The sequence below is a fragment of the Melopsittacus undulatus genome, chromosome 3, assembly GCF_012275295.1.
Source record: "Melopsittacus undulatus isolate bMelUnd1 chromosome 3, bMelUnd1.mat.Z, whole genome shotgun sequence".
NCBI classification, from domain to species: Eukaryota; Metazoa; Chordata; class Aves; order Psittaciformes; family Psittaculidae; genus Melopsittacus; species Melopsittacus undulatus.
Window position 1 is genome coordinate 68,557,797 of NC_047529.1, and position 115,591 is coordinate 68,673,387.

Genomic DNA, 115,591 nt, shown 5'->3' on the forward strand with positions numbered 1-115,591 from the left:
AATAGGAAATAGACCATTTATGCTGAAGAAAAAAAAACCACTGGGATGATGAAAAGCTACTTTTAAAATCAATCGTATTTAATGATTTGTTAGGCCTTTGAAATTCATAAATACTGACTGTAGTCATACCAACTAAACAGAATAATTGGTTGAAAACATGACGAATGAAAATACAAAATGTTTCTGGAATTGGAGCTGTGAAATTTTCCTATGAAAGTAGTGGGTAGATTCTGCTAGAACACCTGAGCTCCTTGTCACAGTGAATATACAAAAGAGCAGTGATGAGGTCATCGCAATAACATAATATTTCATCCACACAATATCCTCCAGAAGGACAAGAACATCAGTCCCTACTGTTAAGCACTGTACAGCAATTAGCATCCTTTCTGCTCCCTTGGTAGATGAGATCCCTGGAAGGACTTTCCATAGTAAACCAAACATGGGATGTGGCGACATCGCATGCCACCCACAGGTTTTATTGTGCTTTTGGGAAAAGAGTCTTAGTTTCTCATAGTAGTGCCCAAATGAAAACCAGGTCATCAGATTATCTTTACGCATATTATCAGGCCACTTGTCTATAGAAAAGATCAATCTTACGGTAGAAAAACTTGCCCATCTCTCAGTGTCATTTGGGATTTTTGACTTTGTTCTCAACACTTCTATTCTGCCTAAACCGTCGGTGCCGACACAGTTATAAAAACTGACACAGACAAAAAAATATGCTTCTACTCATAACATTTATTCTTCTGGGGGAATTGATATAATCTACACAAACACAGCACTCTTTTGGTAATAAAAGCTCTATTTCCATAAGGAAATTTGCTGCTAGATCTCTGTAGGCATTTTACATCACAAGCAGGTCATGTACATAATAGATGCAATAATTATCTCTACCCTAGAATAAGTCCAGTATGAGGAGACCTAACAGAAGTGTTAGCACAGTAAGAGTTCCATTTATGATCATTATGAGTCTCTAAAATGCTGTGAATGGAAAAAATGCACAGAAAATAAAAATCTTAACTTCACATAGAAAACAAGGGGCTCTCTGATTATTACCATTCAGAAATGAAGCACTGACAAGATGCTTAACAGTTGTATAAATACTTTGCCTAAAATGTCAGTTCTAGGCAAAACAATGGAATAAAATAGTAGAAATTATTTTGGGATAAACGGAGAACAAACTAGAAAACTTTGTTACTGCTCCAGTGTTATTCCATTGTACAGACAGATTTTCATTACCAAGAGCAGTTCTGGTCCCCTGTCTCAAATTAGGCATGGTGGAAATACAGGTGAGGTACAGAGAGGGTCTGCCAGGTCTGAAGTGGCTCTGTTCAAGGAATGACTAGGTATAGTACGAGTCTTCAGCTGGAATGGGATGACTGAGAAGGAATATGATGCAACTCCCCACAGACTTCAGTTAGGAAGGTAAACAAGAGTAAAAGGTTCACTGTTACTCACAGTCCCTTCCTATACAAGTAGTGAAAAGATGCAAATGTGAAGGAAAGAAACAAGCAGAAGAACTTCAGAATGTAAAATGGTTCTTGTGGTTAAGCTATTCAACCCCTTGGCACAGAGTGTTATGAATATAAGGGTCTACATGGGTTTAAAAAGAGAATGAACTAATGGAAGGAAAGTCAGTTGGACATAACAAAGGATAAACACCCTGCTAAAAAAGCTCTCCATTGACAGTTGTTTTGTTGGGTTTTGTTGTTTTGGTTTTGGTGTTTTTTTTTGGTTTACTTTTTTTTATCTGGGAAATGGTCTGGGAGGGATACCGGTATATGTTTTTGTATTCTCTTCTAACATCTGCTATTGACTGCAGCCAGTTACCTACCAGTAAGATAAAAAGATCTGTGATTTGGCTTCATATGAAAATTCTTATCCTATTAGTATTACCCTATAGTTTTGCCTCTGTGTCCCACATTCTTTTTTAATTTCTTAATTTCTTTTTCATTCTTCTTCCTTAGACTCGTTGTTAAGCAGAGTATTGGTAACCTGCTGCATCCTGGTAGAACATACCTATGACTCTTTCACTACTTTTTTGCCTTGAATAGCTAAAAGTATATGACTTGAATTAGAGCTGGAATACCTTGTTTTCTAGTCCCCGTTATTGCTTGCTCACATAGAGATAGAGCTTTTATTCAGCCTACAACTGTGTTTAGTTGTATGCAGTTGCATGAGAGATGGAAAGACACCTATCTGAAAGAGGAGAGGAAGAGAAAGGAGAGGAAAAATTTCTCCTCCAAGCAGAGTTTCAGCTGAAGTCATTTAAGTTTCTTCTCCTAAGTTAAGAATTCCTTTATGTAACACCCTAAAATTATGACCTAGACATGACCTTCTAGCTTTCAGTAGAGAATACTTTAATAACAGCTTTCAGAAGTGGGTTGGAGAGGACACTTTTCCAGGAGGATGCCTGGGTGGCACGCATTTGCTGTACATCTACCACTTTGCTTATTCATCTCCTCTGCCCTCTTGGGAATATGCTGGGTTATTCTAGGGCAGAAAGAGGAGCTGCTGGAGCGTGCTGTGCTAGTTCATGGCACTGGCACTGCCCCAGCTGGCACAGGATGGAACTTATCTCCTTACCTATGGAGATGTGCTGGACATGACTAATTATGCACCAGACCAGAGCCCTTTTTCTCTGTCCATGAAAAAATGTAAGTTTGAGACTTTAACTCAACAACTTCCAATATGTTGACTAAGCAGCCGGATATCTATAGCACCAAGCAGTAATTTGAGGATAAACAATGAATACTTTATAACTGTTCTCTTTTCTTATTGACTTGGAAATTGAAAAGCTTTCCAGATATACTGCATAGCAGAATTGCACAGCACCAAATCATGGTATTTCAAAATTAAGAAAGCTTTATGTCACAGAGGAATAAGATGTGGATGAAAAAGCAAAGCTAAGAAACAAATAATCTTTCAAGTTCATGTAACTCATCAAATAAAAACATGAAAACAGCACCAAATAGTTTATTAAAACAGGCATATTTTTGCATACATGTTTGTCCAGATCATTATACAAAATCATGGTGGTCCTGGTTGTCATGTCTCTCTTCTTTTTCCTCCTCCTCCTATTTTACGGCTGCTCCTCAGCTGGAGACAGCTATAGCATGGCACATTGTGTCTGCACCTTCTGTTCATCCACGTCCTCCTACCCACAGACCCCACCAAGGGGACAATGATACCATCTGCACATTCTCTGACAATTCATCCCAATGGGAGAAGTAGGTCATACTGCTTTTCACTGAAATAGCTTCAGCCTATGTAGCTGTGAGGGATCTCCTTTATCCCATGTAGGGAAGCCTGCATGTCACTGTATCATACCTGTCTTGGTTTAAGTCTTGTCTTGCAACACACCTGGCTGGTTTCTCAGCATCACAGGAGGTGAGAAAGCACAAAATACTGAAATTATAATGGAAGTTAAAACAATATTTAGCTCTGTCAATACAAGTAGGTGAAATTAGATCTGTTGCCTATTAGAACTCGGTTCTCATAAAATAAAGGTCTGGGTCTATTTTGCTATAAAAAAAAATAATTCAGCCTTTCTGAAGGCTTCAGGAAGTTTTATATTCCTGCTTTTTATTCCTACTGCAATCAATTGTACCTATTGTTCAGAGATAATGACAGAACAGTGTGCTCTGAAACAGACCAGTGCTATTCAGTAATTTCTAATGAAAAAACAAGCTCTACCAGTCTCTCTGTGTGTCTCCTGGACTTGCTATACCTTATGTTACTAGAATGATTTAGAAAATATAATAATTTGGAACTTAAGACATCATTTACACTGAAAATTGTCTCTTTGTATTGTTGAGTTTGCTGCCACTTTTTTTATATTCAGAGGATAGCATTATACCAAACTTGCATAAATCATGCATGTGTGTATCTGCATAGTCTATATATTGCATTAGTATCTACAGCTCATTGATTATTTAATGAGGCTAATGGGAGAGGAACAGTAGAGAAGATTTTATAGCTAAGACTATAAGAATGAAAGCTAAAATATGGAATTTCTGTAGATTAATCAGTTTTGTACCCTGTCTCATTGCATTTTATGTAACATGCTTACTGGCTGCTGAAGAAAAACAATATTCCCGTTGAGCACTAACACAGTACCAATATGTTCAAACAGTCATTTCCAGGGAGACTTTTGAAATACAAAGGACAATGATTGCAGGTAACCTCAGAGCTCTTCTCTAGCATTAAATGGATGGTCTTAAAAGAAGTTAGTCATGAACAGGCTGCACTCCAGGGTCTGCCTGCCTCCTCCTGTGAGGAAGGCTGTGCCACAAGCTCAGCATCACACCAAGCAGTGGTCACAGTCAATAAGAAGGTTTTGTGGCTCATTTAAAGTCCTCATTATGACTTGTTCAATCAGGTTGCAGAATTCTTAGCACATTGTGCTCCATCACAGCATAGACTGACAACAATGGTTCTAGCATCCTAGGGGATTTACAGACTCCTTCCTCCATGCCTAAAGAGAGTTTGGGAGAAGCAGGGACATCCCAGTCTCATACATCCGGCAACTAACAAGGCAAAGTCCTTTCTAGAGCTCTCCACAGTAGGTGATCATTCTTCATTAGTCTATTACAACCCAGTGGCTGACCACACTATCAGTCAAGCAAGTGTAAAATGAAACTGCACAACCTTAGAAACACTGAAGTGCCCAATTATTTTTGGCTGCTGGGGGACTTAATCCCTTACCCTGAAAAAGCAGGGGCTGATGTGAGGAAGCAGGTGATGAAACAGTCTGGGTTTTGTCAGCTGAGAGGCTTGATTGTGTTTTGTTTTTTATTTATTTCTCATTTAATGTTAATTGGTTATTTTGTTTCCTCATTGTTAGTTTGGGATGCTTGTTTTGATAACTTATGGATGTGTGTAATTGTTTAGGCTGGAACTGTATATTGTTACTCTGGCTTCCAGGTGGCATCACATTACCATACACATAAGCTTCCAGATTCAAATTTAATGTAGATTTTCCAAGAGCTGGTGTTAGACAACTGGCTGCCTTTCCACCTGTGGTGCCTCCTGAATTACCGTCTGCCTTACTGTCATCTTCTTACTGATAATCTGTCTTTCATTTTCTCTTTAGTCTCTCTGGTAATTATTCACTATAACTTGTATTTCAGAATCAGTGGATTTTTGTTTGGATCTAAGTAGTTTGTGAGACTAATGTCATTTTCGAGGATACTCTTGAACTATGAACTGTTGAAAATGCTGGCAAATTTATCTCTGTTCTTTATTCTTTAAAAAGCCTGTGAAAGCTCAGCATAAATAACTTTGAAAATAAGTTTTTTCATTCCTATGTCTTAATGAATTTTGAATATGATGAGCTGACATTTCATTTGTTACTTTACACTAGCAAAGGCTTGGGAGAAATCACTGTAATTAGGCAAGCTGAAAATTAATACATCAATAGTGAATCACATCCTTTGTTCACCAATTTGTTGGGCTTTCTATCACGCCTGTTATGCTGTTATCTAAATCCTGGGTCATATCCAAGCTTCTTACATAATGCCCTGGTGCTTTTGGAGAAATCAGAGGACTTCTGGCACACATCATATTAGTAAAATCAGGATATCAGGTTTTTCTGGTACATGTTGGTGGAAAAGGCTCTGTAGGTGTATTGAGAAGTATATACAACAGATTTGTTGTATGCCTTTTGATTCAGGTATCACACATTTGAAGAGCAATTGAGAAAATTATTTGCCCCCCATATCCTTCTTTGTGTATGTTGGTATTGTTTTGTATGGTTTTGCATGACAGGCAGCATCAGCTGGCTGTGATTATACCTACAACAGCTTTGCGTGCTGCAGCTCAGTGCGGGAATGAGGCCAGAATCCCCGTTTCTATGGTGACTTCACCCGCACATCACCCTATCAGGCAACCCCTTTTCAATGCCATTGCCCTGGTGGGAGGGAGGGAGGGGAGGTGGAGCAAGGAAGGAGCATTTCCGACAGGAAGCCATGGAAATCAGGGTTGGTGCATTACCTCTGTGGCCTTTATGGTAGTCTGGGAGGATTGGGAGAATGAAAAAAAAGAACTCGCTCCTACAGGTCAAACTCTGGGGGGATGTTAGACTCCTCACCCTATCTCCTTCATGTGTGCTTTGCATCTCTCAGAAGCACAGCACAGACACGGTGCTAATAGCCTGATACTGTTTGGAGTCCCGGTGGAGTAATGATATTCAGCACAGCACATCTTACTTTGGTGTAATTCTATTACAAACAAAATAACTGTCAGGCTTTGTGGAGAAAGGGCAGACCAGCTGACACTGGAGTCCAGGAATAAACCTCTGGGTCACACTGGCACAGCAAAATGTGAACCCTGGACAGACAATATTACTGCCCACGGAGAATTAGAATGCTGCAGCACAGATCTGAGATAATCATTTATTGATCTGAGGCACTGCAGACCATGATTGAAGGATTCCCTTAAGCTTAAGATAGTGCCTTTGGGTTGGAAAGGGTGCTGCAGAGTGAATCTTTCTCCTTCCCTCTGAGTGCAGGGTTAACTTGGTATCTACCTGCATCTGTTGGTCAGCAACAAATGCAGGTGTTTCTCTTTGGCCTAAATAATCAGTTATTAATGAAACATATATACAGCATATATATATAGGATGCCCCACAGGTTTCATTCATTACTGAGGGAGAAAGTCCAAGGAAGGCATATGATTACCATGCTGCAATTCTGTACTTGCTCAAAAGAGCTGGGATCTGCTCTTTCCAAACTCACTCTCTTTTCCCATGTTCCATGTTGTCTTCTAGTTGTGGAAGACACCTGTGCAGGATGAAATAAAACCTTATATTACAGTGATATCCTTTAAAATCTTCTGTGGCTAAATTTTGTCTCCACTGAGATTAATAGCAAATCTCACACTGTCATTAAAATGGCCTGACAAAAATGTTAGGACTCCTTGGCCAGTTAACTCAATGCGTCCTCTAAGGTGGCACAGGATTGTTCAGAGTGATTTGAGTACTGACAGAGTTAATCTAGAAGCTTTACTACAGAAACTGCTATAAAGCAAATACATATTTCCAAGTCACTGATTATTTCTATCATGATTACTAAAAAAAACCCCAATGTTCTGTTCACCTGAAATACTTCATATAACCTGAGAAAGTCTGTGAATCATAGCAACGAATTGTACTACAAGGAGATTTTATTAGAACAGCAGTTGTCTTTGCTGTCTTTGCATGTAACATTTTTTGTATGGCAGAAAAAAATACAAGCAGTGCACTCTGATCTCCTGTTTGATGCTGGCCATGTACCACATGACTTTCTGTGTGACACTCTCTTAAAGTCATGATAATACTCACTGCTGTCTCTTCCCCTCCTAACCTTCACATCTAATCCTGGAACAAGCTATGAAAAACAGATTAACTCAGGGTATTTAAGTCCCTTCTCTCAGAGAGGATTGAATTCAGGTTTTTGAGGGGCAGGAGATAAAAAGGCATTTTTACCACTTTTCATTTACATGCACTTTCCATTAATCCAAAATAATTTAAAAATGCCTAAGTTGAAGCAGAATTCCAGCTTTCTTTTTGTTTACCATACTTTTAATAGCTCAAAATGCAACTACAGTGCTGAAGGCTTTGCTATCATTAAAGACCACAAAAGGACATGTGAAAACTTTTCTTGAGCCCAGAATATCCCTCTTTCAGCAAGAATAAGTAAGTGGCTTATTCAATGACTGCTGTGGTGATGTTCTTTCTTGTTGCAGGATGTTTCGTGAGCCACTGGGCTCTGAGTCTGGTTCTGAGCACTGAATTATAAACCTGATTTGATTGTGTTTACTTTCATAGCTTTTCAGCCCCATTTTCTAGGCCATATGCAAAAGTTTCATAATCATACTAAAGCAGTTAAATTGGATTGCACATTAGGTACTGTCTGTATAATGCAACAGAGACTTGCAGCCCCCAAAAATGTTGTGTTTCTGCAAAGCTGAGAAATTGAGGAGCTGTGAATCTGCCTTATCTTATGACTTCCCAGAGTAAATAATGTTCCTGCTAGCATCCTTCTCAGCATACTGGAAAAATCAAGTAGTTTCCCTGCATGCACAAAGGATGAAGTTGATCTCTCCATAATGCAACTGAAGACATACAAGAAAACTGAAAGATAGATGTTTGATGTATACTGCTATTGAAGTAATACTGATGAAACAGGAAACAAAAGGCCTGCATGCAGGGAAGCCTTATTTTCTGTCACTGGAAGCTGAAGGTGCATACAGAGAATAAGTACAAAGATTCAGCTGTATATTAAAATATTCTTGATGAGGGCATGAACTTAATACACAACAGATAGGAAAATCTAGCTGAGTTAAGTCAGAAGTTCTCTAGTTTGTATGAAAGAGGTACCAGAATCTACGCTCAATTAACAGAGACCAGAGTTGTTCATGGGATCCAGAGCCTCAGTGCTCTAGTTCTGATAAAGCTAAAATTCAAGTATGCTAACGTTTTATCACTACAGATTTCTCTTCTACAACAATAGCAACAACCTTCACAGCTGCTCTGCTGTGTCTTATCTGAAAAGGTACATCTTTGCTACAGTGGTGGCTGTTTCAGACAGGATTTCTTAGTGATGCTTTGCTGGGTCCACTCAATGATTTCCCTGAAATCTACTCATTTTGGCAGAAGACTGGTGGGTAATTTTAATGTCCTTTTTCCTGTTCTCTATTTGGTAATCTTGCCACAGTCTGCTCCTTGCCTCCTGGGACACTGAGGAGCCACACACCTTCTCAGGCAGGAGCATGACTCTTTTGAGGCCCTGCAGGCAAAGTCCACACAAATCATCCCACAACAGGAATCAGATTCTGCCAAGAGTCCAACAGTGGAGGATTACTAAACCCAGCCCTGTCTTACATTTTCCATATGCATTTTCATGTCTTCTCTTTTTCAGCATAGGCAGTAAATAAAAAGGAGCTGCAAGAACACGGTATAAATACACTCAGAAAGTACATCTTAGAAGAGATGCATAAGCTGCATACAAGAGGAATTGCTGTACCTTTTTCTCCCCCATATATAATTCAGGGTGTGTTCAATAACACATTTCTTTCAGGCACTACAAATACTTGCTGCATTTTGTCTCTTTCTTGATTTCATAGCAGAGTTAAATAAGAACTATGATTATTAGGTCTCAAATTAGTGAAATGTCATAAGACTTTTATAATTTGTGGAAGACAAGCGCAACTCTTTTCCCACATATAAAGAAACAAAAAATGTAGATAGATATTTCAGTGTCTTAACAACCAGGCAGTGGAAAAACCTTCTGTCATTTCAGTGTAAAATATCAGTGGTGTTAATGAATGTTTTTATTGACAATATGCTGTATTTAATAGTATTAATGCACTAGCTAGGTTGGATTTTCTTTCCTGGATACAACAACAGAAGACTCAAGACACCCGTGTTATATAGGAGCGGAGGACACATGGCCATTAGTTAGCACCATCTCTCTTTTTTTAGTTCAAGTCAAGAACTAAGCATAGTCACCCAACACTCATGTATCTTGGTGGGCGAACATTACAAAGCAAGACCAGAGCACCATAAGTGAGCCAGAGCATGGGGATAAAAAGCATGCTTTGGATGGGTGGGGCAAATCCCCACACTATCTTCACTGCTCTGCATGTGTCCTCCTCAGTTCTTGTGGGAATTTAGGATCTGAATTCTACCTGAACCTCACTCCCTTCCAGACTGGGGTAGAAACATGGTCAGAGGGAGATAGTAAAAAGATGTTGTCTTTCCCCTCTTTCCTGTAGGGTCAAGGCCACACTAAACAGGAGTGGCAAGGGCTGTCAGAAGGAGACTTCTCCCTGGTTCTCCTTTGAGGAGGGGGAGCAGGAGCGGTGGGATAAAGTAGGCCATTCCAGGAATGGCATGTGACAAGCAGGGTGTAGGGACACTGCTAACCTTGACATGTTACTTAGTATCACTTGAGAACTTGCAATGGATAAACTGAGCCAAGTGAAATAAACAATCCAAGAGCATTAGTACATTTTAACTTTAAACAAATTAGCAGATTGACTGAGCATATTTATGTATAAAGGAACAGATGATTTTATCCTTGAAGGCCTGTAATACTTAATCAGTAATCTATACAACTTCAGTCACATTACTGAAAAATAGGAATTTATTGTTCTTACTATTTTAGTGGATTGAGTTTATCTCTGGGTAGTGGCTTGAAAGTCCAGAAGACTTCACAAAAGTATGAGACTGCTTTTCACCAGTGCAACACCCCCAGAAAAAGACCAAAAAGAAGAGAAGCAATTAGATTTAACCAGACAACTCACCTTTTGGAAGTGTTTTGCAGGTCTTGGTGAAGACCCTTCTAAAGCTACATCTTGCGATCATTACCAAAGTTCAGGTAAAGGATCAACTAATTCTTTGAGCAAGTTTAAAGTGTAACTCAAGCCCTTCTGCCCTCATCAATTGCCCTTTCAATTAGTCTGATTCAAGCCTTGCAGATAATGGTGACCTGCACCAGTGGTTGTGAAATGAGCACATCTATGACATCAGAGTTATTTCCATGACTGCCTGGTGAGCACATTAATGTATATGCAGTGTCCCTTGACCAGGGAGTTCTGGGAACTGCACAGATCAATACCTCCCTGGGGCAAGAGCAGTTGAGATTTTTCCTTTCTAGTATTTCTGCAAGTGATAAGAACCTCATGAATATGTGAGCAGGGGCTTGTCTGTACCTGTAACTATATCTGTCCTGAGATTCAGGTTCACTGTTTGGTTAGTGCTTGAACAGTGACATAGAGATGCGAAATGTAGAAGAAATCAAGGATCATATTGATCAGATGAGCTTTTATTCATATGAAAAATAGGAGAAATCAGAATGACTCCAAAGATTTTTTTCTGAGTCACAGCCTTTTTCTGTACACTACTACATTACCTGCCAGCACAAGTTTCATCTGGATCAAAACCAAGCTGACTTAGTCCAGTCAGCTTTATGCCAGTTTAAGGCATTATCCTGAGTGCAGGAAAAGAGCTGATACTTGAGATAGTATAAAAGCAGCTGGGCAAAAGTTACTTTTCACCAGTTTCTGGAAGCACTTTGGCTGAGGAAGGTTTGCTTAAAATCATCCTGTAGCACTTTGCCACGATATTTTTGGTCTGGCACAAGAAGCCCTAAAATCACATGTACCCTCTTGTTGCATCCATCTGTCAACAACTGCTGACCGAGAGAGGAATGCAGACTTTTTTACGTCAGTGCTAAGGTCTGGCTTATGTGCATGTCTGCCACTGTATAGGAACCAAGTTCTATTTCAGGCTTCTAAGGTTTTCTTTTTTTCCAGTTATGTGTGAAAGGAGCAGAGATTGAAAAGTTCTGTAGCATCGCCTAGTGGTCACATCCAAATTCACACAGCCAAATTTGAAGGCCGGTTTCACTGCCCTTACACACACATTGCCCGGCATCGGCGCTGACTCCAAAGGGAAATGTGAGGTAAATTCTGTACTTCCAGCTGTGAACCTGAGGACTCCTAAGAAAAAGAAAATGAAGTAGGGCATCGGGTTAGAAGCTGTGTTATGCCCATTTACCCTGTTACCATTCACAGTCGTGGAACAAGAATATCAAAGATCTTATTGCAAGAGTTTTTTGCAGATAAGGTTAAGCCAAAAAATTTTGGCGTGCAGTTTTAGTATAAGGCTGGCACAAGCCCAGGATCAGAACCTGATGGAGTCACTCGGATTTAACAAAATAAACTATAATGCTTTTAAATTATTTGTTCAAAGGCAGAGAATCAGAACTGGAATCCAAATCTTCTGTCTCCAAGGCTCATCTTTTTAAAATTAGATTAATTAGAAGAAAATGCAACAGAAATCCAGGAGGAAGTCACAGACTTCAGAAGCCTGCCTTCTGTAAAGCTTGGCTGTTCATACTCACTGTTCTGGAGGGGGATTTGTCTTCTGCCTCCTTCTTAAAAGCTTAAGATTTCAATATTTCAAGAACTTATGGTTGATTGTGTTCAACTGTGTACCGTATTAGTATGTGTAAATTAGCCTTCATCTACATCTATGCTAAGGCAAAAAAAATAATCCTGGTCCTTCTGGTTTCTCATTTAAATCTAAGCTGTAGGGTAAAGCTTTCTTATACCTGTGCCAATAACACTCTTAGTCATCTCAAACAGGTTTCATCACCCTCTGAGGAGGGCAACCTTTGTTCCTAGGAAGCACAGCAGCTTCCCTTCACCATCCAAACAGCAGAAGAAAATTCAGGTTATAGCTCCCAGCCTCTTCTGCTGAGTGGTTTCCCATTGTATGCCATTCCCTGAGAGTAAGCATCATGTTGTGGTTCTCTTCAGTGATCACAGAGCATGATCTGAGCAATGATGCAGGCAGGAGAAGGTAGGTTATATTGGAAACTAAGGTGGCAACAGGGCAGAGAGCTGGATGGGAGGCTGTGGGAGACATATTTTTTTTCAACAAAGACTGTTCTCATCTTCGTAATGTGAATAAAATATGACAAGTATGACTCACGCTGAGTAAAGTCATGTGCCTCATTCGTTTGAGGCTCTTTGGAGTAGCCCAGGAATGTTTGGGAAGCTGGATGTTTCTTCCAGTGAAATCAGTAAGTCCTCGGAGGTTCTCAGCTGAATGGACTAAAAGAATACATTTCAAACCAGTTTAAAAGAAAATGTGGGTTTCTTTTCATCCTTTTGATAATCCAAGGCCTAATTTTTTGGTAACATGGGGCAATGGACTAGGAAGTCCTGTCCCAAAGCAGTTGCCCAGTTCTGTGCCACATGGTTTTCATTACAGTCTCAAGCTTGGCAGCCTTTGTGGCACTTACTCACGTTTGTGTTTGCTGTGTAATATCAGCAGATAATGCCAGCTACAGGAAATACTTTTCACATGAATCTTTATGTGTTGGACACTTATATTATGGAATTGTCATTGGTGTGCATGAAATTGTGTCCTGTAAGAGACCTCAGAAATCGAGTCCTTGGGAACATATAGGTGTTGGATTTAAAAAGAAATAAAAGCAAAATTAAACAAAAGCATTTTAAAAAAAAGTGGAAATATTTCTCATGTTTTCCAGAAAAATATTCTGCTTTACAGAATGTGTTTTTTGCCATATCTCAGCTGCTGATGTGACACTTTTCCATATCCTATGATTAGGTCTCATTTTAAAATAATGCTAGCTTTGTTGCACAAGTATCTGTCAATATGCAGTCTTTTCTCTCTTTTACTATCAGTCCATGCATGTGTTTGCTCATTCCATACCTTTCCTAGGTGTATAGTACCATTGTTATGTTTCTGAAAAGACAATATGATGTAGGAAGTATATGCTAAATATACATCTTAATTTAATCAAATAGGTTTGGAATCTGTTTCCAGTGGGCTATTCATACATCTCTAAACAAGACTGAAATATCTTTTTCTTGAAAATGACCCTCTTTTCTTCTGTCATCGAAAATGAAACAGCAGAATCAAGTTACTGTGTTGCATACCAACACAGAATATCAATTAGAAACAACAAAAGTGTTATTCTTTCCCATGACAGAAGCAAAATTAAGCAGTGAATGTGAGGATGATTTCTACTTCCTGTCTTTTATTTCACTACATTTCATTCTAGTTGTCTTATACCAAAATTTATCTTTCCTGCTTGCACACTAAAGACTCATTTATTTCTCTGAGAAACATTTTTGCTTGCTCTCCTTTCCTTTCTTGCAAGGAAGCTTCTCCCCTCCCCCTCCCTTTGATTTTTTCAGTCTAAGGAAAATGGCTGCAGCTGGAAGAAGATGGATCACAGTTCTGTGAAAACTGCAGAGGACTCTCTGCAGTCTCTGACTTTTATGAGGCAAAAATATCTCCAGATTTAAATTTCTGAATTAATTGTTTACTCCAACTAAATAGCAAGAAAGCTGGTTTGGTCCAAGTTTTTAATTGATGCTGTCATTTTACACACTTCAAATCAGTTAATCTGGGCACTAGCATCCAGCTACAGATTTACTGCTTTGGATGTTTGTGCGTTTCTTTTAATGAATCTTTGCCATTATGCTGATTTTTTTCTAATTAGTTATTCCCACTTATTCTCATTTTCATCTAATTAAAATGCCATGCTAAAAATATAAGTGAAGATTCAGTTAATTTGTCTTATAAATGGATGCATAATTAATGAAAGATTGAAAAAAAGCCAACTCACAATATGGTTCTGGTACTTTTTCCTGCAGTTTGTTCTTTCCCTAGTGATATACAAACAGCCAAAATATTTCCTTGAATTTAGAAGCAGGCTTAGGGCTGTGTTTGAGAAACTATCTCTGAGACAAAATAGGCATATTACATTAAAAGTGTATGATCATCTTCCTACGTTAAACAATAGTTTGCAATCCTGATGCTCTCAGGAATATATCTATTTTTGTTTAATTAAATTTTAAATATGCATTTCAGTAAGTGGGGGGTTTGGGTGGTCTGCTTTAAAGGAATGAATTCCATCACATTGCGAAAATAAGGTTGATGTCTTGTTGAAGAGGTGGTGATGAAGACCATGTATCTGTATGTGCCAAGTACTACAGATATCCAGCTTCATGCAATTTAACCTTTGCATCCTGAGCTGAAGATAACAAAAACACATGATGGTTATGGCACCATCTGAAGTAACCTATAAGGTAAAGGTACATCCATAATATCATGATAAAAACATAGGTTAATTCAAATTTTCCTGTTTCAGGTCTGATGAAGGGGGGGTTGTTTATTTATATATCTATACCTTAACAGTGGTCCTGCAACAAGCCTGCACAGGAAATTTAAGTGTTGCCTGTACTTCTCTGGAGCACTCTAATTGAAAAGAGTACTCTGGGACTGCATCAGGTACCCATTATGCATTCTGTGTGTAGGCTTGCTCCTAAATCAATATTTTTAGCTTGCTGGTAGTTCATCTTCTTTTAACAGTAATAACTGGAACTCTGGAAACATTGGATTTACACTTGCGTTTGTAGCCATTTATTCAGCCAGCCATTCACCCAGCCAGCTTCATGGAAAAATGACTGCCTCATCTGGGAAACAAAAACTGCATATGCTAAATATCCCACCACAGTTATGAATCTGGTATTTCCTAAAATAGGAGTGAATGAATTTGATTCAAAATATTATTCATTATCAGTTTATTTAAATTTAAATATTTTTTAATTACTTCTGTTAATCAAACAAACAGAAAAGACAAAGTGAGTATTTTATTATGGACGTCCTTCATTAGCAGGATTTATCAGCACAGTTTAAAACCTGAGTTGTTGGGATCTGGAGCACAGGTTACTCTTTCTGGTGAGGCATGATCAGCAGATAACATAGGAAGGTTTTTGCAGAGGGGAGAAAAGATTAATAGATAACATGAGAATGATGTTTTCCAATGAAGGGGAAATTTTAGGTCCAAGGATGTATGAAGGAGCCAGGGTATGAGTACACAGCACCTCATGCTAGATCCACACATGCAAAGTGTAACTTCTGCCTTGGATGCCTGATGCTCTTACCACAACATGCATTGCTGCATTAGTGGGGGAGTCCACTCACATGGCCATGGGCTTTGGCTAATGATCTTTACTCAGAACCACACCTAAAGGAAGGGAAGTAGCAATTTAAAATCCCTCCTGTAACCCTGCCATGAAATTTTGCTGGAGGACACTGGAGCCAGAGAGATCCTCCCTGCAAAATTTCAAGGGCCTGTGAAAAAAATAGAGTGTCCATTCAAAGTGACAGCTGCAGACAGTGGCAACAGGGATGGCCAAGCAACTTAAATACATTAATTGCTACAGGTTTATACAGTGAAGTACATGGAGAATGCCTTTTGCTACAGCATGGTTTTGTTTTCCCTGGAACTACTTGCAGTCAAGCAGCATACACAATCACTGGTGGAAGTGCCAGGGCATGAAAAAAATGGTGGCAGGGAGGTTCATCAAGACTCATTCTTCTTCCCCTTAGGACATTTGCCTGAAAGGAAAATGCATGAACTTTCAGTGTTGTTTTATGTGACTGGAGAATAATTACATCCAAGGTTACCTGAAGGTTTCTCACCTGCAAAGCTCCATATAAATTCTGAGCTTATTGAAGTGAGGGTACTGATGTCTCTTCCTCACTGGCTTTCCAGTTTCTTCCTCATTGTGTTCCACCAGGACTAAGAAACTTCGTGTTTTGACAGTCTGGGGACTTCAACATTGCCTGCCATTTCTTCTTATAGTCACCTCAACTAATCTAATTGATGCTTATTTGCTTTTCTGCAGTTACCTTGCTGCAAACTCTGCAGCCCAGCTGAAAACAACAGTGTTCTCTCTTGAAGCTTGACAATAATTACATATCAGACCTGAATTTACCATCTGTCACTATCTACAGTCTTTTCCAGGAGTTGCTTCTGTTACAATGTCTGTAAGAGCACGGTTGACCGAGAGAATGGTAGAGTGGTGAATAGATCAGTGATGCTGTCATTACCAATAATCTCCCTTAATCTTTCACTTACTTGAAATGCTGACATCCCTGGAGGGATGCTATGACTCAAGACCTGACATCGATACCACTCAAGTCCAGTCAATGCCACATGAACCCTCCCCTCACCCCACTCAGGGCAGCAAACCAGCAGGACTGGATTCCAAGTGGAAACTTCAGAGCAGAGATTTCTCAAAGTAAAGCTATTGTTCTTAACATCTTCAAAAACTTCAGCAAATTATTTGCCCACAGGTAAGTGGGGAAATGAGCTACAAAATGAATTATAATATTTTGCTGGAGGAATACTTCTATTACATTAATTTAAAAATTATGCTTGACTCATTAAAGATTAACAGGGTTGTTGAAGTCTTTCTGTTACCATAAGGCTCAAACTTCAAAAAAAATAAGGAATTCAGTAGAGTCTAATAGATGTATTCTTGGTTTATGATTTTTCACTCCATGTCATTTACTACACGTAATCTGCCATGAGGATGTAAATACATGGTATCTCTGTGAAAAATGAAAATGTTTATTCACCTATCTTTACCTTAGGCACCTAAAGTGAAATTGCTCATGTAATATGAATGACTGGTATCCCTCAGTAGGAGAATTCAAACTCTACTCCTTTGCAGAAAGGCAGAGAGAGTTTAGACTCACAAATTAAACACTTGTCTCAGTGGTGGTAAAAATAACCCCCACTGTTACTCACTCCTATATGTTCCCAAGTAGCATTTCTGCCCTAGTGCAATTGAGACCTTTGTGCCATTTATATCATAGAATCACACTTTCCTCCATGTATTTTGTAACCTAGCTAATGCTTTTCAGCATTCCCGCTTTTCAGGTGAGTTTTGCTGCCTATTACCTCAATTACAGCTTAATATATCTATGTTATAGATATTATGTGTGTATATATATACATACATATATATGTTTTATATGTATTAAAACCCCAATACAGTTCTTGACATTTATTCTTACGATTATTTTACAGAATATCTTCTTTCAAGAAAAAAACAAGTACCTTTGAAACCATTTCTGAAATTATTTCATAAAAGTAGGTTAAAACGATATTGATTTTATTTACACTGAAGTATTTTATATGTCTAGACCTAAATCTGTAATTTCAACTCCCTCTGCAGTCAATCAAAAGAAATGCATCTCTCAGCAGTGTATTTAAATGAGTTACATTCTCTGGTCTGGCTGTTGAGGGAATCTACATAGATAAGGTAATGTTTAAATATCCACAGTTAGGTTAGATAACTCTAATCCATAGAAACTCAGTGAAAGAACAACTTGATTATTTCAAACCTCTGTGAGGCAGCATGATTAGGAAAAGTGTTCTCAGATCTGTGCTAATCTCTGTTGAACACTGATTGCTTTTCAAAAGCCTTTGGGTTTCTTTCTCAGTAGGGGAGCAAAAAAAAAAAACATTGAAAAATCATGCTATTTGCTAGAAAATCTCTGTAATAAATAGAGAAAATGGGAAAAGTTTGAATTGAACTGATGCATTTCTTTTACATTTACTGTCAAAAGTTTTCAGCCAGTTTTGACTTGCTCTCATTCAGGGTTTAAGGTACTTTAGGGACACAAAGCCCAAGGAGAACTCACAGAATTACTTCAAAGAAAACGGGCATCTGCAATTTTTCTCATGCAAAAGAAAGGCTAACAAATGATGTGTTTGTTTGCCGAGTGCTCTTTGGTAACCCTTGCTTATCTGAGAAAAAGCAGCTGAAGATCATAAAGAAGTAGGTGAGGTGAAGGTAGCTGGAGAGTTTAATTTTTGTTGTATTGTAACTTAGGCAGACACCGACTTTATCAGTGGAGGATTCTATTCTCTTTGGAGTCTACAAGATCGCGGAGCTCCAGGAGGAGACTTCAGGTCTTTATAATGACCCAAGCCATCAATCAATGACCATTTCCACACAAGGCAAACTAACACTAAAAATAAAGTTAGCCAGGTGCTGCATGGCCTGCAGCCGGGCTGGTTTGACTACTTCTAATGCCTTCATGACACAGGCAGTTGTCCCAAGGCCAAATGACAAAGATACTAATGGCAATGATTGCCTTATGTCACTGCTGCTCCTTGGTCAGTGCCTGTAGCTATCATTAGAGCACCTACCTCAGCCCTAACCTAATCCTGCCTCTGTCTGGCAGGGGAGAGCTCTGTGCCACTGCTGTCCCCAGAGGGACAAATGTGGTAAATACAGTGTAATGAGTACTGTAACACATCGACTTTGTGGGAGGTTGGGAGGGTGGGTATATGTGGTGGCCAGCACAGATCTGGACATTTTCTCATCATACTGATCCCTCTTAAACATCTGCTGCTGCTTCCCAGATCCCACTGGATCCAGCTCCCCAGGGAGGACAGAACATTACTCAGAGCTTGCCAATCTGGCAACTCCAGGGTCACTGGAAAGAGGGAAGGAAGATAGACGCCTCTGTGCCTGAGTCACCTTTTTTTGCCCAGCCGTCACCTTTCATGATAAAAGCCCTGCAGCCACGAACGCCTGGGTCACACACCTTCACAATGTGGTCTTACTTTGGCATACATGCTCTTCTTACAGTGGCTATTACCCTGAGTCCAGTGACTGCTGCATCGTGGAGTGAAAGAGATGCCACCGGAGAGGACATCTATCCCCCTCTGTGGAACCTCGCCCCTGAAAACCTGTCGGATTTCTTAGTAAAAGACAACAAAATAGTCATCAATGCTTGGAACTACCAAGAACGACTGGGATTGTACAAGAGCTTGCTAAACTCTTCAGCCAAATATTTTACTGCCTTTGGATACCAGAATTTTGGCAATATTCTCTGGGGATTACCATTGCAGCATGGGTGGCAATTTCGTACAGGTACGAGTTATGCCCTTAAGCTGATTGAACAGCAAAGTGTTTACCAGACCTACTTTGGGCCATTCTTCCCAATGTTTCTGCCTAGAAAGTCCAGTACAGCCTCAGATGGTGACATACTGAGCTAAGCTGCCAATTTGAAAAAGAAATCCTCAATGAAGGGAACACCCTTCTTTCATTGAGCAATAGCTATTAAACACTATTAAATGGGTATTGTTAACATAGTACTGGTCAGAATTCAAAAGATGTGTGGTTTAGATGGACAATATTCCAGTTATCTGAAAATCCCAGTTGCCGAAATTTATAGTAGGTAAATTTCAGGGCCTGGACTCTGCAGTGCTGTTCTTAAATTGATAACTAATAGGCTTTTTTATTGTTGTTGTTAACACTATGATTTTCTGTTGGTGGCTTGAGTTTGATTTCTAATACACATAGTGAAAAGTCCTCCTCTGCCCCTGAGAATCAGTTCAGAAGTAACCTCATTATTTTCTAAATATGTTTTTTTACAAGAAAGAAAGTTTATTCTGCTTGTTGGGGGGAGGTGAGGTATTGGCTCATCCCCCAAAAGTTGTTTGCCATCTGAGCAGCCATTCTTGTCTGCTTGTTGGCCTTGCCAAGGAAGGGGGCATAGAAACACATGTTAAAGGTCCCTTGAGGCTAAGAATGCATTATCTTATCAAGAGTTTTGTGAGAGAACATGTTCTTCCACAAGCTGCTTCACATGCAGGAGACAGTGAAGCTTCCTTTCCAAGCCAGAGTTGACTTGCTTTGTTCTAGCAACCAGGAGATGTGGAAAGAAAGGTAGAAGAGTCAATGATGTTTTCAGGAACTTGTGCCTGGTGTAACAAGGCATAAGCAAATACAGCTGTCTGACTTGTTTTCTGTAGTGGCTGTAATGTACAGATTTACAAGGTGGTGGTTTAGTGAAGCTGTATGTTTGGAAGAAGACAGAGGTGCTGCAAGCTGGTGGTGAAGAAAAGCTGCCAGCATTTAGTCACACCTAACAGAAAATAAGTTGCTAAGTCAAAATGAGGAAAAGGAGGTAGATTAAGCAAAATCCTAGTAGGCAACTAGCTGCCAAACAGCAGCAAGAATTTGGTTGGAGTTTAGGCAAGCTGTTTCTTCTTTCCCCTCTTTATGTACAGGAAAAGAAAGAGAAGATAATAAGAATGGCTGGTGCAGCAGGAAAGTTGACACAATGTATGGCAGAGGCAAAGATGACTGGAAGCAGAAGCTACACTTGAGTGGTGACCTGCTGGAAAGGATCTAGTTGTGTAGTGTGGCTTCATCCACAAAGGGAAGACGTGTCTGATTGCAGTGTGAGTTGCCAAATAGAGTTGAGGGACATGGTAGATGAAAGGAAGATTTACACCCGGTTGCACAGACAGGTAATGACCTACTGTCACCTGCCAAAAAGCCACAGGGCTCGTCCTTAGACAAGGAGATACATTTTTTAAATTACATGATCAGATGGTTAAAAAAATAGTAGAAGGTGAAATATCACATGGCTGGAAAGAGTTTTACAATAAAAAAAATGTGATAAGTAGAAGGATAAATGGATAAGGGGGAAAAAAAGGCAGAATTTCGGTACATACAGTAGTGAGGTTACTAACTGGCTAAACCTAATCCAGATAGGCAGCTGGGCTAGATTAGTAAGAAATGACTGAAGCATTTGTATATTGGCATAATAAGTTTGTGTAAACAAAAGCAGGGTTTAAGTTCAGGGTGCAAGACAGAAGATGCTTGAAAATACTACAAAAATTGTTGAATTAACAGTTCTGTCTGGTCATGAAAGTTATGTTGTTGAGAAAATATTTTTATGGGTAGGATTCTATATAAACCATCAAGAGCAAGCGATGCTGCTACTTAGTAAGAGTGGCAGAAAGATATTCAATAATCTACTCATGGACATTAAATTAAATCAATAATGTGGCTAAATTTTCAGTAGAGACAATGATGTTGAGACACCACAGTTGGTAGGAATGAGATTTTGGAAATAGAAATTGTCAGCTGGGAGACAGAGCTAACCTGAAAGTCCTGCCTACACAGAGTGAAGAAACTGGATAGCCTCTACCCCCACTTGGAAGAATTGACATATAGAAGTACAAATCTATGAGCACTGGATTTAAGAACCTTAAGAAAGATTCAGGTGGTATTGTATGTGGAAAGAGTAGGAAAGCAAAGTAATGCAGACATTCCTGAAATCATCATGTGCATGTTTAAAGAATGCAATGAGGTTTACTTCTAAACTGATAGAAATGAGGCTGTCATTATTTAGCTGACTCACCAGAGAGTAAGTGCTCTGCAGGGCAGAGGTGCGGAGCTTCTGGAATAGTTCAAGCATTGGACCTGACCATGGTAATTTCATGTCATCCACTTAAAGCAGGCTTTCTGACTCACTACATGACTGCTTACCACAAAATGTACATGTACATGACGATTTCAGGAATTAGGTTGTTTCTCTGTGTCATGTGCTTAAAGTGAAATGCTGTCATGAAGAATTATGAAATGTCTTGCATGTTTGCTGCAGCACAGGTGCTTGAAAATCTTCCTAATCAGACAACATTTCCATGCTTAGCTTCACAGTAAGGCCATGTTTGTGTGCATCATTAAACTGGAGGGATTCCATATCACACAACCCAATTAGGTGAGACGATTACTAGCGCATTTAATTTGTGCTCTTCTGTTCATTAAGCAGCCATCCTACACTGGCAGCCCTGCATCTATGGAAAAAGCAACATCAGCTATGCATGTGTTTATGTCTGTATGTGTATGTATATTTATATCTCCAAAGAACTATCACTGTGGTGTCCTACTTTCAGACAGTTCCATAAATTCTCAAAGTACGTTTACACTGAGGAATAAATCGAATGGTAAAACACAACCAAATTACTATGCACTGCATGAAGTATTGACTGAGAAATGCAACTACTCTAGGAACAGTAATTTATGAAGCAAAACAACAGTAATTGTTCTGTGTCTCTGAGCAAAATTCTGCACTCTTCTGTATATTTTTTTTCATCACAGTGGGATTTCTTTTGTGAAAAAGATTGAGAAGTATTTTGTGCATTATTTCATTTGATTTAGGCAGATTAGCAGACCCTTCTAATATGACTTCCTGTGGCTATGAAGATGGAGACCTCCTGTGTATATCTGTAAGAAGCTGGTGGTCCTGTAAGTATAAGCTGTTACACTGTTCTTCAAAATATGCTTAGTGTCTGAGAAGGCAATTTAGAATCTTTCTTCCCCTTAGGCTTCTATGTTACAAAATAATTTCAGTGCTACTTAATTCTCCATTAAAAACTTGCAGCAAGCATGAGTAAATGAAAGTTAATTGACTTTGATAACTTATTTGAAGAATAACTTATTGAAGTAGGAAAAAATTGTGAATTTGCAGCTTTAAAAAGAATTACACTGCAAAAGTGCCTGTAAAATGTGTGAGAAAACATCATAATGGGTATCTGTATTTGTAGACATTTGTAGAAATTAGAGTTTTAAATTACTCTAGAACAGATTTGTTCAGTTTAGATGTTAGTACTTCCAATTAAAACTTAGTGTGAGAATGTCAAGCAGGAATCTTTGTGGTTCTTGCCTCACCCTCAGTAATACAAATCTAAAAGGACTTTTCCACCTTCAGTTGAACTTTCACAACTTCACTGTGGTCAGGAGGCTACAGAGAATGAAATAGGGAGAATTTGTGACCATGATATCCAAATAACTTCATTATGTTCATTACATTGACATTTATCCAACAGCCTTTCAAGTTTTCAGTTAAAACTTGGTTAATACTTTGACCTGGTGTACACAAGCTATAAGGCAATTTCTATTTACTTTAATATTGGCTTTGGAGTTCTAAAAGGTAAAAATTCTGTTAATTTTTTTTTTCATTATTACGTTAAGTAGAAACAAACTGAACCCAGTGACAGAGAGAAAGAAGTATAAAAATCTGAGTTTCCAGTGACAATGTCCTAGACATTTCCAGTGTTTTCCTCAGTACCTCTGGAAACACACATCCTGATAATTCAGTCTTCCCCACAACTGAAACATCAGAAAAACCCTGGATACTTTTGACAATTCAAGCCTTTCATATGTCTTGCATGTTTGATGCAAGTTTGATTAACTTGATACCTGTTGAACTGGAGGGATCAAGTTAATGCATGGTTTCTTTTAACCTGAGAAAACATGAATTTCATTTGTAAAAATGTATATCACAGGTGTAATGGAAGAATGCATCTATCCATTACACCCAAGCAAATTTGCATTGCAGGAAGCAGTGCCATCTCCGTGATGGTGTTATCAAATTTGGAACCACCTTTGCACTAGAGAGTGCAGAGAAAAGGCAAAGTGACAAACTCTACTGAAGGGCCAGCTGTGATCTAACCCAGCTATATTTGCTGTTGGTGTTACTCCTGGTAGATGTGGCAGAAAATCTTATCCTCCTGGGACATAAGGGTAGGTCCACTGCCAGGATCATGGGAGAAACAATAGTGTGTGAGACAAGATACTATAACCAGGTTTTTACATAGAAAGAAAAAAAATAAAGCCCAGTTATGTCCACTTCTAGCTAAGAGCTTTGCCAAAGAGGAAAGGAAGGAATCTGGAATGCCACATGCAGCTCAAGGATATCCATTTATTATTGCACAGAACAGCCCAGTGAATAACACTTGTAGCATCAGTAAAAAAAGCACTGATATTACAGCGCTCTCTGTCTCAAGTGCAAGAACATGTGTAGCTTGTTTCCCTCTGGTATTTTTAGAGCCAGGTGTATATGGAAACAGATTCCTCAAACAAAAATAGATAGTTAGATTTCCACAGAGCTCGTCTTATAAGGAATTTCTTTTCTGAGCCTATGCAAAAAACATGAACAACTGCTATATTTTCTCATATGATTAATGAAATTTAATCAATTTTCCTACAAAAACTGAAGAACATATCCCAGCCAGGCCAAATAAAATCTCCCAAACAATGTTTTTGTTTCTATTTTTCAAAAGATGAAAAAACACATTCTTAAAAAAAAACAAAAAAGAGAAAAATCCCCTTTTTTTTCTGATGTGAATCAAAATCAATATTTTTATAGACTTTTTTCTGAAATTGGAACTTTAACTCTTTTAGAAAGTTTATCTTCTATTCTAAAAGAAATTGAACTGACGGATAAGGTAGAGGGAAGAAAGACAAGATCAATGTATGGATTACAGTTACTGCTTATATCCAAAGGAAACAAAAGGATGGAAAACTTCTGTTTGGTATTTTTTGTTTTTAAGGAGGTAAGAGGCCTTGCAAGCCCTCCAGTTTAAATATCCTCTTCCTTCCTAGGGAAGGGAAAGCTACTCATTTTTTTCCTGTAGTACATTTTCCCTCCATCACTCTGTCCCTCAGTCCCTCAGCTCCCCTGCTGTCCTGTTATAAGTCACCCTTTTCACCAGACCTACTGGCAGGCTTCAGCAAACAGCTTTGTCCCTTCCCTGACACACAAGCACTTTGTTGTAGAGGCCCTTAGAATGAAGCTTCTGCCTTTGAGCTAGAAATTAAATGTGTGTATCTTCAAGTAAACAAAGCCATAAGCACAGAGTAAATTAAATATGTAAATTTTAAATAAAACCAAAGCTGACTGTGACACTCACTCCAACTTCAGTTTCCCATCTCTGTGGGTAGCTAGCAGTAGGTGTTCCATGGGAAGGCATCCCACACAGTGACAAGTAACAAGGGTTATTACATAGCCCTGTGCAAGCAGGTGGCCTTCCTGTAATAGAAACCATTACCTTTACTTTCTTGGTGTTTGCATTTCTGCTGTTTGCTTACTTCTAAACACTGCATGTTTATTTGGTACTAATTTTGCTGCCTCTAGAAAACGTATAAACTCAACCTTGATTTACCCTACTGCAGTAGGAGCACACAAAAAGTCTTTCAGACTGCACAGAAACCTCTCTCACTGTTTTGAGGATGTAAGTGGTTTCAGCTGGCCTTCAGGGTAGACATCTCTGGCCTGAGTACTCATATGAAGCCAGGAATTAGCTTAAACCAGAAACTCACATTTAATACACCCCTAGGTGTATGAGACACTCCCTGCTTGAGAACATCAGTCCTTTTTCTGGTTTAATATTCAGTACAGTCCTCTCCTGCATTGTTTTCTGCCTGCCCTTTCAGTTACCCAAGCAGGCACAAATGTGTAATATATGCAAGCCCACTTAAAGGAATGTAAGTGCTTTCTGAGGTGAGATCAGGGTTTCAACACATCTCATGAAAAGTGAACAAGAAGCTCATGCAAGGCTATTAAAGGGCAATATATAAATGAACGTTACAAAAAGTATCTAAATCAATACAGACATCATCATTAGTATATGTCAGTACATATGTCCTACTGCTGAACACAGCTGTATCAGCGGCAATTTGAAACCGCTGCATTTAATATGGGAGAATGTTCATTTTTCTACACAGGGATTTTTAATTTGCATGAGGTTAACGCCTTCTCCTTTCTAATTGCTGTCACAGGTATGAATTACTACCTGTCTGTCATACCCTTTCTGGGGGCAGTGGAAGCTGGACTTTTTGGGCAGCTGCAGTATGAGATTGAAATATTGCCTCCAGCAGAGCGAAGATTTGATTTCTGTTACAGTGTTGCTGACTGCCAGTCTCACATTCCCAATCTTATGAATGCCTGGAAGGCCTATTTTGAAGTATGCAATTTTACTTTGGTGTTTTGGGGTGGATTTTTCTCATATTTTCTGGGAAATTATACTGGAATATTATCTTTTAAAACTATTATTACTGTTATTTGTAAGATTCAGAGAGCTTAGTTTGCTTTCAGTAACAGCTTGCTATAAAAGTAACAAGCAGGAAAAAATGAAAAGCATAACATAAAGTGAGTTCGACATAAGAAGGCCAGTTTTTTTACAGGTTATGTTTTTTTTCTTTTCTTTCTTTAAGATAATTCTGTACTTTAGACTCTGTCCCAAGAGACTGTTTTGTTAACAGCTTTATTTGTATTCTGCCTATAGTGCTTATATTAGCAATGCGAAATAAGCATGCAAGACAGAACATTACCCTTGAGAAATGGTCCTGCATTTGTTTTATAGGGTTCATTTATTCTTTTGAATATCTAAAAAACATGAAATTGCTGAAACATCATTCAGAAGGACACATTTATGCAAGCGGATTTTCTCTTTCCTCCTCATTCAGCTATTCCCAAATCCCAAAGATGACAATATTTCTTACTTCATAGATCCAATAACTATTTTTACAGACAGATTTCTATATTTGGCATTTTTTTAGTAGTCAAATAATTAATAATTATCAGAAAATTTAAACCTTAAGTCCTTCTTGGCAACTGTGAGCGAATGTAGAAATTCTAGGAGCAAGATTTGTTTTTTCTTCAGATTACTTTTCGTAAGCAGTATGTTTCAGAAGTTGTTATAAAAGACCTACTCCTCAAATAACCATACTAGTAACCATTAAGGATCATTGTCCTATTTTCTGAAAACCTTCAGAAAGTAGTGGCCAAAAGAACATAAACAAGTTCTCAAGGAACCTAATACTTCAGCATGGAAACTTCCATGGCACTCAGATACAAAAATACACTGAATGACTGTGACAAAGTATCTAAACTATGTGGATAAAACTCTCACCCTGTTGAAGTCAAAGAACAGCAACTCTCATTGACTTCATCTATATTAATCACTATTCTGTCCCTATGTCAGACATCATAGTCATTTACAAACCAGCACAATCTAACTACTCAAAAGCAGTTTTCCTTAGCTTGCAAACTTACTATTTCGTGAAGCATGTGTGTAAGTCTAAAAAATTAATTTGGTTTAAACCACCCCTATGTTTCTGTGCCTTTTTTTTTTTTTTTTTTTTGTCTTTGCAGTATCTGTTATCTACAGAACACAAAGCCAAGAGCCCTGCAACCTTCTCCTCCTTCAAACTGGATGATGCCCTTGGTCTCATGTGGAGGGCACATGTTGCCTCCATTGCTTATGCACTGCCCAAGTTCCACGACAGGTATGGGGATGAGAGGGGTGGCCAGTGGGGATCTTCCTACCTGTATGCCTCTTTAGAAGGATAGTATCCCAACAAAGTCTATATGAATTTTCTTTCTTTAGGCCTCTGCTCTTTAGGCTCTGCTCTCCCTTCTGCTCTCTTGGAGCACGAGAGAACCAGAGAGAGATGGCTGCTCAGGCTGTGATGGGTGGGCAGGCTATGGGCTTAAAATGAGATGCTGTTTCTTCCCTGGGAGCCAGGGCCCAAGTCAGGAGCTGTATTTAGTTTGGGCAGAGACAACAATGCCAGGATAAATTAGGTGCTCTACAGGGCATGTCAATTATCTGTTGCATTTTTATTTTGATCTCTTTCAGCTTAAAATACCTCTCTGATCCAGAAGCAAATTTCGGTGAGGACTGGGCTAATGCGGTAGATTTCATTGCAGCCACATACTTCTCTACAGATTTATTGACCACAAACAGCTTCCAGGTTTTCCTGCCCCAGAGGATGCTTGTTGTAGGAGATGTCATTCCATTCATTAGTGACTTCAGTCCACAGCAAAATAGAGTCCTGCTTTCACTGAGTGCTCTTCACAAAACAAATAAAATAACAGGTATTAATCCAACCTACAGATGTTTGTACTCCACAGATATTTAATAACTTGTTCTCTCTTTCTATACCTTTCTTCATACAAACACAGGTTTGTTTTTTTTTAATGTAAAATAGTATAAGCACCTCCTAGATACTATCAGTAAATCAGTGCAGATAAAAATACAACCATAAGTATACAATGCTTCAGAAAGAAAACGCAACACTGACGATACGCAGTGATATTTTGCATGATACAAATGCATCATTTGTTGGAACAGATGATCTTAGTTTCTTTCTCCAGTTTTTACAGGAACTTTAAACCACAAATACTAGTTTGTGTTTGACCAGCTAATCTCAAACCATTAAAGCTGTAAACAAAGTTATTTGATCAGTTGGTGTCACTAAAAAAAAAATGGGCAAAAGATCACAAACAACAGTTTGTGTTCCCACAAATGTTCTTGTTTTGTCTTTTGGTTTTGTCTCAGTGTTCGGTTTATCAGAGAATATGATCTGTCCCAGCAAAACTGCGTCTTTAAAGGCCTGCTTCATTACAAAATAAGTTGTGCACCACCATCCAGCGGTGAGATACAGAATTACATTCTTCTCAGGTTTCAGTTCATCTGTATTGCTCCGTTGGATATTTGTTTGTCATTTGTGGAGGAAAGTTATTTCGAATCTTTAAATGAAAATGCAATATAAAAATACACTGAAAAGTGAGTTAATTAATTTCCAGAGCTATGGTGTTGTGGGTTTGTTTGCTTTTTTTGTGATCCTCTTCTGCCCGTATATTTCGGTGAAAATTTTCTCACTAACTGTAGCTGAAAAGCCATATAATGAAGGTATTCAGTGTTACAGAAAAGCATCTTCACATCACAGAGTGCTACCCTCACACCTTCCACAGCAAAGGGTCTCAGTACTTCTTAGGACAGGACTCTGTCCAGCCCAGTGTGAGATTTGATTTCTTAATTCAGAGTCTGATTGTCTTTTATTTTGCTTTCACTGCCTCTGCCAGTCCAGCTGGGACCTGTACTGAGATAGGGCTGCACTGTGTTTAAAGTTTCCTGACCCATGGACAGCAAAAAGCTTTAATGTCTCTGCTTTTCCTCTCACTGATGTGTGAAAGCAGAACAGCAGGTACTTTGCTATTCAAGACCTTTACTGCAGTCTTCACCCTTCCTGCAGTCCTCCTAGGAAAGAGGACTGTTTTCTGCCTTCTCCTCTCAACTCATCTCCCCAGTGCAATACTGTGTAAATTCAGTTCTTCACTGCTGTCAGTTTCCTTCTAAAGCATGTTTTGCAGAAGAATAAAGTCCTCTTGGTTTTCTAATAAACTTTTTTTTTCTTCTTTTTTTACCCTCAGATTTCCTCTGTGGGTCCTTTATTCCCCATAAAGATCAGCACTGAGAAGTCTGGGAAGCAGGCAAACTGATGCTAATGCTGGACTGGTTAGGCGTACTTCCTAGACAGCCACTGCTTATTGCCTGTATGAAAGTATGAGGACCATTTGTTTCTTTAGCTTGAGGGCTCAGCTGGCAGAAAGTGCAAATTCTTGGTTGTTTTAGAGTAAAAACAAAGATGTGCTTGACTATACCAGGCTACTGCTTCATAAGCCTTGAAGCTATGTGCAGTTGCAGACCAAGACCTTAACATGCATATTCAACCATTTTGACTTGCAAGACTGGTGAAAACAAGCCCAGTTGTTTGTCAGTACAAAGGATCCTGAGCAGAATAAATGGCCTGTGTCTCCCTACATATTTGTGGGCAATTATTACCCCATTGGTCCACTTCTGTCTTTGTTTACATTTCAATATCCACAAGAGAGTGGTGGGTATTTGTTGCTGGACAAATACCCACATCCACCACTCTCCTGGGCTTCATCCCTTGTGTATGTGAGCTGCTTGTGCTCCATGTTAATTTGACAATGTCTTCTGTTTCTTTTCAAGGAGGATTGCTGCTGAGTCTCTGGCGAAAGGCTATGTCTACTGAAGAAGGAAGGAAAATGGGCCAAAAGCTGATAGCAGACATGGCTGCAGGCCAGAAGTTTGACCTCCTGGGAACGTATAAAGATTTGAAAAGAGCTGATTTGACAGCACCCAATTTCTTGAGAAAAAGCAGTTCCAAGGTTGAGTGATTAAATCTTTTAGCAGATATGTACCTGATAATCCAGACTCGGTAACTTCTTACAGCAGGATTTCCTGAGTAGCCCTGTGTGCATCTCTCATGTTGAATCAATATCTTTATCCTTAATTTTCCTAATTATCTCATTTGATTAACGCAATTCTTTATAAATAAAAGGCCTCATGAAAAATCTTACTTTATTGCTTTTCTCAACTTTATAAATAATATATCATCATTGGATACAAAAGTAAATAAAGGCAAATTATATTCTGTTTCAGACTGGGTTTTTCTCTGTATACAGAAATCCCACCAGATATGTAATTACTCAAGTCCTTGATGGTTCAACAGATGATCATCAGAAACTTTTCAAGGAAGTTCTAATCCAAAATCAATGCCTTGACTATCTTCCACCAAAGTTATTTTGCAGACCAGCATCAGTCAAATTTGAAGCTTTCAGTCTTTTCATATTAAATACTGTAGTACATACAGATTCCCTCAGTACACTGCTTTGCAACTAACGCGTGCCTCGCATGGTGCTGTGAATCCAGTCCTGAAGTAAATGGGCTTATTCTCTTACATGAGCTCTTACATGATTCTGGTATTTGATTCATTTCACTTCAAGAAAACGTTGATCGATCAATTTATTTCTCTATTTATTTATTTATTTATGTGGTTGTGTAGTCTGTATGGCCACAAGTTGCTTTTTCATTCCACCATGTCTAGCCCTTCTTGTTGCAGTATATCATACATGAGATTTGATTACGGAGGAAGAGATGTATTTATACTGATTGCACTCCCAGCACCTGGTACACCCAGACCCAAGTGTTGATCCTAGTCTTCTGTTCTGGGAATTAATTAGAATAACCTGGCATTCAGAGGTTGTTGGGAAGTGGGACAGGGCTCCTGCAGGCAGGCAGGGATTGAAGGTTTTTTAGGAAATCTGCTGACTTGGATCCTCTATCCTCATGAAAGCTTCCCCTAGAGAGCAGGCATGTTTGGAGCTCCTTTTCATCGGTGGAGAGCTGGGGATGGCCACTCCCTGCTGCATCCTATTAGACTACAGCCCACACTGCAGCATAGTTAGAAATAACACAAGCCTTAGATTTGTAAGTCAAAACAAGGGAAAGCAGAGTTGCTTTTCCACCATTTTAGGCCTGCCCCACATTTTTGTTTGCATGTAGCATCTCAGTTGGTAACTCTGTCTCACACCTCTTGCTCAGAAGGAGAAAGGCATGTGCCACTCACTTTTCTGCTGAAGCACAGAGCTCTGTTGCACTCACATACCACATTTCCTTTGTAGCCACTGTACCAATAGCCTTTCTGACACATGTACAGCAGTTAGAAGCTTTCTACGGATGTTAGGGGTGGACTTTTCTCCCAGTGCCAAAGAGATGCTCTCATAGCTCCAGTAGCAGCCAAGCAAGGGCCCTTCCAGCAGGGCCCTTCTGGAAGGCACCTTCTGAGGCTGCCCTTCAGAGCCCAGATAGCAGGAGAAACACCAGCTCCCCAGTAGTCTCCACACTTCCTGAAGTATTAACCAGATACCAAGTAATTGAAATAAAAGAAAATCAATTGTGTCCTTGCCTACCACTTTCCCAGTTTGATTGGTCCTTTCTCCCCAAATTTGCACCATACTTGCACTGGAAATTAGGAAATAATTACCAACACATTGAGCAGTTAAACACTGTTCTGTCCTTTAACGTCCCAGGACAAATGTATTAATTATTCACTGCCATTTTATGGATAAACTCTTAATGTATCATCATTAGCTAACAATTTTCAAAGGAAACACATTAATGAGGTCTAAGAAAATGTGGGAGTTTTTACCTTAATTACCTGGTTCATAGATCAGAGTAATTAGATTCCAACAGACTTTAGGTATAATGTAAAAGTAATTACCACAGCTTCCAGCTGTTAAAATATTAAGTTAGTTGTGTTCCAGAAAAGTTTGGAAAAAATTTGTTAGATTTTCTGTTATTAACTTCACCTAAGGTTCATTTTGAGAAAACGAAAAGAGCCATCAATACAGATAGGGAATAACCAATTTATAAACTGCCTCACTTGAAGGGATATCTGTAAAATACAGTTTTTTAAAAGCAAATATTTCCTTACCTGAATTTATGATGTCATTAGGCAACACTTCAGTGTTTTGAAAAAGAACCAGCTTTCTTATTGAAACACAGAACACTTGTATATTGGAGACACTTTGTCCCAACCTAGTGTGAAACCAGCCAGGTAAAGGCTTTAGAAATCAGCCAGCAATTGCACTTTGGAGGCTGAGGCACGTATAGAAATTTAGACAAAACAAAGATGGTGGATTCTCACAAGTAGAACAAAACCAGGTATATTGAAACAGAATAGATGAATCCTAGGAAGAAAACGTGGGTATCAGAAAAAACAGCAGAAAGTATCAACGGAAAGCTGACTGGGGCAAGAGCAGCAGCAGCAAGGCAAAGACTGGCAAATCCCTCCAGCAGCTGGCAGTCTGCACTTAAATCAGAGCAGTGCAGTTTAGCAGTTCCAGAGAGAATTGTAAATGGCTATCCTAGAAAATACAAAAAACCAAGACAAGAGACAGAAGCAGCTCGTCAAAGATGTGTAGTACTGCAAAGCACAAGAAGACTCCCAGCACACAGGTGCATCAAAATGAGGAGGGAAGAAAATAACAATAGAAAAAAAAAACCCAAACCAGAAAACAACAAACCAACCTGTCACTAATACATAATGTAGAAGCAAGAAAAGTTTCCCTTTGGAGACTATCAGTCCCCATGTGGTGTCAAGTTGTTGAAAGTTAACATTGTACAGGCACATCAAAGTGAAAAAAAGTTAGGAAAAGACCTGGACAGTCTTAGGAGAGGTGGGAATAGTGGCATATGCATTAGGTGAAGAGATAGCAAGAATAAACAGTGGCCTCTTATTGGGAGGAGTGTGGTAGATAAGCATTTGTTTGACATATATTTAAACAAAAGAGCTTTTGGCATTTAAAGAAGAATGCAGGAAGAAGATTCTTCTTATCTTCCCAGGCACAAAAGCTAGATATATAAAAAATATGCACGTTGATCATCCAAACAGAAAATGCCATCTCACTAAGGGCTTAGGCACACATGGAGTGCTACGGAAGCAGCTGCTCCTGAGCAGGCCTTCAGTGAGAACACAGTGGAAATACTTCTTAGCATTAAAAGAGATAAGCCTTTAAGCTAACAAGCCTGTGCAAAAGCTTATGCCAATCTTTTGCAAAGCAAATATCTCATTATTTAAATACACTTGTATTCTCTTCAAGCATAGCAATTGTGGTCTATGTTCAGCTGAAAATGGCTTTCCCCTCTCAAATGCAGTCTTCTTGTGCCTTAATGTCTGGGCATGATAACCAGATTCCTCAAGGATCGTGATGACATTATAGTTTTGTCAAACATGTATTAGCAAATAGTACAAAATCACTTTGGTCATCTGTATGGCATAAGAGAATCACAATACTTAGTAAGTCTTAAGCATCAACCTTTTACCAGGATATTTCTTCATGCCTCCTTCCTCCCCTCTGCTTTCTACAGCAAGACTGGATGTTTGTTCCTCATAGCACAGCACCATGATCTCTCTTTCATGCCAAGAACTTAATGCAAATGCCACTGTTTCCCTGCGCCAAGTCAACTTAATGGTCAGGCTAGTTCTCATTTCCGTGACAGGATATGATGTTGGCACACATGCCTAAGCAAAAGATACCAGAGACACCTCTGCTACTAATATATTTACAAGGTTCATAAAATCTGCCACTTTTACACAGATGAATTATACTCATTGAACTCAAGAAGGCTGAATATATGACAGGATTGTTGCACATGACAACTGGATTGTTGCACATGACTTCTTAAATAACAGGATTTACTCTGTCCATTCAAATGGGATAGAGTTAATTTTCTTCCTATTATGTGGTGCAGTCCTGTGTTTTAGCTTTAGTCTGAGAACAATGCTGATAACACACCCGTGTTTTGGTTGTTGCTAAGTAGCACGTACCCTGACTTTTCAATCTCTCATGCTCTGCCAGTGAGGAGGGGCAGAGAGAGAAGAGAAGCCAGGAGGAAGCAGAGACAGGATACCTGAACCAAACTAGCCATAGGGGTATTCCATACTAGAGCATTTCATGCCAAGTATATAAATGGGGGATTTACCTAAAAGGGATTGGATCACTGCTCAGGTCGGGCTAGGCATCAGTCAGCCGGTGGTGAGCAATTGTATTTTGCATCACTTGAGGTTTTTTGTGGGGCAGGGTTTATTCTTTCCTCTCTATTTCATTTCCTATTATTATCGTTGTTGATATTGAATTATTACATTCCACTTTTATTTTAATTATTAAATTGTTCTTATCTCATGGACTTTTACCTTTCTTCTGATTCTCCTCTCCATCCCACTGCGCGGGGTAGAGGACTGAGCAAGTGGCTGCATAGTTGGTCTTAAACCACAACAGCAAGGAAGAGAGATTGCCTTTTTGAAGCATTTTAAAGGGAAGAAATTATAAAAACAGATTATAAATCTTGGTTTTGTCCACAGACTGGATCCCATATACTTTGATAAAATGTCTGAAAGAAGCTTAAGATCTGTTAGGAAAGTAACTGCATCCCATACTATTCACACCCATCCTAACACCTAAAGCAACTAATGAGCACTTTGTTTTTTCTAGGCTCTCTCAGCATTCCCTTGTATTTCAGGTGCTCCAAGTTCTCACTGCCCTTTGCTGGACTCCAGTATGTCCACATCTGTACTGGGGGTCTCAGAACTGGGCACAGTAGTGCAGATGTGGCCTTTTCAGTACTGAGCAGAAGGAAGGAGTCACATCCTTCAAGCTGATGGCACTGTTGTGCCAGTGCAGCCCAGAAGCCTTTTCTCTCCTTTCTAGCTGCAGAAGTCAGGCTTCTGGCACTTTAGTGAAGGAAAATTGTGGTAGTAACCTATTATATTTTTCAGCCATCCAGCAAAGGACAACATAACATTCAGTAGACAAAAAAGTCAGTAAAATACACAACAAATTTGTTTTATTCAAATACCAGACTGCATTTGCTGGCTTAACAAACAGGTCTGTTTTCAGCTGCTATAAAGAGAAATACAGATTTTAGTGAAAAAAGCTTAAAATGCATTTCAAATAACCACAAGTGATGTGTCAGCTACAAGTTTTGTACACACCTGCAAGCCTCCATATTAACTACTGATATGCAAAACACTGTATGCTACATATGCATGGAATCAAAGCACTCCGTGTGATATTTATAATACTTAAATTGTAACTGATTTTAATGAGGATGAACATTTATCTTGAATAAATTAATTTGAGACAATATTGAGAAATTCTAAATTAATTAGTGAAAATTATTCAGTAGAATTTTAATAGGCAAATCTGAAGATACTGTACTGTCTGCTTGAAAAGACTTTAAAGTATATTAAGGCATTTTTGTGAGCATTTGCTTTTTAACTCCTCAGTACGACTAAAAATGTGGTGTGTCTAGGCTTTCTAAATACTTTCCCTTTCTCCAACTCTCCGTCTGAGATTTCTGGATATGTTACTCTGACCAAACTGCTGTTGAGCCTGGAAACTTTGGCCACTTCAACTGCGTATTTACACATCTGTTCTCAATAGTTTCCTGAGTCAAAGTATTGCCAGAGGGATATGTACTTGCCCTAGATCTAATAATTCTAGAAACACAGCACTCACTATGCATGAGCTGCCCAGATCATGTTCTTATATGCTATAAATGATGGGTGTCAGACTGGCTCTGCCAGAATATGAGGCCTAAGTCCTGTGCCACTCAAAGATGTTAAGCACATTCTACCTATGTAGCTTATGAGACTGCACATAGTGACCCCAGATAGGAATACAGCGGCTCTAATATTAGTACAAATATTACTCTTTCAGCTCCAGATTCTGTCCTTCCTTCCTTCCTAGCTGCATTTTCAGCAAATTGTTGAACATAACAGCAAAGCAAACAGATCTAGTGTGATTCTAGATAATTTAAGCTGTGCAAGGGTTTATGGAGATGGCATTTGTAGGCCTTCTGAGTAACACTTTCCCCCCGGCAGGAGTGGCATTGCTTTACAGTGTGAATTACTTGTTGGGTAACAGTGCAATAAAGCATTGCTCATTATCTGAAAGAGTAGCAGAATTTGTCTGTTTCCAATTCTGAGCCTTAAACTGAAGCACTGAGATTTGCCAAAGAAATAGACATTCACCTTAGACAACCTTCATTCCCCTTTCTACTGTTCACTTCTCCAAAAAAACAAAGGGAACAAGCAAGCAGCTGTTTTAGTAAGGGGTGTTCATTTTGCATATGCCCTGCAGTGGTTCAGAAAATCCACTGGAATTTCAGGTAAAATAAGAATGAAAGATTGGACTTGGCATCATTATCTGAATTCATGAATAAATATGTACAGAGGAACTTTGTCCCTTCAAAAGGTCATGAGACATTATCTAGTTTGACTTCTTATTTAGGACAAGTAAGCAGTTTAGTTTCTCAGGGGATTATTATAGTTAAATTACAGCCTCGTATGCTCTTCATGAGACAAGAAGGACACTTTCATGAGCAGCTTTTTCTTACAGTTGAGGTCGATCTTAATGTGTGAAGGACACAGCTTCCTATTTGTTTCCAGTTAATTTCAGAATTATTTTACTTCAGATGTCTCTGAAAACAAACAAAACAAAATGACAGGGTGAAACAGGAAATCTTTTCATTTAAATTTTAAAATTACACAGAGAATGTAGGTGAATGAGCTCTTGAGTCAACTGGCAGCTAGTTACAGCTTGTCTGTGCTGTAAAATGGTTTGTCAGTACAATTATACCAGCATTCCCAAGACTACAGCAAAAATAAAGCTAATGTATGACTTCATCACAGCTATGCCAGCAACTTTGTCTAAGTGTGTGAAACTCATACCAGTAAATTTCTCTTTTACTAGTATAGCTTACGCAGTTTAGGGAAATATTTGACCTCTACAGGGTGAAAGAGCTCATTCAGTCAGTGCAAGCTGTGACTCTAGCAAAAAGTTTTTGTGGTGTTTCTCCAGTGCCACTATGCCCATGATGCCTGTGTGGTATTGGTGGTCTGGCAGATAGGAGAAGAAATAGTCCCCTCTTGGAGGGAGGCTTCCAATGGGTGTGCCGTGGGGCTGGGATAAGGGATGCAGGCCTGGAGGGAAGTTAATTAATAACTTACTTAATATTTAATGGCAATATGCTAGCGTGCTGAGACTTCACCAGTGGGCTCTGTTCCCAGCTCTGCCACATTACAAAAATGCATGTTTTAACCTGACCTCTAGGGGAATGGCAAGATCTGTGCATCTAGGAGGAACATCTAGATAATTATGGTAACCTGGTAGTCTTCCCTGCCCTTAGGGTCTCTGAACCTATAACTGCTTTGAGACAGGCTGCTTGAAGTCCTGCCTATTTCAAAGCTAAGAATCGAATTGCAGCTCTCAGAGTAACACACTATTTATTTGCTCCCTTTTGGCTCCTCCTTCCCTCTGTAGTCACCATTGATTGCACTCTGGGAAAAAAAGCTTCAGTTTGCACTGTGTAAAGTGCAGACACCAAGCAGTAGAAAAATTACCTAACAGTGAAAATTAGCAAAGTAGGTGATGCTCCAAATCTGCATTGAAAACTATTTAAGAGGAGGGGGACTTTCAAAAGTGCTGAGAACATACAACTCCAGTCGTGGATTTGGGTTTCTCGCTCCAATATCTCCAAGGCTACAAAGTTTGCCTCAGCCTTTCAGTCAGACAAGCAGAGCTATGAAAGAAACAGCCAGCTTAAAAGGTCAGTGGTATGAAAGCTCCAGAGAAATGTCTTGGAAAAACAGTACAAAAGGACTAATGAAGATGAGGTGGTGTTAGAAAGGTTGGTTTTCATTTGTTATCAAAGCTCTCTCTAGCTTTCAGTTATGCAAGAACCTATATCTAACACAACCAAGCTTAAAATAAAAATAAAATGGTTGCACCTCAATCTGTTTCATGCAATTACTTAAAAAAAGGTACACATTGAAAATAGTGAAAACTGCTTTGTCCAAACAAAACCAGCTCAGCTATTGAGTTCACAACAAGAGGAAACACAGCTGCGAAGGTTTCTCATTCTCTTCTGCATTTCTCTCTCTTTTCTACTTCTTTTTTTGCTCCTCTTTAATAAACTATCCAGGCTCAGTAAGGTGCAACTGTTCCTTTTCCAGTATTTATGTGAAGTTCAAGTCCAGAAAGCAATGCCCTGAAACAGCCTGACACCAATACTCATTTTCAGATCTCCAGGTGGCTGGATCATGTTGTTTCTGCCTTTTTTCATTCATCAGGTTACAAGGAGCTATGAGCTCTGGAGACAGAAGCTGCCTTCTCCAGTTTTGCTGTTGCTTTTTGTTGCTGTTGCTTCTGCTGCATGCCTCCCTCTCATTTTTGTTTGTGGGGACGTGTGCTGAGACATTACAGCAGCACCAGAGCTATTCCAGTTTGTTGCAATGAACCTTTTCTCACCCATTTTTCTCACACCCAAGAAAAAACCACTGCTGACATCTTTAATGCCTTCTAAAAGACTGCAAAACTGAGGGTATTCATCATAAGAAAAAAAAAACCCTCCTCAACAACTCTTAGCGATAAAAGGAAATAAACTTCAGTTGTTATAAAGAAAGCCACACCATTTAAATGCTTTCAGAGGGCTGTTTTTTTTTCTTACTTTCTCTTGAATCTTTAATGAAAGGCTAAAATATGTTAATGGTGGTTGTTGCTATAGCGAGCTCAGGCATCTGTAGTGAAGTCCCTGGTTTAATTGCTTGTTGTTCTGCAGTGATGAGGTCATGTTAACATCACTGACCCTTGGGCACATTTATTCTATCAAAATTAACATAGCAATGACCTGAGGCAATCTCTGTTCTTTACTTCTCCCTCCTGTTTAGGATGAGGACTAGCCATTACTAGTTTCATCCTGACCTGCTTTGGTGCTGATTGTGGAAAGATTTTTTTGGGGCACTGGTGAAACACTACAAATAATACTGATTTTCTCAAAGTACACCTGACTATTGAAGTTTACTGTATTTCATTAAACTATCTTTTCCCCTAAAGACTCTCTTTAAAAGTAATTTAGATCAAAAGTTTTAATTTTTATAAATCATACTCATCAAATAATTAAAAGTGGCTATTCATAAATAGCACAGATGTCTGGAGGAAGTGAAAGGACCATGGGTGGTAAATGGTTTACTAGTGAATTCTTGAGGTATAACTAACATGATCAGATATTAGGCATTTAGTACAGGTGCAAGACACAACACATTTTTGTTCATTGCATGCCTGTAAGTAAACCTAAAAGAGCTAATGTGGCTATTTTTAATGGTCCCTTTAGCCAGCTGAAGAGCATACATGCTTGAAACACGATTTTTTATGTTCCATCAATCATTTTGCCTGGCTAGATAATTTATAGGGGTTTTGCCCACATTAAAGGTTAATTTCATATGCCCACATCAAATACATATTTTACAAAATGTTCACAAGTGCAAGCGTGGTAGCTTGATAGAAATTTAAAGTGCTAGACAAAAGCCGTAATGGAGGATTTCTGCTAGTCAGGGGGAGACTAGCAGGCTGGAGGAGCTATGTGCTCCTTGGGTAGCTAATGATTTCAGAGGGTAGATACTTCTGTCATGCACCAAGGATGATAATTTATGGGACTGCTTCACAGTCCAAACCAGACAGTGCTCTCCCTCAAGGCAGCAAAGGTCCTTTATTTCATCTTTTGATAAAGCCCTTAAAGAAGACAACCAATATAGTGAAACTTTGCCTCTATTGATGGGAAGTTTAAAGGGCAGGTGGATAAAGACTTAAAGGAGCTGATGCCACAACAGTAAGTAGTATAATTAGATGCTGATCCCTTAGACTGGCATAGCTTTTCGAAACTGTGCTTTTCCCTGAATGCCTACAGTCAAAAGGACTATTTTAATCAAAAGAGGGTTTCATTCTCTCTTTCTTGACTTCTTTACGCAATAGAGCAAGTCCCCAGCTCAGTGACATGTAGACTGAGCAAGCAATGCATTATATGAAATGCCCTGCTTTGTTTCATTTTTAAGTCTTTCCTGTAAGTTGAAGTTTGTGTGCCTGTGAGTAGGGGAAGAGATGGCCACACAGATATCACTCACTACCCTGGATGTAATGTTTCTGAGGGGTTTGAGCATTTCAGAAAAAATAACATCTTGTTTCAGATTCAGTACATTTAAATAGAATAGAAACACTGCATGCCATTTTAAAATAAATACAAGGTACATTTTGAAATAAACCACCACTTTATAATAAAGCAATTTTTAACATCTCTGAAATGCAACATTAAGTTTTGCTGGGTTTTCAGCAATTCAGCCAAATCAAGTGAAGTTTGTAGAAGGTTCAGGTATAAGTGAAGAGGTGGGACTACACAGTTTCACTCAAATCTCAGAAAAAAAGTTTAATCTATGTTTAGCTGGAAATGATGCTTGGAGCTTTTTAGAAGCAAAGACCCTGTTCACTGGCACTTTAATTCTCTGCAGACTGCCAGAGCAGTTAAAGCCTCGAGGCTTTAGTGAAAACACAGATAAATCCTGAAAGCTTTTTAAGAGACAACTCTTAGTCATGCACAACAAGGCATCCACTTCTTAAAAGAGGGAAAGGATTGCATTTATAGTACTATAATTTGTTACAGCAAACTGGCACAAATCAGAAAAATTACACAGGCTTTCAGATATAAAGCCTTTCTCCAGGTTTGTGTGTGTTTTTGTAAGGACTGCTTTTGGTCTAATTAAGTTTCTGTCCCTATCTGCAAACCTGATCTTGCCTGTGCCCCTCCATCACCAGAATGATGATAGGCACCGATCTGACAAAGGTGACATTGCTAAAAGTGACAAGGGGTCACAGGCAGCAGCTCAGATTTGCCCTTTCTGCATTATTTACAGGATATTCCGGGTAACAGTGTCAGCTCCCAGGGGAAATCCTCCCTTGCTTTGGGGAGTCAAGGTTACTGGCTATCCTGAAAAATCATTCTGCCCACACTTTTTGCATCCACAAGTCATCACAGGTCACACTCACCTTCTTCCTTCAGAGACTGCATGCTTATTTCTAATGGTGGAGTCTTGAAATACTTTACTTATGTTTTCAATTATGTTTTCATCAACATAGTTGTAGCTGTGCTCTTCTTCCTCATCCTCTTCTGCCTCACAATTGCCAAGTGCCTGATTTGTTAGACCTGAACAATTAGCAAAAAATAACTGTAAAGAAATGGAAGACTCTGCCCTTGCCCTATAAAAATGTACAATTCAAGCAGGCAACCACAAAAGCAAAAGGCAAAGAAAGCAAATTTCTCATCACATCTCTTATATTCATATCTTAAAAGACTTACCTAAGTTCTTGAAGAATACCTGGCAGATCAAGAATGAAACCCAGCTGAGCATCCTATAAGAAAGTCTTAGCTGAAGAATTCCTGTTTTAGTTTTTGCACAATACTTGTACCTCAGTGTCTGTGGGCAAACAGGATAATCTGTTGTCTACTCCTCACTAGCTGTGCACAAGTAACTATAAGGTTTATTAAAATGGTTAAAAAGTGTGATCACTGATGGTGTAAAAGCAGGCAGGTAAAATTGTCTGTATCAAGAGAAAAGCAGCCCACCTGCCATGTGCAGCATGTACCATCCCTATTGCAGGTTTGCTCCCTTGCTGTCATGTTTCATTACCTGAAGGGATGAGCCTCTGCAGCTAGGAAACTGTTGTGATACTTTGGGATTTCCTAGAACAAACCTCCCATTTCTTCTTAATCTGAAGGTGATATAACACAGATACAGCCTTGAAAATGGCTTGAGGTTAAAATTAAAAGTTCTGAGGCATATTTATTTACATCCACCTAGACCAACCCCAGGCAATACTGAGGACAAACCCTCCCAAAAACAGTTGCCTTTTCCCACAGGGCAGAGACCCTCAAAGGAGACCACTTTGCAGCTCCAGCACTGGGTTGAGCTCTGCACTGAATCCTGGCACAGAGACAGCACCACATTACAGCTCATACTGGTGAGGTATAGTTGCTGCCAAAAGGTCCCAGAGTCGTCTTCTCTGCCTGGGTGATCCTACTGCTTCTCTGAGGCTAGAGGTAGCTCCAAAAAAACACATGGGACCACTGTTGATATGGAGCAGGACATCACAAGTATTGGCTAGTGAGTGCCCCACATCTCACCTCCAGAGCCACCATGTCACTTGGTTCATGACACGGTGGGGAAGAACCAGGTAGCAGTAGGACAGAAATTGCCTTACCAGGAGCAGCTCACCCTTGAGTTTTATCAGGAAGCTTCACATTAGATGGAACTGAAGGATACTGTGTTTCTAAAGCAAAAGGTTTTACTTGAAATGTCAAAACAGTGTGAAACACTGCCTTTGGTAAAGCTGCTCCTGGTTGTTTAATTTGCTACAACATGCACATAAGCACAGGGCCTCACAGCCTATCTGACCTAACAGCAAGGCTGCGCTTGTCAAGGAGGTCCTTCTTTATGGGACTAAGCTTCTCAAACAAGAATCCTCCCAAGCTTACTCTTGTGACCACTGTCTGCCCCTTCATCAAGAAAACAGCTGCATATACTCTCAGTGGTGTCCAACTCCTACTTGTGCTCCTCCTGAGACTCTCCAAAGCTGCGGTGTCTCTCCCTGGAAAACTGTGTAGGAATAATTTCTTTCTGAAGTTGTGATCCTTTCCTTTATAGATTTTTTTAAGGCCAGAAATAACCCTTAAGTTAATCAAGCAGCTGACTAGCCACACCAGCATAGAGTTTCTCATAGACTAGTCTACCTACAAGTACCCCTGCTGCTTTTTAGGAATGAGTAACTTAGAAAAGTATTTACAGATCTAGGCATCAAAAGAAAAAAAGAACCAAACTCAAACAACAACAACAAAATCCCCAACCAGAACCCCAATCATATGAGAAATTTAATTAAGATCTCATTCACACATGTGGCCACTATCTTGTTAATAAACATTTTCAGGTTTGTAGTTCATTTGCAAGTTGGCTGTGTTTCATATAAGTGAAAGTAAACTAATGAATAAAACAGGCACTGAAAGAATAAACTAACCCCTTTGATTCAGCAAGCGAAATACTGTTTCTATGCTTAAACTTGCTAATATGGATATAAAGCACAGACTGCTCATGGACGGCATAGCCAGAATTTATTCTTTTCCAAACACACGGAAACAAAATGATACACTTCTAAGCAAGACAGCTCAAGGAGAAGGGAAATTAATGCCATCAGGCCATACTAAATCAAAGCTGTCCTTAGTCCCAAACTTGTGTAGGATGCCTTTTGAAATGTATATATTTACACTTCAGTTAAGCATTAAGCAATGAATGGGACAAGCTGAATGATCCCAAAAGGATTCTGAACAGTGAAATCAATGCAATTTCCTTCCCTGATTGAAAAAAAATCTATTACTCTCAACACTGAATTACTGATTCAGATATGCCATCTCAGCCTGCTAAGAAAATAAGGCTTATGTCATTGTGCTGCCTATCCATCCATCAATCTCTTCAGTAGTTTTAAAAGTTTTTTTGCCAATTTCAGTCAGATTTGAAAAAGGGGCAGAAGTCTCAATGTGATTACAAAAGCAAGAGCTGAATTAGTTCCTCTATTGAAAGAAAAGCATGCAGAACATAGCTGTTATACACTCCATTTGGCAGCAGCCAGTGGGATAAATCAGTATGTGCATATTTGTTGGCTACTCAACACATACATAGCTCCAGATCTGTTCTTTTTCCTCTGATAGGAGTGCCATAAGGAGAGTTTTGGTTATTATCAGGAGAAGAGCAATAGGGGACAACAGACCTGAATACTTATTAAACTAAATTTCATTAATCCTGCTCTTCCTGGAACAATTTGTATAATTATGTTTGCCATTAGAGTGGAAGGGTAGTGCTCTGCAGACTAAACATTTCCATTTATCTCACTTGTATCCTTGAATGAGTAGGATTTGTCTTTTTCCCCCCTCAGAATATACTTGCTGTTTCTTTACAAATTTCAAGGTCACAATCATCATAATTCTCAATTCCGCCCTCCTTCAAAGTGCAGGTAACAGAAGTAACTCAACCCATCAGGACTCTTTCTTGAATGAAACCAGTGCTAGAAACCCCAACTCATGTACATACAAGGCTGCATACCTAAACAACTCTGACTGTGACCATAACACAGTTTTAAAGCTGTGGCAAATATCTCAGTTCAGGTTTTATGCTGCATGAACTAACATTCAACTACATAATAACATTTAGTGTTTATTTATGCCTAATTTGCAAACAATAGCTGTGAATTATTATGTGCAATAGCAATGTGAATTAAACTTGGTAGAACCACATCCATATTTCTGCACGTTACTGAAGTGAAAATGTACAGAACTAAAGGCATATGCAGAAGCCACAGTGTTTTTATGAACAGTAACATTTTATTTGCTGTGGGTCTGGTTCTAATGCTCCTCAGCACTAATGAGAGCTAATTCCTTATGGAGTGCTACTGAAAACTATTCACTGACAGCAGAATCAGTCTCTATAGAACTAATGGACTGTTCCTTCAGCTGGCATTCATCAACTGTTACTTCAAGTGGTGATGTAACATACCTTTAAAAACTGCAAAGTGCTACAATCAAAGTATTTCATATGCACTGTAGGGTTACAATTCACGTGTGGGTAATTTTTATCTCTCACTCAAATCTACCAACCCATTGTTTGGAAAAGTTTAATCTTAAACTTAATCTCTTAAAAAATCTTACATTTCCTGGAAGATACATCTGTTGACTGCTTTCACTGTCCTTTTATATTTTAATTTTCTTCTTTCTCACTTTTTGCCTTGCTGGTTTTATTGAATTCTTAGAGACACTAATTTCCACTGTTGCACTACTGCCTCTTTTTGTAAAATAAATCCTCAGTGTATCAAAAGCTCTTGCAGATGAGAAACAGCTCCCATAAGTTTTAAACAATTGCATATTTCAAACCCAACAATACCTTCCTGCAAGAAGGTATGAGAAGGGCTGAGGGCATTGTCATGCACCTCTATAGATCCGAGGTGCTGCTCTGCTCAGAGCTCATGGAGCAGAGCCAGGCAGCACTGCTGGACATTGGGAGAGATGGCTCATGTGAAGGCCTTTTCAGTTACCCTGCAGGTAACACTGCTTTACTTTCTCCTTTGAAACCACTTCTACAGGCTTCTGCCTGGAACCTCTGCCTGTTACTGCAATTACAATCAGTCATATATAAGAAATGAATGAAATACATAAAGATTCAGACCCAATACTTTCCTTGCCCTGCTGTAGAACAAGTTACAGTTTGGTTAAGAGCAAAGTTGATTGAAAATGTTTAAATATAACTTAGTAAGGTGTACTCTGTCCTATGAAATTATGTGATCTCTGTCACATCATTTTCTTCCCTTTTTTAAACTTACCTCAGAATATGCATCAGCCAAGAGTAAATTTTGTGTTCACAGCCCAAAAAAAAAACCAGAAAAAGAGTCAAATTGCATTTTTTTAAAGATAGTTACAGGACCATAGAAGCCAAAGTATCTAATAACCTGCCCTAACCAGACTGAGATGCAATGTAGAAGCTGGATAGAGCTCTCATACACGCATACAGTAAAGGATTCCTAATTCATATTTCTTATCACTATGTGCCTAATTCCTAATTCTGAATGTTAATAAGAAATCCCTGTGACGTCATAAAAGAACAGCTTTTTTTTTCCTTTTTATTTTTTTAATTAATTTCTAACTCGATGGGTTTGGGATATTTTGTTTAATTCATTTTAATATTTGTTTTAGACCACAGATCCATAACCAAATGTGTAGCCTTAACTGATGGGACAGCAAGCTACAGCACAGGGGCAGAAATTTCTTAAACCGTCTGCATTGCCAAGTTAGTAGACATTATATGTGTATCCTAAATGGCAATCAGAAAGCCCATTTTTTATCCTTTTCTCCAATCCACTGGCTTCCTAAGTCAGAATGTATAAATATATTCCCCAAAATGTCCTGACATCAATAAACAAAGTCAACATAAACATTTTTTTATTGCAGATTGTAACAACTCCAGAAAACTTAACCATGAACAAGAATATTAGATAAGATTAGCTTTAGAAACTCCACTTAGAATAAATTTCAAGGTCATAGAAAAACTGATAGTTTTCTAAAGAGAGTTATTATCCTGCAGATATTGCTATTATTTCTAATGAATTCAAACTCTGACAAATATAAGAAAATAAGATAACTTCTTTAGTGGCCAATTCAGGTTTAATTGCAACAGAAGAAAAAGGTTCAATTTCTTAGCAACAAAGATAATAAACCCTGTATTTCTTAACATGAACTCTGTAAGGAAAGACAACAGAAGCTTTAAAGCCGAAAGAAAAAAGTGTTGCTTTGCTTTTTGGAACTGTGTGGCTTTTGATAAGAAATAGCAATTGCCTCTGGTTGTTGGGGGGGGTTTTGAGAGCACAGATTCAACATCCTTATTAGGAATCTGAAACAGGTTGGTGCTTTGAAGTGTGGCTTAACATTCATTGGTAGAAGTTTAAAGATTAGTCAGAGAATGGTGTATTTCCTCCTACTCAAAACCCACAGGAGTGTGTCTGTGTTATTAGTCTTGACATATTTTCTAATCCGTTATCTTGTGAATTAGCAGAGCAGAGTATATTCTTTGGAACAGGCAAGCTTGTTGCACGCAATAGTGGACTCCTGGGAATCCTTTGGCTGGCCTGGAAGAACTGCTATGCCATCTAATCCAATCTCCTGCATAATTCTGCAGTTATCTGTGAATTAAATCAAATAATTTTGGACTATAGTAACACACATCTCACAGAAAAAAAAAACTCATTTTGTCAGAGTACAATTCATCACTGTTCTTTCATGTAGGTTAAATCTGCCTACCTCAAACTCACACTACACTCAATTTAAGACAAACTTTGTACAGAGATATACTCCAAGGCAATTTAACAAGAACCTATTTCCTAGCCTTGCAAAAGAAGAAACATTATGATGTGCTGCTTCTTGATTTTGTATGTATGTACTGAACAAAGGTACTGAGTGTTTGTTGGAAACCCTCAGTAACAAAGGCTATTTTTTTATCTGTGAATAAGGCAGTCCTCAGCATAAACATTAAGCCTGGCCTACTTCAGTAAGGATGCTTTGGTCGCATTTTCTTCTGGTGCATGCCCCTGCTGCTTCCCTCACCCTACAGAGATTAATCCATTCAAGTGATCCAACTGATCCCTGTAGCATGGACAGTGTTTTTCAAAGCCAAGTCCCAGTGATTTGCAGGTATCTCCTTTGACACAGAAAAGTACAACATTAACCCATCTTGGAATTAATTTTTTTTCCCCTGAAGTTTAAACAGAGGATACTGTCTTCTGAAGCTGCCAATATAGAAGCTAAAATTTACCCCTACAAATTTAATCAAATCATTACGCAGTGACAAAACAGAGCCTGCAGGTACATTTTTCAAAGCCAATAAGTATCGAATTTGGGATTATCTTTCAAAGCAGCCAGATACCAAAATACCTTTCAAAAATCAGTCTGCAAACAATCAACTTCTACAGCAGTAAGGATTAGCGAATATTCAACACGCTACACTAATTCATTATAAAACCTCTTTATGTTGCATTTGGCATTGTCAATATGAGTAGTTTCAAATAGTCCTTTTTAGGAGTCTTACACGCTAAATGACAACACAATAAAGAGAAACTTTATGGGAAATTCAGTTATGATATCCGTTATCAGTTAACAAATACTGTGAGAATGAGCATTTGTGCTTTAGTCTTACAAATATTTCAGTGTTGCAATTGATGTGATATGTTCATATTTCAGATATAACCTGTGAGTCACAGATGAATTAAATCAAATTTATTTTCTATATTTACTGCAAAGTCTTTTGAATTTGTCCTCTTATCATTCAGTTTCTCAACTTCAGCACATTTCCTTCTGAAAAACTTGAAAGATAACTAGGGAAACTAACCTTCTATCAAAAATGCTTGGGAAATTAAGCAAACAGTGATGTTAGAACCAATCATCTGTCAAGAAATTTGCTCTTTTTTTCTCTTCAAAATACAAAAATGTGAAGACATCTTTATATCTTTAATGTAAATTGTCTGCTTGTCTTTAAAAGCTGTTGGAATAAGAGTTTTTAATAACAGATTATATGTAAGCATCATCCTAAAGCAAAAAGAAAGTGCATATTTTCCACATCTCTGTTCCTAAAAACTACTGAATATTGACACTGCAGAGTCAAAGAGAGTTTAATACCATCCTGCTGTTGAGAGTTTGATGAATTTGCCTTATGGCATTTATGGAGGAAGAACAGAAATGTTCACTTTTCATCTCTTTTGAATAAGCCACATATTCCAAGTGAAATCACACAAAATAGTTCTGTATGTAAATTACTTTTCAGGGCTGGGTATAAGCTTTGTTATATTAATAACTCAAATAATAAAGCTTAACTGACCTTTAATCACACTGGTTTCCACTGATGTAGCATTTCCAGTCATGTCCTTCTTATTATCATGATGCACCAAATCATTTTGACAACTAACTTGTAATTCCAAAACATCAGCAGCTTGATTTGAGCACAATTTCTTGGTGGTGTCTACACAGAAATTCTGAAATTTCATAGAAGAGCACATTGACTTTACATGTAAATTGTTACTCCAAACTGAATGTTTTCAGAGATGTGACACACAAAGAACATCCTTTGAGTTACTTCTATGAATTTTAACCACATATGTTCTGTTTGTCAAAGTCATCTGTCACATTTCACATAATGCTTGTCTTTGAGGCATGTACATCACAAAACAACATGACCAGAATACTGGCATCCTAGATGAAGGAATTACCTTTAAAACTTATCTCTAGTCTTTCTTTTTTTTGAGGGGATATATGGAGCTAGGCAAACACAAGGAGGGAGATTTATGCATCCCCTTTGGTTGATGCAGATTTCTTTCTGATTAACTATTTTTACTGTATCAATTATTCATTTAATGAGCTGTTACACATTACACCACAAATCCATATAAAGTCTGACATTTCGATTACATTTATCCAGTAGCATTCATAGTATAGAGAGTATAGTTATATGATAGGAACAGACAATTATGAGGTGATTAATTATAATGTTAATACATTACAGGAAGTGAGTTATATGGCTTTAATATTTGCACCCTTTGAAATTCAGGCTGATACATACATTTCCATAATTCTGTGTTTGTTTCGTTGGTTGCTGGTTTGGGTTTTTTAATTCTGAGGTATTTATGTCATAAATACTTTCAATCAAATACATATTTTTCATTTGTGTAAATAAGGGTCAATTAAAAGTGTCAAAAATATATCTTTAGAGAAGCTGTACAGTAGGTGGAATGTAGGTACAGTCCAATTTTAATCATTATATCAGACTGTATGCATTTTAAAAAATAATCAGGATAGATTTTCCATGTAAAATATATGTGTATTTTCCTCAGCAATGGCAAAGCCCATCCTATTCAGAGGGAGAAGGTCATGCTGATAAAATTGACAGTAGCTACACAGTAATAGCATCTGCTCTTTTCAGAATCAACCCACAGTTTGCAAAAAAAAAACCCCATGAGCCCCCATTTTATGACAAACTGCCCTTTAAGAAAAGAAAGATATCAGCTATCAACAAGAAAATCACTCATAATTGAAATAAAAATTTGTGAGAGTATATTAAGAATAACAAAAAAGTGTGAAATTTGTAAAATCTATAGACAATTTTCCTCAGTGGGTGGGTCACAATGTAACATAAGTGAAAGACCCTCATTTTTCAGTTAAAGGAATCTATGGTAGTTTCTCCATTTTCTAAAATAAACACTGCAAGCTCGACCTGCAGGAGTTGACTGAATTACAGTATTCAATGCATGTTTGCACAGAACAGGCTGTACAATGCTGGCTTGTGCTCTTCTTGATTGCAAAAGAGCCTCTGAGGTCAATCAAAGGTTTGAGCAATGATGTAATTCACAAAAAAACCTCAGCAATTTTTGCAAAAAGGAATAGGGATGAAAAATGTCAGAAGAAGTTCTTCACAGCTGAGAATTAAAATAACCCAAAGAAAAAAGGCACAGTTAAACTAGGATAATGCTCAGCTGGTGTGTTGCGGAATGGCTTCACTGAGGTTACAAGACCTTTGCCTTTCTTTCACCAGCACAGCATGGCATTTCTTTCATCTCCAGTTCTTTTCTCAATCATCAGCACACAAACATGCCTGTATGCACTACTTGTTTGTTGCTAATCTGCCCTGAGAATATGAACATATGCTTTACAGGTAGTTATCAAGAAACATCCACCTTTTGCTCAGGGAAAATACATGCTTAAATAATCATTTTTCAAAGCTGTCACTTGCCCTGTCCTCACTATAAGTCATTCCTGTTTATGACAAATTAAAGGTCTTGGAAGGCCTGGAAACATTATTCAGATTCTTCCTGTGTTCAAGTTATTAGGCATACTTATCACATAGAAAGCTTTTACTTAAAAGTTAACTTTCAGGTAACAAGGGGATCTTAATTTAAATAGTAGACATAAAAAACCTGATTCTATTTTTCTTAAATCATTAATTCTCTTATTTTCCAGTCAGCTCCTTATTTCATAGAATAAGAGAATCATAGGATTGTAGAATCATAGAATGATTTGGGTTTGAAGGGACCTTAAAGCTCCTCCAGTTCCAACCATCCTTCCATGGGCAGGGACACCTTCAACTAGACCAGGTTGCTCAAAGCCCCATCCAACCTGTCCTTGAATACTGTGAGGGATGGGGCAGCCACAGCTTCCCTGGGCAACTGGTGCCAGTGTCTCACTGCCCTCACAATGAGGATTTTTTTCCAAATCTCAGTAAGCAATATTATAAATTAGTATGTTGGGATTATTTATTTTGAATTGCCTTAACTAACTAAAAACAAGCCCTTGTATCAAAACAGAAAGATTCTCCTCATTGAGAAGAATGTAGCTGAAATTTGTGCTAATCTATCTCATTGGTTATCAGCAAAACCACACATTGTAATACAATGGTTATTGGGGGCACCTTGCAAACAAATTAAAAGATGCAGAATTCAAACATTTAAACCTAAACAGATTACAGAAGCTGAATTGTCACTTCACTGTATGCTGAAATCTGATATTACTTGAACATTCCTAATGGCATTATAGATAACAATTATGCTAGAGACCAAGAGAGGTAAGATTCTTTTTTAACCTATACAAGAGTGAACTCTTACAGCAGTCTTTCAGATACAAGGAAGGCTTAGCAGTATAGGGTTTCTGTCTACATGGAGTCATTGTTCCGCTAATTTAAAGAAGTCAGGATGTCAGCCATGGTCTTCAGTACTGTTACTGCCAGAAGAAACATTAACTAAGTTAAAAACTCATGATTTCAACTATAGTAATTTGTTATAACAGATCACCCACTAGGAAACCCCAAATCTCAGCACTTGGAAATTCCAACCAACAGCAACATGTGCATGAATTAAAAATTTTACCCCAATGGCTAAGCATTGCCCATCTCTACATTCACTTATCGCCCAGAAACAACTCAGAAGACAAAGCAGAAAGCCATAAAGGTCAGAGAGCCTAAGTTTGCCCAGTTTCTTTCAGGAAATAGGAGGTCTTACAGTGAACAGGATACAAAAAGGTGTGAAACCTAAGGTGAGAACTAAAGGGCTGGAAATGCATCACATTAGTAAGAACGGAAGTTTCAGCATCCTGCATATGTATGTGAGTGCAGAGTTTATTGAAGATGCACGAACTGAAAACGCTGCAGTAGCAAACTGAGTTTCAGAGTGAACAGTTTGAATTAGTTTCCCTTGATTACCTGAAGAACTTAAGCACTACATTCATGTGTGTGAGAGAGAGCTCTCTTCTGCAAGCAAGTTTTCCCTCCACTAGTCTGCTTCAGAAGGAATTCTTGTTCTTACCAGTGTCACTGAACAAATAGTAACACTTTGTCTATCTACAGCTCCAGTTACACAAAAACTGTTCCAAAAATGGCAATTGCCCCTGTGATTTAAGCATATGCTAGTATCCCCTTCCCACTGTTCCAAGGTGTGTTCTCCTCTGCCTGCAAAATTTTGGGCTATTAACAGTGGTCTCTCTGTGAATATTTCTTTCATTACTGGTTCTAAATGCATTTTGAAGTAATTTACATAGAATCATAGAATAGTTAGGGTTGGAAATGACCTTAAGATCACCTAGTTCCAACCCCCCTGCCATGGGCAGGGATACCTCACACTAAGCCATGTCACCCAAGGCTCTGTCCAGCCTGGCCTTGAACACCGGCAGGGATGGAGCATTCACAGCTTTGTTGTAATCACCATCATGTGGTAACAAGTTCCAGAGTCCAGTTCTGCACTGTGTAAAATTTCCTTTGAGTTTTTGTTTGTTGGTTGTTTTTTTACTGTTCTACCTTGTGATTTCATGCTGCTGTTGTAATCCTACTTTATTAATTTTCACCCTGCATTCAGGTTTTCACTCGTATTCCTCAGCACCTCTTCTTCAGGCTGAAGTGTTTCTGGTCTATTTTATCTTTCTTGTTACAGGAGCCAAACTGTAATTTATGATGCATAAGCTCCAGAAATTCCTGCTTCTTTACAAGATACAACCAAGACTATTGAAGGCAGTCCATATACCACACATACTTCAGACATCAGGATTTGGTCACAACTATTCAGCAAGCCAAGAATATAGCAAAAGAATTCTTATAATAAAAACCCCAAACCAGAATAGAACAAAACCTTTGGAGGCGCCCAATAAAACTAGTGCAACCTATTCTGAGATAGAATAGCAGAAAGAGAAGCTCTTAAATGAAGCAAGAAAGAATAAAACAAAAAAAAGCTGTTACTTCTGTTTACAAAGAAAGCACTGTAATACACGTGTTCATGATATACGTTAGTATTTTGGTTGCTTTTCTTCTTTTCTTTTTTTTTTCTTAAGGAAAGAAGGCCTCAACAGCATCTAGAGCATTTAGAGTAAAGAAGGAGAAGCAACATTTGTTTAAAATACAGAAAAATGTGGGAGTAAATATGAAACCAACAGCTGTCATAGTCTCTGAAAATGCTGTGAGAGATGTAGTGGCATAAACCAATCTGACAAAACTATGCTTTTCCAGACAGAAAGTCAAGCTGTTATATGATTACAAATTACTCTAGTGAAGAGGAGCACTCATTTGTAGGAGCAATCAGTGCTGGACATGGCACTATACCTTTGGAGTACATTTATTATGAGTCACCCGTGCTAGCAGATACAGATCATAAAATTTTTACTGCAATCTTTAAAGACAGCTTGGAGTGGCACTCTTTGCTGCTTTCAGAAACCCAAGCCAAAGCTCCAGATATATATCTTTGTTTTGGCATATACTGTGCAGGTATATTTCTCTGTAAAATGCTTAATTGCTGCATGCACCTTTCCACCAGAAAAAAAGCTCTGTATGTAGAATGAAAGCGCAATGAATGATTTTGCAGTCCAAACATATTTCACTGTTTACAGAAAAAAAAGACAAATTATCCCCACAAGCTATAAATGAAGGTTCTGTAAGAAACCCACATAGCACTGTATTCACGAGGAAGCCCCTATCAGTCTGAGTGGATCTTCATGTTTTAATATTTTGGAAAATATGAGAGGGGTAGAGAGACATATATCAGTCTAAGTGAGATAGGGTATTCATAGCTGTTGATTTATAAAGAAGGCTTCTTGAATTTCAGAGTAACTTGAATTTTCAGAGCTACCAATGCAATTTTTCTCCAACCCTCATTATAGCTACATGACTTTCTTCAGGAACAGTTTGGAACTCCGGTGAATCAGAGAAGAATCACAGGTTTTGGTTCCCATACTGTATCAATACAGAACCAAGGTAGATGCTATCACAATCAGAGCCTTAGACCATCCCAAAATGCAGATCTGAATTATTTTCTGGTTTGCAAGAACATAAACCAGAGTAACTACACCCTGGAGTAACTATTGGTCAGAGTAGGTCAGATTTACACAGTTGCTAGTCAAAATTTCACCTACTGTATGATTATAAGTAGAAATGGGAACTTCCACTTAACAGATGGGAAACACAAATTCAAATAGTGGGAACAAATGCATGGAAACTGCTGACACCCCTCAGGAAATTTGCATTATTATGGTGGGCAGTTAGGACTGATTTATTCCACTTGAAAGGAAACAATTACCGCTAGGTTATTACTCATTTGTATCCCAAGGTAGCTTTCTTGTGTGATCTACTGGCAAACCAACTTACCTTGCACATCAAGGTAATTTTTGCAAGGGCACAGTGTACCCATAGTTAAGGGTACTGACAAAGGTCTATGATTTTGTAGTAAGGAATTTCAAGTTTTCCCCATTGCACTTATTCCAGTACAAGATATCAAGCCTTCATTTTCCACAGTCCAGTGGACTGTGGAAAAGGAAAAGATCTAGTTAGAAGATGCTTCAGAAAGCCCATGGGCAATAAAGAGGATCCTCATTTAGCCTCATTAACATACAGGATGGGAGCACTTTGGAGAATTATTATTTGCCTGAAGAACTCATAAGGTTCTATAAACTACAGATGAACTATTTTTGCCAAAGAAGCGGTCAAGATTATATGGTTTCAAAGACAGGAACAAAATTACATTGGTTTGTGAGTTCTCTGCCTAATAGGGACATGAACTATCTGATGAAATTAAGTTTTTTTGATCAAGGTTCAAGCTCTTAACAGGTTTCTCTCTCACTAGATACTTTCTGTACATGCCTACAATATCACAATCCATTTGACTTTCATTATCAATAGTGTGGATTTTCCCAAGGATTAAAAAGGCGGTGGCTATGTAATAGCTAGTGAAGGCAGATGCCGCTGTAGGCTCATTCCTGTGGTTCAAACAACATACTTAAAAAGTAGTATTCTCCTGTCAGTAGGGACAGAATTAGTTAATCCTTGTTGAGAGCTTGAACAAGAATATCTGGTTGTAAAAAACAAAGCAGACCAGAAAGTCACGTTCTAGCTGTATTACTTTCTACAAAAAATAAAAGCAAATAACATGTAAAACTGAATGCACCTGGAGAAATCAGCGGCAGATGGACCAGTCTGATTTTTGCCCAACACACAGTTTATCCGGGAGCTTGAACAAATATTCGCATGATACCCTAAATGAAAAAGACTAAACAACAAAGGCAAGGAGATTCTTGCCTGCAGAGAGAGCTGCTCGGCACCAAGGGTCTTGGCTGGGTCGGCGGGCCTAGTACCACTAGATGGCTGTGTCCCCCACCTTATCAGTGGAATACGGGGTTGCAAGAGCTTACAGTCCAACGGTGCAACAATAGGTACAACCTCAGCATGCCAACTCTCCTCTGACAGAAAATTTCTCCTGCTGCTCCACTCCTTTCCCCCCCCCCCCCCCCCCCGCCATTTGAAAACACAAGCATGACAAATTCCACAGTTGTATCTGGGATGAGGTAGAAAGAAAATATTCTTGATAGGTTTTGATGATTTCCTGGAGTGGTGATGTGGTGAATTGTTAAAATCTGATAATTAATCAGGCTGAGGTTTAACAATTTGGAGGGAGTAACAAACAGGGGAAAAAAGGGATCCAGCCAACAGGATGACCTTTAAAGAGGGGCTTTTGTATGTGCACAGCAAATGCTTTTCAAGGAAACTTCATGAGGGTTTTAAGGAGGTAACTAAATACTGCTACTATTCACTGTGAGTTCCCACACTTCAGGTAAATTTTCTACAGCTGATTGAAACAAAATAAGTTGCATTATGCTATCAATAAAAGCCATGCAAGAGCGTACTGCTATTACATTCTACTAAAATCCTTTGCTTGCTCCAGAAATTCAGAGCCACAAGCTTTTTGTTCTTAATCCAACAACTTTCATGTACTCATTCACTGCTCATAGTACTCATTTAATCATTTATTGTTGAATGAGATCTTTTTCTTTTCCAAAATCTGTCCCAGAATAGTACAGAGTGTGTCTCAAGAGACTTTAAAATGAGGTTTTGCTACCAAAGGGTCTTTTATATCAATGGGTAACCAGAGCTGTCAGCCTCTTTTCCCAGACATTTTTCTCCCTCTCTGTGTGTGTACAAGCAAAAGAGAACAGAAAATTATGTTGGGCACCCTTGATTTGCCTGGGGCGAAACAATGCTGAATTAGCCAGCACAAAATCACCAGGCTTTGTGCCTTCAGCTATTAATGTTACAAATAAAAAAAAAAAAATCTTTGTTACCAATAGTTCAAATGCAAAATACAGAACTGCAAAATGCCCTCCCAGCTCCATCTCTTCCCTCTCCTGTCCCTGCTAAGAGCATAGAATGCTTGATCCCAGAATCTCAAAGCAGAAAACAGCTTTTTCATCTTTGCTGTAATGTAGATGATGTTAGCACTACATTTAGTTTTGTAGATATGTCTTTATCTTAAGGCCTGGTTTTTTTTTCTGAGTACTTAGTCTTAAACAGCACTTTCTTTATTCAATCCTCTGTGCAGTGAAACGTAGGTATTGTTTTCTGCATTTTACTTGCTGGCAAACTGAAATGTGCTCTTTTCCACATAGCTCCAAAAAGTGCGTAGGAACCAAGGAGGTGTCCGCAGCTGTCACCTTTCCATGCATCCTGACTCTTCACCACCCTGCCCTCCCTGCTAGAAGCACTGTCTGCCTTCTTTACCCATCAACTGCAGCCTTGCTTGAGAGTGCTCAGCTGCAAAAATTAGGCCTGGGCTTTCTCAGATTGGGCAATGAAACACAATTAGTCAGTAGCAACCTGTGAAAATCCTGGTTTCCATGGCACTCACGGTGTGAGAAGGCAACCATGAAAGGAAGTGAGAAGAGGACCCTGTTGTTTGATGGCGAGTCAGATCCCCTATCCCCAAGGCAGGCTTTGCTCTTCTCCTGGAATATTCACCCATGGAGCACTGAAGCTCTTGGGAGAAAAAACAGTGTACATCTGAAGATGTAAATTATTAAGATCTGCTTCTGCATTACAAATATATCTTACCTTGACAAATGGAAGTGCTTGTTTGTTCAAAGGCTATGCAATGCTGCATTTTGTGAATTCACCACTTAAGCAGAAGATGTGAAGTCTTCTCATTTATCTTTAATGGGACATTAACTGGAAATATAATTACAATGGAGAGCTAATTATCTACAGGTTTGCCAAACTGCAGATGGAATATACTCAACAGAATGGAATTTGAATGCTGAAGCTGATGCAAACATAAGTGCAGTTTTCTGTGGGGAAAATTTGAACTGAAATCAAATGAAAGAGCAAAATTTCCTGCAACTCCTGACTCAAAATCTCAAAAGAGACACCCCTGACCGCACTGTTCCCTCAGATGTCCCCCCATCAGTCCTCAGATCTATTTCTAAAAAATGAAATAATAGCCACACTGTTCCAGGTCATAATGCATGTCACTTAGTACTTCTTTGTTGTTGCTCTAAGCAGACACAAAGGAGAGTGAGGACAGAGCAAAGCAATCTGCTACCTCCAAATACATTCTCAGGCCATTACTATTTTCAGCTCAGGGGAATTTCCTGAGTTTGATGTGGTTTGTCTATTAGTAACCCTGAAATGGTCTCTCTTCCAAGTATTTGTCCAGTCCCCTTGAACTCCTGTTCCACTTCCAGCCTCATTCCGGCTGCCGTTGGTCTGAATGTATCCTGCCCCATTTCCTCTAATTGTGGCCCTGCAGAGGGGGAGGTGCTGGTGAGATTTTTAAAGTAAGTTGTTTTCAAGTTCTTACTGCTGTGCTGCCCTTCCTAGCACGAGTCTGCAAGTCCAGCTGCAGAGCTCACACTGTGCTTCCTCTTACTGCATGACAGAAAACGCTGTGCATGGCAGACAGCAGCCTCAGGAAAGCAGCAGGACATCGCATTGGTAGGAATTAAATACTTCAGACCAGATTCAGATCTCAGAAACTGGGTATAAATCTGAAGTCTGTCTCTATAGCTTGGAAGCATTATTCTGGATTTACTCAGTCATGGCTGAATTCAGCATCAGGCTTCTTTCTTGTATTTCAAAATCATCTGGTTTCCAAGCCACAGTGGGAAATGTAACAGCAGGAGTGAGAAGAAAAATGGGTTATTTTATTAGCAAAATGCATTCCTATTCTAACAGGTATTTCTGCAACATTTGGATCCCTTCAAGAATTTTGCCTTCTCACACTTGTATAGACATATAAATGTACACAGAGGTATACGTGTATAAATATTTCAGCTTGCTCACTAGAAAGTAGTCTGTTTTAGCAGAAAAGAACTATTCTGCCCCATTTTTCACTTCACTTTTTGTTTTTTATTCTCTGACATAATTTCCAAGCTCTGACACTCTGAATTCTCTCACAGCTGTGTTAAATTGCACACCGGTGGTTAGAAAACCTGGCCAAACCACAGGGGGTTTTGGCTTGTTGGCAATACTGAAAAATGTCCTGGGGAGGAGCTAGATTCTTCCTCATCAGAAAGGACATTTGCATCCTGTAACTTCTGGCAAATTGGGAATTTCCATTCACTTCAAATTACAAGTACTTGTCAAAACTATTAAAAGGGGACTTTTTTGTCTGTTTCTCTCTGTTGGAAGTTTAGAATTTGGATTTCCTCAGTTCAGTGCAGAGAACAAAAAGTAAGGTGAGGGGAGGCTTGCAAAGGCATTTGGTCCCCAGTATCAAAATGAAACTGTGCAATACAATGTGCCTACTTCTGCATCTTGTACCCTCCCTCGTGGTGAACTGGCAAGTTGAGTTCCAGTTGAAATGAAAGGCCTGGGTGAATTCCATGGTGAATATAAGGTCTGTATTTGATTATATCATTAATGTTCTCATACAGTCCTTGGGGAATACCGATCTTCAAATTTATAGGAAGGACCAAAAGATTTCAGTCTCAGTCCCTGGGGTAATCTCTCGCTTTTGCTCTCAGTGCATGGCATTATCAAAATCCACCTTGTCTCCTGGTGAGTTCCCCTGGCACTGATGATGAACCTGACAAAGCTATGGTCAAATAAAACAGATTTCAGCAACTGGTTGCCACTGCCTGTTTTACTTGTGCAGTCATGTTCCCAGTCATCCGTCTTGAGCAGGAAGGTCTCTTTGTAGCCCACCTCCCAGTGACAATGTTCTTACCACAGCTACTGTAGATTGATGTGAACAGTTCATCAAGTAAATATTGATGCTTTGCAAGAATAATTGAAAGAATCATGCTTTTACAGCACCCAACACCTGTGATTTATTTTTGTCGGACTCAGGAAAGTCTGTAATAAAATTTTTTAAGGCATTTAGATATTTAGGTAACTTTTAGACTTTAAGGAGGATTTTGTTCTCGTTCAGACAGCATGCTTGACAAATAGTTCTTTCACTGCTTGTCTCTTTCTGATACAGGACAATTTCTTTGTTATAGAACGATACATCAGCTATAATAATTGTTGGCTTCAGCTATAATAATGGTTGGCATACTTGGGTTAAAAATAGGAGAATGAGGATTTCATTAATCTCACTGAAGGTTTTTTTTTTTCACAGCTGCTCATTGAATGTAGTAGCTCAAAAGGAAAGTATGAAATTTCAGCCATGTTAAGTATGCATTTGTCTTAAAAACTAATGATACCCTGATAAAACCTCAGTTGTTCTGCCATTATGCAGATGACACTAATCATTATGCAGCCCTGAAAGCGGATGTTGCTTTTCCCCAGTTCGCATTCGTTTGTGTTCAGAATATATCTAACCTCATGAAATATTGCCTGAACCTTGCATATCATCTTAATGTACTAAACCAGACCTTTAAAACCACTTGTTTAATATTTTTTTTTCTGGAAGATTCTATCTGCAGAAGACATTATAAATAACAAGTGTCTGCATTTTCTAACAAAAAAAAATGAAGTAAATAGTTCCCACACTACATTTACAAGGCCCAAGAAGACATCAACATTGGTAGGTTTTTAAGCACTGCTGCAGCTGACCAACACATTAGAGATGCTGGCATGGATAGTCTTGCTGTGTCCCATGTCTAGGCACAGACACAGTTGTTAAATTCTGAGTTGTCAAGGCAATCACATACATCTTCAGAGGGCTTTGCCACAATGATCACAGATATACACCAGATAGATAGAAGGCTCTCTGAGCAAACAAATAATTGCTTGGTGGACAGTGCTTCAAACAAGAAAGCTTCTTTCAGTTTCCTCTGAGGACTAAGAGCTGTGTAACTCTCATGAATTTGATCACATAGGGCTGCTCTGGTTTCCTCAGTCTACTGAATTACTTTGGGAAGTTTGAAAAGATTTTATTTCTGCAGCCTGAAGTTTTATCTCATTCAGTCTTTGAACCAAGCTTAACTGTTTATTTGCTTTTCCTTTCAGAAGCCAGCCATTAAAACTATAAAGCTATCTTTTCCTGAAGCTTCATGCTCAACATTGAGATGGTCAGATGGATCTGTTTTTTCTGATGGTAGTACTTTCTTTCAGGATATGGGAATTGAGATGACCCCAAGCAAGCTCACAGGTTTTAAAAGAGAATATTATAATATGGATCTTGTGCCAATCTTGAGAGGTAAAATTTGCAGTCCCATTACCTGCACAAGAAAAAAACTTTCCAAGTCTTCCCAGCAACAAGTATTTCAAACATGCAGACTAGACCTCTCCTCAATGGTATGTGTCACAGGTCAGATTATTAGTAGAGCTTTCATGCCCCATGTTGCAGAGGAATTTGGAAGCAGAATCACAGGCAGGTCTCCCAGATCTACCAACTAAGCTCTTGTGCTTCAGTTCTAGGAGCAAAAAGGAGAACATGTCTGATCAAACTGGCAGCAGTGGCAGCAGCAGAACTTTTTCTTAGCTGAAACGACTGCTGACCTCCTCAGTTCCTTTGTCTCGTTTGCAAAATGGTGTCAGGCAGCAGAGGAGGAGGCTGGGCTCTTGGCTGAAGTGGCAGGAGTTAGTCTGTGCTGCCTCAGAAAATTGCCCAGTGCAGCCAGCCAGAAACACAGGGCTTGGTGAAGAAAGACTCACTGCAGCCAGCTGTGGGAAGACATTTCTCTCTCCAGAGCTGTTCTCTTCTGCATCTTTCACCAAACCCACAGGCTGTGGAAGTACAGTGCTACAGAGAGGCACAGAATTGAGCAGGTGCAAAAATGTTCCAGTACCAGGGAGACTGGGCTGTCTCCCTGCTGTGCCTTCAGCTAGCTACCATGAGCAGATCAGGGCTGCTGTAGATCATACAAAGAGGCATGTGGCAGAAGTAAAATTGTCTGAGCTGAAACAAGATGGCAAACCTGAAATGACCCTGGCTGAGTTGCAGAAAGAAAAGGTTGTCAGTGCTTGTTTCAAGCTGGTGGAAAAACAGCTTGCTGAGAGTTTAATGAAAGCAACACAAATTCTTAAAAGCACTTGGCTGGTTCTGGCTATTGTTGTCTTCTTGACTCAATGCGAAACAGATTAATGCAAGATAAATATGTAATCATCTGGAGTAAATTAGTCTATTAAAATCAGTGTGCATCTTTGTGTGAGTACACTCATGCATAAGTGTTTACAGTAGTAGAGCCTTAGAGGATTTGACCCTGCCAATACATTCATACATACTGAAGTGTACAACAGTGAGCAATCCCATTTGGTAAATGGAAAATTCGCCATGGTATTGTACAAGCCTCCGACTTGGCAAGATCAGGCCCTTGGACTCAGTGTTTTCTACAGCAAAGCATATTTTTGGCATTAAGTAAATGATAAAATATAGCTGAATAATCTATCAGATAAACAAATCCTTTGTCTTAAACTGAAAAGTATTCATGAAGGAACTATATTTCTCCACAGAAGAGGTCAGTGTTTAACACATTGTGGGTGCTACTCAAATTCAAATAATAAATAGAGAAAATAGCTAGGCATCATTTATCTATTATTTGCTTCTTCATGGATTTATGACAAGCCTAACAAGAATAAAAGATTGTACAGCTTGCTATCATTAATTCTGTGGTTTAATAGTCTTTACTTAGGTGTATAAAACTTCAAAACTAACAGATCTACCTATGTTTTCTGGGTTCTTGGTGACATTTGAAAGCTTATGTAAATAATGCAGATTTCAGGTTAGCCTCACGCTCCAACACATCTTTCAGCTTCTTGGATAACTAGGAAAATCAACAGCAGGTGGCACTCCATGTGACAATGGCTCCTGGGAGAAAATTCTCTCATCTACCTGGAGCTTGGACTAAAATCTATCATTAATTTCATATGAATCATCAGCAAGCATCTGTGAGGTAGCAACTGTAGATGAAACAACTCTGCTTGCCAGAGAAGCTTTTCCTTCAGCACTACTCATTTCCTACAGTCCCAAATTCTGCATTCTTGACTGAAATCACGCAAACAAAATGCTGTGAGTTAAAAGGCTGTGTCACAGGCAACCTGAGGGTATCCCTGATACCTCCTTCTGAGCCACAATTTATCGGATCAGAAGCTTCTGACTCCTCCTTGCCCATTTGGTCATCTCTATAACCAGCATGTTAGCAACAGGGAAACACACCCCTCTGTCACAGTAACTGGCTCCCTTCCAAGGCCCCATCTTACACTGGCATAGCAAAAAGAGGCTTCAGTGCAGGTGAGAGCTACCTCCAGGGAGGAGTAAGAAGCCACACTTACAGTGTTGGGCTCTTTGAAGCCAGTGAGTTTTCACTACTCTCTGGTTTTAGCAAACTTCTGCAGGATGTGGTCTATGTGGTTTTGTGACACAAAAGTTTCATTTTAAGTTTGGGAGTTGGGTGAAAGAAGACATTTGGGAAGAAACTGGGTGAAAGATTTACTTGCATCTTTGAAGTCTTGGTTTCTAGTCCAAAGTAGGATTTCACTGGAATTTTCCAGTAGAATTCCTAAGAAGTGAGTTTTGATCCATCATACATATGCTTGAGATTAAAAAAGCAGAAAGAAAAGATCCTGCATTTTAAACCAGTTTATTTCAATAAATTAATTTAGTAAATATTGCATAAACATCTTCTAATGTCTTAGAACTTAATATTAGTAATACTGCAGTTACAAAGTAACAGAAAAAAGGGGTTTTCAACATTCATATAATGACAGGAAGAAAGCAAGCTATAAAGAGGCTATAAAATACTCTGCTGATAAAAGCAGTATTACTGATAGAAATTTCTAGGTTTAAATAGTTCTCATCACATTTCTCTTACAAACTTAAAAATATTCTTTACAGCAATTTCATAATGTAGCTGTCTAAAAATATCTATATTAAGCCCTGGATTCAAGCAGGTATTCATTTTTTTTGTGTGACTTTACAGGTACAATTGGTACATTGCTCCTGGCAGACCGGCAAGACAGCACACAAAAATTATCTCATTTAACTGTAGATCAATGCCATGACTGTGAATAAAAATTGTAGGCAAATTGTACAGCAACTGCAAGGTTATTATCAATCACTTTTAGCTCTGCAACGGCACAGGAGATGGAACAGATATTGTAAGAGGCTCTCTGCTAAGTGCATTTCATTAATATACTGGTTTCTTCCAGAGTCTTGCATATCTCTTGCTCCCAATGGCTACTTTTGTCTTGCTAGTAATAAAAATAAGGAAATCAGCCCTGGTTCAAGTAAATACATCAGGATTAGTGATGATTTTCTTCTCATAGCCAAAAGAGTTTATTTATTTATTTATTATATCATTTGTTAGAAAAGCATTACATGGATATTTCATAAAATCAACTATTACCTTTCTGCTTTCACTTGGTAGTTGGTCACAGCCCAAAGTGGAAGACAAAGCAGAACCAAAGTTCTGAAGTGGATTTCCAGTGTAAGCAGGTTTTATTTTACTGAACATGGTAGCATTAGAGAGGCAGAGGCATAAAATCAAGAGGCTGGTCAAGCCACAATACTGTTCCTCAACTGCTGATCAGATTTTAACTGATAACACATAAATGCAGGAATGGAGACACGCTCTTTGTCATTGCTGCTTATTATCAATGGCTGCAAAGTCATTTAAAGATTTAAACTTTGCTAAAATGATTTTTCTTGGTTTTGCAAATCTTAAATATTTCTTTTTAAAATTACCCTTTAAAAAGTATGTATTTAATTCCTGACCAAAATGCTAATTTCAGGTGGTCCTCTGATCATCTTTCTCATGGCCATGGTGGAATTTAATGTTACGAGCCAGGGAAACAGTTGTAACAGACATTGTCACAAAAGATTCTGGTGAGGATTTTACTCCACATGAGAACTGAGTACAGTTGTCACTTGCTCAAGGATTTCTTCTTACCTGCCTACATTTCACCATTCCACTATAAAGAGAATGAGAGGAGGGTCTTTGAGAAGAGTAAGGTGCAAATTTATTCCTCCTGTCAGTTCAAAAGTGGGTGTCATTCAAGAAAGAGCTGCCTGGTTATGAACTCCAGCTACTTCAGAATCATTTTCCAAAAATAATACTTAGTATTTCACAAGGCTATTCTAACAAATAACTTCTTGCAAGGTTTTGATGTAGATGTATAAGGACACATTACACCTTTGTGACAAGTGCAGCCTTCCAAGAACAACATTAATTCAACCTGAACAATGACCTTTTGACTTAAAATATCCTGTGGTAGCTATGAATGCAGTTTGTAGGTTGATGGTTTGACGAACTTTGTTTCTGGGATCTCAGTCTATTTTTCTCCCAAAAAAAAACTGAAAAGGAAGATTCCTGTACAGAGATTTAGTTCAGGACAAAACAGGTCTGCTAGCCAAGAAACCTTGCCACTAACCTGCTGTGTGACTGCAGGCAAGTCATCTGCTGTCTGGTCCCTCTGTCATGCATTCTGCATGTGTTTAGAGCATAAGGATGTCTGCTGCAACTGCCACACACTGCATGTTTCTGCAGGGCTCAGAGACCCCAAGACCCTCCCTCCACATGGGCCTGTAGGTGATACAATGACTGTAAATGTCCATACAAGAGATCTTTACTATCACACCATTTCCTAGTGGAATTTCATTTCATTTCATCCAAATACCCCATTCTTATTTTCCAGTGATTGGCCAAGCCAGGTCCCCAGGTGTGATAAGCCCTTCAGCTGCCTAGAAACTGAAGCTACAGACAGATGCAATAGTATTAAATACCTCCCCAGGATCCTTATAGCTAGCAGTAGTCTTTTGTTCTCATCTCTTTTCATATTACCTTTACACAGTTCTCTTATATAGCCAATGCTAACGTGAAAAATGTGAAAAAAATCAAGCTTGCCTTAGTCTTGAGAAAATAGACACGCTCACACACAAACAGTTGTATATTTATAAAATATAGATAGTTTGAATACAGAATGCTGGAAACCTAAATGAAGCAGAGGTCTGAGGTCAGAAAAGTTCCACTAAGTTATGGTTAAGGGTGCAAAAATTAGTTGATTTAAAAACAATCTGTCAAGAAAGCAAATTGTTTTCATCTCTGTACATACTGGAGAAAGAAGCTTGTCTCCAGCAACTGACTTGTCTAACATCAAAAAATGGTGCAAAAGTGTATTTATCTGAAAGATAATATATTAAAACCTAAACATAAAACTGACTCCTCAAGACAAAGAGTTGCCTTTTGTGAGGGTTCACTGTATAACCTGGTCACCATGACAATAACTACCAACCAGCTCACAGTGTTATGTGATACACCATGGGGACCTGACTTACACAAAACAGCAGAATGAAGTACAGTGTATTCCAGTAAGCAGTAAGGCAGTTAAGCATTGATGAATATCAAGATTAAATGACAGGCTCAAACTCTAGAAAGCAATAGAATCAGTTCATAGCTTCCCCAATGCCCCTAATGTCTTTACAGGCCACATAAGCCTTCCATTTCAGTTACATTGACTATAACACCAACCTTAACCCCAATACAATTTTTTTTTTCTGCAGATTTTTGTTTGCTTGTTTGGTTTTGTTTTGTTTTTTTTTTCAGATGGCAAGTTCTTTCAGCAAGTATCATCTCTTCTTCACTGTTTGCAAACAAGGCAGCTTTCTCCCATGTTTAGCAGCATGTACATATATGCTTGCTGGCCCTGTTGACTCCAAAAAATTTTGACAGAAGGGAAGGCTAATGTGCAAGAATGGCAGCATCAGACATGGAGCAGGACTACATGGAAGTGTGCCTCAGGTGCCACTAAGGCAAATACTCCAGCAGTTAATGCCAAGGAGAAAACCTGATCACTGAAAATATAACACAGCTTTTATGAAATTACTTACGTTAAGACTTGGGAAGTAGAAACACATGAGCCGTCATAATTGCATAGTTCCTCAGAAATGAAACACCCCACTAATAGTTATGTGTCCAGTGTGCAGGTGTGATTGATGTCAAATCAATCATGATTCAGTCAAAAACCCTAGAGTGAAATTCTGTGCTGTGCAACAAAAAAATTACAGCTGAGGAGGAAGGAGCTTTGATGGTTTAAAAGTCTTCCTATCATCCAACTTTTAAATGCCTCAGAAGCTATAGCTGACACCAACCACTTTTATGCCCTACTACCTCATTTTTTACGAAGGTCCTTCAGAACAGGGGGAACATTGTAATGAAGTACATAAGCTACCATCCAAAAATGTTATTTATTTCAGTCACGTGTAGTGAAGAAGGCATACTCAGCAGATGAGAGACAGGACATAGGAGATAGAACAAAATTGTGGAAGTGAAGAGGAGCTGTTCAAATTAATCCATTTCCTCTGTCTTAAGTCATACAAAAAGATATAATTTCACCCAAGAGCAAGCCTTCCAAGTTGCAATTTATTTTCTAGAAATAATATAATGACACACACTAGTTGAGTGCCTGGTACTTTATGTACAAATAAAAATGGCAAGTCCTTGCACTTCAGTGTTATCATCCAAATTAGACTTCTGAGACCAAGTTCTCTGTTGGCATAAATTAGCATGGCTCTACTAATGCTAGAGGAATTATTTATGCACCAGAAGGGGAAATAGTATGGGGAAAATACACATTTTGACTGTAAAGTAGCAACTTAGCCCTGATTGGGTTTATTTAAATTATTAATCCTCTGGGCATCTCCAGTGACTCAGTGATTTTATGACATTTGTAGATCTGGAGAATCTACATTTAGATTCATAAAGCAATAAGAAGAGGCCTTTCAGCTCTCAAAGGAAATGTAGGCATAAGCCATGTAGAACAGGGAATTCTACAACCAAGGCTTCTAGGCTGCTTATGTAAAACTCCAGCAACTTTGGCTTTAAAGGCCACAGATGCCAGAAGGGAAAATGGTTGTAAAAATTACATATGCTCATATTTAAAGTAAAGAAAAATCCTTGACTGTTAATTATTGTCAGAGCCAGTGTATTCTTTGAGCTTTCAGGAGTCCATTGGTGGAGAACTGAAATCTTTCTAAAGACAAGTAACAAGCAATAGAATAGACAAGAGTATGCCACTGGTGCGTGCTGTTAGTATCCACACATGGAATGTAATCTATCTGAATGTATACCAGTCACAAAAGAGAGGTAAAAAAATAATTTTTCCTGTAATAGAATTTAAAGCCTTGTCAAAAAAAAAAAAAATCTCTAAAGTGGTACAAATTACAGCCAGAAGGAATTGTGCACCTAAATTCTTAGAGAAGAGAATCTGAGATGCTGTCCTTCAAGATCATGGGACTCAATGACATAGTTGCATTCAGCATTGCCTTGAAGCCAAAGCATTTGTACCTTATTGCAATCAGTTATGATCCCTTCAGAGGAACTACAGCTGGGCTATTCATCTTTCAGTGATGGTCCTTCAAGGTGGTACAATATTTTTTTTCTTCTTCTTGGGAGCCATTAGGTAATGATACTTTCACCTGCTGATGTGCATCATGAGAGTTTCCTTGTGAAATGTTCCTTGGGACTATTGGGAAACCAACAACTATACTCCTATTTTCTCACTGCTGATTCCATTTATTTCAGAATACTGCCGATGTGCTCTCTCTTCTCAAAGAATATATCGAAGTGGGCCCACAAAAATCAAATAAAAAACATTCAATTATTTAAAGAGAAAAAAATTGTGTAGCAGGAGACTAGCTAGTGCTCTGAAAAGAGGCATTAGCAAGTGCTTCATCTTCTGAACTTTTACTGTGTACATTTTCCTAGGAACATTTTATTCATAGGTCATGTTCTGCAAGTTGGATGACAGCGATGTTTTCCCAGACTGATCAACTTCTTAAATAGGGATTTTATAACACCCTGTTTATTGTAAAGTGTAGAATGCTGGCTAAGTAGCTAAAATACTTTTTTTTTTACAGTTGAATATTGCATGTATTAAACTAAGCAAAAGTGAATCAAATTCTAATGTGAAAAAGTGTGCTTTTTCGTGGTTTAGGTTTTTCTCCACAAAACTGTTGATTGAAAGAGTAGAGATGGCATCTTAACTGAAGAAGCTTTTAAATGTAATGCAATTATAGGTACACAAAAATGCTTAGTAGTTGTAGATTAGTAGATAACCCTGTCAGATTTGAAATAAGTCTTGTCCAAGGTTGTCTAATATTGTAAACTATAACCATTTCAGATAAATTAACAGAAAAACCTAACTCACTAGGCTTTAGGCAAGGGTTCTCAATATGGTTTGGTGCTTTGTAGATCATCATTCTCTATAAATTAAATCTATTCAACTACATATTCCAGATGAAAGAGAAATGTTAGTGAAATAAAGATCAGAAAGTAACATGAAAGAGGAATAAATTCACTTTATTGCACCTATTAATTAAAACCTGGCTTCTGTGTGATTAGTAGCTGGGAACACATTTACTAAATACTGAGGAAAAAAAGAATTTCAGTACAAAGTTATTCTATGGATTATTTCTTTTATCTGCCATTGAAAATTATCTAGGACAGAAGTTCAATACAGTGAGATTCTTGTGTAATAAATGTGAATGAAATGGATTGGTAATATTAAAAAATGAAAGGAAAGCTCAAAGATTTTGTACTTCTGTCAAGTCATACTTGGCAATATCCCATGAGAAAGGAGAGGGAGAGGACACACTCAGTTATGCAACCCTATATGTGTGGGGCAGAATTTTAATAAATTGCTGTATTTTATGTACCAATGGGGAATGGAAAACCGCAACACCTGGATACCCTCTTCTACCTGAAATTCAAGCTGAACGGTCACATCGACATATGTGGGGTTTCAATATATAGGGATCAAAACCTATGGCAGGACTACAGACATAACCATTTCTTCCAATCCAGATGGATTTTTCAAATGTAAATTAATGTAGTTAAGGTTTTCTTTGTCACAACAAAGGTATTAAAATCTTACTGGAACTGTTTCTTTTAATTCAAGGTGGTACTTTATATCTTCACCAGAGTGAAGATGAAGTCTTCAGAAATCTACATTGTTTCTGCTGTTAAAAAGCACGGAGGCATGCTATAGGCTTAGACTGTCAAAATAAACACTTTTTGTCTTTCTTGACTTACTGTGTATGTGCATGTTTGCAGAGGGCAAAGGGCATTGTTCAAGAATTTCAAGACTTCAAACAAAGATTCAACCACTAAGAAAACAACCTGTTTTAAATAAGAGTGAAGAATAAAAGCCACAGCTGTCACTTCTGAGTGGAAAGTGTTTCTTATGCCTTTGAAGCATGGATGGATCTTCTCATCTGTGTCCCCAGTTCCTTTTACAAGAAGTGCTGTGGAAGCAGAGTGGGGGATGAAAACAAGGATCTGTTAGACATTCTGCATTCCACTGTGCCCTTCAATTACTGGCATTGTAAGAGCTGTGGAAACAGGATTGACTAGCTCACATTTGAACCCTTAACTTTATCTCTTTATCTAGAGAGAATTGGCAGGATAATAATTTTAAGAAAAACAAATCTGAGAAACAGTTTTTTTTTTCAGCTTCATTAAATAATTTCATTAAATGTTTACTTACACATTTTCCCTGAACACCTTCTCACTTCAGTAGGAATGAAATGTGCACATCAGGATATCATGGATCCTCAAACCTTATTTTGAAAATCTACTTGGAAATCAAATTATGTTTATGTCTCTTTCTGTGCAGGAATTAACTTCATCCATGATATGCATATGGCCAAAATTCCAGCTGTGTGTGTTGTAGCTTTTGGGATGACACGGGGACACCTAAGCCTCATCATTCCCTGCTGAAGCATTTTCTTCTGAACCAGGGTTGCACCTTGTCTCTCAGACCTTGTACCTGCATATCATTGCAATGTCCAAGTCATGGCATCAGAGCTTTGCTTGTACTGCTGATGGGCCTTATATGTCAGCAGCCATAATGTGGGGATCATTTCACTAGGCAAATGAACTAATTGCAGCTCTATCACAAAAAAGAGATGCTTATCATGCAGTTTGGGTTAATTCTTTTACACAGTGGGTGGAATTCAGCTCCAGATCAAGGCACGAATATGTGCATAACTACATGTACCTGTCTACATGCTTCACAGGTCATTGCTCTGCCTACAGTCAGGAAATTTAATCAATACAGTTAAAAAGTGATTCAGCTAATTGCAAAGTATCTATTTGGCTCTCTAGGCATCACTGACAATACAAGCCATAGTGGGAGTTAGAGACCTTGCATACAAGTGGCCACATAAAGTCACCTTTCTCTGGAGGGCTCTCCCAGCCCTCAGTCACTGCACCATGCTGGCCCAGCTTTGAAGTAACACATGTGCCATATTCCTCTTCCAAAACAAATCTTCTGAATTCACACTTCTTGGAAGAAATTAATGGAACTGCATTTCCTTAAGCCAAGTCTGCAGGTGTGCCATCAGATCCATCTATCTTGAGCATAGACAGCCTAAGACAGACTATAGGCATCAAAATGTAGTCACAACTGAGCAGCTAGACAAACAGTAGAGCAGTCGAAAAAGTGCTCATAGCAAGGATTTTGTAAAGGAAACTATTTGGCACTGCCTAATGAACAGCATCAGCCTGAAATAACAAATGCTCTGACAGGCATTTTCATATCAGAGTGGAGGTTTCCTTGTGGTTACATCTGAACGACACTACATATTGAGAGAAACCCAAGCACAGCAATTTTGTTGGGACTTTATACAATGTATAAGCATATAAAACATTTGTAAAGGATTTTTTAAATCAACAAATGAATGTTGCAGGCTGCCACATTATTACAACTGTGCTGTACTTTCAGTCAGGGTGAAAAGTTGCATTTGCAGATTGTAAATACAAATTATATTTGTACTGTTAAAAATATATTTATATTGAAAAAGTTATGAAAAATATGATGGCAGTACTTGGCAATGTATCTTATGAAATAAACTGTAAGTTCCCATTAATTTGAAATTGTTAGCATAACGCCATTAAGTATAAAATCTTTTTTTGTAACTACATAAGAGATCACAACCAACAAATAAAGAAAATGTGTTTAGGTGATTAGGAAAAACAAATTAGTTTAATCTATGGACCACAGAAATTTTAGAGTTGTATATTATTGTTGCTGTTGTTACTTTTGAAAGCTGCTATGATTTATTGCTCTAAACATATAGCCACAAATTGAAAACATAAATTTAAATGTCTCCTACTTGACCTTTTCACAGATATTCCATGAATATAAATATTAATTTTATGCATTCAACAGTTGCTGATTAAGCTACATATTATGGAAAGTATTGTTTGAGATATTATTCCACCATATGAGTCACAGTTTCATGGCAAATTTTATGGCTATTTTATGCTAATAGGCATTTTACAAACCATTGCATAACCCGCACAAATTTACACAATGTGAGGGGCTGTAGAGGAATATGATGACTTCTGGTTTATGACTGGATGATCTTTGCACTTCAGTAATGAAAGAAATCCCCTTTAATATCACCTCTTCACCCAGAACAAATATTGACTTTTATTTATTAATTCAGAGACAAGAAATCAGTCAGCTACTCATGCATAAAATCTCAAAAATGAATGCACAAGAACAAAAATAAAGCAAGCCCTTTCCACTATCTCTTGGAATTCTATTCCTTTTCACATTTGCAGCACTTTCACTCTTAGACCTTACTTCTCATAGGCACCGCAATATCAGTGAAGACTAAGCTGTCTCTGCTTGGTACAAAGCAAAGTAAAAGATAGATAGTGCTGAGCTGCAATGATTGAATACAACTAAGAGTACAATGTGTACTCTCTCAGTACAGATACTAAATTCTGGTATGGGTTGCAGCCTTTTTTCCCTTGTTGAGCCACTGAGGGAGAAAAGATTGTTTACTCTCTTCTTCCTACTGTGTGTATCTGCCATAGGATCAAGCACACAAACAGTAAGTCCTTACAGTCATACAAAGGATTCTATGAAATTAAACTTACACAAGCCTCTCATGATAGAGTTCATGTGTACTCTGAAAAAAAAATATCTCACCTGTTGTTGCACATGAAGCTCCAAGAATGGCATACTAATTCGCAAAACACTATACATTACTAGATTTTGTCTATCTTTTGGGTAAAGAGTTAGAATTAAATAATTAAATTAATTTTATGATTTCTTTTTCACATGCAAAGATGTTAAGAGCATTATTGAACATTTAGTTTATAACAAAATCATTCTAATTCTGCATCACAATGCTAATACTTCTTATGGTTTGGTTTCTTAGGAAAACCTTTCTCAACAAGTATATTGATGAAGACTGGTTTTGTTACAGTTAGGACTACTTGCCTTCTAGCCCCACTACACTTGTGGTATACATCATGTCATGAGTAAAATGCTCTTGGGACATAATGGCATAATTGCCATTACAAATACCGAAATGACTCTGATATCCCAGCACACTGGTTACTCTAATGTGTGTGTTTTGAAGGAGGGCTTGGGGCTGCTTGAAGCTGACATAAATTTGCTTGCCCATCAGGTAACCAATCAGGTACATGCATGCCCATAATGAGAGCTGCAAGAGGACTTGCCACACACTTTACAACATCTGCAACAAGTTGCTATCAGCTCCTTTGCCTTTCATTTTCTGCCAAAGCAGACTGGCTTTTTTTATAATTTCTGTTTCCCTCAAAACAAGTTGCATTAAAAATTACCTGTTTAGGTCCTCTTTAGGTCTCCCTATGATTTCTTATAGAGAGTACTTACTATTCATATCTATAAACAACAAATTTCTTCCTAGTTCATAACCATTTTCTGTTCTATATACAGGCTTGGTGTTAATAGATTATTTGTTATTTGTCCTACAAGGCAGTGAAAACAATTTGATGTCTCTATGTTTGTTGGGATTATACTATTCATTAGAAAACTACTTTAATTTCCTGCTTATTGCAACCACGTTGGTTTAACAGTGAACAAGAATATTTTCTGGGAATTATCATTTCAGCTGCCATAGAAAAGTGCTTTCTGTAAACTATTTTTTTTGAGATGAGTATATATTATACTTACTCTATGGTTTCTGTGTCCTTAATGAACTGTAGTCTGCATGGAAATGCACCACATTCCTCTGTTACACCCGTGGAATTGGGGTTTCCAGTATGCAGTTTATAGATTTTGCCCACAGAGGCTCTTCTAAATGACATTTATTTAAGATGTATTTCCAACTGCTTTCAGTCTCAGCCTGTCTTTGGTCTTGTTTATAAAGTTAGTGTGCAGTAAGTTAGGGTATGAATTTACAGTTCCTTGCCACTAACTCTCCTTGTAAACATTCCCACAGCACACTAAATTGCCTTGGTTTGAAGAATCTTAATCCTCCCCCAATGCCATCTGAATTATCTAATACTTTCTGCATACTGAATACTGAGTAACCACAAAAGAGGCCATGCAGAAAACCAAATTAATTGTAAATTCACTGAAAATCACACTTCTTTATGTAGAAAAGCCATCTATTTCAGCTGATTTTTTGCAACTAGGTTGTAGTAATCATATACCAGCATCCCTGAGAAGTTTCATTTACTCTTTCTGCTTTCACTTTCACTGTCATGACTCTAGAGCTGGTGTCTAGTCAGTAAGAGAATCTTATTATAGTAACATCCAAATGTGACACACAGCAAGGATTAAAGTGTTATCCAACTTGTACATGCATAAGTAGGCTCCCTGGAAATAGAACTCAGACTGATATTTTCATTTTCAAACCTGTATTTTCCTCCATTTGAGCAGTCAATGGAGCATCTTCCTTTCTAAGTAAGATCCAATTATAATGAGAGCCTGGATTGACAGGAAACATTATTATAACTGAATGAGCTGTCAAATCCATGATTAATAAGGTTTTTCATTTAGGTTCAACAATAGCAGCATCATACCACTGGCATATTATTATTCAATAACTCATAACATTCATACATCCATAATAAGGTTTACTTTCCATTTTGGAGGGTAGAGGGAGATCTTTCACATTCAGCTATTAGTATAGGGCAGAAGTGGTTTCAGTATTTCAAGAGCGGATTTTATCTCTGTGTTTTCTGAAGATGCAAACTAATGAAAAGCCTTATGCAAAATTTAAGCCTCCTGTATAAGAATTTAGTTTCTTTTTTCCTTCTAGTTTACATATTTTTGCATCCACATTCCTATTGCTTGAACCAGAAGAACAGAGAGGGAGTATCAGTACTGTAGGAGGTTGGTAGCCTGGGTGTCTACATAATCAGATGTTGACTGTGTGGAGGGTAAGTATGAGGCAAACCAAGACCTCTCTGGTCCATCTCTGCTCAGTGAGGTGCAAAGTAGCAGATAAACAGCAGATATTTCATGTTAAGCCCCATGCACATATGCATTTTAAATCATTGTGAGTGACACAAGCAGAGCAAGTTTTTTTACAGTACACTACTATTCATTTTTATGTGAGAGACAATGAGGGCAGGATAGCTATGAAATCAATATATTCATAAGGGGAAAGAACAAATTTAGAAAGAAAAATCATCCCCCTCAAAAAAGTATTTTTATAACAAAAATGCAGTTCCCTCCATCTTGTATAAATTCTGCTTTCCCATCCTGCTTCACAGTTTGACAGAATGTAACTAGATATTCCATTTTTCTTTTTCACTACTTCTCAATTTCACCTTTCTAGCTTACTTCTTTAATCCTCTCTTTCATCCAAATGGTGGTGCTGCTCCATCACTGCAAGTAGCATAAATGATTTGGCTGTAAAAGCTATGTGCTAGGGCTGACTTTGAAAAATGGCCTTTCAGTCCAGCATTCATTTATACATCATCAGTTCCATCCCACTACTTTTTATCTAAATATGATCTATCAAAATAAAAATACATATAACCCACACAGTGTCAGTCACTTCCCTAGGTTTCTACTCTTGATGATAACTTGCATACTTGCACAAACTAACATTTGGCATGCAACTTTTAGTTCAATGTTATCATCTGTCAAAGTCCCACGAAGTGGGGAAATTTATGAAGGCATTCTGAGAAGCACCTGAGTTTCCATCTATAACCCTTCATCAACTTCTATCTTCTGTAAGCCAACAGGCAAAGACAAGGCTTAAGACAGTGGATATACCATAACAGATACAGAAGGCAAGCATGAAGGCCAATGTCTACTATAAGAATAAATAACAGAATGGTAACAATATCAAACTTACCAAGGCATTAGTAAGCCTCAAGGTTAACACCTGCAATGTTAAATACTGCCATGAAAAATCATGGCAGTCAGGCGAAGGTCCCGACGACTGGAAAAAGGGAAATATAACCCCCATTTTCAAGAAGGGGAAAATGGATGACCCAGGCAACTACAGACCAGTCAGTCTCACCTCTGTGCCTGGCAAAATCTGGGAGCAGATTTTCCTGGAAGACATGCTAAGGCACATGAAAAACAACAAAGTGATTGGTGACAGCCAGCATGGGTTCACTAAGGGGAAGTCCTGCCTGACCAATTTGGTGGCCTTCTATGATGGGGCTACAGAACTGATGGACAGGGGTGGAGCAGTTGATGTCATCTACCTGGACTTGTGCAAAGTGTTTGACACTGTCCCACACGATATCCTTGTCTCTAAATTAGGGAGACATCAGTCTGATAGGTGGATCACTCAGTGGAAAAAGAGCTGGATGAATGGCTACATGCAAAGAGTTCTGCTCAATGACTCAGTGTCCAGTTGGAGATCAGTAATGAGTGGTGTCCCTTAGGGATTGGTGTTGGGACCTGTCTTGTTCAACATCTTTGTTGGTGACATGGACAATGGGATTGAGTGCGCCTTCAGCAAGTTTGCCAATGACACCAAGCTGTGTGGTTCTGTTGATACGCCAGAGGGAAGGAATGCCATCCAGAGGGCCCTTGACACACTTGTGAGGTGGGCTGATGCCAACCTCATGAAGTTTAACCATGACAAGTACAAGGTCCTACACCTGGGTCGGAGCAATCCCAGGCACAGCTACAGGTTGGGCAGAGAAGAGATTCAGAGCAGCCCTGCACAGAAGGACTTGGTGTGTGTTTCAATGAGAAACTTAACATGAGCCAGCGTCAGTGTGCGCTTACAGCCCAGAAAGCCAACCATATCCTGGGTTGCATCAAAAGGAGTGTGACCAGCAGGTCGAAGGAGGTGATCCTGCCGCTCTACTATGCTCTCATGAGACCTCACTTGAAGTACTGTGTACAGTTCTGGTGTCCTCAACATAAAAAGGACACGGAACTGTTGGAACAAATCCAGAGGAGGGCCACGAGGATGATCAGGGGACTGGAGCACCTCCTGTATGAAGACAGGCTGAGAAAGTTGAGGCTGTTCAGCCTGGAGAAGAGAAGGCTGCGTGGAGACCTCATAGCAGCCTTCCAGTATCTGAAGGGGGACTATAAGGGTGCTGAGGAGGTACTCTTCATTAGGTACTGTAGTGATAGGACAAGCTGAAATGGGTTCAAACTCAAACAGGGAAAGTTTAGGTTGGAGGAAGTTCTTTCCTGTTAGGGTGGTGAGGCACTGGAATGGGCTGGCCAAGGAAGTTGCGAATGCTCCATCCCTGGCAGTGTTCAAAGGCAGGTTAGATGGAGCCTTGGGTGATATAGTTTAGTGTGAGGTGTCCCTGCCCATGGCAGAGGGGTTGGAACTTGATCTTAAGGTCCTTTCCAACCCTAACTATTCTATGATTCTATTCTATGATTCTAAATACAGCAAGCTCTTTCTTCTTGTTTCTTCCCCTTTTCAATATGCACAATTCAGAATCCAGATGTCCTAGACAACAGTCACTTGCTTTTTGCACCTTTTTTGTGCATTAATATTCAGCTGAATGCTTTCAAGGAAGCCTAAAATGCACTATTATGTAGGAATTTCATTGTTGATATTATTTTTATGTTGTGACTTTTGTTTGTATTGCAGTAAACAATGCACAAAATGCTGCATGCATGTAAAAATGATGCTTGTCTCTATAAATATTCGAGATTAGAAAATGAAGCACAGTGTCCCGTTTCATAGAAAGAGGAGACAGCTACATGAACAAATTGCCACCAAGTAAATGAGCGTGGATTTACAGCTTATTAACTACTCCATGGCAACTATCTGTCTGCTTATTGCTCCAGAGTAAATGTGACGTAGCTCTGACCCTGACTGAAAGTGCAGCAATGTATCTTGCATTTACCTGAGATTTAAGCATCTGCATAAAGTAACTAATGAGCTGTAAACCCACATGGCAATTTCTTCATGTATCTGGAAACAACGATATTTAAGTGATTTGTCTCGTGTCACTGAAGCAGCATGTGACAGAAGTGGGAATGTAAACCAGACCTACTGAGCTCCTGCAAACCCTGCTCTTTGGATGGCCAGAATTTTCTTGTAGAGTTGCTTTTCAATTGCTTCACACATCTCCCTTCAAATGAGAACAATTCACAAGCACACTCAGCCATCCTTTTCCTCATTAATACTGCAGAGCATGTGTATACCACTTATGCAAAACAGATGGATCAGTAAAAGTATCAGCTTCCAGATAAAGTTTCTTCAATTTCACACATAAAATATTATTTATTTTTAAACATACTCTTAAATTTAAAATTTAAAAGAAAATGTTGCTTTGGGAATAGCTTCATCCTGTTTTATTCATCAGATTTCAATGTTGGCTTATCTAAAGTCTAAATCAGCGCACAGTCTGATTGGTTTATAGCCAGTGTTGTCCACTAGAATGATGCATAGCATGCCACAGACTGGTAAAGAGCTTTTTTCTTTTCCTTTTTTTCTCCAGTGATTCCTATCAAGTGATACTCTTTACTAAGGCTCCATCACAGTAGTTCAGGTTGACCATTGATATAAGGCACTGCCAACAGCCATTGCAAACCTGATAATAGCTCTGATTTTTCAGTGGCACCATGAGAATCACAACCAAATTGAATACCCTGTGCCTCCTCAAACCCCTTGTTACTTGCCATTAAGAAAACAAAAAAAGAAGAAAAAATAAAAAGAAACCCATAGAAGGACAATCTGCATTACTACAGCATCAAAACATACCGCCGTTTAAAATATTTACCAGTAAAATTACTTCATGACCTGAGGTAGAACAAGAACATAATTCTGTTAAATACCTTGACAAAGTTCAGTAGAAATTATATACCTCTACCCATAAAGAAGGGAAATTAATTTTCTCAGTACAGATATTAGATACATTATTTTCCCAGCCTTTAAAATCTCTGTTATATAATAATTGATAAACCTCACTATTCATTTTATTATCATCATGCTTTTTTATAGCATGTCTATGGACTAACACATTCAAAAAGCAGAGAGGGAATGCCTAGGACTCCGACTGAGTTTTAATGGATTTGAGGCGTCTCTCCATAGTATTCTCTCGTTTTTGGTAATCACTCAGTTCCTCATTGCAAGGACTTTCTGGAAAATGTGAGTCATGTTTACAGGTCTTTGGAGATTTGACCCTACTGACACACTGACAGGAACTGTCCTGGGTTCAGCAGTAGCAGTCATTTTTCTCCTTCTTGGTAGCTGGTGCAATGCTGTGTTTTGACTTCCGGGCTGAGAACGGTTGCTGATAGCAAGTATGTTTTGAGTTACTGCTCAAATGTTTAGTTTGTCCAAGGCCTTTTCTGGGCCTCATGCTCTGCCAGGGAGGAGCAGAGGCCGGGAGGAAGGAGAGACAGGGCATCTGACCCAGACTAGCCAAAGAGGTATTCCATACCATAGCATGTCATGCCCAAGATGTAACCGAGAGTTACCCGGAAGGGCTAGTGCGCTGGGGAGATGAGGAGGTATGGGTCGGTGCTCGGTTGGGCAGGGTGGGGTAAGTTATAGGTCGGTGGCTGGTGAGGTGTTGTATTCCCTTTACTTGTTATTTCCTTTATCATTATTATTTGTAGTAGTAGTAGCAGTAGTGATTTATGTTATACCTTAGCTTTTAAACTGTTCTTATCTCAACCCATGGGGGCTACATTCTTTGGATTCTCCTTCCTAACTCTCCGGGAGTTGGGGGAGCAAGGGAGGGAGTGAGCGCACAAGCTGTGCAGACTTGGTTTAAACCACAACAGGAACTTTCTCATTTCATTTCATGGAGCAATATATTTCAAAGCATAATCCCAAACTACTGGAATGCTTTCTCTTCTAGGATGCCTGGGTCTGACAGTACTGCAAAACCTTGACTTTCATAAACGAAGGCATAATGTAAATGGATAGTGTCAGTGCTTTTTTTTTTTTACATTGACCTCATCCAACACCTTACTGACTCTGATGAGCATCCTTCTTTTCTCTTTTTTTTTTTTCTTTTTTAGCAGAGGCCACTAGTTTACAGTGCCTGTAAACATCCCTGGGATCAGTTTCAACCTGTGCCGACTAGCACTTTCCTAAACAATTCCTGGGCATGATATGGGGTTAGAGCATCCCAAGGCTCACTCATAGTATGCAGTTTGCAAGCAGCCCCACAAATAAGGCAACCAGAAGGATTGTTAGCAGAAACATAAGCCACCTTTTTTTGGTTTTTTTTTTGTATTTTGTTATGTACTTTCTGCAAGAGAGAAAAAAATGTGCCAGCCAATTCTCCCCTTACTGACATTAATGCCTTTTGGCTCACACATTCTGTGCAGAATTTTTCATTTCTTATCAAGGGTTCCATATTTTCATGTGGTCTATTTTTTTATTTCTTCTGGGCATCCTTTTGATTTTGACATTTCTTTTCTCTTTGTTCTCCAAGTAATTCATTTTTAGCTTTAAATTAAGCAATTTTCTTTTAATCAGTTGGCATTTTCATCAGTCAGCATATCCAAATGTTCATCTGTACCTTTCTTAATTTCATGTACTATATCAGCATTTCCTGTAGCAGTAATGGCTTTCTGCAACGAAACTTACACCTCAGATTGCTCAGTTTTTCAGGCAATTATCTACTGCCTATCCTTCTGGCAGGCACATTGCTATCTTCCCCCCTGTATTTTGGTTTTGAGAGTAACATCAATCCACAGTAAGTACCTACTACAGACTTGGTTCTTCTCTGTTAGAATTTTGAGCTTTTAGTATTGTTTAAAACAGCTCTCCATACTGAGAATATTAGAAAAAGGACAGTCACTTAATAGCTGGGACTCCAGGGTTTCCTGCTCCTCTAACTCCTTCCTGTTGGTTCATACAGGCTCCATAAAGTACCCAGCAGTCCTGATACCCCATCATCCAGATTAGAGTGCTTCTCCAGCCAGCATATCTTGGCTTCTTCTGCAGAAAACCCCAAGACACAAGATAGGATGACATACATGCAGGCTTCAGCCCAGCAAATGGTCACAAGCATCCAAGTATGTACATAGCTATAAAGATCTCTGTAACTAAGTCCTTCAGCTCAGACTGTTAAGACTACAAGAGTGTTAAATGGCTTGACACTTGCCAGCACCTACAGCCTGCTCCTAAAATCCTAGCTGAATTTAGTTTTGCTCCTAAAATCCTAGCTGAAGCTCTGCAGAGATTTGGAACAGGTGCCACTGGGAAAGGAGACAAAAACCCATGTGCAACTTGGGATGTCCCCACAGCTCCTGACTGATAATGCCTGTGGCCTTGGCTTTAGCTCACTGCATGAGACAAAAGCAAGTGGGGGAGATGTGTGGGGAAGAAATAAGGAAGAGGAAAAGACAAGCCTGTCTGAAAACAGTAGAGAGGACAGGAGAACCAAGGTCATATAAGCTGAGGGCACATGAAAAGTGTAGTGCTAGGGCACCCAAAGCACATGGGTCTGGGGTAAGTCAGGCACATGTGGAAGAAGGTGGGTATTAGGAGGAAAAGCACCCTGTGACACAGCATGAACATGGTCCTAGGAGGAGCAAGAAGCTGCAGCACAAATAGGTGGGGGTATTTGGGATTCATGCAGGTGAGGCTGCGGTGGAGATGGGATTTTGAGAGACTTCAAGAATGTGGTCACAACAACATGGCATAGTCACTTATCTGTAACGGCTGTGCTACCAGCCCTTCTGTGCTATTTAATAGAGACCTACAAAGCTATTGGAGAAGTGACAGAGAGAAGCAGTACATGGGATGTGGGGAAGGGAAGAGAGGGTGAGGGTGAGACAATGCTGCATCTGTCAGAGAAAAACCTTCTTACATTTGCATATGCAGTTTTACGTCTGCTGATGAAACACACTTTCATCCCTCTTTGCCAGGCCAAACAATTAATTCCTGAAGTCTGTTCTTACCTATTTCTTCCTGGCTGTCCTGTATTTTCTAATACATATTTATTTAGGAAGGTTAGTTTCTTGCCACACTGCAGAAATATTTGTGTTAAATCTACTCTATAAAGACCCTAAAAGCATGAAAAAATGCTCTGGAAGCAGAAAAGAAATAGTTAGGAGGAAGGAAAGGAGGCGCTGGAGGAAAATTCATTTGCTGAAAAATGCAGCTTATGTCTTATCAATTTAATTCCAGATAAGTCTTCATTTTGCTGTGAAGACAGATGCGATAAATATGTTAATGGCAGATTTCGATAGTTCAGTTTGTAACACTGCAAAGCCAGATGGAAATGATAATTTTTTCTTTTATTTTAATTTTGAAATAAAAAGCAAGAAAGCAAGAAAGTTCCTGATATCATAACACTGTAATGACTTTTTGAAGGATAATGGACCTTAGCACAGAATGCCAATTAACTACCATGCCCTGATACTTACAATTAAATTCCAGTTTCCCTGGCTGGAATTCTCTCAGCTTTCTTGCCAGAGCTGAGCAGATTATTCTCTGTGACTGACTTTTCCAGTTCCACATTCATAAAGGTATTTAGCAGCAATCCTAACTTGAAGCTGGTACTTAACTGATTCTACTGATGCTCAGGTTAGAGACATGCTTAAGCAGACCTCTGAAAACAGCATTGGATGGAGCTAACCTTTCTTACTGTTTATCAGGAGCCAGATACTGCCTGTTTTAATTCCTTAAGCAGTGTGCTTAGTGCCCTCAGCGTATTAGGACTAAAATGTGGCCTTCCATGCCTTGATTACCATTCCCCTAGAATCAGTGAATATCAGTGAGCATCAGTGAATGCACTTAGCAATATTCGGCACAGGGTATTCTTTGATGGTTTCAATTTAAAACTAAGCCATTGAGGGACATATAGTAACCTTCTTAAATATGTAGGATATTTACAGCTTTAACTGACAGACTAAAAAATGCTGGAAAGTTTCTGCCACATAAATCCCCTTGTAGGGTAGCATGTAAAAAGCCTGAGGAAATTTTACGAAACAATTCTCAAGCCTTTTTTGTTCAAGGTCCCACCTGAAAGCTTATTCCGGAGTTCCTAAGTGAAAACTTGGTTTGTTGCATTCACTGTGGTGAGACTAACTGTGGAAAGAACAGGCACATCTGGCTTGTCTTTTTAAATTAACTATAATTTCAAGAAGGTGAGGTCGTGACTGGTTTCTCCCTTGGGAACTTCTCTCCAGGAACAACTTGGTAAGAGAGAAAGATGAGATTCTCAAATCAGTAGCGTTAACTTCTAGGGGTTTATTAGGTCATTCTCACTTTCCAGCTAAGCGCACAAGTCAGAAATAGAATGGTTGAAACTATATTTAATTCAACATGGCATTTAGAGCCCTGTGAAGACTTTATTTCATTTATTCCGGTGAAGAAAATGTGTATTTTTGTGAATGACTGCTTGTATCCTACTTTGTACCATTAGACAAAGGGTACAATAATTGTTTTCTCATCACTGTCCTCAGCTGGGGATGATTGTGGGTAGAGGTCATATTAATATAGATATGTGCTATCTGATAATGAGATAGTGTCATGGACAGATAGATATCTGATATGTGAAATATCAGATTAATTTAATCATTCAATACATGCTATTTTGTTTAACTTATTTAGTTTGCATATATTTTCTTGGGGTTTGTCTTCATTTAGTAAATAATACAAAACTGCAAACATATGTGGTCTGGCTGTTTCCTACCCAAACAAAATGATCAGATAAGAGGGAGAGAGAAAGTCTATACCGTACTGTGGAGGGGAGAGGAGAGATCCCCAGGATCTGGAAGCAAAAGTTGTGTCAGCAGGAGCCAAGCTAACTTAATTAGCCCTGTGAAGAGACTGGGCAGAGTGCTTGGTTAATGGAGCTATATTATGTCTGAGAATTCATCTATTGTCTCCGAACTTTGCTCAACTGTGCAAGCATCCATGTCTCTGCAGCATTGCACCTTGCACCCAAGCAGAGGCAGTTCTTTTACTCTTCTGAGGTTGCAGTCCATGCTGGCTGTTAATATCATACAATTCAGTGGCTAAGATTGCAAAAAGTACACAGTGAAACATATGGCACTACTCTTGGCCCTAGTGCTGCCTTACCAATGTGAGAGAACAGCAGGCAGAGACAGCTGGAGCCTCTCTGCCCCCACAGCTTTGCTGTGAGCTAAGAGGTGATCAAAGCACTAGCTATAGCTAGAGGTGATCCACTCTTGCAGAGCATCCTCAGGTACTGGCATAAAACAGCCGGATCTTAGTCCTCTGTGGACTCATGAAGCAGCATCATTTAATCCTGGAGCATCAAGCCAAGCAGAGTTTCCCAGCTGGTGGGCAAAGAAGCCATTCACCACCCTCCAGCAAGTAGCCAGAGCTCCCTGAACCCCAGGCAGGGAACTGCCACAGGAGGAGCATGGCAATTCATGCAGCACTATAGCTTAATTCAGCCTGCCATCTTGTCAGGCTTAAATTCAGCTCATTAGGACATTCATCTGCTATTTATGCAAATAAATCTATGCATAGTCACAAAATATGCAAAGAATGCCAGTTTATTGGTTTGGCACAATTTCCAACTTTCTGAAGCCCAGTTATCCCTGATACTTGTAGAAGAAAATGCAGTCTCCCCTATCACTACCACTGGCAGAGAAGCCAAAGCAAAGCTTATGCACTACCAGGTATGTCCTCTCGGAGGATTCATGGTGTTCGGGATGGAAAAGAAAATGTATTCCGTGTAACTTTAAACCTATTACGTTACAGCTCAGGATGTTTGATCTTATGAATAAGGGATCTCTGCCTGTTTCACCTTTTCAGGGAAGTAGATTCACAAATCTGCATAACTCTAAGCATTCCAACTGCAGTTTATATTTATTTATATTAAGCACATGACAAAAAAAAAAAACAAAAAACAAAAACCAAAACTCTTCTGGACCAATTTGCTTAAATGTGTTTGATTGCACAGCTGCAGTCTCAGGTTGCTTTCACTCATAAATGTACAAAAGAGCCTGAGCTCACATCTCTCTTGCCCTTATTGCTCTCTCCTCACTTCATGAAAATATTCTGTGTGAGTCTAGAGTCAGCATCTACCTGTTGTTCTCCGCACACGGCTATCAGTAACTGCAGGAGATCTGAGTCCTCCTGACAATGATACAGGTCTACCAGAAACATAACTTTAGGGAATCCTTCTCCGGTTCTTTACACCAATACCAGGATGACGGCCTGCCTGTTAGCTCAAGGGATCAGTTTCTTGTCTATCCTACCCAGCCTATCAGGATGATTTATTTAAGCTGCTACAAGGTTCACTGTACAAATTAGCAGAAAAAAAGTTTCTGTAATGCAAGTAAATGCCCCTCCAGGGTCACTACAACTGGACCATAATTTGATAGCAACACAAAAACTAACTTTCCCCAAACCCCCCAGTATAAAACTCCATGAGTTACATTTCATTTAAAGTGCAACACAATCACAATGCAGATGCCTGAAAGTATTTCCAGTGTTTTTAATTCTTCCCTTGTAGGGCATTTTTATTTACACACAAGAACAACGGCATAAATTAAAATACCACCTGGACAGTCTCCCTCATTAAGTCCATCGAGGTGCCTTCCTTTCATTCTTTCAATTTATGAAAGAAAATTGTGGTAGGTTGACCCCAGGTGCTCGCTTACTTACCCCTGACATTAGGATTATGATCTCATCAGGAGAGAGAATAATCTGAGCAAAACCAAGAAAGCTTGTGGGCTGAGATAAAGACAGTTTAATAAATGAAGGAAAGGGAAAAAAACCCCACAGTGATACAAAGGCACCCAGTGACCATCTCCTACAAGCAGACTGATGTCCAACCAGTCTCTGAGCTATGGCAACCTTCCCAGACCAACCACTCCCTCAGTTTTTATTGCTGAGCATAGCAACAAATGGAATATCCTTTTGGTCATTTGGGATCAGCTGTGCCATCTGTTTGCCCTCCCAGCCTCTTGCCCACCCATTGCCTACTTTCTGGGGATGAGCAGCCTGGGAAAAAGAGAAGGCCTTGACACTGTGGGTGCACTGATTTGCAATAGCCAAAACACTGGTGTTATCAATGCTGTTTAGTTACAAACCCGAAACACAGTATCTTACAGGCTGCTGTGAAGAAAATTAACTCCATCTCAGCCAGACCCAACATAAAAACTAATGAACAAATGATTGCCTTGGGTCAGCCATGAAGAAAATTGTTCCAGAAAGGGCACTTATCTCTTAACTTCAAGTGCTATTCTGAACGTCTGCCCTTTTTACTCCAAATCTATTTGCCACTTGGGTAAGCGCAAAACCATGCAGTCAATAATATCTATACAACCTGACTTCCTGTGAATTTAATTCTGCTGTTTCCAGCTGAGAAAAAATATCTTTATATCATTAAAATATATGCTTTTCCTTAATAAAAATTTAAATACAACCACTTCAACTCTCTTCCTTCACTTTTGCATTGGCACAGTAAAAGATTATCCATGTAAAATCATCCAGCCAAGCTTTCTGCTATGAGCTGGTATGGCTCCATTGCTTTTCACAGAACAATTAACACATACTGACAATTTTAGTCATTGTTGACTATAATGGCCAATTTGCCTATTACAGGAACTGAGAGCCATCTGTATACAAGCTATTGCGATACACCAGTGAAACGGAGACTGTAAACCAACGGAACACAACCTGTGATTTTAAGAGATTCAAAGACAAGGTGTGATACCTTACCTTTGGAGCTTGTAGTACATCAGTCACACCTTGCTTAGGTACTGCAAAACCAGGTTTTGGTGAAAGCGTTGGCATTTTAGGAGGCCTCGGTGGTGAACGAAGGGTTTGGTTTTCATATCTTCGCATCATATAGTATTGCTCTTCACTGATCTCTTCCACTTTTGTCTTAGTCACAGGAGGCACAACTGTCTGGACATCTTTGCTGAGCAAATGGACGGACATGTTTAAACGACATACAGGAATCTCCCAGCTCTCTACTGGACTGCTGGCACTACTGATCAGCAAATAAGAGTCTGTGATTTCTTCTTCAAACTGCAGACCAGGCATGGCAGCCATGACATCTTCCTCAATGGAAAGGTCCCTCACAGACACTTTGACGTTAAAAGGCAAATGAAATTCTTTGCAAATCTCAGAAAGCTGGTACTGTTTCTTGTCATGAATCACTTCCACAAATCTACCTTCCATGTACATAGGGAGGAGAACTTTCTTATACGTATCACCTAGTATTTGTTCACAAGCTAAAACATCTATGAGTTTCCTTCTTCCCTCATACAGAACTTCACTAGTCTGGCATTGCTGAACTAGAAATTGATCTCCAACTGAAACAGAGAAAAGTTCTTTATGAGGGGAATCAAAGGCTTTAGTTGCTACAACATGAAGTTGTTCCTTTTCACTTCTTGCTATCTCTAAGTCATAGGCAGTAGGAAACTCTCGAGGTCTTCTTTTGAACCTTCCTTTGTAGCTCATAGGGATTAAAAAATACCTTTTGGGGGAATTACTTCTGATCTCTGAGGCTAGGACTCTTGTTGCCTGGTACTTTTTGTAGATAATGATCTCATTCCCTGTATCCAAAAATTTAAAAGTTTTTTGGCTTTCTGAAGGCCCTTCCATTATCTCAGCAACCATAGGAAATTCCTTGCTTGTTCTCTCAAATACATCTTCCAAAGACAGTGGCTGAAGGAAAGAGCTAATATCATAACAGTCTGTTATATCCTTGACCTCGACATCTAGATCTGAAAGGATATGAATTATGTCCTTTCGAACTGAAAAGAAAAATACATTGATTTTTGTTTTCAAACTGACATTAGAATAAAATACACAAGTCCTATTGGCCAGATCCTAGAAGTACCTTCCCTGAGGTATGCACCTCCATATGTAAACATGCACAATTAACAGGGCTCGTCAAAGTCTGGTTTAATTTGAGATATATGGCTGTTAGATATTCAGGAGACCTCATGAAGGAAAACAGAAACAAGAGGAGATGAGAACAGGGTGTGAAAGTGAATAAAAGCTGAAGAAAAAGGAAAGGGGGAAAAAAACCAGCTCACTATCTTTCTCACAGCACCTCCAAGTTTAATCAGCTGTGCATCTTATCAAACTATTTTCCTTGAGTACAAGATGTATTTCTATTATTTCATAGTGACTTATGGTTCCTCCTGAGAAATGGGTCAGGGGAATATTTGTAATAAATATATAGGATTTGAACCCATTAATACCTATTGTTGCTGTGGCCAGTCTAGGAAAAATATGATCTTTTGATATTTGTAAGAATAACAAAAACATCTACAATTAATAGAAAATAATATAGCTTTTTTAAAAAATGCAAAACTTTTATATAATGAAGTCTAAGCTTAGTGCTAGTAAATGAATAAATTTCTACTATACTCTTCTGTGGAACTCTTGCATCTTTTACTGCAGCATCTAGTTTTATTCACTATCAGAATCAAGCCATTGTATTTAACAGTCTGACAGAGAACAACAACTTTTTATAATCACTGAACTTGCAAAATTTTGGATGCAAAACTTCCAAGTACAAAGCTGACTATGCAGTTAAGGTTTGTTTGAGAATTTGGCTCCACATCAGTGACACTACAGAGTGCTGACCAAGGCACTAAAATTTAATGAGCAAATAATATTTAATGACTCTCTTCAGTAAGACTTATTCTGCATAGTCCTGCACAGAAGGATAGTATATCCTGGATTCACACTTTCTTGTAGCAGGACATACTGATATCCTTAAAAGTTGGTATCAGATCTATTTCATATTACAGAGTTTTATGACAGTGATTCAGGATCTGTTTATTCCAACAGTACTTTTGCCACATCATTGACATCTTCAGGTGACAAACATTCTAAGCACCGCAAAGGAAAGCCAATGATGGAGGAATGACTGGTGAAAATTAAAGTTTTCTGTGAATATTTGTGGGAGTTCCACAGACATAATTTGCTCATTATAGAAAATGAGAAGTGTAAAGGATATCTGCTCACAGCCTGTCAAAGTGTAATTTGCTATCCATCCCTCTTATCAGGAATCTTTTTTATTGAACTGTGGATAGTATTCCTCGTACTTTATCTTGTGCCTATTTGTAGTTCTTCTAAAAATTGTGAAAATCATCTTTCATGGTCCACAAGAAATCATGTACCATGAAACCTACTTTTCAAGTTTGTATTAAATAATTTTTTAGGACATATTTAATGCCTTTTAAATGCTGAACACACTATGAAACATAAAATCAACAAATACAGTGCTCACTGGAATCTGTTTGAAAGACAACTGAATCTTCAGAAAGCTTCCTAGGAACACTAAATTCTTATTGATTCTACACATATGTTTAAGCTGGTATTGGAATACACCTAAGTGAATCTAGCTTCAGGAAATGGGCTAGATTCTTGAATCTAGCCAGGGTTGCAGAAAATGAAGTAGTTTATCTCATGAAGATACACTTTCCAGGCTCACACATTAAATCACATAGAAAGTACACCTGAATGTCTCGTGATAAGCATTCAACAACTATAGTATATTCTGCTTACAATCTCTGCCCATTTTTATTCCTCTTTTATTGATTTACTTACATCATTCATTAGAGAAAGCTCAACTGTGAAAAGATTTCCTGCTTAATATCCTCATGAATGACATATTTCTGTTAGGATTTAACTTGTATGGTGCACGCTGGTTTGTTTCTAGTAAATTCAACTAGCAGTAAAACCTTTCCAAAAGCTAAGCTCTTATCCTTCAAACTTTAAAAGGGTGGGTGCACAAAAAAGAATTGCAGCAGCCCAGGCAGTAGTTGGAAGCAAGACATTTTATCCTTAAGTATTTCTTTGGTTAGCTGTCTCAGTTCAGAGAGGGTACACTATGCATGCACGAAGTCATTACTGCAGCTTGGCTATTCTAGAAACCATAGCTCAGGAGCATTTCTCTCTATGCTTATACCCTTGCACACCTTTTAATTTTATTCCCATGAAAAATTTTGCTAGCTGGTTTAAAGACATTGATAAGAACAGAACCCAGCAGTTGCTGTGCTTTGGTGGAACAGGTAGAACAGTGTTAATGTGTCACAGACAAAATACTTCTTTTTTTCCTAATAAAAATTCATAACATAAATGATTGCTTTTAAAGATATTTTCTGTTATCTTTCTGTTTCCTCAAATCTAGAGGTTTCTGAAATTGTCTTTTCTGTTTATATTCTATTGATATTTGCTTCTGCAATAGAATAAAATAATATGGGTTCGCATTCTGCAGCAGCCTCATCCTGAAAAATAAATAGTAATTGAGTTTGTTACAACATGTAGGTCTCTATTCTTTTCCTGCCTCCTAGCCATAGCTATAAATGATCTAGTGGCTGCTCCATGGCCAAAGTCTGAGACATAAAGAAAAAGAATCTGAGAACTCAATAGAATTCCCAAGCTCCACCTTTTTATTATGCAATATATTTGATTTGCAATGATGATTTAATTATAGTGATCGATAAAATAGCAACAGAAAGAAATGCAAGGTAACTTTTCTGAATTAACATCTGATAAAGGAATAAAAGAGGCAATATTATTTTTATATTTCTTCATCTTGAAACTAGCATCAGTGGCAAATATGGATCACTAATTCTTGACCTAACTGAATCCTTCCTATTTTAAGCAAATTTTGTGTCCTTTGCTCTACCGAGTTTATCAGAACATTGACCTTGATTCCTACTTACATTTCATTACTGCTTGCACTTCGTAGACAGGCGTGAGAATCAAACAGCCATCAAAATTCTCAGGAAGTGGATTAGAGAAGTCCCACATATGTATAGTACTGGAAAGTTTGACAATCCGGTTTCTGCACTTAGGGATTTTCCATTCTGCAATCTCTTTCAAGGTGTATATTTGGTCATCTTCACACTCATAGAATTTTCCTTCTTGTGAAAGGGGCAAAGTAAAGGAATGAGGCTGGTTATTTCTGACTACAACGCAGTTCACAGCCATTGTTCCATTGACCTCTTCCACTGAGTTGAAGGTGATGTGCTCACCATGTTTAATAGTGAAGTTTGCCAACTTTATGTCCTCGGGGCTGTAGAAACATGGATGGCCAAATCTTGTTGGTCCGATAGAGACTTTTCTTGTAATTTCTTCGATGCTGACATATGGTGTTTTATCTGCCATGACTTTATAAAGACCTAAGAACAGAAAACTTGCATTACAAAAGGGGAAATATACAAAGCAAGCCTTGCTAAATTTTAGACTAAAAATGGGGAGTAAAGCACATCAAACAATTCATAGCTGATAGTTTGATTTTTAGAACTGTGACTCTAGAAAGATAATATCAACTACATGGTATGTCCAGGCAGCTGGAACTAGCCCTTTTTGCTCTGTATCTGACATGCAACATTTTTATGTCTATGGTAAAAATTTTTCTTTGCCACAGTAAGAAGAAAAATTATCTTAAATTCTCCTTTGTCTTCCTAGGAAACAAACCTGCAAGAAATAAATGCAGACATGATTTGAGGAAGAGCAGCAGTAATGTGAAATGCAAGATAAGTTTTCTGCCCAAACATCAGTACTTCATATTCTTCCACACACAGACTGGGGAGTCCAAGACCAAATATATTTAAAGATATATCACAAATTAAAAAGTAGCACCCATGGATAAGAATAAACGAAGAAAATTGGTTTTAGCATATATCATAGCTCAGACCACCTAGATGAAATAATTCAAAGTTTGGGTGTTGTAACATTCTGGCCATCACAAAGCAATCAAAATGCTGAAATTCTGCAAGACAGAAACTGCATCTGAGCCTCCTTATCCCCTAGGGACACTATTATTTCATGTTAATCATGCCCCTTGAAGCTGTCTCATTGGGAGTTCACATCACAAGAAAAATGTGTACATTTCTGCATTCCATGACTGTTTTCATAGAGGAAGATAAAGTGGATGGTTTACAGGGCTTAACAGTAGGGTTTAGCTGAACTGTGTGATTCAGCTGTCTTCTTCCCAAGGCACAGCAGTGTGAATGCTGCCTCATGAAATTACATTGCAGCTTCCTGGGACAGGCATTGACTTAGGCTTGCTTCTGAGTGACTATAACTACACATAGAGGTTATTCCTAGGCCAAGCTTGCTATCCACAAATTAACCAGTAGCTACAGTGACAGTGACTAAGAAGCTACAGTGCCTTTCCTGCTTCATTTCCCCAAGCCCAACCAGCAGAAACTGCACAGGTTAAAGTACAACTTCAACACACTTTTCTTTCTCACAGGTTTTTTTTAAATGTTGCTCACAGTCATTTTTAACATAATTATTAACAAGCAAGTTAGCTACCCCAGTCCTAATCACCACCTGAGCTGCCAGTGCAGATCAAGACAAACTGGTTCATCGGCCTTTAGAATGTATTGCAGTAACAAGGCACTAATGATAAGCTGAAATCGTGGGAAAGACAGTTTCCCCCAAACAGTGTTTCACTGTCATGCTTTGCAAACACAAGATGGTCATCATCTCCTTGCAGTGCTGGGAGAAAGCAAACAAGAATACTCTTCATTAAAAAATTTATTCAAAGTACATAGAATGTATCCCAAAGGCAATAACTATGTTTATCCATCTGTGATACAGGAGCAGGCATATTGCCCCAAGAAAACCTCCAGAATTGCATTAAAAAGCCTCCATAAGCTTTGTTAGAAAAATATCCCCCATTTAAAATATTTGGCAAGGTACAGGTATGAGAAATATCATTCTTTTACCTGAGTCTGACAGTAGACTCAGGCTCTACTAATTTTGCTGGTACTACGGGGCTATATGAAAGCCAGGTATTTCAGCAACAAACCACTGAGCATCCTGGGTTAGGAAGCAGGTTTCATATAGAAATATAATTACCAGACCTCATACAAAACTAGGCAACTGATTGTCCCCTTCAGCCAAGGCAGACTGACTTTGCAAGGGTTGGGAGAAGGAAAATCACCCCCTTCCATTTTGCTGGTTTTCTTAATTTGGGTAGCAGAATGGTTGCAAAGGCAACTAAAGAGCCATGTGGCCTAGTATACTTAGCTTCTGAACTGATGAGACCCTTGAAGTAGAGGCACCTAATAGCCACCTGTTTATGCTTCTGAGTATGTAAAATTCCATGTTTCTCTCTCTCTCTATAGAAAAGAGGTGCATATATAAAAATTCATTTTGGTATGATGGGTGAAATTCACTTGGTTACTATCTAACTGCCATAATCTGTCATGGTACCTTCTCCTAGATGCTCCTGATAATACATATATATAAAAAACAAACAAAAAACCCACAAAAAAAACAAACCCAAAGAAACAAACATATACACACGCAAAAAAAAAAAACCACAAAAAACCCTAATCAATCAACAAACCAGAAAACTCCCACACTCCCCAAAGAAAAAATATGAACAAAAAAAACCCCAAACAGAACAAAACACAGAAGCCCCACAAACCCACAAAAACCCCACAACATTACACTATAGTGAACCATTTAGAACCTTATTAAAATAATTATGAATTAAATTACAAAACCAAATATTTTCCAAACTTAAGATAGCAAAGAAATCTCTAGAGTAGGAAACATATGGTAAGTTTGAGATGCCAAAGTTTAGACATTTTGAGGTCAAACAAAAATATTTGTGCATTTTTTCATAAATCATTAAATTACTTAAATTCACTTAGGCTTTCCTAAGAGAGCTTGGTGGACTAGCGGAGGGAAAGACAGATGGAAACAGCAAACCTGGAAAAAAGTCCAGCTGGTTTATTAAGAGCTGGCATTATTGTTCCTATAGATCTACTTTCTAAATGTAGTCATCTGGTCTACAACCAAAATGAACTGATGCCTAATAGTTCTGGAAAAAAATTACAGCTAGTGACAAGAATAAACTACACATACATAGTAATTACCTGAATGTATAACCCTTGTCACACTCTATGAACCCTCTGCACCAAGGCATTTCACTAGGTAAAGTGCCTGCCTAGGCATAAAATGAAAATCAGTAAGCACTGAACCTAATCAGCCCAGCGCTTTAAGGAGAGTTTTAGGCACTGATGGACACATTGGTAGAGAGAGAAGGTTTGGGAATTTGAAAAAAATTTCTTCACTAGTATGGGAGAGGGGAGGAGGAAACACAGACCAAGAATCATCCATTTAGTCCAGTGGGATAGCATGTTTTGCAGGAAGGATGTTTCTAGCACCTTTTTACAGAACAGTATATGCAGGTCTCTTTTACCAGTTATTGAGTGATACGGTGTATCTCTCTGTATCTTTATAGAGATTCATTTTCAGTCTTAATTATAATTGAATCCTGAAGAAAAAAAGATAATAAAAAGCATATTCCTTTATTTCTTTTCACTACAGAAAACTGAGAAAGCCAGTAGTCAGGCTCACCTAGTAGAGAAGTAAGTAGCCTTCAAGGATTAAAAATAGAAGAAAGACTTTCTGTTCCAGACCAGTAATGTCTGTTTTCCAAGGTACTGTAGAAGAATGGGAAGAGCTCAGTTCCCAACTTCTCTGGAGGTCATTTGATTGCTATTCCTCTTTCCACTCACTTCCACCATCCACTCTGCTACCACCCATGCTCCAGCATGCTCCTTTCCTTATCCTGCCCCAAAGACCATCTCTCCTATCTCTCCATCACCTCCTATTGAGATCAGCCTTCTAATGCCTAACCCCTCATCTTCCACATATGTACTGCATGACCAGAGACAAGCCCCTGTCCCTTGGCTTGAAGAGACTGGAAGCTAAAAGAAGCTAAAAGGCACAGCCGTGCTCAGCTATGTGTCTGTCAGACCATGTAGGAGTAAGCAGCAGTGCTACCAGGGACCCCCTGAGAGCACAGACAGCCTAGCAATATTTTTGCAGGAGAAGGAATTTAACAGAACAGAATGAAATCATTTGTGCTGGCATACAGTTTGGGTGTTGCGCAAATTACCTGTCTCTGCTAACTTGTTAGTAGTGAAAATCGTAGTTCAAAATGCTGTTAGATGTAGCCATTGAAGTGTCTATAATAACAGCCGAGTTCCTTTTTTTACCCAGTGGATGTGCATAGAAAGAATAGCCTGGCCCTCTGAGGCATGAAACAGAACAAATTAGAATAAGGATAAAATGAAATAACACAGATAGGGAACTTGCAGTTGTAGTGGTTTCTCTAATGCAAAAGACAGATTAGGCCTCTATCAAGGATCTGATTTGCCAGAGCAGAAAAAAGGAATTCTGTAGACTGCAAATGCATTCAAAAAGACAAAGAGTAAGGATCATTTAAAGCGAATGAGCCCAGTCTTCACTCACAGAGACACTATCCCCAGAGTAACAGAAATAGAAGAGTTACTTATTTATGCTAGCATGCACATGGTGAAAGGATACATGAGCCCACCACATACAAACGATAACTCATAATAGAGGAAATTGAAAATAACATCAAAGCAAAATATTTCTTTGCATCAACACTGACAAGAGAGCACTGTACATACAATGTAAATACAGTGTCTGCCTCCTAGGGACCTGTGAATATTTTTCTTGAAGTAAGTCAAAGGCAGCGTGAAAAAGATCATCTGCAGTTTGGTTCTGTGCTTTGTTCTGGAGACAGAGGCAAGCCAGCAATGCTCTAATATAATGTTTTATTCAGAGTTTAGCATGTGTATGTAATAAAGTGAAAAGGAAAAGGATCAAGAAAAAGCAGAGACTGGGACATATTTACTTTGCAAAGCAGAATCATTCCTCAGCTAAGAACTAAATTAGAGAAATGACAAATTTACTTCTTACCAAAAAGCTCTTGAATGCATAACAGTACACATACAGAGAGATACAAGAGAGTGGTTCTCCCTATTGGGCTGATAAGAAGTGTCATTATGCCCCTCTTGAGTGCTGCTCTTCAGTAATACCTATCATGTTGAGGATAATAATAATGAATTTTAGCAAAATGAACTCTGAATTTATTTTTCTACTGAAATAACCCAGTTTTCCAGAACACTGGTTGGGAGAGTTCATAAGTATTCATGTAAATTGTAGTTATCAGACCAAATTTGAAAATGTGCTCAGCAGGGTAAAAACATCCAAATGCAAAGTTGAAAAGTTGATCACTGGAATGCAACCAAATCCAGATTCACCAGGTTCAAGCATTTGAAATTATAAGTCATTCTGTTCTAAAAATCAGGAGATTCAACATTAATAAATGTAGGATTACTTTTATCACTCAGTTGTGTTGGATATTTTACAATTCAAATGTTCAATCCCATCTGTCAATCAAGATCTTGAATAGGAGTATATTAGTATATGTGTATATATTTTACAGACAGAAGAAATTTTAATAATGGCAAAGCAGATTGGATTTGAAGAAAAATACCAAGTATCTTGAGAGTTCACAGTACAGCTATACTTTAATATCTCTAGATAGCCACAGATAATTGTCTTCAATCACTACATTTGGGCTCTACTAATGCTTGAAAATGGCATCCCAAAAAAGCCTTTTAATAAGTGGTCATACGAATGGGTCTGATTCACTGAGTAAGAAAAACATGAAAGTAAATTGAGAATCTACTATTTTGGGCAGAAATTTATATTTTAGAGATTGAAAATGAAGGCATGGCAGAAGGTATTTTCCTGTGGAATTCAGATAAAACACTGCATTCTCAGGTGCTTTTACACTTTACTTGCTTTATGAAGTGTGTCTTGTCTTCCTCTGTAGAAAAAGCACATAACAGTTTGGACACTGGCATAGCATAAACCATATATATGCATGTGCACACATTCTCACATGCTCAGCAATTCATTAGAAGAACAGCAATGAAGTTACTAAGTCAATCAATTAGAATCACTAGAAGAACAATCATTAGAAGAACATCAATGAAGTTACTAGAAAACACTCAATTATGTTTCCCTATGCGGCACCAATTTAGCCTCCCATGTTCTTGCAGCACAACACAGTATTAATTAAATGTTAACATTCTGTGATTTATTTTTTTTTCTCCTACAGAACTCTAGTCTCATTCAGTGCATTAGCTAGAATTAGTGCTGGCCAAAGTGAGCTCTGGATGTGATCTTTGTTTCTTGAGGGCTGCTGTGTCTTGTGCGTGCTCTGTCCCAGTGTTTCCTATGTTCAGGTGTCCCATAACTTCTCTCCCAGACCTACATAGGTTCCCTTCCACATCTCAGTTGCCTCTTTGTGCTGTTTTCCAGCACTGTCCTCTCCTCTCTTTGGGTGACTCCCATTACCTCTGCTGCCTGGAAGACTCCAAGCATACAAAATGCTGTACATGTATATTTCTGTGTGGGTGCTATCAACTTCTGATGCTGGTAAACACCTCTACTGCTGTCTCCAGTCCCTAGTCTTTGCTTGTTGAGTTTTCATCATGTTCCCTTTCTCCAAGATCCAAACTTTTCCTATCAGTGTCCTAACCTAGTTGGCCTCCTCCACTTTCCACACATGGGTGCTGACAGTCCAGCACTTCTCCGTCTATAATCCAATAACTTCCCCATTTAACATGGTGGGGCCTTAACAACAGAGGAATTGGGATGAGAGCAGAATTGAAAAATTAATAAATATGACTTGATCAGCTAGGTACTCTTGGTACATACAGCACTTGGCCAGCTCACCCTAACAAGGCCACATGAACAGAGGGAAATGCGTTACAAATAACAAGTCAAATTTCAAGTCCATCCTCCAAAATACAGATACTTTGAGACTTTGCTATAGAACAGCAGAAGTGGTCTTTAAGCTGGAAAACACATCCATTTTCCTCTAATAATGTTTCCATGCATGGAGCAGCCACTTTGGCCACTGGAATTAAAATAAATCATTGAAGTAAACCCAAAACATAACAAAATATTTGTAATACTTTATATCCAAAATAATAAAATAAAAATATAGTAATAATAAATAAATAAATTATAGTCTGAGCACACAGCAAGGAGATTTTAGCTCAGAAAAAGCTTGGCAAAGTCATAAGTAACTGAAAAGGAGATTTTTGTAGTAATCTTAAGTATAGGAAGTTTAACTACCAAACATTATAACCTTAATAATATTTATTCAGGCTTGAAAAAGAACTGTAAGAGATGAAATTTAAAAGCAAGATGATTGTGGCTTGTGCCATCTAATAAAATTATATAATTGACAGACAAGTTGTAATCTAAACCAAATATCAATCAGGACAGCAAATTAATAAAATGAACAAAGGTGACTACTAAGGGTTATAATTTCTTAAAAGCATGCATTCATGAAATACTATACCAGGAAAATTCAGTGGCAATTCCACTTTGGCTGAAAACTGGCTGACTTCATTATTCTCACAGATACTTGCTATAAGCTTATTAATTTTGAAGCCAGTAACTTTAATGATTTCTCCTGTTGACCAGCAGCATTCATGTCCAAACATTTCATAGATGGAACCTGAAAAGAAACACAAAATGAAAGAAATGCATTATTCAGCTTTTTCTCACTTTTTCAAGTGACTTTACCTCTTTGAATGAAAGCAAAAATACTTAAAACAAGTTATATGAAACAATACTTATATATAATAACTTATATATAACTAACCCAATGTTTTATTTTCTTTAGTGTCTTGAGAGAATCTTGCAACTTCAGTGATCTCTAGGACAGATCTATGTGTCCACTGATCTTAGGTGCATATGAGGAGAACAAGGTCTGAAGAACCTGCACTTCCAAGTTTCTAGACAAAAATGGAATGAAGTAGAGCATAGGATTACTCAGATCATCAGGAGCTGCCTCCTGAAATCACCAGGTAGTGGAGCTTGCACAGGAAAGGTGCCTCTGCATGGCATAGGGCATAACATATCCCATAGGAAATAACAGACTACAGAAGAAGACAAAAAATCATAAACTCTAAAGGTCCCCAGGAAAAGCCCAGGAGACAGCAAAGTACAACTAGCATTTGAGCTTTCTATAGGAACAGAAAACCTAAAGAAAGTACAAGAAACTGGAAGACCGGGCAATTGACAGTGGTAATCCCTGCCTCATGCTGAAAAAATGCCTACTGATTCTAACCTGGCAGCAAAAAAATTCCTTTTTTGTCTGTGATGCTCAGAAGTTTGAGATTAGGAAGAAGGCAATTCAACCAAGCATTTCAGAGCTTACTCACAAAACCTGGAACTGCAGTTTGCCCTGACAAAAGCAATCCTCCCTTCTCTGCCCTGACAAAAGCAACCCTCCCCTTCTCCACTGCAGCTGTGGTCAATCTCTGGTGTTTCAGAAGTGCATAAGAATAAAGCAAAACCAAAACAAAAGACAAGTTATGCAGAAGAAGGAAAATTCTTCCTGATCACTGCAGGAGATTAGAAGAAGCTTTGAAGCATGGGACTAATTAATTTTATAGAAAGACAGTACAGCAAACATGTGGTGTTCCATTTGTAGATAGAACTGCATTGAACACAGAACATCAGACATGATGATTTTAATGTTAGCTTCTGTTCTTCTGGTGCTTTGCAGTTCTTTCTAAGAACTTACCAAGCTCTCTACCAAAGTGATGTGGAAGTACCCTTTCTGGAATCCCATCTCAGAATTTCATTTTCCTGTGGTAAGAAACCTTATTCTCATTTTCACTCCCAATGCGCTGGTAAGTGTATTCATTTGCTCTGCTACTAACATTGTTTTGCTACTTAAGATACTTTTTTTTTTTAATTTCCATTTCTCCCTTCTCCAAAGGGTTTAAAGGTTATTTTTGCCCTTCTCTGGTCACATTTTTGACAAAAATCTAGAAAAAACAAATTCTCTTTATCTCCTCCGAGAGGATTTTCCTTCCCATAATCACCCAATAGCCCCTTTCTTGCATCTTGTTCAATTTAAAGTTTCTGGATTTGGCTTTTTTTTATATTTTCCAGTTTTAACGTAGGTAACCAGAATGGGCTTAGGCAATGAGAGATATTTAACACCTGACCTCTGGCTATATAGTAGCAATCAGTAATTGAGGTGGCCTGGACTGAAATACTGCCATTGCCCACAGAACTCACTTCCCACAGAAAGTGCCATTCCTTCCTCCACAGCTCTCCTTGTAGTTGCTGGGGAAAAAAAAAAAAAAGGCTTTCCCCCCCCCCCCCCCCCCCCCAGGTGTCATATCAGAAATGTAACTATTAGCTGAGTAATTTTCCTAATGATCATTCAAGATCAGTTCCAGTCACAACCACAGCCTGGGCTAATCAGCATCTCTTAGTGAGCCTGGGATATATTTATCAACTCCGCAGCAACACTTGCAGGTGACAAGTGTTTGGCTACCACCTCGACCTCATGGGAGGTCACTGCAAGTGCAAGCTGAGCACAAATTGCTGTGGTTCTAGCCTAAACCCAAAGCCTCAAAACTACAAGGCTGTATCAGGACAGAAGGATGAACAGGAATAACACTGAGCAACTGATTAAAGGTGCTCTGCTGTGAAGGTATGGCCAGCCAAACCTGTCCGTTGTGCAATGCTTGCACAGTTGAGATGGACACTTGGAAATCCCCAGCTGCTACCCTGAAGAAGATGCATACCAATGTAGGTATTTAACCCTGTGTAGAAGGAATATCAGAAAAAAACAAAAAAACAAAAAAAAAGAAAAAACAAAACCCCCCCAAAACATTAAAATATTGTGTGGCAGCTGGTTTCAGCAGGCTGGATGTGACAACACTGCCTCGTTTCTCTTGCTGAGAACCCTATGTAGGATCATGAAGACTGCTGAGTTTAGGCTCTGAGTTCCCCCAGCAGGCTACTGACTCAATGATTAGCACAAAGGGATTCTGGATTATAGTGCCAGACAAATATATCAACTACAGCCAGGTGAAGAAACATGCTGTTAATGCATACTTTCAGCCAATCTGGTACCAAGCAGAAGACCAAGAGAGTTGCTGCCCTTTCACTAAAAAAGAACAAAGGTTTTCTTATTGTAAAGGTAGTGCATAGTGCAGAGTTTGCTCTCCCTTGAGTCTCTGTAATTCAGCATTAAGTCAGATGTCTCCACTGGATATTGCTACAGCTTCCCTCAGTAGGCTGGCTGTTGCTCTAATAAACACATGAGGAATTATCATAGCTCTCATTCCTTTAGCTGAACTCCGCAGGATATTTTATGACAGACAGAAAAGTGTATGTGCAATACTTATTTCATATTAGAGGGAGAGAGAAAGATTGAGCAGTCGTAAAGAGGGTAATATTCTTTTTGTGCTGAACCACCTCCTCACATCAGACACAGTAGCGATCACAAGCAGCCATGATATTATTAGATATAGGGGATCCTAGGGGATGCAGCATGATGAGCTCTGCATTACAGAAACATGGAAAGATGAGCAAATAATTTCAGTATTCTCACCTCTGAATAAATATTTGTGAAAACCTACTCAAAATGGGAGCTCATGGCTTCTAGAGTTGTTGGGTTTTTTCTTCTGTGTATATTTAGATCCAAATTCTCCAGAATAACTCACCTGAAAATAGACCCTTAGTAATCATTTAACATATAAAAGTAACTGCACTGACTAATTATGGCCTCCAGGCACATTTGCCTTCATCTCTGCTAGACAGCCTTTGCAGGCATGCCCCAGGATGCAGCAGAGCCCCACTGTGTATCCACATGCAAACTCCATAGGAGCATGGGCACTGTGATACCCAGGTTCCATGGCCTTGCTGGCCGTGGCTGATTTCCAAATAACATGGTAGCTGGAGTAGACCAACCCAAGCAACGGTCCTGAGGGGAAGAATGGAGCAGTTATGAGTCTGAATTTCTCAAAAAATGCTCATGTAATTAAAGAATATTAAAGCACTACTTCAGTCTATATCTGCAGCAGAGTGGAGCCACCAAGAAATAAAGAGGGGAGTCAGAAGAGGGCCCTTTTTCTGATCATGGCTGGTTCTGAAAGACTTACTACTTTTATCACATTTACTTTTCCTCAGGCACAATAGCTTAATTACCAATTGTACGACAGAGGTTTGAGGAGTCCTGCCCTCCATCACAAAATAAAAGTATAAACAGAGCTTGTGAAAAAGTGAAATTCATCAGTTAGTGATGGTCTCAGTCTGAACATCTAATCTGGAAATATTATGAGAAGAGACTAGCTCTGCCAATCACTAAAAAATAGATGATTGGATGACACAAAAATTAGCCTTTGACAAAGCAATCAAAATATGCAAACCATGAGAAATGCTTATAACAACCTATGCAGTGTAAACAGTGGCCTAGCATTGTAGAGATGGCAGAGAATCTAAAATGCTACAAGAACAGGCTAAAATACACAAGAAAATGGAATTTCCACTCGTAAAAGAGAGAAAGTACCTGAGGCAGACAAGCATATGGAGTGCAAGCTGGAGTCTACAAAAAGCATTACATGGAGCTGCAGGCTCTGTCTGCAACATCAAGGGCCAAGATAATACATTCAGAAAAAAAGATGGATTATAAATACCACACTGCAAGCCACAGAAGAGTGCACGCAGAACAGACAGACAGGGCTGTCATAGCACCTTAACTCTCAGGGTCTTTCAGCAGAACAAAACGTAACATTGATGTGGAAAACAAGCGAATCATTCATCTAAAAGTATCAGTTCAAGGAAAAAGTGAGATGAAAATTAAAACATTTTATGGCTTTAACTAAAATAAATAAATAAATTAAAACTCCCCAAAATTAAGTGAGTGGGTTGTCTTACTATCAAAGAAGTAAACTATCACATGGGTACATAATCTACTGGCTAAGATAATGCTCTGTAGTAATACCAAGGAAAGGGAACCCATTCATGAATTAAAAAGGAAGAAAGACCTTTTTTTTTTTTTTTGCATCATCGAGAAGGGAAAGGGTATTAAGCATTTAGGAAGGACATTTTAGGTCTTCTAGAAGCAAGGAAAGCTTTTAGCAGAGTAGAGGTGGAGAGTACCCAAGAATCGCAGGACTCATGGTCACAGGACTGTACCTTTCATAGCAGAAGAAAAGTTGGATAAATTGCTTATGTAACCACTGAGTAACAGAGGTATGCCACCATATTTTCCATCCAGTTAAGGAAATCAGAGACCAACCTTCAATAGCTTATCAGTGGTAAAACATATATGTGAGCGTATATACAGATAAATGTGTGTATATGTATGTAGAAATCTACCTAGATGACCATATTCGTGGGCAACTTGTGGGTCTTTAATTACCTCCTCATTTATCAGCTTCATTTAAAATAGACCAAGAGGTTGAAAGATCATGAGGGTGAGATGCTGGGAGGAGGATGATTTACAGACTGAGACTGATTGCAGAAGCCTCATTTTTAATATACCAGGTTAAAAAAAAAACAAACTCTGCCATCCATGCAAGAATAGATTAATTTTTGGGGCTCCAATTGCACATACAGTATTGATTGTAATTACATATTTGTCTGCAACCAGATTGCTTTAGCCCTGATTTTAGCCCTTCCTTGGCGATTTGCCTGGAATAGTACAATGAAGATTACATTCAGACAAGAAAAATGTTACCTGTGTGATTTGTCATCTAGGCATTTGCAGCAAATATTTGTGCTGATAAAAACGAGGGATGGAAACTGCATGGTTTCAAAAGGGACAATAAAAATTCTTTTTCCTTTAAAAGCCATGATAATTAGTCTTAAAACACTGTGGAAATACCCTCTGTGTGACAATGTGACCCCGAAAGATTCTAGTTCAGCTTTGTGATGTGGACCCACACGAACCTTATAGTGAAAAATAAAATTTAAATGGACCTTATAGTACCTTTATTTGTTGTCCAACAGTAACTGTGTTTGTCTCACTCAAGCCACGAAGTTTAAGATGCTGAAAATGTAAATCAAGTAATCTTTTTGATTTGAGAAACATGTATGCAACATAATGCAAAAATCCCCACATTTTAGCAGAACCCAGAATAAAGCAGCCTATTTACAGTGATCAAACAATGCTCCTGAAGGCTGCAATTAAAGAGCTTCTTGTCTTTGAAACTACCTTTTTTGGACTGTTACTTTGTTCAGTAAAAACCATATTTATATCCTTTCATAAGCTCATCTCTGGTTTGACAATCCATATTAGCAACTGCTGTGATCACATCAAAGCAGTCATAACAATTGGTTCAGTATCTTTTCCCTCCAACTTTCCTAAAATGCTAAGCAGCTACAACACCATCTTCCCTAACATGAGTCCTTTATTTATTTCTCATTATAGGTACAAAAAGAGTTTTATAAAAACAACAATATTAAATATAAATACAGTGGATGCCTAAGATGGAGAATGACATTCTTCATGTCAGGACACATGAGACCACTGAGAGAAATATTTTATAATACAGGGTAGAACAGCAAATATCTCAGTAATATGTTCTTTTTCCTTCCCAGCAGCTTAGAGCTGAATTTGGTGACTGCCCTTGGAGTGAATGCTTCACGGATGCTGATAGGAAGCATGGCTCAAAATCAGGCCCATGACTAAACAGCAATAATACATTGCTCCTATGTAACTCCCTTTTGCTGCATGCTCCTTGACAGTTTAGCAAGGAGAGCTAGGGACAGCAATGCGAACAAGACAAAAGGCTTGACTAAGGTGGCACAGAGGATCATTCAGCAGGATTGGAGCGCAAGCCCAGGCTGGCTGACTCCCAGTCTAACCGTCTGTCTGCTACAGGGTGCTGCTAAGCACTTCCAAATATCCTCCATTCTTTTTTTTTCCTATTTTTTGAACCAAGACCAAGCTTTTCTCCTAACAAACAAATGTCTTTGGAGTCCAAGCACTAGGCATTGATGCCTCAGCCTATGAGTTTGAATCCTTGAAGGAAAACATTACCCTTTTCATCTCTCAGAAACACCCACTGAATTCATTGCAGCTGGCAAGCTGAGCAGTCTCTGAAAGAAGATCCAAGGAACCGGGAACCTGGCTGCTTTGCAGGGAGATGAAAGATCTCCTGAAAGAATAGAATTTTGACCCAGTGTCCTTTTCCTAGTGCTCCTTTCTCCACTATTATGTTGTCATCAGTTGCCGTATGGGTGCTGTTTCCCCAGATCAGAGGTGACTCTGTTTCAGGGGCTGGTGAAATGGTTCTCCTTTCACATAAAGGCACGATCCCTTGGTGCAGCCATTCAGCCAGAATAACAATAGCCTGCTTTCTCCTACAACAGAGCTCAGCTGAAATCCCAGTTCTATTAAGGCTGCTGCAGGCTCCAAAAGTAATATGAAGGACATAATGTATCTATAATTAGTGTCAATAAAAAAGATATAATTCTTTATGGGCATTATTTGGGGGTTAGCCAGTTGTTCAGTTTATGCTCTTTGGCAAGAAGAGAGATCTATTTTAAAGTTGTGGGGAGGAGAATTTTGCTTAATAACTTTAATCATACTCTGATTAAGCAGTAGGGAAATGTAACCTATTTCTGATGGTGAGAAGTGTCGTTTCTTCTTTTTTTTTTCTTCCAGTCAAATATCTCCTGAACACCACAGATGCATGCTGGATTCTCTCACTAAACTCAAATAAACTAACAACTTGTGGGGAAGATATGAAGAGGCTGAAAATCATAGGCTCAATGTCAGGCAAAGAAGAAAGCATGACCCAGCTTCTCTCTCCAAACCCAAGCTATGAGAGTGGCTGCAAATAGTATAAAACACTTGTATGGCTTTTAGCCATCCCTTCCTTCCTACACCTGGAAGGTGCACCCACTGAGAGCAAGTGAGTCCAGCTCTCCTGTGCCCAGAGGGTGTTCCAGGAGCCCAGGGCTAGCAGTGGTCACAAAGGCAGCGTGAATTTCTGTAGAAATCCTCTATCAAGTGGCAGAGCAACTCACTAGGCTTTGTAATGGCTCTTCTCTCTTTAATGTGTCTCAATCAACAAAAATCTGCAGGTTTGGTCAGTCTGGAACACAAATCCTCCAAGCAGTTCAGCTGCTGAATTTCTATGAAAGTAAATTCCCTTCAAAAGGCTCTGTGTAAAGAAGGCATCTTGTCTTGATCATACCTAATTAGGTTGCAGGTCTGATTTTTGCCAGCACAAAACCGTCAAAAAAGCAAGAGCTCTAAGATTTATCTTTTTCCATATAAAGCCAAACCTTAAATGTCAAGTACTTTAACTCATTTCAATCATAATGGAAATTTTTTAAAAATTACTTATGCCGTTTCTGATTTATTCCTTTCCTAATAGGTTTATGGTTATTTTTTTTTAACACTTCTGATTCTCATCTATCCAGCTCATGCTCTGCATGTGGCAACAGAGCTTTTTGCATGCAGCAGTCACTATAATGGAAAGAGCAAGTGAAACCACAGTTCCAAATCCAACATCTTTGACCTTTTGTTTGGGTTTACGCACATGAGTCAGACTTACTGCAGCAGTGAAAAGAATACCAAAAGCCGCTTTTGAACAGCACCAGGCACTGGTTTAGCTGTTTATAATTTATTTAGTTGTATTCATTTTCTTTGCAGTGTTAATTATTTTCACATAAGGTATGTTTACTGAAGTGTATGTTTAACTGAAAACCTGTGCTTTGATCGACTAGGTCTAAGAAGGCTGCCTAAATTAAGTTGCAGGATAAGGACAGAGTGTTGAGCACATCACCCTGTGCAGAAATGGAAACATGTTTAAGCATCTTCCCCTACTGAGATCACAGCATGCTGCCCCCTGTGCCATTACTGTGTGTCCAATGGAGCTAACCAGAAACTGTGAAACTGTACTAATGCCATGCCCTCTTATGCATAGGTCACTAGGAGCTGGAGAAAAAAAAAAAAAAATTACTCCACAAAAGCCCTGTAACTCAGAAACAGTGCATGGTCATGGGCTTGTGTATGATGTTTATTCCTGGACTCCCCCTCCTTGGATATTTGCTATGGTTTGTCCCATTACCTTCCCAGAACCTGAGTTTGTAAGAATTGTCTTGGCATTCTTATAGGATAGTAGATTCATGTGTAGGCAAACAGGGCTCCTCCTGTTGCAGTCCTCCTCACATCCCTGGAGGCCCAAATGCAACAAGAGCCAGGGAGCCCTCTCTACTGCAGGAAACCAGCACATTGAGGGCAGCTTCAGTAAGCCACCACAGGGGTTTGACCCTTGCATGAAGACAAGCCAAGCAATTTGGATATTCTGCCCACCTCCTATGAGATCCACAGAGAGGCCCACAGGTGAATGTCATGGAAAGAAAATCCCCACAAGAAGATCCTTGAAGCAGTTTTGCCCTCAGCACCAGCTACCCAGGGTCAGATTTTTCTCACTGTTTCTGGATGACTCATCCCATTGAGCATGAATAAAATGAGCAATATTTGACCCATAAAAGTCAGAGTTTGTTCTCATATTGCATTCACTAAAGGGCACTTTCCTTCTTGTTCAGAATAAAGCATAGTTTTGAAGCAGCCTGAACAAGAGCAGGAGAATTTCAGTGGTACCTATTAATAAAGAAAATTTACCAGCATTCTCCAACTCCTGACCAGAAAAGAGAATCCAAACTATCTGTACCCTAGGCTGTACCGAGGGCTCTTGCTCCTAACTGCTTAACCAAGAGGAAAGGAAACAACTATGTTCAAAGGAAAAAACCCTTCAATTTTTACGGACAGGTTTGGCATCTATCTCTATAAAAAAAATGTGACAAATTAGCAAGTGCAAACACAGTACCACAAATTTCACTCATTTCACGTGCAATTCTCCCTTTGGCATGCACTCAACTGAGAGTCCACTCAATAAATACACAGATCATTTTTATTGATCTTCCACCTCTAAGAAATACAACCCTAATTATCTTCATCAAAGCTGTTCAAAGCTGTTCATGCTTCAGCCTCTGTTTAAATTCTTGTTGCTTTTTATAAGGAAAAGTGACTTTATTAATCCTGAAGAGGCAGCTTCTTTGTTATATTCATAAGTATTACAGACCACATGTCCTAGTGTTCATTGACTCATAAGTTTTTCACACCTCTAGGTTGGCTTTAAAACAGTAGAAAATCATTCCATCCTATGTGATGATTTTCTGTGAGTGTCGAGAGTGATGTATTGTCTACATTAGGACTTGGAAGAGCTGAGACTTGATGTACAAGGGTTCTTCTATTTGGTTTGCCTAGCTGCAGTTACAGGGTTAACAGGATTTTTATAGGTGGCTCCAGCGCTCTGCCCATCACTCCCCTGAAAAGCTCACAGAACCACATGCTGAAAAGATGCTGTTACTCGGTAACAAAAGCAGAAGGGTGAAATTGAAACTATAACGACAGTGAGCAGGTACAGATACACAACCAGCAAAGGAGAACCAAGAGGAGTCATGAGCCTAAGCATGTTCATGTTCTTTATGGTTCACCAAAGGGAGTTCTGAAATGGAACTATTCACATTCACCAAAGAAGGAGCAAATCCCAAGGTGTTTTGTTCGTCATTGCACCTCATGCAGCTACTGGAGAACACCAAGCAGCTTCCCAGAGCTGGGATCTCCATCTGGCAATACTGAGCATCTTTAACTCCCTTAGCTCTGTAAGGGCATTAACCAGGGATGTATCTGAGACCCTACTGTTGCCTCTTCCCACTATTTTCTCCCTGTGTGGAAAGACCCCGCACTTTTCAGAGCCCCAGGAGAGAGAGCAGAGGGCGGAGCATCACATTCACAGAATGTTGCTTCACTGCACTCGCAGCCTGCAGAGGTGTAGGCTGCTGGCTTAGAGTTCCCTCAAAGAGACCAGAGCATAAACTTTCCCCATGTGTTTCATTGGTCTGTCATAAAGAAGACATGTCCTGGCACTGTGATTTTTTACAACAGAAATGTTGCTTTTGAACAGCTGAACTGCAGCGAGATGCTACCAGCTCTTCCTGTACTCTCACAAGACCCAGTCCATAGTGTCCTAATCCCATTGCTGATGTGTGCATTTAGCTTTAGGAGAATAAAATAAGGCAATGTGTGATTTCTAGTTAGGTGGAGCAAAGATGGGAAGGCTGTGGGTAGGAAACACAGATAGCAGCAAGAAACACCAACAGACTAGGTGCCTTGAGAAGTTAATTTTTCACAATTAAAGTTTGACATTTTTTACTATCCTGACACTGGTTAAATTAAGCCTGCAGAATATTAAACTCAATTACCCATAAAATAATTACATCAGTATTAAAACAGACATAATTTTTGCAACACAAAGATGAAAGCCTGTACTTGCATGCTATCTCTAAAAATCAGTGGTCATATAGTACTTAGCTCACTAAGTATAAATATTTACTAAAATGTTCAAAGGAAGATATTTAATAAAATAATTTTCCAATGGAGTTTTAGTACTTTAATTTTAATAACATATTTTAATGAGCTGTTAAATTGTCATGTACTTCAGTCTGCACTGTAGTCTCTTTCTAATCAATGCTGATTATCAAGATACTTGTATCTGGCAAACTTACTCTCATTTTAAAATCAGCCTTTCTATTCCCTTCAGAGATTCAACAGTCCAGTTCCTGTAAAAACAATATTGAGACTTCAGAGTCCAAAACAACTTCCCTGAAAAGCATCCCTGAGGTTTGCATAACCACCCTCTCCTTTCACCTGTGTTTCTGTTTTCTGATAAATGAAAAGCACTTTAGAACAAGTTGGGGCTATTATTAAAACCCCACATTCCTGAGTCTGCATAGTGTCAGATAGTCATAGCTGGTGACTGCAGCCTGGGACTCTGGCTATGAAACCACACACTACTAGAAGCAAAGGAGAGTAGGGACATGGAAGTACGAGTAAGCTCTTCAAACCTCGGCTATCCTGCCTGAAGCAAACCAGGTAAGGCTTCAACCAACCCCAAAGTCCAGATGTATCATGAAAAATACTGATATAACTCCAGTGGAAACGTTCCCTCTGCTTCAAGCCAGGAACAAATGTGAACAGAGCTTCCTCAGAAAGGTGTCTAGGTGGTAGTACTCACTACTAGCAACAAAAGTTCTGGTGCCCATAGCTTTTCTATCTGAAAGTATTCTGAATGGAAACAGGGTCTATAAAGTTCTGTCCATTTGTAGTTTGGGGAGCTACAATTTCATTAATAGCAGCAAGAACTTAATTTTTTATAGGCCAGTAGAGAGACTAATAGTGGAATGAGTGCACACAGCGGGTTTCAACCTACTCTCCCCCAGGGAGCTGCAGCAGGCAGGCTAGAGCTTGAAAACAAAGAAATAGGCTACATTTGCTGTAACATAGCACAAAGGCAGAATGGGATCTTTTAGAGCTTTTGCCTTGCCCAAAGCAATCAAATTCCCACTCTTTCCCTGGAGCTTGACTTTAATAAAAATACCTCACCACATCAAAAAGTATACATCCATCCTAACAAAGACTTAGAGCACTATACTCTTATGCTTCCAGAGGTACTGAAAATCTGCTTACAGTAGTAAGGCTAATTTGCAAGTCTTATATTTGTAAAATCATTTAGCCCTGAGTGGAGTGTGTGCAAAATGTTGCTTCCAAATAGGGAGGATGAAGAGTTTCATTCCCACAGCACACCATTCACCACAGAAGACCAGTGAATGAATTACACTTTGTTGTCTTCTTACTAACTAAATTACTACAGCTGCCTTTGCTTGGCTGCTACAGCTTTGATGTGACAGCTCTAATGGATTTAGTAGATCATTATTTACTCCATTAGCCATTCAATGTTCCTGGTTAAGCTGACACTAAGAAACATTGCACTTTTTTCTGGTGTTGCTGAGAGGGGAACATACATAGCATGTACATATATACATACAAATCTTTGCTATTTTAAATTTTTACACCAGAAAATCAATCATCTCTTGTGACTGACCAGTTTCAAACAATCTCACATAATGGTTTAAAAATTAAATCTTCTCCCTTACTATCTGCATGTTCTTTTGAGAATGGTTAAAGATTCCTATGAAATCCAACTGCATAAAAGCATTAATCCAAGTAGGACTCAGCTAACCAGGCTGACTCTGTAGACATTTGGGAGCTACTACAATCAGTGCACAAAAGTTCTGATTTTGCCCCTGCAACCGTAGCAATAAACCTATATTTGTTGTTGACAGACCGGCCATTACCCACAATGAGATTGCTGGTGTACTGCATGTGGTAGGAGAAAGCAAAAAGATTACAGGAGGGGTGTGGGTATCTGCCTAAGGAAGGTCATCCTAATAGAAATTTGAAGTGCATAAAGTGGCTCACTCTCCTGTTTAGCAGTATAACAGAATTTACTTCAGACTCTCTCTGAAGCACTACTCTCACTTTAGAAAATGCAACATAAATCAGAATGCAATCACAGAACAGTGAGTTCACCCCTGCTGTCAGGCGTGGAGGGGAACAAAATGTTCAGAAGGGAGCCAACATGGATGGAGTACTTAGGGAGGGAGGGCGTGAGGGACAAAGGGATGGAGGCAGGGAAGGAAGGAGAGGAAGGGAGAGTTTGGTCTGAGATATCTTTTGTAGCCCTAGATCCTACAAACCTATCAGGTACATCATAGTGCCTCAACTGTCTCAAGCTTACTCTGAAGCCTCTGAAGCAGGGAAGATGATGGTAGAGGAACCAAGAAAACCCACTAGCTGACATCTGTGTTTCTAGGTATTCGGGGTATGTGCCAACTGTGGGAGGAAGAAGCCAAACAAACAGCATGTCTGTATTAGCCTAGCTTATTGTATAAGCAAGAAACACCTGCATGTATGTTAGTACTGCATCTAGCCTGCTGGTGGAAACATATATGAGTACAGCTGAGAGGAAGCCACTGGGAGCAAAGAACAGGAAGAAATGGTGCTGCTGAATACTGAAGAAGCATCAGAGCAGAACAAGGGCTCTCAGATTTAGTGCCTAACTTTCTAGAGCACACACCACTCCCCCCCAAGTTTGTCCACACTCTTATTATATGCAGGCATCAGCTCATAGCCACTTTTTCTCATATGCAGGAATATTGATGCAAAATGGTCTGTGGGATATGTCTCCACTGTTTTTTTTTTTTCTCTTCATGATGAAGGATTTACACGATAAATGGAAGCACAAGCTGAAATACCCTGGCTCCAAAGATGTACCGGCATGAGCTTTACCATCCACTAAAAGCATGATGCAGACTAGCGGAATTCAGAAACCTGATGACAGCTGGGCTACCATCATTTTATCATAGGATTTTGTATATACATCTATATCTCACAGTATTTTGTGTACATGTATACAGACACACACATATATGTATACATACACATATATACACAACTTGTATTTATATTATTACTATTTCCTAGGTGTGTGGAAAGTGGCTAACATTGTCCACCTCCTCTCTCCTCTTACTATGATGCAGAATGGGGATTTTTAGATTAATGTAAAGATAGATATTGTGAATCCTAGAGCAGGTATTCTGCTGAAGCTGAAGTCTTCAGCTCATTTTGTGAAGCCCTCTCTGTTTTATTTAGTGTGACCCCAAGTTTACCCTTGCCATGACAGGTGGGTAACTTTCTTTTCCTAGACTAATGCATTAGATTGACATGGTATTTTTGCTGTCATTAAACAACACCTATGCCCTGACTAAGCGCCTAGTATTTTCCTCCTGTGCAAGCCTCTTTACCATTACTGTGTTTTGTGCACAAGCAGAGCCCAGCAGTAAACACAACAAGAAAAGATCTGCATCAGGAAAACCCAGCAAAATACAGCCTCTGTGGTACTCCTGTCTGGCTTATACCCATTCTTCTGCATTGTTGCACCACTTGAAGTACCCCCAAATGTAGAGCAGAAATTCACGAAAATCGTAGTCCCTCACAATCACTTTCCAAACTCGCTGTCTCTCTATTCATGTGACAGAGAGCACCTCCTCATGCCAAACCCAGAACAGTACAGCTAGGTTTAATCAATTAACCTTTGTGAGGTGATCTGCAATTGCTGAATTGATGGCTCTGTGTGAGTTCAAAGCAAATTCATGACTCATACCAGGATACAATGAAGACTATCTACAGCTTTTTCCTCACTGCCTGTGAGAAGGCCAGATGCACACCCTCTCAAAGACATTTCCAAAGCTATTAATTCTTACTCTGGTTCTTCAAAGGGGAAATTGCAGCTGGTGGGAAACTTCTGGGAGACAACTCTTGTTAAAATCCTCCCCTACATCCAGATCCCAAGGGGGACCTGATGTCAGACTTGCAAAGCTCTGTCAGAAAGCACCCGATGCTCACCTTGGAAATAGATGCCTGACTGGATTTGGAGGACCCTGGGAAGAGTTCTGGGGTCCACAGAATGAATGAACTTCTCCAGAGTAGATGTCATGGTCCGCAGAAAGGCAGCATGTGGATTTGGCATATAAAAACCAGTGAAGAGCTTTTGAGGCAGCAACTCTTTCAGCCTGGTGAATGCTGCACCCAGGACAGCTGTGGGGCTCCGCAGTGGAGGGGAGGAGCAGCACAGAGAGGTACTTCTGCTTCCTCCACTTCATGGCCATTTCCTCCCATGGCTACAGCTGGGGTGAGGCTGGGAGATCCTAAGCCAGTGCCTCACCACCAGGATGGGGTACCTGTACCAATCAAAGATACACATCAGGCTAGGAGAAGTCCTGTGGGTACGTGTTTTGCAGCGGGCAGAGTGTTCTGCCACAAAACTCCATCTCATCGATGACAGTTACTGACCTTGTGAAAAGAAGATACTATCATCAGTCCTGCCTAAGGTGGGGAAACACATTCACATCTGGGTGGGTTTTGTTTGTTTATGTATTTGGAGCACAGCAAAATAATTTGGTGTTTGTTGTCTTCAATACCACAAGCAGCCTTTGAAAAAAAGAAAGGAAACCATTTTGTTCTAATGTTTTTGCTGTCTTAAACATTGTATCTGGATTTAAGACTCACAAGGAGAACCCAAATTACTTCATCATGTAAATGGACATTAAAAAACAAGGTTGTTTTGCAAAAAGGACAAGATTTTTTAATGTCACCAGTGACTTGTGAAGATTCGAATTTGAGACGCTGCAACTGGAAATTAATTTTAAGAGGCTGTTGCCCAGTACCAAGTGAAAATCAGACTGTACGGAGGGCAAATCCCAAGCATCAATCCCAACTCTGTCCCTCTGAGCCAGATCAAGTGCTGTTATTGCAGCAGCACTCTTCTGAAGGTGAGACCACATAGCAAATAAGCAGCAGACTCAAATTATCAGGAAAACTGAAGTCACTGTGATTTCATATTCTCTTACACTGTCCTCATGTCTCCCTGATGTGTCAGGGAATGTATGATGTTGTGACAAAACAGTGAGTGAGATAACCAACTGCTTATTTTCAAAAAGCTGAATTTCACCTACATATAATCACAGAATAGTTAGGGTTAGAAAGAACCGTAAGAACATCTAGTTCCAAACACCTGCCATGGGCAGGGATACCTCACACCAAACCATGTCACCCAAGGCTCCATCCAACCTGGCCTTGAACACTGCCAGGGATGGAGCATTCACAACTTCCCTGGGCAACCCATTCCAGTGTCTCACCATCCCCACAGCAAAGAAGTTCCTCCATTTATCTCAACTACATTTCTGCTGTTTAAGTTCTTACTCCTTACCTCTCCTATCACTACAGTCCCTAATGAAGAGTCCCTCTAAAGCACCCCTGTAGGACCCCTTCAGTTGCATGAAGGCTGCTATGAGGTCTCCACGCAGCCTTCTCTTCTCCAGGCTGAACAGCCCCAACTTTCTCAGCCTGTCTTCCTATTGAAGGTGCTCCAGTCCCCTGATCATCCTCGTGGCCCTCCTCTGGAATTGTTCCAACAGTTCCATGTTCTTCTTATGTCGAGAACACCAGCACTGTACACAGTACTCCAAGTGAGTTCTCACAAGAGAAGAGCAGAGGGGCAGGATCATCTCCTTTGACCTGCTGGTCATGCTCCTTTTGATGCAGCCCAGGATACAGTTGGCTTTCTGGGCTGTGAGCACACACTGAAGCTGGCTCATTTTCTCATCGACCAACACCCCCAAATCCTCCACAGGGCTGCTCTGAATCTCTTCTCTGCCCAACCTGTAGCTGTGCCTGGGATTGCTCCAACCCAGGTGTAGGACCTTGCACTTGGCATGGTTAAACTTCATGAGGTTGGCATCAGCCCACCTCACAAGTGTGTCAAGGGCCCTCTGGATGGCATTCCTTCCCTCCAGCGTATCAACAGAACCACACAGCTTGGTGTCATCGTCAAACTTGCTGAAGGTGCACTCAATCCCATTGTCCATGTCACCGACAAAGATGTTGAACAAGACCGGTCCCAACACCGATCCCTGAGGGACACCACTCATTACTGATCTCCAGCTGGACATTGAGCCATTGCCTGCAACTCTTTGCGTGTGGCCATCCAGCCAGTTCTTTATCCACTGAGTGGTCCACCTATCAAATTGATGTCTCTCCAATTTAGAGACAAGGATGTCATGTGGGACAGTGTCGAACACTTTGCTCAAGTCCAGGTAGATGATGTCAACTGCTTCACCCCTGTCCATCATTTCCATAGCCCCATCATAGAAGGCCACAAAATTGGTCGGGCAGGATTTCCCCTTAATGAAGTCATGCTGGCTGTCACCAAGCACCTTGTTGTTTTTCATGTGCCTTAGCATGTCTTCTAGGAGAATCTTTTCCAAGATTTTGCCAGGCACAGAGGTGAGACTGACTGGTCTGTAACATCCATTTTCCCCTTCTTGAAAATGGGGGTTATATTTCCCTTTTTCCAGTCGTCGGGAACTTCACCTGACTGCCATGATTTTTCAAATATGATGGCCAGTGGCTTTGCAACTTCATTCACCAGCTCCTTCAGGACCCACGGATGGATTTCATCAGGTCCCATGGATGGATTTCATCAGGTCCCATGGACTTTTGCACACTCAGGTTCTTAGGATTATGTCAAACCTGATTCTTCCTATGGTGGGCCTAACATCTTCATTCTCACAGTCCCTGTGTTTGCCTTCCAAGACCCTGTCCCAGCTCTGAGCCATTCCCACATGTCCCAACAATGGATCCCAGTGAGAAGAGATCAGCATCTCCCTCTCCATTTCCCCTCCTTGGGAAGAGCTGTAGAGAGCAATGAGGTCACCCCTCAGCCTCCTTTTCTCCAAACCAGACAAACCCAGCCTCCTCAGCCATTCCTCACAGGACATGCCTTCCAGCCCTGTCACAAGCTTTGCTGCCATCCTCTGGACGCATTCAAGGACCATCATGTTCTTCTTAAATGGTGGGGCCTAGAACTGCACCCAGTATTCAAGGTGAGCCTGTACCAGCACTGATGACATGAGGACAATCACCTCTTCCTGTTGTTTTGGTTTCTGTGGGTTTTTCTTTTTTGTTACTAGCTCTCAGCTTCCCGGATTGGTGCCCTCCTCCTTTTCTGTATACTCTATGGTGGACGCTCATGGCCCCTGCACAGCTGGGGCCTGGAGCTGCCAGCTCCTGG

General features: G+C 39.1%; 2 protein-coding genes across 3 annotated transcripts; one reads left to right on the forward strand and one right to left on the reverse strand.

Moving 5' to 3' along the window:
• Window positions 1–16,546: 16,546 nt before the first annotated feature.
• C3H6orf58 (chromosome 3 C6orf58 homolog) lies at window positions 16,547–30,222 on the forward strand. Its single transcript, XM_005154811.3, has 7 exons — window positions 16,547–16,670; window positions 18,754–19,267; window positions 22,352–22,438; window positions 25,754–25,938; window positions 27,129–27,262; window positions 27,616–27,854; window positions 29,776–30,222. The coding sequence occupies exons 2-7, from the start codon at window positions 18,898–18,900 to the stop codon at window positions 29,961–29,963; spliced, it is 1,203 nt and encodes a 400-aa protein (XP_005154868.3). The 5' UTR covers window positions 16,547–16,670; window positions 18,754–18,897; the 3' UTR covers window positions 29,964–30,222.
• Window positions 30,223–41,002: 10,780 nt separating this feature from the next.
• THEMIS (thymocyte selection associated) lies at window positions 41,003–112,456 on the reverse strand. 2 transcript variants are annotated; one of them, XM_031054067.2, is made up of 6 exons: window positions 112,366–112,456; window positions 97,585–97,743; window positions 90,086–90,544; window positions 86,112–87,154; window positions 48,431–48,572; window positions 41,003–41,163 (listed from the first exon to the last, which is right to left on the reverse strand). In XM_031054067.2, the coding sequence occupies exons 1-6, from the start codon at window positions 112,454–112,456 to the stop codon at window positions 41,003–41,005; spliced, it is 2,055 nt and encodes a 684-aa protein (XP_030909927.1). The 2 variants fall into 2 exon arrangements, with proteins under 2 accessions (XP_030909927.1, XP_005154789.1); XM_005154732.2 differs by having other exon boundaries at window positions 48,419–48,572.
• Between the last annotated feature and the right edge of the window lie 3,135 nt (window positions 112,457–115,591).

Excerpts from the sequence above, each read along its gene's own strand:
- C3H6orf58 (XM_005154811.3), top strand. The coding sequence starts at position 18,898 with ATGATAAAAGCCCTGCAGCCACGAACGCCTGGGTCACACACCTTCACA. Across the intron at positions 19,268-22,351 it reads TGGGTGGCAATTTCGTACAG|GCAGATTAGCAGACCCTTCT; the intron begins GTACGAGTTATG and ends CATTTGATTTAG. Across the intron at positions 25,939-27,128 it reads CCTGGAAGGCCTATTTTGAA|TATCTGTTATCTACAGAACA; the intron begins GTATGCAATTTT and ends TTGTCTTTGCAG.
- THEMIS (XM_005154732.2), bottom strand. The coding sequence starts at position 112,456 with ATGACATCTACTCTGGAGAAGTTCATTCATTCTGTGGACCCCAGAACT. Across the intron at positions 48,573-86,111 it reads ATGTACTACAAGCTCCAAAG|AATTTCTGTGTAGACACCAC; the intron begins GTAAGGTATCAC and ends ATGAAATTTCAG. Across the intron at positions 41,164-48,418 it reads GGAAACCAGTGTGATTAAAG|GTCTAACAAATCAGGCACTT; the intron begins GTCAGTTAAGCT and ends CTAATTGTTCAG.